This window comes from Lepidochelys olivacea (genome assembly GCF_965140295.1).
Source record: "Lepidochelys olivacea isolate rLepOli2 genome assembly, chromosome: 11".
In the NCBI taxonomy this organism is placed as follows: Eukaryota; Metazoa; Chordata; order Testudines; family Cheloniidae; genus Lepidochelys; species Lepidochelys olivacea.
This window is the reverse complement of record NC_140421.1, coordinates 22,883,556-23,013,976: the sequence shown is the minus strand read 5'-3', so window position 1 is coordinate 23,013,976 and position 130,421 is coordinate 22,883,556. Positions and strand designations below refer to the sequence as shown.

General features: G+C 40.5%; 1 protein-coding gene and 1 long non-coding RNA gene across 6 annotated transcripts; both read right to left on the bottom strand.

Annotated features, from left to right (window-relative positions):
* Positions 1 to 10,228: 10,228 nt before the first annotated feature.
* KYNU (kynureninase) lies at positions 10,229 to 100,009 on the bottom strand. Of its 5 annotated transcripts, XR_014713490.1 has the most exons (15): positions 99,945 to 100,005; positions 92,274 to 92,463; positions 86,601 to 86,721; positions 77,298 to 77,380; positions 66,860 to 66,921; positions 64,557 to 64,628; positions 63,259 to 63,333; positions 61,702 to 61,848; positions 49,984 to 50,082; positions 49,535 to 49,608; positions 19,746 to 19,798; positions 18,017 to 18,102; positions 14,061 to 14,291; positions 13,555 to 13,736; positions 10,480 to 10,568 (listed from the first exon to the last, which is right to left on the bottom strand). XR_014713490.1 is itself a non-coding variant. In XM_084642551.1 (14 exons), the coding sequence occupies exons 1-14, from the start codon at positions 99,960 to 99,962 to the stop codon at positions 10,425 to 10,427; spliced, it is 1,455 nt and encodes a 484-aa protein (XP_084498677.1). In that variant the 5' UTR covers positions 99,963 to 100,004; the 3' UTR covers positions 10,229 to 10,424. The 5 variants fall into 5 exon arrangements, 4 of the variants coding, with proteins under 4 accessions (XP_084498677.1, XP_084498678.1, XP_084498680.1 ...); XM_084642551.1 differs by lacking the exon at positions 13,555 to 13,736 and having other exon boundaries at positions 10,229 to 10,568; positions 99,945 to 100,004; XM_084642552.1 differs by lacking the exons at positions 13,555 to 13,736; positions 99,945 to 100,005 and adding an exon at positions 98,735 to 98,939 and having other exon boundaries at positions 10,229 to 10,568.
* On the bottom strand, positions 31,904 to 39,988 carry LOC311528004. Its single transcript, XR_014713491.1, has 3 exons — positions 39,594 to 39,988; positions 38,981 to 39,065; positions 31,904 to 33,850 (listed from the first exon to the last, which is right to left on the bottom strand). It is a non-coding gene; the product is annotated as an uncharacterized lncRNA (long non-coding RNA).
* Positions 100,010 to 130,421: the final 30,412 nt, after the last annotated feature.

Sequence of the window (130,421 nt, the reverse complement as noted above, 5' to 3'; positions counted from 1 at the left end):
TCCTTTATAACCCTTTTTAACGAGCCCCTAGTTAACCCCTTCCATGTCAAATTTAGACTGACGTATCACAAAGCACCGCTATGCTGCTGGCATATTCTTAACCTAAAGATGGTGTAAATGGTCATGGGAGGATCACCCCAGTGTAAGGGGTTCTTTTAATGTTAAAGAGCCAGGATAGCAGCTCTTACACCCTCTCTGCTGCCAGTATAGGGGACAGGATAGGGAACACGGCCAGGGCTATATACCATGCTGATTCCCTGGAGGCTGTTGCCATAAATTAAAGCATCCTTATTCCCCTGTGCTGTGTACCCCTTATCCAGAGCACTGGATCTGGGCCCATAATGCCTAACTTTTACCAAGCTTCCCAGACCAACTGCTGTGGGATCAGAGGTGGCAAGCTAGTTTTCAGGGAGAGAGGAGAGAGGATGAATGGTACAGCCCAGAACATGTTGTCTCATGGTTTGGCACTGCAGTCACCATGCCTCAGATCCCCTGTCAATGTCCACAGCCAGGAGTGTTAACATAATTGTCCCTCTCTAGGAATGAAATTTATTAAGCCCTCACAAAATAAACAGATAGCTCCTTTGGCCCTTCCAGGTTCAAACCCTCTCTCAGGGCTTCTACCCATATTTCAGGGCTAGAGGCACCATTTCTATTGGGTTTCCAGGTCCCTCAGAGCAAAGGAGCTCTCTGCCAGTCCTACTATGGATCCTGGGCCTCTTTGGAGAGAGCTATCCCAAGATATCTTCTTAGAACTTCAACTCAAAATTCTTCTTTCCTTGGGGCAGGGTGTCCATAACTTTTTCTTGGGGCTGTGCATGAATCCTGGCAGGCTTCCCCAGCCTACTGTCACTCTGATTCTTCCAAAAGAGAGCCTCCCTGCCAGTCACCCCCAACTCTAGACATTCCTTCCCTATTTCTTGACTGAGCTAAGAGCATCCCTTTATAATCTTAGCCAGTAGTCACATAACTCAGGCACCTGGGCCCCCTTTCCCAATTTGATCTGGTGATCTTCCTCAGAACTACATGTTCTTAAAGGGGCCATGACTTAGAAGAGGGTCTCCACTATCCTTAAAAGAGACAGGCCATCTCTTTTTACACAGCACTTTGAGTTTGGGGGAAAACTGGGCTTTTAGGTCTGAGCTCAACAAGGTACTTCAGCACGTGCATAACCTTATACATGTGAATATCCATGTTGTTCTGCACATACAGAAGAGCACCTTGCAATGTTGCTCCTGCATGTGCCAGAATGCAAAGGCCAAAATGCAAAGTAATCATAATCCTTAAAGCCACACAGTGGCTACCACTGCTCCATAATGTTATGGCTCACTCACTACAAAACAGTACCTCCCATCAGATCTAGCATATGTATTACATGCTTACTGACATTTTAAATATGGTATTAAGTTCTTTATATTACATGAATAGATTAAAAATAGTCAGCAGTGATTTTATGAGATCAGCTTGACAATAGATCCCTTTATCCTTCCATTCTAAAGATTTTTTCCCTCTCCTTAGTATTCAGGGCAGGGTGCACATAAATCCCCCCTGAATCACTGGAAAAATAAGCCCCTAAATTAATGACTGTTGAACCTCTTCCAATATAAGCATGTGAAAGAAAGATACTTAAGGGAAAAAGAAAATGACCTTTTTTTCCTGATCTTTTGAAGACTGAATGATTTCCCCCCATTCTACAGAAACAGATTCCAGACTAATTTTTCCTACTAGAGGCTTTAAAGTATAAAACTCATCAAACATCTTGTCCTCTGAGACAATGTCATCTAAGTTCAAAGGATGTATAGCCCTGCAAAACTGATGTCTTATTGCAGAGCTAATGCCTTAGCTTTCACTGAATGTTTGATTTGATGAAATTAAACCAGTTTTTACACATTCTCTAAATATGAAAAAGAAAAAAAAATAGAAGACACAGCCAAATCTCATAGGCTTCTGGAAAAGAGTATTTATATAATAAGAATAGGCAACCAGAGGTAAAACATTATTTTCAACCCATTTATGCCTACCTTTTTCCAGGATAGATTTATAAGATACTGTATTTTGCAATTACTTTTTAAAGATTCTTATGATTGAAAACAAAAGTCATACACATTATTCATTTTAATGAACGTCATTAAAATAAATGAGTCTGGTTTAGTGATGGGTGAACTTTAAGGAGTTTGGAGATTTTGTTTGGTCTGTGCTGCTAAACAAGAGTCATTTGGAAAACCTCAAGATAACAGACTCCATTGTCTGAACTTTGGTAATACTGACTCAAGTTAGGTTTCAGAGTAGCCGTGTTAGTGTGTATTCACAAAAAGAAAAGGAGTACTTGTGGCACCTTAGAGACTAAACAATTTATTTGAGCATAAGCTTTCATGAGCTACAGCTCACTTCATCGGATGCATCCAATGAACTGAGCTGTAGCTCATGAAAGCTCATGCTCAAATAAATTGGTTAGTCTCTAAGGTGCCACAAGTACTCCTTTTCTTCTTGACTCAAGTTAGGCTTTTCTCACAGTATTTCCAGACTTTTGAGGGTATTTTCTGTCTCAGCTGAAACAAGAAAGTGCAAAAATAATGAAACCTAGAGATATGTTATAGATCTACACTTCCTCAAAGGTCAAACTTTTATAATTCATTGCTCCTAGCCATGGGCTGGGTGAAATGAGGGACTAAGCTCACCTCCAACCCTGAGGTGGAATAACAATCTTTGATCAATTGGTTTAATTTGTAAATTTTAATAAAGAGGTATTTCTTTTTTTCCCAACCTCAACCATTCTCAGTGATTTTTTTTCAACCATTTTGTAGCATGTGATGCTTCAGCTGATAGGACACTATAGTAACAGAAGAAAATTAGATGCTGTAAGGAGATTTGAAAGACCGTCAGCTCTGAACCAACTACATAACAATGGCTTCAACCTATAATATTTGTGTTTAATGATAGCAGGTGATATTTTCAAAAGCATCTAAGTGCACAAATCCCAAAGATTTTCAGTGGAACTTGCACTCCTAAATCACTTAGGCCCAGATTTAAATGGAAGTTAGCTTTGAGGATCTGGGCTCACTCAATGATCATATTTATACAGTGACTTTCATCTAGAAGGATAGGATCACACATACAGGAGGAAACATCATAAATAGTTCTAACTAACTAAACACAGCCAGATTTTCAGCCCCTCTGTATTCTTCTGAGGGAAAGCTCCCTTTCCAAATTGAGATTCTAAGGCATCTTTATGGCATGTTTCTTTTTAAAAAATGTTTATTTTTAATCATTCCACTTTGGTCTTCATCCTTCTGACTCCAAACTGGGTCACCCACTGATCTGGTCTCTTGTCTGCTCACTGGACTCCAAACCATCACTTGCAGCAGTCCTGCAGTGGATGCTTCTTTCGTTAGTCTCACCAAGCCTGAATCCTAAACCCAGAGAGCGGGCTTGGGAGAAACCACTACTTCCTATTCACCTGATCAAGAAGGAACCAAGTGCAAGAAGCCATACACTGCCCACTAGGGCATTTGATTTCCCCATGGGCAAGGCAAGCTCAAAAAACCCATTGGGACCTATTTGCCTCCCTGAGGAGAAGATACGTGAGGAGCCCAGCGCACCTCATGGATTTTTTGTACTCCAATAAGGGGGAGATGAACCCAAATAATCCTAGAGAGCGTGCTTGGCCTTATTTTTAATACGTTACTGTGTATGGCATCTCCTTTGGGAAGAGCTTATTTTGTGGGTGGCGCTTAGGAGAGTACCACTACTCTTTTGCAGCAGCTCAGTCCAGGAAAGAGAGTAATAGCCCTCACAGACTCAATGACAATAATACTTAGCATGTGTGATGGGTGGCCCTTCTAACTAACTTCTCTCAAGAGACCTGTATCCTGCTTTCTGGGCAGGAAGTATCATTATCGGAAAGTCTAGCAGCATCTACAGAGAAGTGCTGACATTTCCAAGTCCCCTAGTTGTAAGGATCTGAACTGCTCCAGTAGGCTAAAAATAGACTAGCATTAGTGTTGGCATCTGTGACCCCATTTTAGGGCATCTGATTTAGTATGTGCAAGATAAAGTAAAATACTACACGTTGGGGGCATCCTAACAAGGTGCATTCTCAAATTTTTAGTTGAATGACATTTCCAGTCTTATCTTTCTACTTCCTATCTCAGAAACTGTTTATTTTCAGCAATACGTCGCATTCTACAGTGGATTCCATTAAAAATAACCAAACAAGCAAACATTTACAGACCCACAATATTTGACCGTACCACAGTATTCTCTTTACTTAGAAAGTAAATATATCACAGAAATTTTACCTGTCAAGGCTGGGGCTGGTCACATTATTTTTTGAAATAATGTCTGATTTTAGGACCTTTCATGCACATATCCCAGCATATTTTGCAATCATTAATTGCCAGTAAGCCTCATGATACACATGTATTGCTGTAATTTGAACCTGAGAGTCCCATCCCATCCTCCTGCTGGAACCACTAGACAACACTCTCTCCACTGTAATGGATGTTCTCAGTTCTGTGAGACAGTTTTGTCGGTGCTCCATGTAATTTTGAATCCCATACAAGATGTTGCAAATAGTACATGTCAGGGCTTCCTAGACTAGGCCAGGATGAAGGCCCACCAGAGAGTCATTACTGTCAAATTTTGGTGGAATCACCAGCTGGTTGTGTGTGTGAGAGAGAGATCTTTTTATTTAAGATGTGCTTTAACTAGGAAATTACTGGGACAGTTTCCACATATATCTTTGTATTTATACCTGGTGATGATAAGAATGCAGTTGCCTTTTATTTCTGAAAAAGGGTTGTCAGCATTCCTTGTCCCCAGACATACTTTGGAATCCTGTATAAAGCTTATCTGCATCTTCGAGTCACTTTGAGTAATGATTTGCTATGCCTCTTCTGCGTTGATGCTGCCTCATAGCAGAAGGAAGTTCGCTGGATATACGATTTGGTCATATTTTAACCTTATGACAAAGTACTTAAAATCTTTCTGTAAAATGCAAGTAACAAGTAAATAATACTCTGATTAACTTCCCTCAGTGAGCGGCCATATGCACTGTACCCTGCAATCAAGTTATAATGTAACAACTTTTTGGATACATATTTGAATGCAGGATTTGTTCCTTATTTTCTAAAGCAGTTTCATATTGTTTAATTAATTTCTGAACATGGAGATAAAGGGAACTTTGAAATTCATACCTTGGAGTATTAACATGTACTCAGGACTAGATGTAAATGTCAGAGAGAAAAAAAAAGATCTAATGAACTCTTTATTGGTGAAATACAGTATTGTAGCTGCATAGAATTCTAAATGGTTTGTAGCTAGCATGTGACTTCAAATCAAAATAACCACAGAGAAGCTTACTTAATACATGGACTTTCACTCAACATTTATAACGTCTTCTTCTGGGCACTGTAGAAGACATTTGGTGCGCTAGAAGTTGTAGCAGATGGTCACTTCACTGATTTAGTAGATTTTAGTAAGGTTAGCAAATTGTCCAGGAAAGAAGCTGTGTAGCCATACGAGTACTTTTCTTGCTGGAAAATTACAACACCATAAGTTTTCACTTTCCCTGATGTCTTCCCTGCCATAATAATGGCTTCAGGATTTAAATCCTTTGCGGTTATTGTGACTTCAAAGCCTTAAAACTGCAATTGAATGAAGCAGTTCATCTGTCATTATTCAAATATGAAGCAATTATGATGAAATAAAGATAGAATTCCACTGAGAAATACCCCCAATCAATTTTCACTTATATTTAACTAGAAACATAAAATGATACTTAGACAAGTAAGTTAGGTAATAAAAACTAGGAACATAAAAATATGAATTGCTGACCTATAACTTATTCATTTCTAAATGTTAGAAGCCCAGTAAATATATTTCACAAATATTGACAAAAGTCTAGGCTTAGCATAGAAAATAAGTCTTCGGCTGGTTGGAAAAAGTGACCAACAGCCTTCTGTGGGTACTAAGGCCAGATGACACAAAGGGATTTAGGCATTGCAGTGCTCAGTACTGACATTTAGGCACCTGGGAAATCACCTAGGCTCCCTGTACAATGTATGGGGAGAGTTAATCACCTTGGAATGTAATATGCAAAAGCCAGCACACTAGGCGGGGAGCCACCATAGGAGACACTGATGATAAGGGTGTGTCCTAAGCCTTTCCCCTCTTTGGGAGCTTGGCACTTACTTCTGCTTGTAACCCACAACTGGGTGCCACTCTCCCAGAATCAGGCAGGTCAGGGGCCTAAGTAATTTCTTGCAACTAATGCCACATAACCTGGTAAGGGAGGAGGGGAAGAGAAGTATCTTATAACCTTTAGCTCAGTTGTTAGGGTACTCACCTGGAATGTGGAAGATCCCTGGTCAAGTCCCCACCTTGCCTGATGAGAAAAAGGGATTTGAATGGGGAGCTGCTATCCCTCAGGTGAGTGCCATAGCTACTGGGGCAGTAGAATCGTTCTCACTCTTCATTTGGCCCAATTAATATTTAATTAAAATGGAACTCCAATAGGAGAGATTGAGCACACTTCACATCAGAATATCCCATGGACCAATGGTTGGTATTTGGTACGGGCACTGATTTGTACCTCCGATTTTCCCAGGTCAGCTGGGGACAGCTATGAAGCCAGGTTCCAGGGGGACCTGAAGCTGCTGTAGAAGAACAGGGCCTCCAGTGACTCCTTCAGTGTGCATGTACATCTTGAGAGATGAACAATTTCAGGGGACTGAATTCCCTGTTTGTTCAGGAAGGAAAACTCTGCCCTCTGCCACCCCCTATCCTTCCAATTATAGTATCTGGGCAAAATTCTGCAAGTAGAAGCTGTGCAGTTTCTACTTCCCGGGGATTTTTCAGCAGTTGTGCATGATCTGAGCCCAAGTAATTAAGGAAATCTACATAACACTAAATTGTCCTGTTCAGAGAAGGATGACACACAACTCACAGACTCCCCTTCTCTTTGGTATGAGATTCCCATTTATTGTCACAAATCTCTGTAAGTCCCCTGGCATTTTTTTCAACACGACTAGAGTATTTTTTCCCTCCTGCATCTTTAGATCCTTACATCTTGTAGTTTAATTTGAAAATGTAATTTCTTCCAACCATCCTAAAATTAAATCTCATCACAATTAAAATCCAGTGGTACTGAATACTGAATTTAAAATCAGAGACATAATTAGCTAGAAGCATTTTGGGGTGTATACAACTAATTACTTTAGCACATAATTATTTCTGATTTTACTTTGACAATCATAACTAAAAGCATTTGAAAATGTAGTTTATAATATTCATTTCTTATACAACAGTTTTTTCCACTAGATTTTTCACTGAATAATATGTAAAATACTGACACCTAATGTTAACTTTCAGTATTATTCATTTCATAAAACTTTTGTATTGAGTTTGTGGAAAATATTTAAAATTAATTGCTGAACTGTAATTTTACTTTGGTAAAATCTTGACAGCCTCTAACATTTTAAACATAAGATGTTTCGATACATTATGGATAAGCAGACACTAAATATATGTAAGAGAATGGGGGTTGTATTTATCTTCAGGGTTCACTAGTGGAAGGAAGAATATAAGTCAGAAAAGCTGAAACATCAAGTGAATTTTGCTGTACCAAACTTCACCCAAATAGAATATACATCTACGTACACAGAATTAGCTACTTAATGTTTACCCAGAGCATTTTAAGAGCCACAGAAGGGCAAAGTATATAACATTCATTAACAAATTGTTTTCAGGTCATCAGTTGAGCTCCACAGGGAACAGGAAGAAATTTTCCTTCCTCTCCCTGCATGTAGTTTATGAGCCAACAAAATATTTAGGCACATGCTTAATTTTAAGCATATGAGGAGTCATATTTAAGTCAATGTGTTGAAAGCTATGCAAATTCTGAAGTGCTTTACTAGACTGAGAACACAAACTTGTATCTCCCATTAGACCAAAGGGACCAGTACCTGTTAGTGACTGGTCTTCTAATAGTTATTTAGGACCAGATTCCAACACTCCTACTTACCCTGAGTTGTTTACTTGTTGAGTAGTCCTGCTAAAAATCAGTTGGACTACTTGCTGAGTAAGGTTTTGTTCAGCATGAGTGATGGTGTCAGAATCTGGCCTTTTATTAGTAAGCTTACTAAACATTGTGTGGAGGACAAACTGTGATTGCTCCATAGTATTATACAGCCCTGTGGTTGCTTCACGGATGCTAGCAGAATTTCTCTTCTGTTCTATGTCCTACATACTGTTCAGGAATTCTTTTCATTTGCTACACTATATGTGAAATGGTACTTTTCTAATTTCATGACATTATATGAACTCAGTCTTCTCCTACCTACAGAATGGCTTGGACTTTATAGTGAAAATACCTCTCCTTTAATCAAAAGTGAAAACAAAGCTGCAACCACTTATGCACAGATACCTGAGCTGCAATTCAGTAAAGCTTCTTTAATTAAAAAAAAACTGTTTTAATGTTATTATAACTTCTTTATCATCATGCTTCCTAGACCATTAAAAATCTTCTATTCCTTATATTGGTATTATATATACTGGTGCTCTTATTTTTGGCAGGCAGTGATGATATCAATAAATGATTTATTTTGTAATTATTTTTCTATGAACTGGCCAGAGCTACATTACATTCCCTGAAACTGGGGTAACATTAGTCACAGATACCAACACAACTGGTGATTTAACCATCATGTTGCCCTACACTTGGATGGTTTCAGATCATGATACCATTAAGGCAATTGCTATTCTATTCCCCCCAAATCCTTGGGGAAATTCAAGAGGCACAGGACCAGAGCTTCAGTGTTTGCTCCAGACCTAATAGATAAGGCTTTTGGGGATCCCCCTGCCATGCCCCCTTAACATAGGAACTTGTGACTCATTGGTCTTGCTCACTGATGTGTAGAGATGCGTCAGAATAGGAGAGTGTGTGGAGGGCATGACTAGTGCTTTGGGAATCTCATTTTATGGAATGGCTTTTACCACCCAATGCAGTTTAGTCCTAAGGCTTCCCCCACTCCCCTTTTGACTTAAAATTCCAATAAAGAGAAGCTCTGAAGTAGCACTAGATGCTATTTTCAAGAAGTATTGAACATCACGTGAGTTGTGATATCACCTGTTTGGCATACCCTTGAATTACAGATAATCACATACACAAAGTTCTTGTCACATGAGAAAATTTCCCCATTAAACTTAAATCAGGTTTTAAACTGATTTAATTGAACTGGGGCAAATCCCTGTGTGGAAGCTGATATTTGAGTTTAACTGTAGAGAGTGGATTATAGACAGCCATACCTAGTGGTTGGAGCACCAGTTAGCAGATAGATGCCAGGGCCAAAGTCAGAAATCAGAGCAGAGAGTAGGAGCCGGGTTACCTAGAATTAGACAAGGTGGGAATGGGGCTGGGTCCAAGACAGGAGCAAGGATCAGAACAAGCAAGCAGGACAGCTGTCACAGGTAAATACTTTGAACCACCACCAAATTGCTGTTGGTTTTAAGAATGGTCTGCTGACTTTTCCCACCAATCAGGCAGTGTAGCTAATCAGGCAGCCTACTATGCAGGCCAGCTGTGCTTGTTAGGTTGCCCAGAGACTGGTTCTGCTGCAGGTCCTGATTCCTGACTCTTTTAACTTAAGCCATTTCCTAACTGACTTAAGCTAAACCATATAATAAGCCTTGTTTAAACCAAAGTAAGTGTTTAAAATCAGTTATATAAACCAGTAACTTTCTCATGTAGACAAGCCCTGTCTACATGGGTGCAAATATATTACTCTCCTTGAAAGTCCCTTCCTTCATGCTGCTAACGTGGTGTAAAGTGGCTGTAATATAATGAGAATTCACCACTTTGGTCTTTTGAGTGAAACAAAAGCTCAAAATATTTGCTCCATTTAAGATTCCTCAAGCATCAACTAATGACTTTACCCAAAAAAAAAGCAGATTTTCTTTTTAAAATGTGCCTATGCATTTATATAAACAGCATTGATTCCAATTAAAACTGCAAAATAGGTAGAAAACTTTTGGTACATTACTGAAGTAATAAGCCAAATATTTCCATTCTTTGTTATGCATCATATTGTTATAGTACAATGAGATTTTATTTTTTTATTTATTGAAGTCTTCACCTGTTCCTCTTCTCAAGCCTAATGGAATGAAATTATAAAATGTTTTAGAAAGCCCCATTAAAATGTACAGATCATAAGAACTTGTGGAGTCAAAGTCAAAGCAAAGAGGAAATATTAGCTTTAATAAAAAGTACAATCTGTTGTAAATAACTATTCAACCCCCCCTCTTTTTTTTTTCTTGCAAATTGCAGTGAATATAGCCTAGTCTACTAGAAGGACAGAATTGCTCAGAAGAATAAATGCATCTTAGTCAGAAATATATTAAAAGATACAGCTGAGCCATCAATAAAATCAGGACAGTGCAGCATTGTTTGCTGCTTGTTTTGCAGATGTAATTGCAGATCCCAGGATTTCAATAAATCCGTGTACATCATGGAAAGAATTGTAGAGAGGAACTGGGGCAACACGAAGAGCATTTGGTTCTCGCATGTCACACTGCAAAACAGAAAAGGAACATTTAATAAATTAATGCCACTTCAAATGTATTTGTCACAACAAAAAGCTCACCTCTTCCTTGCCTTCATGCAATAACAGTAACTAAAAACCAGCCCACCCTCTCTCCCTAAAGTCTGGCTACTGCAAGTTTGAGGAAGAGAGATCCTTCTGTTTGCCAGAAGTTGGGAATGAGCAACAGGGAATGGATCACTTGATGATTACCTGTTCTGTTCATTCCCTCTGGGGCATCTGGCACTTGTCAGAAGACAGGATACTGGCCTAGATGGACCTTTGGTCTGACCCAGTAGGGCCATTCTTATATTCTTATGTAAACCTTTAAAGTTGACACAATAAAGATACGATGAATAATGGCATATTACAAGAACCTACCTGTGGGGGCAAGATTCTGGTCCATGCTGTTACCTCTTACATCACTTTGGTGAAGTAAAGCGCCTCCAGGGAATATCCCCAATACAGAAACAACATAGGCAGCCCTACACCCTCCTCCCTTCTGTGCAGCCCCTAGCATGGGGAATGTTATGGGGAGTGGCCAGAGCACTCTGAACTCTGGCTATTCTGTACTGCAGAACTGACTTATGCCATGATCTACATTGGCCCCTGGAGCAGCCCAGAATTAGGGAAGCACTCAGCTGGCAAAAAAGCCATTTTTGCCTCTCACCCATGGACTACACCTTCTGCACTAAGAAAAGGAGTACTTGTGGCACCTTAGAGACGAACAAATTTATTTGAGCATAAGCTTTCGTGAGCTACAGCTCACTTCATCGGATGCATGCCTGTCATTGAATGCATCTGATCAAGTGAGCTATAGCTCACGAAAGCTTATGCTCAGATAAATTTGTTCGTCTCTAAGGTGCCACAAGTACTCCTTTTCTTTTTGCGGACTAACATGGCTGCTACTCTGAAACCTTCTGCACTGTGAATCCTGAGAGGCACAGCACTGAATATGGCCCAGATTCTTGATAAAAAGTATGCACAAAATACAATAGTATGTTTTATAATAAAGGTACAAATAATGCCACAAGACTTACTGTGATTCTGAACTTAAATATTTTGCTGAATAGGATAATCTCCTAAAAATGAAACATTACTATGTCCCATTGACAAAGCAACAGTATTATGCCCTATGCCCTCTTAAAAGCAGTACTTCCTGGAATTCCTTGGCAGCACCAAAACACATAAGTGTAGTCTGCCTACAAGTATTGCCCTTTGGAAACGCAAGTCACCAACAGAAATAGATCTACTATATCATTTATATGGCATTAGACTATCATCCCGCCAACACTTCTAACCTCCTAATTCAATACCTTAAATTCAGGCTCTGATTCCTTCACTTTTTTTTACCTGTGTTCATTGGTTACCAGCATGACTGGCTTTCAGTTGCTTTGCTATCTGAACTCTAGAATCTTCCTCTAAGGAGATGAGTGTTTTTTCTCTCTCCTGTTGTATGTATTGCTAACAACAAGGTTCTGTCTTTTTGCAGATCATTAAAGGAATGAGTTTTATCTGAGAGCTCCTTACTAAGCATTATATATTCTGTAGTGTTTTTGTAGTCATGCTGGTCCCAGGGAGAGAGACAAGGCAGGTGAGGTAATATCTTTTATTGAATCAACTTCCGTTGGTAGAAGAGGAAAGTTTTTGAGCTTCACAGAGCTCTTCTTCAGATCTAGAGAAAATAACCTGTTAGTTAATAAGTGTCAGTTAGAGGAAGATGATCTTGTGGTTTAAGATATGGGGTTTGTTTCAAATTTCTGACTCAGCCACAGACTTCCTGAGTGAGCTTTGGGAAGTGACTTCATCTCTCTGTCTCAGGCTTCCCATCTGTAAAATGAAAAGGAGGACTTGTGGCACCTTAGAGACTGACACATTTATCTCTAAGGTGCCAGAAGTCCTCCTTTTCTTTTTATGGATACAGACTGACACAGCTGCTACTCTGAAACCTGTCATCTGTAAAATGTTTCTGTTTCTTTCTATTTAGATTATAAGCTCATTGGGGCAGGGATGGTCTTCTACTATGTGTATAGGCAGCATCTTCCACAGTGCAGCCTTGATCAGAGCTGTGTGAATTATTGATTTTTCAGATACAGTTCTGGGAAAAAAAAATCGAAAACAAAACAAAACCTGTTTCAGGGCCAACCCAAACACATTTTTAAAAAAAATTCAATGAATTGAAAAATCAGAAAAAAATGGTTTCCATTTTAGGAAACTTGAACTGTTTGATTATATATATATATATATATAACAAAGGAAATGAAGGGCTAGATTCACAGGGAGACGTGCTTATACTCACTACTTAGGGCATTCACCTGAGAAAGAGCCAGGTTTAAATCCTAGCTCTAGGGCAGGGACTTGAACTCAGGTGTCTTATAGGCCAGAGGAGGGCCCTAACCACCACACTATTGGCTACTTTAGGGAGGGCCTACCTCAATCTTTCCTGCTGAAGCTATTCCATTTTGTATAAATAATTATAGCTGTTCATGGGCACATGACTAGAACCCATGTGTCCCCCTCTCCTCAATGAGCACCAAAGCTAGAGAGTCATTTTCCCTTCCTGGCACGAACTCCCCCTCAGTTTTGAGAATGGTGCCTACTACACCTTGTGAATCTAGCTCCCCAAAAAATCAAAACATTTTGGAAATATCAAAATTAACCATTTGGACATTTCTGTTTTTTCCTTTGACTGAAACAATTTGCCAAAATTAGCACAAATTCATGAAGTGTTTCAGTTGAGCTGAATCTGCATTTTTCAGCCAAAAAGTTAATGATACTAAAGCAATGCTGTACAGAACACAGAGAAAAAGAATGATGGTCTGGACAGCCTACAGTCTAGTGAATGATCTATATAATGTGGGTAATAACATCCACTTATATAAATTTCTTTCAGAGCTAAAGATGAGTTATGAAAATATTTTATTATTCCATTTATTCAGTATATAAAAATCTGAAGGCTTTTCTGAATTAGCCACACCTCTTCAATCAACAGAATTAGTCTGGAAATCTCAAGATGTCCTTCTTGTTGGGATTCCTGGCACTCTCCAAATGGGTTGGAAATAGCCTTCCCTTGTAGTATGTTAAGCTGGAACATTTCATCTTGACTGGGAGAAAGCAGAGCAGTGCTGTATAAAACTGCAGACTATTTGTTTATGGTGTCTGTGGGGGGCAAGAAGGAGGGGAAATATGAAGTGAGGGGGAAGTTATCCAAACATTTCTAAACCTGAAAAAAGAGTTTGTTCAAGTTTAGGGCGAAACAATCATATTCTTGTAATCTGAATATTGATAAAGCTTCTCTTTTATTATAAATAAGAAATTTATCCTCTGTAGGCTTGCGCCAAAGCCTACTGAAATTAACTGGAGTCTTTCTCAGGTCTTATATGAAATTATACAGGAATAATAACAAAAATGATTAACTCAGTGCAGTAGAGTCATAAAACAAAGCATGGGAAAATCAGCAGCAGAGAAGACTGATTTACTCACAGCTATTCCTCTTTTTTCCAGTTCTTTAAATACAGATTTGATTGGAACAGAAAAAAGTAGTGTGAGCTGGCATCCTCTTTCCTCAATCTGAGATGGTGTGATTATTTTTACAAAGGGTTTCTCTGGATTTGCTTTATCCTCACTGTAGTAATGCTTTATCAGGTACTCCAAGTAACCCGTTAGCAGAATGGATTTCCTTCTCAGTGCTTTCATTGTAGTCTGCCCAAAGACCTACAAGGATGTAAATAATTAGAAAGATAATCCACTGCTGCAGCTGAAAACAGAAACAATAAAACAGAAACCTTCCAAAGTAGGATGAGGCCATTTTTGTTCTCTTCAATAATTTTAATCATTTCAAGAGCCACAATATTCTGAGGCCTGGATTCTTCCATCCTTAATCATGTTAAGTAGTAGCTTTCTCTGTAAGTAGTACCACTGGAACCAAGTAATAACATGCTACCCAGTGTAAATGAGGGTAGCAGAATTGAGCCTTAGAAAATACAAGACTATGTACTTTAAGGGTCAGATGTAAAGGGTCTCCTTATCTGCTGCTGCAATTGTTCTGAGCACATTTACCTATGCACACGGGAATCTGAACACACACATCAAGTGGCTCGGAGAGCAGTATCCCGTATAAATATTGTCCATAAATACTGCCACTACAATAAAAAAATATGGGTGCTGGACCAGGACTAAGAATGAAAATAGCAGTTTCAAAAATCATAGATCAGGCCTTGGAACATCTTGATATTGGCTTAAAAACCATGAGGGTTTTTTTTTTTTAAATAATACATTTTGAGTCCATTTTAACTTGCATTCTGGTCTTTGAAGCCTTTAGGATTCATGTTTTTAAGCTTTTCTCCACAACCACAATGTTTGAAAAGAACTGTTTCTTTCTTCTTTTCTTTCTTTTTAAAAAAAGGCATGATTCAAGGAAAAGGTGTTTTAAGACAAACTCCACATTTCTGAAGACTCACGCTAAAATTGTAATAGATGGTGACACTGCTTAACCCTGCTGCCACACTGAGGGGGACAAACCGTATCGCCAGAATCTGTGAGGGATAAAAAGGAGGCATGTAGCTCTCACTTCCCCCATTGGCATATGGGACGGCTCGGTTTAAGAGGACAATTGAAAAAATGATTTTAAGACCAAATTTAAAAACAAAACAAATACAACACAACACAACATTTTGTTTGTGCATGTTGCAGGGGCAAATGACAGAATAAACTTCCAAGTAGTGATTGTCCCTGAAAACCAGGTAGTTAAATCTAAGGCCATATTCCAGACCCTACATTTTACTTTATGTAGTTGCAGCTGATTGTGCCCTCTAATGATTGCAGACTCAAAAAATCAGACCCTGAGGGAGAAATTTCAGAATAATATTTAAAATCATACTACACTATAATATGAAAATAAAGCGTATAAAGTAATTACAGGAAGAGATAGCCAAGAGATCCCATTTAATTTACAGCATGCTGTCTGGAGAGTACTCTCCTCCCTGCTGAATATCCACAGGCCATTGACCCCAATACTATCATGGGCATGGAGTAACCTGGCCTAAACACAACTGAAATGTCACATCTCCTGTATGCAGCGGTGTGCAAGATGTGGCTTGTCAGGCAGAGGCCTTGCAGGGAGATATTGCTGCAGTGGAGGGGGCTACAGAATGTGAAAGGGGCAGGAGCGTTAAGTGAGCTACACTGACATGGATGGAAAACTAGAACTGCTCCTTTGCAGGAGTTATACAGAAGGCTTTGCTGGTACCACAGAGTTTCTGGGTTTACAGGATGAGCAGGATTCTTGGTCCCTCTCTTAGGTTGCTGCTAGAAAGCCTGGTTACTCAGGTTTTGTTCGAGGAATATGTGCCCTCTGAGTGGAATTTTTAAAAAGTTCTTTTTAATGTGGCGATGGAGATCTTCCCACCACACGCGCTTTAATCCATAAAAGGGAACAACTAGTGCCATAACAGTCACTTTAAGCATTATTGAGGCTTCAACACTTGCAGTTTTCATTGTTTCCATTGGAAACACTGCCTTCTGCTTAATGTGTCCCAGTGCAGGATGGCATACAATTTCACAAGCCATCTCTTGCCAGACATGGAAACTATTCTGTTTCCCATTGTCCTAGAGCAATTAGCACTTGGAAATCCTGTCTGTGCCAAAAGGGTAATGTAGGCATGAAAAGGGGAGTCAGTGGAATATGATCAGTTATTGCTCTTTGAGACTCCCTGAGGTGGGTTAAATTACATTCACCCACACAAACTGGAGCAGTGACAATCTGGGTCATAGCAGAGCTGCTTTTAGCTTATCTCTAAGGTCACTGAAAGTTTAAAAATATATTGAATGTTTAAGGACTAACAAAATAAATTGTCAAACAGAACAAGAAGTATTTCTGTGACCTTTTGCAGTCCTTCAATTTAGTATGTAATGCTGGAGAGAAAAGATAGCCTCAGCTGGCAATTTTCTGACTTTAATGGTTTGTTTTGTACATGTCTAAGATACTTTTGTTTTAGTGTGAGGGGGTTGGCTTTTTGTTCCAGAATTGGCTTCACCAGTACAACTAATGCTAATAAAATGGTTTGGGAAACTTTTTTAAAAACTTGTACCCCGTTCAGACTGGCCACAGACCACTGTTAACCAAGATTGTTTTAAGTCTGAGTTTTTAAAACAGTTTCTTAAGATTGTGAATATTGCAGCATAGAGAAAGCTATGCATTACTGCACCTGTCATCCACAAAGGATCCCTGAGTGATTGAGAATCATTTGTACAGGGATAAATTCACCCATCACAGAAATGCAGCCATGTCTGGAGATGAAATGTGGCAATATGTGACTGCACTACCACACAGGACATCCCAAATGGGCTGAATTCTGTTCTCAAAGTCTAATCATGGGACCTTCTGTGCATAGATTACTCCTGTCCTACCATCATGGCAAAATTTCCCTTCCCATGGCCATCAGAGGGGGCACTCTCCTGGTTCAGGAATTAATGCAGGAGGATATGGCATGGAGTGTGTGGGCCAAGGAGATGCATATCATCCTTCCACTGCTCTGATGTACTTCCCAAGTATACTAACAGCCCCAGGCTGTAATTCCTTTCCACCCCCAAGCCCTATAGTGGTAATCCCTCTTTGAGGAAGGCTCCAAAGACCAAATACCAGCTGCTGGAGTTCTGCTGCCAGGAAGTAGAGGAGATGGATTCCCAGAGCCAGTGCAACCACCCAAGATCCATGACACTGGGTGGCCAGATCCTGTTTCTTCCATATTGATCAAACCTCACTCTCCTGATAAAATAATTAAGAAGAAACTCTGTGTTGAGTTTCCTGGAGCTTTCACTGCAGGTAAACTGCAGTGAGGCACAATCTGCCCATCAGTTCCATAGGTGTGAATCTGGAGGAACTCCACTGAAAACAGCAAAGTAAGCTGAAGTCAGGAGGAGACAGTCTGGAGCTAGAGGTGAGTAACTGAGAGCAGAATTTGGCTCTGTACATTAAGGACATTGAAACATTTAAAGGGAAATGTCAAACCAGGCAAGTTTAATGAAGCCTGAAATCAAATAAAATCTTGCCTGATTCTGGGTTTTGAGTCTCACCAACAAATGCTGCCAAGATTAATTTTATTCTTTTGGCAGAGGCAGATAAAATGATTCTGTTATAAAGCTCACATGGAAAAGGTCAGTTTTACCACAATGATTTTTACCCATCTGGTGAGTATCCATCAATTTTGTTTTATTTTCATCTTGAGTTCTTGTATTCAGATCAACCCAAAATGTAAAACACGTGTGGGGTTGCCAATAGAAAGGTTTGTGAAAAGTCAACCATCTCTCTCATAACCACATGTAGTCCTGGTCTAAATTTTACATTTTTAAAAAAGACAATCTTGATGAAAAATCTAAGATTCCATTCTACAGTTTGTAGATTCTTAAAATTCATAGTCATAAGAAATATAACTACCTACCTCTAAACTAGCATGCAGTGCACAGACCAATAAAATTGGAGGATTTGATAACCGATATCCGTTGATTCCAGGACTTAGTTGCAATTCTGGAAAATGAATAACTTCTGTTAGTTATATTTTTCAATTTGTTTTATTCATTAGGACAAATCTTGACTTTTCACTCAATTAAAACTTTCACTAAAGTCAGTGGGACATTAGGATTTGGTTCATTATCAGGAAACATGTTTACTCCACTTGCAGCTACTATTTTTCACATTGGAGGTACACAAATTTTACCCAACTGAAGGTTACATCAGCAGCTTCCCAGGAGCCAGAGGACTGCAATTAATTTGCATACAATGGAACATATTAAAATTGCCTTTAGGCCCGATTCCCCTCTCACACTGGTGTAAACTACAAGCATATCTATTGAAGTCAATGTAGTATAAAAGGAGTACAAAACCACAGTAATTGAGAGGATACTCAGGCTTTTTATCTTTAATATGAATAATTGTGGAGACTGGCTTGTGGAGACTGCACATTGCAGTGCTCCATCTTGAGCTAAACAAAGTCCACTTAGATCAAATGGAATATCATATCCAAGGGACACGTAGTGTCCATAAACCCTTTTAGGCCACTACAGAACTTGTGGGGGCAACTGACTTCCAGGCCAGATTTTGGCTACCACTGCTTTAGGCTTTGAAATTTTCATGTGATCTGTCTTATACTGCATTCTTTGAAATATTGCATCATTGTTTATCTTTTCAGTGCAAGCACCAGAGCTCTTTCGATGGAAAGGAGCACCTCTCACTCACTGTGAGGACTTATTAAACTCATATAATTTTTGCCTATCTTCCTCCTGTGAACTGCCCCTACAAAATGACTTCAAGACTAGCCTTTTGTGAGTAGGAACCCAAAGGAGAGGGAGTAGAGAGCGTCTGAGGTGACAAATTTAATTTTTTATGTTTTAGAAGATGACATGTCTGATGATGGCTCTCCAGCAAGACTAGCCCAGTCCCTCTCTATACTTTTGGCCAGAATCCTTGCACTATCTCAAAGAGAGGACTGAGGCCAGCAGTTTTGACCTAAAGTCAGATTGGCAAGGACTCGCATGGTAAAGCCTCATAGCAAGCTTCTAACCCTCCTGCAGGCTGAGGTCTCCTTTAAGATGGGGTTGGAGGAGAGACTGATCTCCAGATTTAGAAAGTACTCCTGTGTGTCCATGCACAAGGCTGGAACACAAACATTTCACTTCTTTTGAAACAGGTCATTGTTTTATTTTATACCTCATTAAGTTCTAGCTTGGGCTAGTAAAGCCAAAATAGATGGCTGTTTTCAGTTAGTGCCAGATTCTGCCTTTATTCACATTTCCCATTCATTCCAATGGAACTACTCCCACCATAAAGTACTACTCAATATGAAGAAGGAAAGTAGTCTCTAGCTCTTATGGGATCTAGTAGGGTGAAAAAATTACCCATAGTCCAAGTCTGAATTTTTGAAAGGCCTTTTTGGCGTGTTTGTGTGAGCAAACCATCCTGAAACAACCAACTAGATTGACATGATCAAATTCATTCTGGTTGTTACTTCATTGCCTTCAGTGAAGCTGCACAACATCAGGGATGAATTTGGCTTTAATAGGTTTAACACCAGTGAGCAAATATAAAGTCTTATCATTTCTATTCAAAATAATGGTGAACAGCAATGTATGCAAGTTCTATATCATGTGACATATTTAAAGAAGTATACATACTGTTTTCCATGAGAAATCTAGTTTTGAATTCATGACCCCACCAGCCTATTAGCCTAAAATATAACATGAGGAAAAAAATGGGAAAAAAACAACAAAATCACACATTGATATATATTTAAATCTGACATGAGTATTACTAAATAGCTTCTGATACACTAATCAAATTGTATCAGTAAGTTATGTGGTTAACTGGTATTAATAACTTATTTATGTGACTTTGCAATTTCTCTTCAAAACTGAAATATGATATTTATTATAGTTTTCAAACAATCAATCTATTGGGGCTCTATTAATGTTCATTTTGTCTAAATTCATCTTACAAACTGAAAAATAAAGCAGAGATATTTCCAGTGTTGTGTTCCTAATGGCTAAAAGGACAAACACAAATCCGCTTTGGTAAATGCTGAAAACCAAAGGACATTATAAATCTGACTTAAATCCACAAAATCAAAGATATGAACAGCAAACAAAAGATAGACGAAGAGGCCTCTGAGTAAAGGTTGCAGTTGCTTCATCATTCCATTGCCATGTTGTGCTGATGTGAATCCCAACCTAGCAATAACATTTCAGATTATGAAACTGGGTTTATTACTCAATAATATGACCCTTTTTTGAATGAAATTTAGTCCCATTTAATTCACAACTAGATTTTTGAGACAATATTCTGAAGACATTTCAGGGTGGTTCTCCCCCACCCCCAAAATAGAAATATTGCAGAAATTTAAATAAAACATGAAAACATAAAATTTAAAGTTTTTCATCAAATATTTTGCACTGGCCTAGTATTTACTATGAGCCAGATCATAGCCCCGCTCATGTAGCCATACAAGGATATGAGGGGAGTAAGACAACCCCACCTCAACTTGTGTGTGGTCTTTGTAGACCTGGGGTCTCAGCACAAAGAGTTAAACTGGTGCTGGGTGCCCAATACACATCTCTAAGCAACTAGGTGGCTTTGTTTTCTGTAGCTCCATCTTCAGCATGCCAGCCAGCACAGTTGAGCTATCATTGTGTTTAAGGCTAGAGTGTGTATGTAATTTGCTGCTAGCAAGAGCTAGTAGCAAATTACTTTCCCCTGGAGCAAACAAGGAGGAAAGGAACTGTGCTTCTCCACTCTACTCCTGGAAAGGCCTAGCCACATGCTGCAAATTAAAAAGGCCAAACTGTAGAAGTCCAAGATACATGGGACTAGTTTGGTCAGTCACACTGTATGTAAAGAATTGTTATACAAACTATGCACAGTGCCAAGTAAAATGCTTACTTGTTATTTCTGGATAATATGGATTTATATTTCACCCCTATGAATAGATCCATCACTCTCATCTCATTGTATTATATAAAGCAGACATGTGAAATATTATATTGCTAAAGAATAGTCTTACTATTTAAAGTCACATGGAAATCAACAATGAAATTATCCATTCATTTCAATGAACTTTTTGTCAAAAATAATATATTACAAATAAAACTATTTATTTGTTATTGCCCAAATAACTCAGATGCAGTTGCTTTGAATAATAAAAAATGCATCAACTGTTTTATAGTATTTTACAGTATCCTTCCTCTATAATAGTTTACCATAAAACACGTTACACAATAATATTATAACAAAATTCCACTGAAGTTAATGGTGCAAGTATTCCATTCTTTCCAATTGGCTTAGCATAGCAAAAAACCAAACATGAAGTATACTACCTAGAATAACAGTGTGTAGTAAGGTTAAAAAAATACTAAAGAGCAATTTACTTGTAGGGTCATGTCATGTACTCATTCCTCAGGCAATAGATGTCAACAGGAGACCCACAGACATCAACAGGAGTTCTGTCCAAGTAAAGAATGATGAAGGACTAACAGTCCTGGACTACAGGTTTTAGTTCAGGTGAGACTCCAAAAGCTTGGTGTTGTAGCTAAACTTATTGACTCTGTGCAACTGGCCTAGAACAGGACCTATCCTGTGGTTTGTCATGTCTAGAACTTGGAAACTGAAATTTCAGAAATTGATTAAAGTTTGGTGATAGAAATGCATTAAATTTAAAGGTGGCATAATTTTTTTTAAATAATTTTGCCTGTCCCTACCATTACTAAAACACTGACAAGCTGACATTTCTTTTTGCCATTCTAGAACTCCATGGGCATCATACATGATGGGTGTTTAGATACAATTCTGGTTCTACACCATCATCAATCCAATTTTTTCTTTGGATGTCATTTGTTTGATGTACGATATGTCAACAGGATTCAAAGAGGTTTTATATCTATATACACACACATACACAATCTTTATAAATTAGCAATTAACAGTTAATAATTTCATGTGAAAAAATTGAAATCAGGGCTGCTACTGGTATGCCAAATTTCAGCCTGTTATGATGTGAAATAGCTGAGGTGTTATATAAGGGTATATAAATGCATAGTAAAAATAATAGGCAGTAAAATTGCACAGTAAGATGAGGTAGTAAAATTTCTTATTAAAGAGTAGCTATTCTGCATGCAAAGTGGATATTCTGAAAGGAATTAGTTATTTCAAACATTCTTGTTTTCAAAATACCGAGGCAGCAGCTTATAATTTTTATTTTAAATCTGAGTCATGATTTTGGCAAAATCTTGTAATACCAAAATGCATGAAATAACAAAAAACTTGTTTTTTTATGTTCCTGTATTTAAAGTAATTTGTCCCCAACCAAGTTGGGGCATTAAACGGTGTTAGGAGAACTAGCTGTTGTAAACCAAGCATGACTGTTTTACAAACCATGATAAAAAAATGCTTTTTAGATTAGAGAAGGGACTTGTTATGAAAACATGCTTTAATAATCTCTGTTGGGAACTGACTCTTACTGGACATTTGCACATATGGCTATTTACACACATAGGTACAACAAGACTGGAGATTTTTCACATTTTATTATAACACAATTTGAAATGGCCATTCCAGCTTTGTATGTGTATTTGTGTTTCTGATAAGTGTTGGATTATTAGCCTTCTGACATCCCACAAACAGCTAGAGAACATACAGCTTCTCAAGATTGCCAAGCCAATATGCGTCAGGAGTGAGAACCTCTCAGTGTGAGAAGGTATTTCAGTCCATGGACCAAATGGGCATAGAGACTCACAGCTGAGCTTGTCAAAAAGCAGTGCTAATTAGGATGGTGTTTTTTGTGAGAGGTACAAGTGATCACATAACCCTACTTAGAGCTAAATAATTTTAGCTTTTTGGTTTTTAAGTAAAAATTCCATTAAAAAGGGAAAGCATTTTGGTCCATTTTGTCTCTAAAATAAAGCAGGAATCCTAATGTTCTGACAAGAAAGAATATTTTTGCATATTTCTGAGCTATACACATCATTACTTTTTAAATGTTTAATACGCTGGGTTAATGCACACTGTTACTTGCCCAAGTTCATGACACAAATAAGGCATGTAATTAAAGATCATTAAACATATTTCATTGGTCTTGTTTTACCCGAAAACATTCTCCCATTTTACAAATCAAGAGGCGTAGACAGCAGATTTATGGAGGGGAAAAATTATGCCAGATAGGCGCATCATCCTTTCATTTTGTTCCTATTTCTTTTAAGCACATTTACACCAGGGAACAATCCCTTCAGTAAGTATTTTTATTTAGCTCATTTTTTTCTCACATCTGTGTGTGTTAGACAGAAGCGCTGGGCATTCATAACTTGAGTCGTTTCGTTTGTAGTTGCATTAATGATGCAAGAGTGTGGGATATAATGATCACTATGTATGTGCGGTGAAGACATCAAAGAAGATCCAGTTAAAGAACATAGAAGAAATACAAAAAAAATTCCTTTGACCTTTGCTTCTAAGTAACAGATGATTATGCAACTCATTTATAATTTACAATGTGAAGAAACGTGGTTCATTTGCCTTCTTGGGGGCGGGGTGAGAGAACCCCTCTGAAACTATTGAGCAGTGATACAGAAAACAAGCAAACACTGTTAACACAGCCTGACTTCCACAACCCAGGACAAAGCCTTCTATGAACCATTCTATCATCATATTTTGTGAGAAATCACTTTAAGGGTCTATGGGAAAGTATGCTAAAAGATATAACAGGAAAATAACAGTGTAGAATGAATGACACTAAATATTAAATTCTCATACTTCACTATGTATGGAGTATAATGATCTCCCTTTACTAGTCAGATCACATCCTTGCCTGGAAATGTCTTATGCCTTACTCGGATGATATAGAAATACTATATTATTGGATTTATATAGTTTACCTATGCTTGGCTTTTTAATCCCAATATCTGAATGGATTAAGAAGATGAAAAAACAAGAGGTAGGCAAAGCAGATAAGGACAAAAATACAAAAGACTTGTCCCTCCCCTTTTCTCCTGCCAAACGTTTGCCCATTCTTAGAAGTAAACTTAAGCCTTGAAGAATTGAAAACATTGGATCCTTTCTTTCAACATACCTTCTTCTGCTAACCAGATGGGAAGGCAATCAGTAATGCTGGAAATCTCATGAGAAAGTCTGGTCTATAGAGCTGATCAAGACAATTCAGAATTCAAAATTCTGATGAAAAAAATATGAATTTTTCACAAAAATATTAGTCAATTTTGACAAGTTCAATTGTTTTCATGAGATTTTCAGCCCACTTGTGCTGACCCAAGAGGTGTGCATAGTTTGGAAATACATCTGAATTTTTAGATTCTTATCTGAACAGAACAAGAACTCTGAACCTCTTGTGATGCTCCCATCATTAGAAACAATTCTTATTTTCTCACAGGATTAACAAATGCTAAGAGGAAGATTATTTTAACTGGAGGTTCTTCAAGATGTGTGGTCCCTATCTATATTCCACTGTGGGGGGTTATGCATGCACATCATGCACCTGGAGTCAGAGAATTTGAAAGTAGTGTCTGTTGGTTGATAAATGTGTCCTGGCTCACCTTGTGTGTCCAACCGAGATGATAAAGGGTGGTGTGGACCAATCACTTCATCAGTTCCTTTTCTACCATGAATCAGATAAGAACCAAAATAGAGGGGAAGGAGGGTGGGTAGTGGAATACAGATAGGGACCACATGCCTTGAAGAACCTCCAGTTACAGTAAGTAACTTCTCTTCTTCTTCTTCTTCTTCTAGTGATACTCCCTATTGTATTTAACTGTGGGTGATTGAGAAGTACCACCCAAGTAGGAACAGAGTGCGTGGATGAAGACAGTAGCATTGGTCAGAGAACAGCCATCCCACAGGTGGCATCAGCAACTAAATACTGTACCAGGGCATAATGCCTTACAAATGTGTGGGTGGAGCTCCACGTGGCAGCTTTACAGCTATCCTAGGAGGGTATTTCCTGGAGAAACGCTATGGTAACTGGTTGAGCTCTAGTGGAATGAGCTCATAACCTTGTAGGGGGAGGGACATTCGAGAGCTGATAAAGTAGAATGCAACCAGATATCCATTTGGAAATTCTCTGGGTGGAGATGGTACGCCCTCTGACTCTCTTCACTACAGCAACAGTCTCAAGGACTTCCTGGTTGGTTTTGTTCTCTGCAGGTAAAAGGCTAAGGCTTATTGGCCATTGCACAAACATGCGGTTTCAGGAAGAATACAGGTAAGTGAATGGATTGGTTAAGGTGAAATTCAAATCACTTTAGGGATAAATTCCAATCACTTTAGGGATAAATTTGGGATGTAGGTGTAAAGAAACTTTATCTTTGTGGAACACAGTGTATGGAGGGTCTGCCATCATTGTTCCAAGTTCACTGACCCTCTTCACCAATATGATGGCTACAAGAAAGGTGACCTTCATGGAGAGGAGTCTTTAGCAAGTAGCTAAACACTCAAAAAGGGGGGCATTGTCAGGATTCAATGTTCTTTCAGGATTCAAGTGCCATTGGACCACAATCTTTTCAGGAGGTGGGAAAGCTCTTATCAGGTCTTTCCAGAATTGATTGGTTAGTGGGTATGCAAAAATAGTGTAGCCTTCAGTAAATGGATGGAATGCACTGATTTCTGCTAAGTGGATTTGCAAGGAGCTGAGGGAGAGACCAAATGTCTTCAAAGATAGGATATAGTCTAAGAGAGTGGAATATACATCTCTTCTGGTGGAATGACTCTTTGTTTTATCCAGGGGAGGTCCTCGATGGTATTCTGGACCTCCCAGGGGAACCCTGAGGCATGAAGCCAGGACTCCCTTTGCATAACAATGGCAATAGCCATGGCTATAGAGGTAGTATCAGCCACATTGACTACAGATTGGAGGATAGTTCTGGCTATTAATTAACTTTCTTCTATCAGAGCTTGGAAACTAATATGATTCTGCTGTGGGAGGCCATTGGCGAATTCCTCAAACTAAGTATAGTTAAGGAAATAATATTTAGCCAATTGCGCTTGATAATTGGTTATTGTGAATTGAAGACTGGAACACGAGAAAACCTTCCTCCCCAGTAGATCTAATTGTTTACCCTACTTGTCTGTGGGAGTAGATCTGGGATGTTATTGCCTGGACCTTTCCAAAGTGGCCTGAACCACTAACAAGTTGGGAGCTGGGTGAGAGAATAAGAATTCTGAGCCCTTAGCCAGCACATAACATCTTTCCATCCTTTTGAGGGTAGGAGCACAGGTGGTGGGGGTATGCCACACTCTCCTAGACAGCTCCAGTATGGCATCATTGACAGGGAAGGCAATTCTTGTAGGCCCAGAAGTATGGAGGATATCGAAAAGCCTGTGTTGGGAGTCCTGGATCTTCTCTAGTGGAATCTGAAGTTCCCTGATGACTCTGCAGAGAAGGCCTTGGAACTGCCTGAAGTCAACCAGGGGGAAAGGGATGTCAAACTTACCTCTTCATCCAGCGATGGTGATGGTAGTCTGGCCAGTTCTTATGGAACCAGAGCATAGTACTCCTCCTCCCCTATCGGAGCCAGGGGAAAATTTGATGGTTCCCTCAGAGGGAAGAAAGGTGATGACTCCCTGGCAGATAGATTCTGAAGAGGGATACTCATCCCAGGGTCACCAATATGGCCAGTAGGATGGGTTGACAGATGGTCACAGAGGTCCCCATGACTGAGTCAGGGGAGGCAATGGTTGGTCCCAGGGCCATGTGGATCTCCTGGGGAATGGGTAAGGGCGGTATGGGAGAAGCGGTTCATCTGAGGGATCTGAATCTCCCAAGAAGAAAAAGCCTGACTTGGGTTAAAGTGTTGGTACTGCTTGTGCTGTTGGAGAGGTGTAAGTTGTCTATGGGGGGCGCCAATAGGCTCTGTTCTTCAGGCAGGTCTCTTGGACGAGATATAAGCTCCCTGGAAATGGAAGGTCCCGATGGAGCGGATATTCTGAATCAGAAAGCAAAAGTGTCCTGTGGTGTGGCTATGGATCTGGATCTCCCTGGTGTAAAGGGGACTCTTTCTGTCAGGGCAGTTGGTGCCAGCAATGATGATGTTATCTGGCAGCTGTTGGTCTTTGCCAGTGGTGGAGGGTTCCAGGTCTTGTGAAGAGCTGGGGATGGTGGTACCGATGGAGCACGGGGTGGAACCCAATGTTTCTGAGCTTTCTTGTGCCTGTGGGACTTAGGACATACTAAGTGCTCATGGGCCGAACTGGTGGATTTGCTTGCAAGCAGGTCGGATTTCTTTGACGTGGATTTAGAGGAAGGCTTAGTCCCATGCTTATGTGAGTACTTCCTATGTCGTGCAGTGGGGTCTGTGGGGATGGATTCTCTAGCACAGAGTTGAACTTTGCAGTGGGAGGCACACTCCGTGCTGATTCAGGCTGATGTACAGGAGGGTTCCCTGGCCTGGATCTGATTGGGGTCTCATGGTCATCTTCATGAGATACTTGCAGAGACAAAGTGTCTACCCTTCTTAGGTATGGCTGGGGAATGACTGGCAAATACTGCACTGAGTTTCGATGTGAGCTTCTCCCAGGCAGTAGAGGCAGTGTTGATGGTTGCCACTGAACGAAAAGGATCACAGGCAGGAAGCACAGAGTTTAAAGCCCAGATTCCTGGGCACAGTCCAATGGCCAAACAGGGTACAGGGCGAAAGGGGTGGCCTGTAGCCTAATTTAACTCTAAAGGACACTAAAAACTACTAGATCTAAAAAAGTTATTAAGAACTATTAAAATTTTGAACTATTTACAACTGAATTAGTATTGTTTTTCAGAATGGCATCAGAACTGAGGATACAAAAGGTTCTGAAAACCCAGTTTTCTCCTCAAAGTAATTGTCACTGTGAACCCATAGAAACAGCTTCACTTTTATGGGTTCATTCCAGCATTTCATAAAAATGCCAAGAATGTTAGTGAAACTGTTCATTTTATTTACCATTTTTTTTGTGTTTTATGGTCCAGAAGTTGGGGGCCCATGCATGGGACTTGGGAAAACTAGGTTCCATTCCCTTCTCTGTCACAGACTTCCTGTGTAGCCTTGGGCAAGTCATTTAGGCTTGGATGCACAAGATTTAGACACCAAGTCCATGTTTCAGGCACCTAGGTCCCTGTTTTAGCACTATTGTGATGCACAAAACTCTTGCAAAACCCTCTAGGCACCTAAACTCACTCAGTGACTATGTTTTTGAAGTAAAAGATCTCTAGACATCTAAGTTTCTGCTCTGGGCATGCACACTGCTGCCTGTCTCTGGGCATCCAGGCATTATCTACTGCTGAAGCCCCAGCACAATTCACAAAACAGGGGAAGATAGGTCTTTAGCCATCTAAGGTGCATGCAGGGCTCAATCAGGAAGGGACCTTCTAAGCATGCCTACCGGATCAGGCCCTGCATGTGAGATCACAAAAAACAGTTGGGCGGGGGGCGAGGAGCAGTTAATTTCCCTCATAACTTTTAGCTAAGTGGTTAAAGAACTCATCTGGGCTTTGGGAGATCCCCAGTTCAAGTCCTTCTTCCACCTGATGGGGAGAAGGGATTTGAAGTAGGCTTTATCATCATTTCTCAGGTGAGTGCTCTAATTACTGGGCTATGGGATACTCTGAGGTGGGCTTCTCAGTCTCTCCTGTTGAAGCTGTTTCACTATTGCTAAATAATTTACAAATTAAGTGCAAAATTCAGAGGTTTTATTCCTTCTGCAGGTGCAAATCTGATTGTAACCTTAAGTATGGAGTAACTACCTATGGCTCTGTAATATATATGGTTAGCCAGGATTTGCATAGGGTTTGGCTCTCATTGAATTCCAATAACATTCAGGCACCTAACTCATTTTGGCTCCTTGGAAAATCCCAGCCAAGACTCCCAGCAGCTATGTTTAAACCCCTATTTGTTTCTCTCTGTCCAGCGATTCACTTATTGGAACAGTACATATCCTTTACCCCACATTGTGACACACGGCCAGAAAGGGTTATACAACTAGCAGGCTAATTGACACAGAATCAACCTTTAGAGACATATTAGTAGACAATGGTTGTGTTTTTTGTGTGTTTACCTATATAAAGCTCATCATTTCTACTATGAAACTGACCTAAGAACTCTATTCATAGCTGTACGTATGATAATCTTTTAACCGAAACTCACTCTCTTTTCTTTTTAAACAAATTTTAGTTTAGTTAATAAGAATTGGTTGTAAGTGTATATTTGGGTAAGATTTTAAATATTCATTAACCTGGTGGGTAATGTGTCCAATCCTTTGGGATTGGTAGAACTTTTATATGATAAATGAGATTTTCAGTAATCCTCATCATATTTGACTTGGCTGTCTGGGTGAGAGCTCAAGGCTGGGTTGCTTTAAAGGAACTGTGTTTTGGCTTCTGTGTAACCAGTAAGGTGTTGTAGAAGCTGTTTTGTTGCTGGCTTGGTGAATCTAAGTATTAGAATAACCACCATTTGCGGGTTTTGTCTGCCCCATTCTTTGTAGTTTGCCCTGATTGAGCAATCTCACAGTGTCCCCCCATCACATGTGTCAAGTTTCAACCATTTCATAGTCCTCTTGTACACTGGATCAATACTTAATTATAAGTAGGATGTCTGTGGAGTTTGAAAAGCTTTGGAACCACAGGTAATTATTAGTCTCATATTACTGTAGTTTTGGTCTTTCACATATCCTGGTATACTTTCTTTGCCCTTTTCAACTTGCTACAAATATTTTGTAATTATTAAGTGTATATGACTCATTAATATTGCTGTACATTATTAATGGATTGCTCTCTTAGAACTCAATAAAAAAATCAAAACCGTTTATGAAAGGTGTTACTATAAAAATAGTGACTTTTCATATTTAATATCTCTGAAGCTTTACTTTGTCAAAAGACCAAAACAATAAGATTATACCATAGGCTAATAGTGTGATGTCTCTTCTGTTGAATTGTTTGCATTTTCAGCAACAGCTAAAATAAGTAATTTTATTTTATTTTCTTAATTTTCGTATGTCTCGTTTAAAAATGGCCAAACTGACTTTCTCCCCAGATGCAAATTTTAATGGCACAAATCTAAATCTCTAAAAACAGTTTTATAATCCAAGTACTGACACAAGCTTAACTCTGCTGTCTTGGTTGGTGATATTATAAAATGACCTAGATTTGAGTAATCATCCTCCTTTCCCCAAAAGTTGACCAATTCAGGTCTCACTTGTGTCACAGGTGGAAATTTTAATGTATCAGGTTACAAGGTTAGGGAATAGCATCATAGAATCATAGAATCATAGAATAACAGAGTTGGAAGGGATCTCTGGAGGCCATCTAGTCCAACCCCCTACCCAGAGCAGGACCAATCCCAACTAAATCATCCCAGCCAGGGCTTTGTCAAGCCTGACCTTAAAAACTTCTAAGGAAGGAGATTCCACCACCTCCCTAGGTAACACATTCCAGTGTTTCACCACCCTCCTAGTGAAAAAGTTTTTCCTAATATCCAACCTAAACCTCCCCCACTACAACTTGAGACCATTACTCCTTGTCCTGTCATCTGCTATCACTGAGAATAGTCTAGATCCATCCTCTTTGGATCCACCTTTCAGGTAGTTAAAAGCAGCTATCAAATCCCCCCTCATTCTTCTCTTCCACAGACTAAACAATCCCAGTTCCCTCAGCCTCTCCTCATAACTCATGTGTTCCAGTCCCCTAATCATTTTTGTTGCCCTTCGCTGGACCCTCTCCAATTTCTCCACATCTTTCTTGTAGTGTGGGGCCCAAAACTGGACACAGTACTCCAGATGAAGCCTCACCAATGTTGAATAGAGGGGAATGATCACGTCCCTCGATCTGCTGGCAACTTCACTCCACAGGTGAAAACCTAGACTGTTTGGTCAACCAAGTGTGAGTTGATTTACAGCTTATAAGTATTTGCAGATAAAGAGTGCATATGTCCTCCTCTCGGATTGATTTTTTTCCTTGTTAGACTTTTAGACTCAGTACAACTGAGAATATTCCAATCTCAGAACATGTCCATTCATATTATCCCTTCAGGTCAAAACAAACGGAGATTGAGTTCACTTTTATAACAGGAAACAAGTTTTTGTGATCAGAGCATGTGAAAGAGAAATGACCATTATGTTGGGAATCCAATCAGAGCTTGGTGAATTCACCCAGAACAGTTTAGGAAACCTCTAAGGCATTCACAATGAGGGATGATAATTTCATTCAGTTGCCAGACTGAAAAAAAGGTATGATCAAACTGCAAAAAGAGCTGGAGCTTAAATTAAATCCTAAGAAAAGATCTTACAAAAAACAACCCCTCCAAGGCTAATCAAGTTGAATTAAAAACTGTTAAATCAGCTCATGAGCAACTATTATCACAGAGTGCTCATATATCATCACTTCTACTAGCCAAATATAAGATATATGAAAAGGTGGAATACAGCCAACAGTATGTTAGCACATTTACTAAAAGGAAATCAAATCTCCTGCCTAACATCAGAAATTAAAAATCAAGCAGGGAGCCAAATTACTCATAATAGAGATATTAATAAAGTTCTCAGCATTTTCTATAAAGTCCTGGATAATGCTATATTTTGTAAAGAAATATGGTAAATCTTTTTAGGGTGTTTCAACAAGATTAAATTAAACATGAAGCGACAATCCCACCTAAAGATATTTCTGAACTGTGACTTCTGACTTAAAGAAGACTCAAATGGTTTTGATTATTATGATATATTTAGTGAACTATTCACACACTCCTTAATCTCTTGAATAGATCTTTGAGGGAACAGTATCTAGATGAAATTCTAAATAAATGCATACATCTGACTGAACTATAAAATACAAATTTAAAGATCCAGGGAGTTATGCTTCCTGTAGCTCTTGATTGTTTTTGAATACAGACATCGTAATATTAATGCAAGCCCTCAATGAGATTGCAACCCTTATTAGACAGAATTTATGAATTATGACCAGATTGGATTTGTCTGCAACAGAAATCAGTCCACATTAAGGGGGGGTGGTGTTGTTTTTAAATGTGGCCCATAATTGCTCTCATTTTTATTAGGGATGAGTAGTCCATGGAGACTACAAGTCCCAGTACCCAGTGCCCAATTTTGATTCAAGTGACCTAACACAAGTACTTAGAACAAGATAAACTTGATCTAAATGTGGGTTCCTCCGGTTAGGGCCTAGCATTTGCAGTACGTGTATGAGGTGTATGAGAATGAGTGCATGTGTGTACGTACACACAGTACTGTATTCCTCTGTGTGATGGTCTTTGCTCAGGAGTTGGTCGGTAGGGGAGTGTCACTTAGTGGTCAGGGCTCAGGCCTATGACATGTAGGGGATTGTTGGTAGGGGCGCCAGGCCCTCCCACTCCACCGGGATCTGACCCAAGGACGTGGAGGGATGCTTAAGGCTGTGATTGTCCCCAGGTCACCATTTGGGTTTAGAAGGCATGAAGTATCTCCGCTCACCACAAAGCACCTTCTGGTGGCTGCATATAGCGTGGTAGCTCTTTTCCTCAATCGGGTGGCAACTGCCTCCTTCTGTGGTATGGCCCACCCTCCTGGGCAAGCTTAGTCCTAGGGCTTTCTCCTGCTGGGGCAGTCCAAACAAAATAAAGGGGAATTAACAAAACTCAGAGTCCACATAAGAGGGAGAGGACAATGCTTCCTTCTCAGGCTGTCTCTGTAGCAGGCTCTCCCTTCCCTCAGGGAGGGACCTTTGGGCAGTTGTCACGGGGAGAGATTCTGCCTTTCCTTCAGCTCTCCTCTGCTGGAGCTGCAGGTTGGCTCTTTTCCCTGCTCCCCTGCCTCTTAACTCCTCTTCCAGTTGGAGCATTTCCTACAGGTGTGGTGGGGCAGGGCTGGCTGATCTTAGAGCAATTCTTTAACCCCTTGTTGTCCAGAGTGCAGTTTGTATATCCCATCATACTCTAGTTTTAGAAGTTCTGTTACATCCTCTTTGTCCTACAGGATTTGAATAATGTCTCATTTGTGTGTGATGTGGAGGAATTGCTTTTTTATTTTCAAGGTAGATTAATGCAATATATACTGAATATTATTTGTAATGTGGTACTGGCACCAAAAGCCTCAGTCAGCATTAAGACTCCATTGCACTGTGCACAGCAAAAACACTTAAGAAGTCATCACCTCTATTTTTAATTATATGAAGCAGCAAACAATCTTAAAGGTCCTAACGAAAGCAACTTTGAAGACTGGACTGAGAGTTAAGGAGAAACTGAACCTAAGTGGATGGTTTATGCTGGTAAATGTTGCTTTGGGTGTTTGTGATGGGTATGGCCTTGACCACCCAATATAAATTGTGTGTGCTATATAAAAAGTGATGACTATGAATTAATACTGAAGGATGAGTTGTACCCTATGATAAATTCCCTTTGTTCTATTCCAGCAGCACAGAGGATATACAGCTTCCTGGAACAGACTTTGTGTTACTGCCTTCCTGTCCTTTTTGAATTTCCATTCCATAGCACATTCTAAAATGTTAGGGGTGCTAATGAGAGTTGTGTGATTATAAATAAATAGATAAGGCACCAGACAGTAAATGGCACTCAAGAATATACAACATAGTTCCTGGAGTTTGCAGGACTGATTAAAGCTTCTGCTTGTACATGGCAGCTGGCTTTCTTCCTGCATCTCTTTACATCAGCCCTTCACACAAAGAAAAAGAGGTCCTGGGGTCCAGAAAATCCTCAGCCACTGGAAGAACTCATCTGGAACTCTTCCTGCTGGTGTAAATCAAACAGTCCCAAGGCTACTGTAATATAGACAAGGAGCCAAATCACCCCTAGGGTTGGGGGGAGAAACAGAAAGATAACATAACAGCACCTGCATCCCTCCCCTCTTCCATAGGTCAGGTAAACTGAAATAAAGTGTGTGTTTATCATCTGGCAATTCATAGAATCATAGACTTTAAGGTCAGAAGGGACGATTATGATCGTCTAGTCTGACCTCCTGCACAACGCAGGGCACAGAATCTCACCCACCTACTCCTGTAACAAACCTCTAACCTATGTCTGAGCTATTGAAGTCCTCAAATCATGGTTTAAATACTTCAAGGTGCAGAAAATCCTCCAGCAATGACCCATGCCCCACGCTGCAGAGGAAGGCGAAAAACCCTCAGGGCCTCTTCCAATCTGCCCTGGAGGAAAATTCCTTCCCAACCCCAAATATGGCGATCAGCTAAACCCTGAGCATGTGGGCAAGACTCACCGGCCAGAAACGCAGGAAAGAATTCTCTGTAGTAACTCAGATCCCACCCCATCTAACATCCCATCACAGGCCATTGGACATATCAACCGCTAATCGTTGAAGATCAATTAATTGCCAAAATTAGGCTATCCCATCATATCATCCCTTCCATAAACTTATCAAGCTTAGTCTTGAAGCCAGATATGTCTTTTGCCCCCACTGCTTCCCTCGGAAGGCTGTTCCAGAACTTCACTCCTCTGATGATTAGAAACCTTCATCTAATTTCAAGTCTAAACTTCCTGATGACCACTTTATATCCATTTGTTCTTGTGTCCACATTGGTGCTAAGCCTAAATAATTCTTCTCCCTCTGTGATATTTATCCCTCTGATATATTTATAGAGAGCAATCATATCTCCCCTCAGCCTTCTTTTGGTTAGGCTAAACAAGCCAAGCTCTTTGAGTCTCCTTTCATAAGACAGGTTTTCCATTCCTCGGATCATCCTAGTATTCCTTCACTGTACTTGTTCCAGTTTGAATTCATCTCTCTTAAAAATGGGAGACCAGAACTGCACACGATATTCCAGATGAGGTCTCACCAGTGCCTTGTATAACAGTATGAACACCTCCTTATCTCTACTGGAAATATCTCGCCTGATGCATCTCAAGACCACATTAGCTTTTTTCACAGCCATATCACATTGGCGGCTCCTAGTCATTCTGTGATCAACTAATACTCCAAGGTCCTTCTCCTCCTCTGTTACTTCTAAGTGATGCGTCCCCAGTTTATAACAAAAATTCTTGTTATTAATCCCGAAATGCATGACCTTACACTTTTCACTATTAAATTTCATCCTATTACTGTTACTCCAGTTTACAAGGTCATCCAGATCTTCCTGTATGATATCCCGGTCCTTCTCTGTTTTGGCAATACCTCCCAGCTTTGTGTCATCTGCATACTTTATTAGCACATTCCCACTTTTTGTGCCAAGGTCAGTAATAAAAAGATTAAATAAGATTAGTCCCCAAACTGATCCCTGAGGAACTCCACTAGTAACCTTCTTCCAGCCTGACAGTTCACCTTTCAGTATGACCCATTGTAGTCTCCGCTTTAACGAGTTCCTTATCCAGCTTTCAATTTTCATATTGAAACCCAACTTTTCCAATTTAGCTAATAATTCCCCATGTGGAACCATATCAAATACCTGACTGAAATCGAGGTAAATTAGATCCACTGTGTTTCCTTTGTCTAAAAAAATCTGTTACCTTCTCAAAGAAGGAGATCAGGTTGGTTTGGTATGATCTACCTTTTGTAAAACAATGTTGTATTTTGTCCCAATTACCATTGACCTCAATGTCCTTAACTACTTTCTCCTTCACATTTTTTTCCAAGACCTTGCATACTGAAGAGGTCAAACTCACAGGCCTGTAGTTGCCCAGATCACTTTTTTTCCCTTTCTTAGAAATAGGAACTATGTTAGCAATTCTCCAGTCATACGGTACAACCCCTGAGTTTACAGATTCATTAAAAGCTTGCAATTTCATGTGTCAGTTCCTTTAATATTCTTAGATGAAGATTATCTGGGCCCCCCGATTTAGTCCCATTAAGCTGTTTGAGTTTGGCTTCTACCTCGGATGTGGTAATATCTACCTCCATATCCTCCTTCCCATTTGCCGTCCTACAATTATCCCTAAGCTCCTCATTAACCTCATTAAAGACTGAGGCAAAGTATTTGTTTAGCTATTGGGCCATGCCTAGATTATCCTTAACCTCCACTCCATCCTCAGTGTTTAGCGGTCCCACTTCTTTCTTTGTTTTCTTCTTATTTATATGGCTATAGAACCTTTTATTATTGGTTTTAATTCCCTTTGCAAGGTCCAGCTCTACAGGGCTTCTGGCCTTTCTCACTTTATCCCTACATGTTCTGACCTCAAATAAGGTCAATAAGGTAGCTTTCCTTGCTAATCCTTCCCATTTTACACTCCTTGTAGGCTTTCTGCTTTTTCTTAATCACCTCTCTGAGATGGTTGCTCATCGAGCTTGGTCTACAACACCTGCCTATGAATTTTTCCCCTTCCTTGGGATGCAGGCTTCTGATAGTTTCTGCAACTTTGACTTGAAGTAATTCCAGGCCTCCTCTGCCTTTAGGTCCACAAGTTCTTCAGTCCAATCCACTTCCCTAACTAAATTTCCTTAATTTTTTAAAGTTAGCTCTTTTGAAATAAAAAACCCTAGTCACAGATCTATTTTTGTTTATCCCTCCATTTAGTTTGAATTGAATTAGCTCATGATCGCTCGAACCAAGGTTGTCCCCTACAACCATTTCTTCTATGAGGTCCTCACTACTCACCAAAACCAAATCTAAAATGTCATCCCCTCTTGTTGGTTCAGCGAAGTTATCCATCAGCTATATCCAACTTGGCGAAGGTATCCATCAGCTATTGCATCCAGGAAAATCTGAGCCCTATTATTATTACTAGCATTTGTCCTCCAGTCTATATCTGGGAAGTTAAAGTCTCCCATGATCACACAATTCCAATTAGTATTTACCTCATTAAAAACATTAAAGAGGTCTCTACCCATATCGGATCCTGGCGGTTTATAGCACACCCCAAGCACTATCCCAGGGGAGGCTCTAATAGCTTTCTTTCCCAATGTGATTTTTGCCCAGACAGACTCTGTCTTATCCATTCCATCACTTCTTATTTCCTTACAGTCTACCTCATCATTGATATACAATGCTACTCCACCGCCTTTGCCTTTATTTCGGTCTTTCCTAAACAGCACATATCCTTCAATACCTGTAGTCCAGTCATGACTACTATTCCACCATGTTTCTGTTATCCTTATAATATCTGGTTTCACTTCCTTCACCAGTAGCTCTAGTTCCTCCATTTTGTTACTTAGGCTCCTTGCACAAACATCTTAATTTTTGCTGTTTGGCCTCGCTCACATTCTTTACCCAATTGGGCACAGACATTTTATTTCCAGTATCACCTATTAGACTGGTATGTACACTACCCTTCCTCCTTATGTCCATTCTCCTACCCACAGCGATATCCTTTCTTACTTCGTTTTCTTCCCTCTCAATGTTAAAATCCGGAGTAGACATTACCTGGACATCTCCCAACCATCTCCCCCAGATTCCTAGTTTAAAGCTTTCTTGATCAGTTTTGCTATCCTCCATCCTAGAAATCTATTTCCCTCCCTCCTCAGGTGAAGTCCATCCCGAGAGAACAGTCTTCTGTCCATGAATGCTTCCCAGTGGCCATACATCCCAAAGCTCTCCTTATAGCACCACTACCTGAGCCATCTGTTGAGCATCATAATCTTGTCACACTTTTGTTGCCCTTCTCTAGGAATAGGCAGAATCCCACTGAAGATCACTTGAGCCTTGATTTCCTTGAGCGTCTTCCCCAGCCTGGCATAGTCTCCCCTGATACATTCCAGCAAGAATCTAGCTGTATCATTTGTTCCCACATGAAGGAAAATCAGTGGATACTTTCCCACTCCCGTTAGGATCCTCTTCAGCCTCAGGTCCACATCCCGTATCTTAGCACCCAGCAGACAGCACACCCTTCTGTTCTCTGGATCAGCTCTTGTTACAGGCCTGTCTATTCTTCTCAGTAATGAGTCCTCAGTCACATAGACCTGGCTTTTCCTGGCGATCGTGCGATTCTCCAGTATATCCCCTGTTCCCTCTGGCTGCAAGTCCTCTCGATTCCTATTGTCCTTTGCAATCCTCTGAAACCCATCCCATATCCTCCTTGGTGTTGTTATATCCATTGACTCTTGCCCTCTTCCTATAGGGCTAGCTGCTCTTCTCTTCTTCCTTGCCCTCTCACCTTCAGTGACCACCTGCTGTGCCCCTTCTTCATTTTCCAACTCTGCAAACCTATTCCTGAGCTCCGTTTCTCCTTCACTAGCTCGTCTTTTCCTCTGTCTGGGTCTCTTTGTCACATGCTTCCACTGTCCACTTTCCTCACCCAGCAGTATCCCCTCAGAGTTCTTTGGTCCTGCTTCCACCTGCAAGTCTGAGCTTTTCCCTTGAGCCTCCTCATGTCTTTGCTCCATCGTCCATTCCAACCCCCTTCTAAACTCGACCAGAGTTTCCACCTGCATCTCCAATCCTCAGATCTTTTCTTCCATCAGCTCTATCAGGCAGCACTTCATGCAGACGAAACTCTCTTCAGGTACCCCCTCCTGGATCATGTACATGCTGCAGCTTCTACATCCAGTCATCTTCATTGTGTCTTCCACTGCTTGGGTCACTCCCACTGCTGCCTCTGTATCTGTCATCGCCTTCTCACCTAAGTCCTGTTAGTCCGGAAAACACAAACCAAACCAAAACACCACCACCCACAGCAAAACAAACCCCCAATGAGCACCAAAACACTGCCAGACCACCACACACTCCCTTCACTAGCCTGTCTGTTCCTCTGCCTGGCTCTCTTAGTCTTCCCCCCAAACTCCCCTTACAAACTCCCACCCAAACTCCCCTGTTTACAGCTCTATTTGCTGGCTCCTGTGCCGCTGTAGCTGTTGTGCCACTGTAGCTGTCTGTGCTGCTGCCTGCCTGACTGGCTGGCTACCTTTATAGGACCCCTAGTCAGAGAAGCCCCGCCCCCTAATCAGGGTTCAGCATCTCTCCCAGCACACTGCCCCTACCAGCCTCTATAAATACCAATATACATACCTACAGATACCTTCTCCTCCAACAGAACTCCCATTCAAACTCCCCTGTTTACAGCTCTGTTTGCTGGTTTCCATCAGGATTCAAGCTGAACAGAGAAAAGTAATTCATTTTTCTGTCAGATTTTGATATTTCTAAATTTGGTGTAGTTCCCATTTGGAACAACCCCCACAAAATTTCAGAATGTGCTGTGAAATGGAAATTCAAAAAAGAACGCAACTCTCGATCCTGGGAGCCCTGTGTTCCCCAGCTCAGAGGCAGGTCATCTGGTGGTCTGCTCTGGAAGCAACAGACTCTGGAAGTCCTAGGAGATGAGGCTGTCAAGGAGCCAGAAGCCTGTGATCCAGCACACCCAGAGCTCCCAGAGTCCCAGCTACCTGTTATTGTGCCTGATGGGGAATTGGGAGGCTGCAAGCCCAATGGAGCCAGTATCCTATGGGCTTGGGAGCCAGGGCTTGCAGGCTCCTGGATCCACATCAAATTGTTTGACAAGCTGAGGAGAAGCTGGAGTCTGGGAGCTCAGAAGTCAGGGCCTCCAAACTCTTGGCTTCCTGTCAGTCTGCAGGTGGTCTACTGAGCAGCTAAGCAGGTAACCATGCGGCCTACCACAACTTACTCAAAATCCAACAGGCTCCTGGAAACATCTTGATTTTGATGAATCAGCATTGGATATGAGAGAACTTGTAGAGGATATGGCTCTAAATAGGATGCTCTTTCACTTACAGGATAAGGTTTCACCTTTTGAAAGGAATAAAGTTGGGAGAGGGCAACATTTTAAAAACATCATTCATAAAATCCAAAAAATTATATGGTACATGAGATGTCTCCAGCCACACATGGGTAAGCAATACATGTACAGATAGGAAATCTAAGGCTCAGAGAAGTTTGGTGATTTCTTTAAGAGGCTCACTGGATAAGTTGATTTCAGCATGGGACATAAGGCAAAAGTCCTGGGCTCTAATTCTGATACTGATTTACTTTGTGATCCTCAGCAAGTCATCTTTCCTATTTTTTCCTTTGTAAAATGTAGGTAATAATATCTATGGACTAGATAATAATTGTAAAGTTCTGTATGAAGGTGCAAAGAAATGTCAAGGCTAGCTAGTGGAAGAGGTGGGAATAGAACTCATGACCATGCTTTTCAAAATTGACACATACACTGACAGATTTACATGAAATAGGATTCTCAAGTTTTCACAGGTGTGATGGTGCGCCTGCCCCACACTGGGCTCTAAGCAGTTAATAGAGCCCTATGGAGGCTGCACAGGAGTCAGCCAATCAGAGAAGGACTGAAGGGAGCAGCCAAGCAGGCCCATACAAAAAGGGAGGGCAGAAAAGGAAAGTTCTCTGCCCAGAGTGGAAGGACTGTGTCCCTAGAGGGCTGAGAGAACTGCCAGCACCCTGGACAGAGCAGTGCTGCTAGAAGGGACCGGGGGAGCGAGAGACAGCTCCTGGATGGCTGCTGGGGTTTGCAGGATGAGGCCCTGAAGCAAGGGCAAAGAGGATGTTGGGGCCATGAGGAAGTGGCCAGACAATTCTCTGCAGTAGCCACTAAGGGAAGTGGCTGAACAGTGGACTGCAGGTTCCCTGGAAGGAGGGGAGCACAGTGTGTGGCATGGCCGGAGGTCTGTGTTGCTGAAGAGGACGCCGCGGTCCTTGATGTGGATCCTAGAGCAGGAGTGATGGCAGTGAGCCACCACCAGAGGAGGGCACCCTGGCGAACTGAGCTAATCCCCAGGACAGCCAGCAGGAGATGCCAGAATGGTGAGTGAACCCCATTACCACAGGTTCTACTAAAAACTTTCAGCTCCCCAAAAGTTTGTGGAAAACCATAATTTTCGGAAATGTGATTGGATGCATTGAAATGGTGAACAATTGTCTAGGAATGAACTGATGGGTGACATGGAAAGAATAAAGAGAATGTGAGTGGCATATTCCACGCACACACAAAAAATCAATTTTACCTAACTCTGATAACATTATTGCAACATATTTATGGCTATATAGGACTACAAATATACACAGCACTTTATAAACAGAAAGATACATTCCTTGTCCCAAGGATATTAAAATCTAAATAAGTCATAGAAATATAGAGCTGGATGGGATCTTGAGATGTCATTTCATCTAGCCATCTGTGATGAAGCAGGACCAAGTATACCTAGACTGTCCCTGATAGGTGTTTGTGTATGCTGTTCCTAAAAACCTCCAATGATGGTAATTTCACAATATCACTTGGAAATCTATTCCAGTGCTTAACTATCCTCATAGTTAGAAAGTTTTTCCTAATATCTAACTTAAATCTCCCTTGCTACAGATAAAGCCATTGCTTGTCCTACATTCCCTGGACCTGGAAAACAACTGATCACTGTCCCCTTTATAACATTCCTTAATGTATTTGAAGACTGATCAGGACCTCCCTCAGATTGCTTTTCTCAAGACTATACATGCCAAGGTTTTTTTAACCTTTCCTCATAGGTCAGCTTTTCTAAACCTTTTTTCAATTTACTTGCTCTTCTCTGTACTCTTTCCAATTAGTCCACATCTTTCCTATGAAAGGGGACGTCCCAAACCAGACACCGTACTCCAGCTGAGGCCTCACCACTGCCAAGTAGAGCAGGACAATTACCTCTTGGGTCTTATACATTGATACCCCTGTTGATACACCCCAGACACTTAGGCTTTTTTGCAATTACATCCAGTTGGTGAGTCATATTCAATATGTGATCCACCAAAAACTCCTAGACCCTTTTCAGAAGCACTACTGCCAAGCCAGTTACTCCCCATTTTGTAGTTATGCATTTGATTTTTCATTCATAAATGTAGTACTTTGCACTTGTCTATTTTGAATTTCATCTTGTTGATTTCAGACCAGTTCTGCAGTTTGTCAAGGTCCTTTTGAATTTTAATCCTGTCCTCTGAAGTGCTTGCAACCCCTCAAACCTTGGTGTCATCTGCAAATTTTGTAAGCACACTTTCTACAACATTATCTAAGTCATTAATGAAAATATTGAATACTACCAGACTCAGGACAGATCTGTGTGGGATGCCACTACATATGTCTCACCAATGAGACATCAAACCACTGATAACTACTCTTGAGTATGGTCTTTCAACCAGTTTTGAACCCACCTTATAGTACTTTCATCTAGACAACATTTCTCTAGTTTGCTTATGAGAATGTCATGTGTAATTGTGTCAAAAGCCTCAATAAAATCAAGATATGTCATGTCTACACCTTCCCTGCATCAACTAGACCAGTAATTCTGATGAAGACAGACATAATGGGAGGCCCAAAGCTGAAAAAATGAGAATGGGAATAGATGGAAAGCATATTAACCAGCCTCTCCTTCATAACCTAAAACTCCTTCCAAAGCTAAATAATGCTCTTGGATATTTGCCATTCAGATGGCGAATCCAAGAACATACCCCTGCAGCCCCATCAAGGGTCTAGATTGGCCTAATAAATCACTTGTCCCAAGACAATGCAATTAAACCTAATTAGCCAGTGCCTTTATTCCTAAACTGTCTCTTCCATGGGGGATTTTAGGTTTTGGTTTTTAAATTAGCTTAAGGAGCTAAATTGCTCTCATTGACTTGGCAGGGAAACAGTTTACTTCTGTCATAGTCTAGGATAGTTTATGCACTCAGGACACACATGTTGCATTTCCCGAACAGCTTACAGCTACATTACCCAACTATTTGATTTCACTGGTACTAACAACAAATCTTTCTACAAACTGCACCCAGTACATTTTTTTATCAGTTACCACTAACTTTTGACCTTGCTCCATTGAGCACAGCTTCTCAGAAGTCTCCTACAGTGCTCCTTCACATCCTTCCTTTGGCCAGGTTACTGTTTATTTTGGCTTGATTTTCAGAAGGGCTGAGATCTGCAGCTCCAGCTGGCCTCAAGAGGAATGAAGGTCAATGAAAATCAAGCCATGTGTCTATTGTCCATATAAACACCTTCACAAAAGCAGCCATAGTTTTTTCCAGCATAGACTAAGCAACATTACTGCCCTATTTGAGAACCATTTTTTCTTCCTTAGAATAATTCTACTCCCAAAGATGGGCAGATGCATTATCTTTACAGCAGCTTCAGCCATTTTTGTCACAGCACTGAGGGCTCAAATCCCAAAATATGGTTATGTAGCATTTCCTCATTTATTTCCTCAAAGGAATAAAATAACAGTAATAAGAAACCCAATAAACTGAAGTAAAAAATATCATAGGAGCCAGGAACACTTACCAGCTGGAAGGGACGGAGATGGAACAATCAGATGCAAAGCAGACAGCTTATAGGCTTGATTTTCAGAGATGCTGAGCATATGCATGCTGTCAATAGAGTTGTGAGTGCTCAGGACCTCTAAATCATCAGGCAGCTTAGATGGTATTTGCTGGTCTTTAATCATCTTAAAACCAGGAAGGCATACTGGGATAAGGTTTTTGTAAGAGGATGAACCCAGGCCCTTGAGTTTTTGTTAGGGACCATACAGTCAAAAAGAAAGGCAACCCTCCAGAAAAGGTTGAATTCTCGCCTTTCTAACAATCAAGAAACCAACAACCAAGATCTTGTTTGAAGATCCCAAGCTTTTCGAAGTGGGAGCCTGGTGTGTATGAAATAGCTATGGCCTTCTTGTTTTTCCTTTGATATTTTGTTTCTATAATAAAAATGAGATGCTTTTGGGGTATCAGCTGTTTCCTGTGTGTACGGCACTCCTCCACCACATCAAACAAACTGTTTATTTTTAAACTCAACTTTAGCGCAGACAAGCAGCAGGTAAAAGCTTGATAAATCCTTTCATTTTAAACATTAGACGGTGTAGAATATTTATTTACTCTTCTGCCAAGGCTTATCTATTATTCTCATGGCTGCTTTATATACATTTATTTTCTTTTCATCTTATTAAAAGGTGCTGTACTTTTTATTATAAGGATTCAGCTAGGATTTTTTTTTCTTTTCCTCTAACCCAGGATTCAGTCAGGTTGTTTTGCACAGCAAAAAAGAAGGGTTAAAAAAAACGGTTAAAGAAACTGCTCAATTATAACTACAAATACTACAATATAAATACTTTTTTTCCCATAGTGCCTTCCATTCCAGACACTTGACAAATATTAGTTTTTCCTTATAACAATCCTTTTGGTAAGTTTTTATAAATTGGGAAACTGAGGCACAGAAGTTAAGAGGGAGAAGTTCACAAAGGAGCTAGGCACCTGTCATTTGTATCTTTGAACATCTCTCCCTGAGTGATCCACCTGAGGCTACACAGCAACTGTGTAGTATAGTCAGGAATAAAACAAAATTTCCTCCTTTGTAGCCTTAAATTTACAGAATTAGACCCTCTTTCTTCTCCAGAAAAAAAGAAACAGAGTATTTGGGTTTGTTGCAGCCCCAAACTTAGGGAATCAAATGTTAAATCATACAGCTTCAGTCCTGACACTCAATCCTTGCTCTACAGACCACACCTCTTTACATTATAAAATGTCAATGTATACCTATGCGGGGAAACCATCTTAGTCCAAGCTGACTGAATCAGTTTGCATTCTAAAAGGTGGAACAGATATTGAAAGGCTAAATTCAGCCCTGGTGTCAGAAGTGGTCTCAACTATTGTCAAAGTCAACAGACTAGCGACCATTGACATCAAAAGTCAATTGGCACAAAGTTTCCACTAAAGGAAGAAAGGAAAGATAAGCTAGAAAAATGCTATCTGACATTTTAGGTAAAGATGCTTAATAATGCTGAGCAGGACTACCCTGACTACTGGGATCTAGAGTCAGTCTGTGTCTTATGCTCTCCTGTTGGAGCTGTTCTGCTTTGGCCCAGCAAATATTTAATTATTTATACAGAGAGGGAGAGATACTGACTCTAGAGCCCAGGGGTTAGGGTACTCATGTGGGAAACTTAATGACTGTTTACTTATATATGGAAAGTGGAACAGCTCCAAAAGGAGAGATTGAAAGAAACCCATCCCAGAATAGCCAGCAACCTGATGGTCAGGGCACTCATCTGGGATGTGGAAGATCTTCAGTCAAGTTCCTGGTCTACAGTAGGCCGAGAAGGACTTGGATGTGGGTGTCCCATCTCCCAGATTAGTGGCCTGACCATCAGGCTATTAGCTGTTAGGGTTGGTCTCTCTTGCTCTCTCTTGTTTTCCACCTGATGTGGAAGAGGAAAAAATGTTGAAATTTCAAAAAGTTTTGCGGGACGACAAAACCATTTCTCACCCTGTGCCCTGGTTTTACCTTGGGCTCTAATTTATACTTGCTAATTACAGGCAAGAGGTCCTTTGGCATACACCTCGGAGCTTCATCTTTGAAAGATGGCCAGAATGTACATTTTACATTACAAGGCAATAAAACATTTTGATAAATATAATTGCCTAGTCAATAGCTTGATTATGAAGGATGAGATAAGTTAAAGAAATCAATATGGTTGGTTAAAGTGGTTTACATAATATTGGCCATGGGTTAAAAACAATCTGTCAAATCATTTAAATTACACAGAGATCAACTGGATTGGAATTTAATTACCTACTTCAGGGTGGCTGAAAGACAAAAATGAAAAGATATTTGGGGCTTCTGTGTTTGAATGAACTTTTCTGGCCACTGGGTGTCATCCTTGATTCAAATGACGATTAAAGACTTTTTAGATACAGCATAAAATCTGCAACTTCACTAACAGTTAAATTCCACTCTATTTGATTGTACACCACACAGCAAATTGTTCTGCATTTGAATCAGTTATCAAATTGAGCACTTTGACACAGACAAATTCTCTTTTGTATCACTGCTTTATTTGGAAATCTGAAATGGCTGGGTGATGTGGGAGGGGGAAAAAGGAATGCAACTGGGGCATATTAACAACAAACAATTTGATCTCCATGTTTCATTATATACAAAAGAACTATGGCTATTAAGGTCCCAACAAAAAATTACTCTTACAATTTTTCACTGTCCTGCTTTTCTGACTTTGTGTCGTCCTGCTTTAAAGTAACTTGACTGAGAGATGGGCTCATGTTGCAAAGTTTGCACCCAAAGTTCTACATCTCTAACATTTGCAGCTGTCTGGACTCAGGGATCTGATCCTGAATTCTGATTCGAGCCTGTTATAGAGATAAAGATAGGGCCTCCCCTCAAATTTCAGATGCAGATCTTGATCTGAACTTCAAAGTTCTGTGGTGCTTAGACCCACAGTTTGGCTTCAGCGCCATCTGCAATGTATACAGTGGGTCACAGGTTGGAAAAGTATGTAACATGTAGCTATATTTATACTTTAAAATGTTCATTTATCTCAGCATAGTACAGGACTTAATGACTATGTATGGGGAAATTGGTTCAGTAACAAACTCTAATCTTAGCCCATTCCACAAATTCAAGCTGGTGCATTTACTAAGGTTTCAAAAGCTCAGGAAAGGGATCCAATCCCCTATGTGTCTCTTTTTCACGCATACCCCCAAATGTAAATCACTCTTCCCACTCTGTGTCTCCAGACGGCTCACTACAAAGTCCCTTTCCTCTCTCCTGTCCCCAACATCTTCCCCCTGTGAGACCCTGACCCCTTTCTTCTCCCACCCACCCCAAATAGGCTTGAAGATCCTTGTAGGATCCAGCAGGCATGGCCACATTAGTGCCAGACTGCATTGTGTGTATTTGACTGGGGAAAGCCTAAGAGTACTCTTGAACACAGCAGCAATAAGAGATGGCTATTCTGTGTGTTCTGTTGGGAAAACACCAAGGACCATAAAAAGGTGACCAGGCCTAGAGTGATGGAAAAGTGCAGAGATGGGCTAGGTAGTTTGTTTGTTTTTCAGACCTGAAAGCCTAGTGGGAGGTTAAGGAGTAGGGAACGGAAGGTGCATCTTTTGGAGCAGATGAGTTAATCTTTTGAGTGAAGGAGAGGGGACATATACAGAGAGGACAAAGAGCATGTAGTTCAAGGAAAATAGTAATGAGGGAGAAAGAAAGATGGGACACCGAAAGTGTGGGAGAGAAGTACTGGGTGGAATAGTTCAGAAGAGCATCCAGTTTTGCTGGTGTTTGCCTCAAGCAAATAAAAACTTGTGATGATCAGTTTATAAATGGCTGCACGCCCTACAATGGGTTCTCTGTTGTGAGCAATTGAGATGATTCCAAGAACCAATCAGCAATATTGTGTTATCTATTAAGAGTCTAGACAGCCTAGGAGCTGCACATAATGTAATGCAACTGGTTATAATAATATTATTTCTCTTTGAAACTAGATTTAGTTTTCCTTGTCCCAGCTAAAATAAAAATAAGTACCAGCAATTTCTCCAGGTGTTACATCAGAAAAGTACTGTTTACATTTATTGATGTATTAAAAAAAAATCACAATCCAACTATTTTTAAATATGACAGCATCTATATAACATTTTTAACAAGTATTTCTTTGTATGCAGCCAACCTCTGTTCAGAGAATATAGCTTTACATGAATTAAAAAGTCTTTGAGAAAACAGATCTAATGCTTCCTAGCTTTAAAAGTAGATATTATAATGAAAGCATGCCACAGTTAGAGAACTATTAATCAGAGCTAAAACAGTCTTTGATTTTGTTCACCAACCACAGACTCAGATTTTTATTTTTAAAGTCTAACTTTAAAAGGGAACTTAAAAGGGTGAGATATCTTTTATTGGACCAAGTTCTGTTGGTGGAAAGAACAAGCTTTTGAGCTTAGACAAAGCTCTTCTTCAGGTCCAAGAAAGGTACTCAGTGTTTACATTTTAAAAGAAAATTTGTTGTATTTTGTTTACACTAAACAGTCTTTTAGACATGATTAGGGTTACTTACTTTTAATGTTATAACTGTTTCCTCTTATTAGATTGCATGTAAACCTGAAAGCAGAGTCCAAGAAGATGACCTATTTAGGGGGTGCACATGTATGTGTTAATGGAGTTTAAAACTATTATAATTTACTAAAATTCTCAGTCACCAGTTTAGAATAAAATGAGGTTAATTAACTGTTGCCTGAACTTGTATTAGCCAGTATTTAGAGTATAGCTGAAAAGTGAAATTGCCAATTAAAAAACCCCTTCCGTTAACAAAAACTGGAAATCACAATCCATTTTAGGGCATGCATGAGCACTTACTTTCTGTAATGTAATCTGAAATATCTCTCCCTGCATATACACTTTTAATTTCAATACCGTCATATACTACTATTTATAATGTAGGGCCAAACAGAAGATTTAAGCAATTCCATATTAGAGATGCAAGAAAACAACAATCCACACAATTTTTTATTGGTTTCATGTTATGGGTTGGATGTTTTTGTTTTTAAACAAATTAGGCCTCTGATCCTGCAATGAACTCTGAGCAGATGGAACCCCACACCTCACTAATTTCACAGTGCTCATTGTAGCACTGTGGTCTTAGCCCATAACCCTGGTAAACTACTTGAGGATACAGATAATCCTTCTTCACATGAGTAATCCCATTCAAGTTTGCAGTGTTATTATACCCATGCTGGTCCCAGGATATTAGAGAGAGATGGTGGGTTAGGTAATATTGGTTATTGGACTAACTTCTGTTGGGGAAAGAGACAAGCTTCTGAGCTTACACAGAGCTGAAGAAGAACTCTGTGTAAGCTTGAAAGCTTGTCTCTTTCACCAACAGAAGTTGGTCCAATAACAGATACTACCTCAGCCACCTTGTCTCTCTCATCCCACTCATGTCAGTGAATTACTTCTGAAAGTACATATTGGCTTGACTAGGCATTTAAACTCAGCCTATGTTCGTTTAAAAACTCCCTGAGGTTTGAAATTTGAATGCCACTTGGTTGGTTTGACTGCATAAAACTGATTCATTCTAACCACAAACTGAAAGCAAAAGTCACAAGATGAAAATCAAATGGACTGAAATGGAAAAAAGATATCATGAACCTTTGTGAAACAAAACTGAAAGGATGTACAGAGCTCTATTCCTATCTCCTCCGAGGGGAAAAAAATCAACTTTTAGTTAAATTTTTCAAATGTGGTCACATTCATCCATTTTCTTTGGGCGGGGAGGAGGGAAGGCAAAAATATTAGATGTTGCATACTGATCTAGCTTCTTCAACCATAAGCACCATTACTTACTTATCTAAGACCTGGTCCAACAGGAACTATACAATTGAATTTCCTCAAATTTGGGAATGAGGATTGTTGATATGTATCCCTAATTCTGAACCCTCCCTAAGTGCTCTCTGTTTCAAATGAATCTTAAGACATCAGTCCAAAACTGTGGGAATTCTCACAAGAATAAATTATACTTGTGATTTCCTACCCTCAAGATATTGAGCTCAGAAGACTTCCAGTATTTGGGGCCAATATCTCAAAAGAAGAATCTTATGAAATTCTAATATTGTTGAACCAGAACTCCAGCCCTGGCTGGACCTGGAACCTGAACCTCTAAAACCTTATCCTCAGTCAGAAAAACAGAATCAATCAGCAATGTCACAAAGGCAACAGTGTATTTTGACAGAGAAAGAGAGAACTGTTTTCACATTTAAACTTTACAACAGCCCTGTGGGCTTTCTTCGATATATAGAAATACTTACACTGGTTTTATAGTCTGGGAATGTTTCTCATGAATGTAGGCACCAGCCAGGCCCCCAGCTCCAGAATTTAAATACTGTAAAGAATATATTAACATGAATACATTTTGCTCTCATCATTTCTCACATGCAGCATTCCCTCATCCTCCCTCAATAAAGACAGGATGGTTATACAATTTCAATAAGGCTTTTAGTTGAAGCTCTTTGGCCTCATCTATTGTCTTAATGTGATGAGCTTGTTGAAAATAGATATTGTAAAATATTTTATTTCTTCAGATTTGTCTTAAAAACCACCATACCCAAGGTAGCTGCATTTATACCTTAGACAAAGCTTCTGTTTGAGTTTTGGTCCAAGGAGCCGGTACGATTCCTATTTAATCTGATCCTCTTTGCCCACCCTTCTCTGAAACATAATTATTAAAAACATTCTCAAATACTATAGCAGCTCTCACCTTGTAGGAACACCAGCAGGCAAAATCTACCCCCCAGTCATGTAAATGCAGTTCTACATTACCAACAGCATGAGCCAGGTCAAAGCCAACATAGCAACCCTAGAGGAAAGAGAAGACTTTAATAGACTCCCTAAAAGGATAAATACCATAAAAGTGACTCTGCAAAAAAAGTAAATTTTTCCCCATATCCCAGCACCAAAGTCTGTTTGATTTGGTGATAGAAACAAGTTGTGTATAGTGTGTGTGTGTGTGTGTACACATGCACACACAAATCTATATCCATCCTCAAATAAATAATTTTATGGGCTTCTATTAGGCCCCCAATTTTGATCTATTGTAACGCTGTGATGGTATGTGAAAAAATATTAATAACAAATAAAAGACGATAGTTAATTAAAATACATGTTTTGACATGCTGCAAGGACAAGGATAAATAATTTATTTATATCAGTTACACAGTAAGGGTCTGATTTTCAGAGCTGCTAAATATTTGAAGCTCTCATTGCCTTTGCAATTTTGGGACCTTAGCACTTATGGAAATCTGTCCCTTAGAATTTTGCAACAGGTGAGGTAGCATCACATACTGTACCATGCATTTTTAAATTTATTGTACTTATCCCTACACTATACTAACACCCCCACTCCACCCTCTACTCCCTGTAAATGTTACAGGATGGCCATATCTAGGGAACTGAAAATTTGGAATAACTAAGGAGCATGAAACAAAACATTTTATACACACAATAACCACTAGATGGCAGCATTTTTAAATTAAAAGAGTGATCTAAAACTTGTACTATAATGCTACACCACTAAAGTGAAGAAAAATAATAGCATATTTTGTGCATGGACTACAAGTTAATACTATTTTACATTTCTCTCTAAAGACACAAATGGCCTTTTTACAAGTGGCATGGTAGGAATGAAAGTGAGAGCATGGATTTTAATACATCTAAGCCCTGTAATAAAACAAAGTTTTTTTTTTTTAAATCTCTTTTGCTGTTTGTTGTACAAAAGGCATCTCAGCTAAATTATTAAAAGAATACTTTAGTATACTTAATCCCCTCTAAAAACTATCTAGCTAACCGAATGAAACAGCATGTATAAAAGTGTGACAACCTAATTCTAATGAAGCTGCTAATGGAGTTGTGGGGCTGTAAAATTCTCTCAAAATGATGGGATGAACTGCCAGCACCTAATCACTTGCACAATATAAATATTAATAATGGGTGAACTGAAATAGAAACAGAGTTCAGGTTTGGTTTGATAAGTATTCTAGCCCTCACACAGCAAGAACTTGTCTACACAGGAACATTCAGGATATTTAAGATGAATCAACTAAAGAAGTGAGGTTAATGTGCATTAAACACCTCTATGGATGCTCTCATTCTGGCCTGAGTTTGCAGTAGCTTAATCCTAAATAAACTACAGCAAGTTAAGTCACTTAACTTCTAGATGAAGGTGTCCACAGAGGGGTTTATTGCACATGAACTTTGCACTTTTTGTTGAGTCATTTTAAATTTTCGGAGTGTAGACATGCCCTGAATTGCAGCTCATCTGAAGATCTGTCACTAGATTCTCATTGGTTCCAGTCAAAATCCAGATTATTCTGGGAATAGCCTTTAAGGTATTTTGATATTTCTAGTCTCAACAGAAACTAATAAGTGGCCAAAAACATATCAGTAAAAATGTAAATAAGTTACTTATTTAAGTTGTGTGAGGACCAGTTCTTACTTCTATTAAACTGGTTCACCCATTCCCAAAGAATATGCCAGCTTTCTACAAAAGCAACTTTGAAAGCAAAAAGAAGAGAACAAAGAAAGCCTGTTGTTTAAAATGTCTGTCATATTGTTGTTGTTGTACTTGTGTTGGTCCCAGGATATTAAAGAGACAAGGTGATTGAGGTAATATCTTTTATTGGACTAATTTCTTTTGATGAAAGAGACAAGCTTTTGAATTACACAGTGCTCTTCTTCAGGTACTTCATACTGTAAAGAATAAGAAGTTCAGTGAGCTAGCACAAGACTCCTTACAAGAATGGATGGCCTTGTGTTTAAGGCACCAGAGTGGGACCCTGAAGATCTGAATTCAGTGCCAATGGACTTCCTTTATGACCTTGGGCAAGTCTCATTTCTCTTTACCTCAAGTTGCCATCTCTGAATTGGGGATAATCATGCTTCCCTACCTGATGTGTGGCACAGCTATGTAAACAGTAAGACTCCATATATAGAGAGATTTTAAATGGCAATTAAAGCAAACTGAAAGAGCTCTCATTGCACCAAACGAGCAGGGAGGGGAGCTGTGTGGGAATGTTGCTTACAGAGACCATGGGGAGCTCTCCATCTCCTTTTGGTAGAGGAGAGGTATATGTGGTCCCCACTGAATCCTCATCTTTATTTCAACTTCTGAAAGGCATTGTTGGAAAGTGCCTGGGTAATTGCTGGTAACTGGCAGGTAGCAGCTCAGCATGGTCAATGACATTTGGAGAGAAGGAATTGACAGCTTCACGCAAGCACAGCTGGGACATTTTAGAAAGGAAGTCAGGAAGAGAAATGAAGATGAAGGATTTTAAAGCATTTCCTACTGGGACTTGAGAGATTAAAAATAGTCTACATGTTGTACACAAAGGGCTGAAGGCACAGTATTTTTATTACATAATGTATTATACAAAAGTGAACTTAGAAGTTAAAGTTTCCTAGAAGTTGGCTGTTTCTTAAGTGGTTCAGGAGACTAGAGGGTTAGCCCCTAAAAGCAAAGATGAAAAAAAAAAAAGAAAGTAATGCTATACCCTCCACTGCCTACACCCTGCTGAGGAGAGCTTGGCACAATATGTAGTAATTTTCATTTATCTGAGAGACTGAAGATGGAAAAATAGCTTGAGGTGATTTTTCAAGCTTAATTTAGTTCATTTAATATTTAATGGCTTAATGAAGCTGTCTGTGTTCAGAGTTTTCACTCTGGGAGGAATCTTAGTTTAAGCAGAGAACTTAGGAAATTGATTTCAAAAAATTCAAAAGGAAATCAGTAATTTAATTCATAAATAATTGACCTCAGTCTTCTTAAAACACTTTTTCAGACCTTTCTGAACTTGCCTCTTAAATCTCTGTTTAAGCAGTTTTAGGGCAATCATTGTGTTGTACCATTTAAACTCCATTTTTAAAAGATTTTAAAAACTTCATGTGAAGAATATTTCCCTCTGCTATATTGTTTGACTATAATATTTAGTGGGTTGTTCTACAAATTATATTTGTTTCCTTCCTCTCATCACACTTTCAATTTTCATTTTACATTTCCTTCTTTCTTTTCTCTTCTGTTCTCCCAACTTTACTTTCTGTTAATGAGATGTGCAGGTTTATTAATCATCAGTGTAGTGGGTCTTGCATTTTGATTTGAACATGAGATGATTATGGCTCATTCCAACCTTTTTTGGCATCCCAAAGATTACAGCTTCCTTTTGATAAAGTTTTTTCCACTGGCACTTAAGAGTTTCATTCTAGCCACTAACAGTTTCACCCCCCACCCAAAGAGGCAGAAAGATGTGGTCTTTAAGGTAACTGAGCCTTAGTCCACCAGAAACCAGAAAGGTTAGGGTAAGGAGTTGAATGGATAGTCATGGAGAGTACAGAGCAGTAGTGTGATGTGATACTGCAAGTCTTCCCTGCCTAAATATCAGACCACTAAGTGCTGACATGGAGGACTGATGCCTTCAGGGGATGTGAATGAGATCAGCTCAACATAGTTCTTCTAGTTATCATTTCTGTCTTATCTGGGTACATCTTAAACCAATTTTCATCCATCTGCTTATTTCCATGAAGCATTATGACATCTGTGTGATGGCTTGAGTCCTGTCCACTGAGGAGAGAAAGGTAAGTGTCACTCAAATATTGGTTGAACAATCTTTCCAAGTTAGTTCATATCTAAACTGAACAGCTGAGAGGAGGGGAGATAGTTCCATGCAGAAGAGTACATGTGAAAGCTCCTGTGAAAGAGGAACACTTGCTCATCATAACTATCTGGGATCTGTCCAAGATGAATGAGTTAAGTCAGCTCAGTGCTTTCCTGGACTACTCTTACGAGGCTGTGTAACTGAGATAGCAGCATTTTGTGCTCAATGGTGTTGCAGGCAGTAGTGTAAATATAGATATTTCATTAATGGTTGCTGGTAGATTGCCTAATCTGAAGAAGGAATTGATGAACTTGGTAATTAAAGGGTTCAAATGTTCCCTGCTAGTTTTCCATCAGCCACAAGGGGCACTAGGACTTTTATTTGGGTGATTAGGAGCATAAAGAATTTATCCCTAAATCTATTCATAACCCAAAGATTAAGAAGTGTCTGGGTTTGGATATAGCCTGAGTTATTCCTATTGCTGCACAGAAAACATGAGTTCTCCACCTAGCACGCCTGAGATGAAATACAATAGAAAGGGACACCGTCATTCGGTCTGAAGTAAGCCATAGGTGCCTGAACTTTTCTTTTTTTTTACAGTGTGAACAACATTTCAGCAGAGAGCTCATCAGCCTCATCGGTTTCCACTGACAACTGAGCAACTCAACCTTTTATCAATAGAGATTTCGTAACAGTCCTGTCAGTTACATCAAGAGCTTATATGATAAAGCAATACTGACAAACTATTCATGTATTTTAACCATCTTGTATATGAAAACTGGGTGGTCTTTCTTTTTTAAAAAAGAATTAAGATACCTAATTTAGTCTTCAATTAATCTCTCTCTCCTATGGGTACAGTTCTTCCTGCCCCTGCTGATCAACTCGGCATGCTTCTCTGCCATCTTCTCTTCTCCCTGCCACTTAGGCCTTGTCTAAGTTTAAAAGCAGCTTATTTCAGTTTAACTTATACTACTTTCTAACTGAATTCAGCTAAACCAAAATAGGGCTGATTTAAATCCAAATAAGAGTGTTCACACAGGGATTTGCACTAGTTAAACTAAATTGGTTTAAATCACACCCTTAGGTAAAATGGTGCAACTTTCCTGAGTAGACAAAGCCTTGGTTCCCTTTTCTTCTGAACATTTCTCTCTCCTTTGTGGCTCTGGTCTAGGGGAATGGCTCATGTTCCACTACCCCTTCTCTCATATAACAGTGGCCCCTAATATATGCAGCTAGTCTCGATCCCCTCTGTTTCCCCTCTGTTTAAAGGCTTCTCAGATCTCCCCTGTAAGGAGAAGTCTGGAAACTTGTGGAAGCAGCTGCAAACCAGATCTGTCAACACCCATGTCACCTATGAACTTGTAGGGGAAGGATTTTAGAATGGCACTATAAGAATTAATGTATAATTTGATTTCATCCTGCTAGCCACCCCATTTGAATAGTAGAAAGGAATGACCCTCTGGGACTTATGAGATTCTGTTTTTCCATATGCATTACAAATTGTGCCCTCTTTAGTTCTTTGTTTTAAGGTTTAGTTAGTAAGAGACAGGATTCTGTATTGTGTCTATGTTAAGTTGAGTAGAGGAACATTAAAGGCCTGGGTCTCAATGTAAATTGTCTTAGTTATTGATTGTGAAACTTAGCAAGGTTTAATTTGCAATGCCTTTTTGCTGATATAAAATACTACTGTTTGTATTCTCAGAGTCTCTGTAAAAGACTGTTTGGTCTCTGTAAGAGACTGTTTGTGTGAATGAGGAATGCATACATCGGGAAAAGAAACAGTGTGAAGGCCATTGTTAACCAGATGGTCAAGAAAGGAGGAGCGAAGACACTTATCGAGATTTGTTGATGCCAAAGAACCATCAATGCGTATCCATGAGTGAGGAAGGGCAAATTGACAACCCTGATGTGAAGGCTGGAACCCCTAAAGATAACTGATTAAATCGAAACCAGGACAGGATGACCCTCTCACAGGTATTTTGGAATGTTAACACCAATCAAGGAGTAACCAGTCAGAAACTGACACAGCAAAATCTATAGACTTCAACAGAGAAAAAGGACTGTAAGAACAGGGTGCTTTGCCATGGGACTTTGGGTTCATCTTGCCACACTCCAGGAGCATCGGATCGCATCTGACAGAGCCCTGCTTCCCTCTGCATCCAATCTGGCTGGCCACTAGATTGATCCAGACTCTGGACTGGGAACTATAAACATCAACTGGCAGGACTGTGTGTGTGTGTGTGTGTGTGTGTGTGAGAGAGAGAGAGAGAGAGAGAGCTGCCTTCTTCCCTATAAAGATCCTGTGTGCTTCTTATAAGTATAACAAACTGTCCACAGTCTGGAAATTGCTGAAGTAAATGTCCTCAATATTTAGGGTGTCTGAGTATGGTAGAAGAGTCTGTTAACTTTTCTTTTTGTGGGTACAGTCTAACACGGCGGCTACTCTGAAACCTGTTAACTTTGTATAAATGTATAGTATTTAGATATTGCAGAGGGTAGTACCTATAAGGGTCTTTGAATGTCTAAAATTTCTTAAAAAGAAAAATTTCAGAGTAGCAGCCGTATTAGTCTGTATTCGCAAAAAGAAAAGAAGGACTTGTGGCATCTTAGAAACTAACAAATTTATTTGAGCATAAGCTTTCACAGGCTACAGCTCACTTCATCGAATGCATTCAGTGGAAAATACAGTGGGGAGATTTATATACACAGAGAACATGAAACAATGGATGTTACCATACACACTGAAACGAGAGTGATCAGGTAAGGTGAGCTAGTCACAAAGTCTTGTTGTTGGGCCTGTCCTGTAGTAGGTAACTTCTGGGTACTCTTCTGGATCTGTTAATCTATTTTCGACGTCTCTGACTCAAGGAATATTTCCAACACACCTCTGAACAACATACTAACCCACAGAGACCTTCCTACCAACACTACAAAAAGAAGGATTCTAGGTGGACTCCTTCTGAAGGTTGAAACAACAGACTGGACTTCTACATGTGTTTTCACTGATGTGCACGGGCTGAAATTGTGGAAAAGCAGCATCACTTGCCCCATAACCTCAGCTGTGCAGAACACAACTCTGACATCATAATCAAAAAGGCTGACAAAGGAGGTGCTGTCGTCATCATGAATAGGTTGGAATATGAACAAGAGGCTGCTAGGCAGCTCTCCAACACCACTTTTTACAAGCCAATACCCTCTGATCCCACTGAGGGTTAACAAAAGAAACTACACCATCTGCTCAAGAAACTCCCTGAAAAAGCAAAAGAACAAATCCGCACAGACACACCCCTGGAACCGTGACCAGGGGTATTCTATCTGCTATCCAAGATCTATAAATCCGGAAATCCTGGATGCCCCATCGTCTCAGTCACTGGCACCCTGACAGCAGGATTGTCCAACTATGTAGACTCCTCCCTACGCTACCAGCACTCCCAGCTACCTTCGAGATACCACTGACTTCCTGAGGAAACTACAATCCATCAGTGATCTTCCTGAAAACACCATCGTAGTCACAATGGATGTAGAAGACCGCTACACCAACATTCCACACAAAGATGGACTACAAGCCGTCAAGAACACTATCCCCGATAATGTCACGGCAAACCTGGTGGCTGAACTTTGTGACTTTGTCCTCACCCATAACTATTTCACATTTGGGGACAATGTATACCTTCAAATCAGCGGCACTGCTATGGGTACTCGCATGGCCCCACAGTATGCCAACACTTTTATGGCTGACTTAGAACAACGCTTCCTCGGCTCTTGTCCCCTAATGCCCCTACTCTACTTGCACTACATAGATGACATCTTCATCATCTGGACCCATGGAATAGAAGCCCTTGAGGAATTCCACCAGGATTTCAACAATTTCCATCCCACCATCAGCCTGGACCAGTCCACACAAGAGATCCACTTCCTGGACATTACGGTGCTAATAAGCGATGGTCACATAAACACCACCCTGTACTGGAAACCTACTAACCACTACATGACTCCAGCTTTCATCCAGACCACACCAGACGATCCATTGTCTACAGCCAAGCTCTACGATACAACCGCATTTGCTCCAACCCCTCAGACAGAGACAAACACCTACAAGATCTCTATCAAGCATTCTTACAACTACAATACCCACTTGCTGAAGTGAAGAAACAGATTGACAGAGCCAGAAGAGTACCCAGAAGTTACCTACTACAGGACAGGCCCAACAAAAAAATAACAGAACGCCACTAGCCATTACCTTCAGCCCACAACTAAAACCTCTCCAACACATCATCAAGGATCTACAACCTATCCTGAAGGACAACCTATCACTCTGACAGACCTTGGGAGACAGGCCAGTCCGTGCTTACAGACAGCCCCCCCAACCTGAAGCAAATACTCACCAGCAACCACACACCACACAACAGAACCACCAACCCAGGAACCTATCCTTGCAACAAAGCCCGTTGCCAACTGTGTCCACATATCTATTCAGGGGACACCATCATAGGGCCTAATCACATCAGCCACACTATCAGAGGCTCAAAAAGAAAAGGAGTACTTGTGGCACTTTAGAGACTAACAAATTTATTTGAGCTTAAGCTTTCGTGAGCTACAGCTCACTTCATCACTATCAGAGGCTCGTTCACCTGCATCTCTACCAATGTGATATATGCCATCATGTGCCAGCAATGCCCATCTGCCATGTACATTGGTCAAACTGGACAGTCTCTATGTAAAAAAATAAATGGACACAAGTCAGACATCAAGAATTATAACATTCAAAAGCCAGTCAGAGAACACTTCAATCTCTTTGGTCATTCGATTACAGACCTAGAAGTGGCAATTCTTGAATAAAAAAACTTCAAAAACAGACTCCAAAAAGAGACTGCTGAATTGGAATTAATTTGCAAACTGGATACAATTAACTTAGGCTTGAATAAAGACTGGGAGTGGATGGGCCATTACACAAAGTAAAACTATTTCCCCATGTGTATGTACATGTTCCTCAGACGTTCTTGTCAACTGCTGGAAATGGCCCACCTTCATTATCATTGCAAAAGGTCCCCCCCCCATTCACCCCTCTCTCCTGCTGGTAATAGCTCACCTTACCTGATCACTCTCATTACAGTGTGTATGGTAACACCCATTGTTTCATGTTCTCTGTGTATATAAATCTCCCCACTGTATTTTCCACTGAATGCATCCGATGAAGTGAGCTGGAGCTCACGAAAGCTTATGCTCAAATAAATTTGTTAGTCTCTAAGGTACCACAAGTCCTCGTTTTCTTTTTGTGGATACAGACTAACATGGCTGCTACTCTGAAACCTAAAATTTCTTGTCATGCTTTTAAGGTCTCCCAGACCAGCAACACATAAATAGTGTTTAGAACTGCATCTTTGTGTTGCATGAATTTTCAGTAAATTTAGGATCCTGAATCCACCCTTCCCAAGTCCTGATCATTATTGCATCAAAGGGGTTAAAGCACTTGACTGTCAATGGAAGTTGAGCATCGGTACTTTTGAAAATCCCTGGAGGAGCCAACTGATACATGTCTCACGCCACCTTTATTTAGAATCATAAAAGCTTTGTAGATTTTCAGACAGAAGAGACGGCATTTGGCTTCCAATTCTGGATGCTAATGGGATGGATGATTGCTGGAAATTCATTGTCCTCTAAAGTATTTCTATCACATAGAAGTAATAAAATATGTGACTTAGATATCTATGCACAAATGCACCAATAAGCTCTAATGGGGACATTGTGGTTTGTACGCCTTCCTATACACACCTCTAGCTCCTAATAATAATAATATACTAACATATAATATACTACTTGGATTGCCTTTCACAGGATATCAGAGGATTTTCCGAAAACCAAGGGTGAAATTCTGACCTTATGAAAGGACAGGATTTCATCCTAACGCTTGTAAATACCCCTACGAGCTAGGTAAATTGCTGTTCCATTAAGAGATAGGCAACTGGGACAGAGGTTACATGACTTGCCAAGGTCATAGAGCACCCACAATCCGCTCAAGAACTTTTCTCATTCTGATTTGAAGACTACAGTTTGTCCTGTGTCTAAGACCCATTACAGGCAGTCACCTTCACCTTGCTTTGCCTACTCTACAGAGTTTACTTTTTCTCTAGTCACCAACCAGCAGTTGCCTCAGATAACACTGAGATACCAATCCCTGAAAAGCTTAAACATAGTACAGTATGTATTACTCATTTTCCTAATATTGAAAACATATAACAGTTAAACAGATGCCAACCTAAACACATAGGGCCTGATTCTCCACTGGTATAAAAAGAATATCTCTCTATTCTTAATGGAGCTATACTGATTTGCAGTAGGTGTGGATGTGGTCCAAACTATGGAGAACATCTTTAGACTGGCACTAAAGTTAGAAGCTTGCAAGTTTACCTGAATTTACAGTTTGGTATAAATTTTTCTGGGCTGTCTGACATGTCAGACATCAGCAATATGGCAGATTTATGAGAGGGAGCATGCTCTGTGTCTGTGCACACATATACACATGTATGCACTTAGCTCCAGCTTTCCAGAGAGTGAATGCTTTCATCACCCCCAGTATCACCTTCTTTTATGAACTGACACAGTAACCTAGCATTTGACTACATCATCTTTCTATCAGACTATCCTTTCCTTTAATCAAAAGGCAGTGTTGTGAAGCTTGATTCATTAGAGTTAGCAAGAGGCTAGGTGATCCTCAAGGAAGATAGATCTAGTAATTATGTTTTTATACTATGCGGCTCTAAAATGTGTGGACCTAAATTCACCCAAGCCGGTGCAAGGAGGTGCAATGCCAGCTTCAAGCCTGGCAGGGGGCAGATGCAGTTACCATTGCCTATCCTCCCTTGAAGTTTCTGGCACAAGGGAAAGCAGCTTTATGTTGCATTTAGAAAAATTAGATTGTTCAGTGGGTGCACTCAATGTTTGCATCCCGTGGTCACTGTAGCTAACTCATGGACCTGCATTTGTGCCCCAGGGGTTCAGCAGAGGAGAGACAGAAGGTATAACAACAAAAGGTAGTGGAAGCCCTGGTATGATCAGGGCTGAAGCCTCAAAAGGGTTAACTGTTTAGATACAGCTATACTGCAGGTTTGTAGGAATCTAGTAACATCCAGTATGTTAATTCCTTGAGTATCTCAGGTCAGATAAGATATATCCAATAAAAAATGTGCCTCCTGATGAGTGTGCTGATCTCTTGTTGATAAGAAAACTTAATTAAGACTCTACCTTCCCCTGCATTCCGGAGGCAATCAAGATGGTTAAAAAAATTCACAGTAAGTCTCTAGTACACTGGCTGCAAGTTTCCAAGTCTGAGTTATTGTATTGAAAACCAGTCATCTCATGAAGGTGATATACTCAGTATCCTGCCTGTCTCCTGTTAACTGATCAGCTGAGTCAGAAGCTGTCAACTCCGCAAGGAACTCACTTTGCCCTGCTGACTGGAGGCAACATGCTGTGATAGCAGCTGCCAGTGAGTGGATGAGAAGACAGAACATAGCTAAATTCTGTTTAAATATAGAAGTCTAACACATAGTGCTCTATTTTAAAGAGTTTGGGATGATCATTTCCTTCCCCATTCAGAACTCTTAAGCAAGAGGCCTGCAGAATTTAATAAAGAATAATAGCCTTTCTGTAGATTTTTTTAAGCCACCCTATAAGAACTCTACGGGAAATGCAAGAATACGATTATGATTTCCTATAAATCTTTAGAGTGATTTAGATAGACCCCCTATATGTTACATATCTGTCCAGTTTATAGAGGGGGGAAAGGATTATTTTAAACCGATTTTACAGAAGTAGTCTTGGAACAATTCTACCTTTTCTTGGCCAGCCTTTGTTATTCTGGGGATGTCAAACAGCTGTCCCGTGTAGTACTGCACTCCACTCAGCAAAATTACAGCAACAGAGTCCCCTTCCTTCTCAATTATGTCAAGGATATCTTCAATTCTCAAGGTCTCCTCCCCCTAAAATAAAGTTAAAGCACATGTTTTACATCTACCCTGGCAGTAATGAAACTGTCATTTCTTATTTCATAATCTATATTTTACTATGTGCTGTGCTGCCTGCATAGGGAGATCAAAAGCGTATCCTAGCACAACAATGATCTACAAAGGTAATTGACAGGAAATAGCCTTTGAGTCAGTTACTTCAAAAAATGAAAAATCATTAGCAACTTATTTTCAAGGTGGTAGATTCCTAAAAACATTTGTTTTCCTTTCACCCCTCTTAATATTTCAGACAGTTTTAATGTACAATATAAAAAGATCTTGGTGCAAACAGAATACATAATGATTTTTATGCGGCATTTGAAAATCGTGATACCCACAAGTATTAAAAGCTGTCTATCAGGTCTCACCCTCATGTTTTAGTACACTTCATTTCCCACAGGAAGCTATTCTAAATCTGCCATATTTATACTTCAAAAAACGGCAAGTCTGTCATAATCAGAAATACAAAAAAAATCCCAAACCTTAAGTCATTAAATATAAAGAAATTTCAGCAGAAAAATCTAATTTTTATTCTTTGTAGCAAGATTTTCTGCCTCCTTCTCCCCACATTTCTTCCCACAAAGTAGCCACCACCCACCACTATCTCGGGACACCTAGGCAGTTAAAACTCAGAATGAAATTAAATTTGCTACTGCAATGAGTTTGGGTAAAATTTGCTAAATTGGAAGTAACTGCTATTATCTTAACAATCTTTGAACATCTATCAAGGATTCAGGAGTAGCCTCACTCTCCTCATAAAATTACTCAGATTTTAGAATCCAACGGTCATTATCCATATTATAGTTAAGTGGCAAAGTTCTTATGTTGAGAAGGGATCGTAATGCAATCTCTCAACATGATCTAAATTAAATATTTTTTGAAGCAGGCCCTTTCCTTAGGTTGTGATAATAAAGATACAGTATGTTGTCTTTATGGCAATCTTTTAAGATAGAAAACTATAAGGAAGATACATGCTGATGCTTCTGAATTTTGCATTCTTTTAGGAGCCTATTGTGTTATGGCAATCAGAAAATACATTATAAGTAACTGTTTTGAAAGATTATTTTCTTCCTAAGAGATAAGTCCAGCAATTTAAGCCAGACAGCAAAGATAATATTGGTCCTTAAAGTCAGAAATGTATGGAAAGCAACAGAATAGACAATTAGTGGCAATCGATAAGTTCTTCTGAAAATTCTAGGCACATGAGTAGAAATATAAGAAGAGATGCATATACATAACCAACGACAACAGATGCTAAAGAATTTGGGGGACAACACCTCCATTCTTGTACTAACTACACATTTATAGCCAATGCTAACTAACTACATGTATATAGCCAATGTTAACAAGGAGAGCAGAGTTCTAACATTTATATCCCTCACAAACCTTGCGTGGCTGTACCATGAGCATGCATTTCTCCACATCAAGTCCATGAAGCCGAAGCTGAGACTCAACAGCATACTGAAAAAAGAATTTCACGCACTACAGTTTAGCAAAGCAAACGGATTTTAAAAGAAATGGCTTAGATTTTTAGATCAAACCTACACACACATCTTTCATTAAAATTAGTGGGTGAAATCCCGGCCCCATTAAATTCAATGGGCCAAAACTCCTATTGACTTCAGTGAGCCAAGGCTCTTTGGAGTAGGGACTGTTCTTTGTTCTATGACTGAACAGCGCCTAACACACACAATGGGGTTCTAGTCCATGACTAGGGCTCATAGGCCCTACAGATAGTACTACTACTACTAAGTCCACCCAGTGTCTATATCTCCAAGCTTTGCGTACCTCAGCCAATGATTTTATCACTAAAGATACTGTATTGATAATGTTTGGGGGACAATGTCACATATAGTCAATCAGAAATATTGTGCTATAGACAGTTAATAATTATAGTACAGTGGTCTGAGATGAAGGCAGTTGTACAGCTTATTATTGGGGTGTCAAAGGAACATAGAAAGCACAGAGTGTGCACAAATGAAGCTATAGTGAGCAAAGGCAAAAGTAACTGTTGAGCTCTGTAGCCTAGAATAAAGGCAATCTGAAGTTCATGCATCCGAGTTACAAATAATCCTATGAGTGATATTTGGAGTCATTTTATTGTGCCTTAAAGATTAATAAAAATTATCAATTTCCATGAGTTTACTGAGTAGATGATTAAGTAGCACTGGGCCACAAACTCAAAGATTTATTTGCTGTAAGCTGTGATGCATGGACTATTGTCTCCTATTTCATAGTACACATTCATAGCACACAAATTATGTTTAAACTAGTAATTTAAAGTGCTAAAAAACAAGCATTTCCACCTCTGTCTGGGGATATACAAGTGTTAATGTTGTGAGTTTTCTATTGATTTGGTTTCCATAAAGTAAAACAGCAACATGAATTAATAAAACAGCTACAACTTCAGTTGATTTAGGCCAGCAATTTGTTCAATGTCTTTAAAAAGACTAATAAATCAATGTACCCATTCAATCTTTTCATCTTGTAACATTTTTTATTTGAACGAAAGGAATAAAACTACAATCTGTAAAACTTGCTAAGCTCAAAAGCATCTGACAGTTTTTATTTTTATTGTAATGGTACTTGGACAAGTTTATCTAATAAATATTCAAATCAGGCTACTGATACTCTTTCCAGTATATGATTAATAATACAAATACCGTGAAATATGAATTTCTTACATGGTCGGAGGGAAAGGCTTTGGCTTCTAGAAGAATCTTATAGCGACTTGGAGTAGGGCTAAAAAAAGATAACTGTTAAAAAAAAAAAGATGTTGAAACATTTATCTAAACCAATACTAAAGAATTGATCCCCATGTATAATTTAAGAAAAATACAAACAATTTGCATTTATGTAGAGCATGTCAAAATAATCCCAGAGCACTTGAAAAATATTTAGTCTTTACAATACTCTCTGATGTAGAAAACTTTTATAACATTGTACCCATTTTACAGATTTGTAAGTATGGCCATGGAGAATTTAAGGATGAAATCCACATCTTTAAGATAATGGCAACATTACCACCGACTTCAGTGAGGCCAGTATTACATCCTACATGATTTGGTCGAGGTCATACAAGCAAATTACTGGCAGACAGAAATAAAACACAGTCATCCTGATTTTCCATCCCCCTGCTCCAATCACCAAGATCCAGATTATTTCCTTCTGTAGCAAAGCCTGCAGAGGGAGCGCAGAGCTTTCTGCAAAGTTGCCACATCATCCTCTGATGATGGGGGTGGTGTTGCTGCTGCCATCCTCCTGTGATGAAGGTTGGAGGGCCTACCTCCAAACATAAACGATCAGGAGAAACCTGGGCCATTCATGCAGAGACTGTGTCTGTATACCAGCTCTGGATCACTGCATCACCTGCATCTCCCTGACAGAGAGACTTGCAAGGTGATGCTCCACAAAATATATAATACAGTCCCAAGCTGAATGTCATTTCCTACCTATACTCTGTCTGAAGCCACACCCACTAACCATGGCCCATCCACTTTCTACCCCTTCATGTAGTGTGGGATCCACACTGACAGAATGCCTTTCACAAGCTCCAGAAAAAGCGGGAGCTCTGGGACTGAGCACAGAACTTGGGGGGCTGTGAAGTGATCTGAGCCTAATGAAGGCAGCTTTATAATTCCATACTGAACAGTGAAAAGATTATTTACCAGGTGTTATATTTAGGGCCCTACCAAATTCACAGCCATGAAAAATGAGTCACGGATCATGAAATCTGGTCTCCCGCCAGTGAAATCTGGTCTTTTGTCTGCTTTTACCCCATACTATACAAATTTCAGGGGGGAGACCAGCGTTTCTCAAATTGGGGGTCCTAACCCAAAAGGGAGTTGCTGGAGGGTTGCCTTTACTTCTATGCTGCCTTCAGAGCTCGGCAGCCGGAGAGTGGTGGTTGCTGGCCAAGCGCCCAGCTACGAAGGCAGCATGACCAGCAGCTGTGCAGAAGTAAAGGTAACAATACCATACCATGCCACATTACTCCTGCAATGCTGCATTCAAAGCTGGGTGGTCGGAGAGTGGCGGCTGCTTAATGAGGGCCCAGTACTGTTGAAGTAAAGGTGGCAATACCTTACCAGGCCATCCTTACTTCTGCACCGCTGCTGGCGGCGGCTCTGCCTTCAGAGCTGGGCTTCCGGCCAGCAGCCGCTGCTCTCCACCTGCCCAGCTCTGATGGCAGCACTGCCTCCAGCAGCAGTGCAGAAGTAAGGATACCAGTACCGCAACCCCCCTACAATATCACTGCAACCCCCTCCCCCACAACTCCTTTTCGAGTGAGGACTCTGACAATTACAACACCGTGAAATTTCAGATTTAAATAGCTGAAATCATGAAATTTACTATTTTTAAAACCCTATGACCATTAATTTGACCAAAATGCACTGTGAATTTGGTAGGGCTTATATACTATAGTCCTTCACATGATGAGCCCATATACCATGCATTTTTGACTTAAATTGTAGGGAAATTATTAATACCTCAGATGAGAATCTTTTTGAGCTTTGATGTTTTGAGAGGACTCTCAGAGCAGCTATCAAAATGTCTCTCTGGAGATGTGTGTGGAAACTCCAAAAAAACCAAATAGGTATTTGCACACATATCTCCTGAACAAGAGTCTCGAATGCTACCCTTTAGTCATTGTTTTATAGTGTACATGAGAAAAGATCATATTTGTCCTTAAAATGTTTGTGGAAAAAAGCTTTGCTGCCCAGCTTTTGTGCTTTGTGTTTCCTATGGGCTGAGCAAGGTGCTGTATATACCACTACATAGGTCAGAGCACTCAGCAAGATCCTCAAGTCTTTTGAAAAAGGCATCGAGATCACTGTCCCATGCTTCCTTGTAGGAACCTCCACAAAATATTTTAATTAACATAAATGAAGAGTAAAATCTTTTCAAATTCAAGGTATAAGGACTAAAGTTAATTTGACAATATCAAATGTACTAAATATTGGAGAAAAAAAAAGAATGAATTTACCATCTGGAGATGCAGATTAACAGTTAGCCCGTTCATTAGGGCTACTTCTTCCTTTTGAGCACCTGAAAAGTAATAACACAGAAGTTTCTCTCTCTTTTCACCCTGTGTAAAGTCTGGTAAAATGATGTAAAAAGCAAAGGCATGGTTTTCAGTCAATGTCTCTCAAAAGACTAGACGGCAAACATGTTTGATGTGTCATCCCACTGAAATAAAAAGTTCTCCTGCCTGACTCACTGGGTCAGTTGACAAAAAATATGTATTTTCCAGGTTTGATATAGCCATTAAGAGATAACAAAGTAGCTTCATTTCCCAGCAAACCACCAGTTGATTTACTGTTATCATTAATACCTTAGCCAAATTCAACAACAGTGTTTGTTTGCCATAAGTACATCTCTAAACAAATATCTCTAGACAAAAATATATATTAAGGAAAATCATCTATTTTTAAATGGTTAGTATACAATGCCAAGGTAAAATGCATCCTTAATAAAAATAAAAAAGATTTTTGCAAAATATAATTAATTATTATCCACAGCCAAGCTTTTGGATTCAGCTTTGAGTACATAGCTCTGAGATAACTATATAGATATATGGAAGCTAATAGGAACCTCAGGCACAACTAATGGATTTTTCCAATATTGTTCTAACTGCTTATTTATGAACCAATTCTCAAACACCTATCAGCTGCTGGGGAGGTTTTAGGCAGGATAAGGGGCTATCTGTTATACAGGGCAGAGCTTAACATGAAAAATTACCAGTTCCTGGCTTTGGTTTCATGTCTTTTTGTTGCGAAGAATTACAACCATCTGTACACCCTAGAGATGAATTAGCACTTTGCTGAGTCTCTTTTGCTGGAAGATGGGCTTGTCTGAGTTGCCTGATAATCTCTACAGATGTGGGGTAGGCTTGAGGAGAACAGAAGACCAAGAGAGGACCAAAGCTTGAAGGGGAGAGTGAACACATACACAGAAAAGGAGAAGCAGAGGAGAGGGACCCTGCACCATGATTCTGCCATCGGCTGGGCTCCAGAGAACTGTTCTGTCAGGATTGTAAGTGCACCGGTATAGGAAAAAATACTACTTGTGAATGGGCCTGAAGTAGAAAGACCAGACTGCATGGCCAGTGGGTTTGGAAACGACATGAATTTACTGCCCCAAAACCTCTGTATAAGGGATCACATACCTGCAGTAGGCCTTATTTGCTACTACTGGATGAATGGCCAAGCACTATGCTGTCTAGGATGATTTATTGTTGTTGTTGTTATTAATTGACCATATTTATTACAGTAGTGCCTAAGGACCAATGAAGAGTGGGAGCCCATTGTGCTAGCTAGGGTACAAACACAGTATTAGATGATCCTTGCCCTGAAGAGTTTATAATATAAATAGGTCTTCATTGCTCCTTCTGTGTGTCATTCAACCTGCCACTGTATGAGAGGGAGGGAACTGTGGCAAGATTCTAAAGAGTCAGGAGATCTCCTGAAGAATTTCTCACATGGACTTTCCAGACTCAGTGGGCAGAGGTTTGAAGCACCGTGAAGTTTGTTGGGGGCAAGCACATCAAGCCTGGTCATCTATAGGTATGAAACTACTTCACCCTCAGCCAACCTACACTTCTCTACTACCCTTTCTTTCTCTTGGCAGCATGCTCCTGCAGATGCCATGCTGTTACATGGCTGCTCAATAGCAGCTGCAGGAGGGAGCCAGAGGGAGTTAGTGCAGCTCAGAGCTATATAAACTGCATCCTTTGTTTCCATATAGAAACATGGGTCTGAAAAAGTGGTGGCACCATGAAGTGATGGGTCCCCTGCCCCTGTCTCCCCATCTCCATAAGCACACAGAGCCCCTTCTAACTAGGGCCACAGTGGAGCTAAAACTACCTTTTCTCTGCCTGTGTCTTGTTGAACTGTTCAACACATGAATAAAAATGGTTGACTGCATGCCAATATCCCAAATTAAATATGGCACTGTATTTATCACATAAGTCTTGCTGTCTTGTAATTTATATATTTAAAATTTAAAGCTTTCTTGTATTGAATTTCATGGCCACAAAAACCAAGCCTCATCCAAGCCATTGTGTCCAGTTTTGGGCCCTACAAGAAGGATGTGGAAAAACTGGACAGAGTCCAGTGAAGGGCAACAAAAATTATTAGGGGGCTGGAGCACATGATTTATGAGGAGAGGCTGAGGGAACTGGGATTATTTAATCTGCAGAAGAGAAGAATGAGGGGATTTGGTAGCTGCTTTAACTACCTGAAAGGGGGTTGCAAAGAGGATGGATCTAGATTGTTTTCAGTGGGAGCTGATGACAGAACAAGGAGTAATGGTCTCAAGTTGCAGTGGGGGAGGTTTAGGTTGGATGTTAAGAAAAAAAAATTCACTAGGAGGATGGTGAAGCACTGGAATGGGTTACCTAGGGAGGTGGTGGAATCTTCTTCCTTGGAAGTTTTCAAGGTCAGGCTTGACAAAGCCCTGGCTAGGCTGATTTAGATGGGGATTGGTTCTGCTTTGAGCAGGGGGTTGGACTAGATGACCTCCTGAGGTCCCTTCCAACCCTGATATTCTATGATTCATTGGAATCCTTTATAATCTGCATTGTATTTAAGAAAACAACCCTGGTATGATCCAATTAACCTATTACTATACTCAAAGACCATTCAAGAGACAAAACTATATTTGCCATCACTATCTCCTATCTTTATACTATATCACCGAGACAGAATAACCCTCTATATATTCTGCTTGATAAATCCTCTCTCTAATGAAAGGTAGCAGTGTTTGTAAAACACCATCCTTGCTACAACATCGGAAATAATTCTGATTGTGCTAGGCAACCACTGCCAGCTTTTTCCCACCCCTGCAGTCTTGTGACTGCAACAGGCATAGGTGATGGAACCAAGGGTGTGGGGGGTGCTGCTGCACCCCCTGGCTTGAAGTGGTTTCCATTATATACAGTGTTTACAGTTTGGTTCAATGGCTTTCAGCACCCCAACTATAAAAATCATTCCAGCACCCCTGGCAACAGGAGTCTGGGTCTCACCAGAATAAGTAAAATGCATTTTGTGCAATGACTGGAAAAGGCTAAAAGCCCCAATCCTGAAACCAGGTTATTGCTCAAAGTCACTACCAATCTGCTCAGTACTCAGTCTTTTCTCAACAGAGACCTGCCTGAGCACATTGTACAACAGCAGCAATGCAGTTAGTCTGATTTCATTAGAAGGTGATCCTGCCAAGGTTGTAATGTTTTAATAAAGTATAGTAGGAAAAGCCAAAATTACATTTTCCCTGTTACGCTATTTGGCTTAAGAAAAGAAAAGAGCTTTGGCATCTAGTGACCTTGACTCTGCATTTCACAATATATTCACCATTGTAACTTTCATTTTAAAAGGAAGTGTGAACATTTAATAAGCAAGGTGTTATAGAGCTATAAACCTTTAAATGGACAAAAGAAAATCTTTATAGCCTTTAGTCCATTCCTGAATAAATCCCACTAGACAACATATACTTACTGCTTCTCAGAATAAGCTATGACAATTCTTCCTCCTCTATAATATGGTAAATATTCACTACCAAACAGTGTTAAAATTCTGTTTATGTCTTCACATTAAACCTACTAAAGGAAAAATTCAGAATTCAGCCTTCCTCTCTCCTTGACACACACTGATATACTTAGCATTGCATGTTGCTGGGGAGAACGCTTAATTGTAAATACCACACTGGAGGAGACAGTTTAACAGTGTTGTTGTTCATATTTATTCACTTCACTTTTTCACTGTTACATAAAAGAAAAAAAAAGAGCCTGAAATAATCAGTTCATATTATGGAGACATTACCAGTCTAGATAGCTGACAATTCATCCATTATTTGGGGGAGATCTTATTACCTTAATTTGCTCCTTTTCAAAGAAATAATCATTTAGATTCTGCAAACTAGTTCTAAGGAAATTTCCCACAAATAAAATCCTGCTGGGCTGATTATTTTAATGCCAAATTCCAACTCAGACCACATTTTACAGCTCTGTACATAATGAACCTTAACTGCTGTAGAGTGCAACAGGGCTACAGAATCCTGCCCACTGAAGAACTGAAAACAAAACAAATGCAGGTTAATAGTGTGTTGACCTTTATTCATTGTTCATGCTGCTTAAAATGGATAAAGGTGTAACAACTTAAAAACATTTTGACTCTGGTGAAAGACTGGAAGAAATATTTGTAAGATACACTATAACAGTTTTATGAGTGCTCTAAAAGAGAAGGGGTGAGCAAGGAGATTGGCAACAGTAGAAATGAGATGGCTGCTACACAAAGATTTAAATTTCTACGTAACACTTCTCTCCGAGCTGTGCATATTTTCTTTAGTTAAAGTAGTACTTTAAAATACACTGTTTTGATGGTGAAATACAGAATGCAGAAGTCTGACAGATCTGCAACACAGAACACATCACTCCAATTCCCTACTTTCTGTCAGGCAATTAACAGTTGCAGCTAGATTCATCCCTGCATCAGGGCTAGCACACAGTCTGAGCAGAGGCTGCATGTACCTCTCCTTTTGTCTGCTGTTGTGGTTCAAGGTACAGGCTGGTGGGCCGAGACCGCAACCCAACATGCTGGCTAATACTGGCTCGTTGTTTCTTTATACTACTGTTGGACCGTCACAATCCACTTGTTGTCTCTTGTCTTATACTTAGATTGTAAGCTCCTTGGGGCAGGGACTTTTGTTCTGTGTTTGTACAGTATCTAATATAGTGGGGAACTATGACTGGGGCTCTTAGATGCTACTGTAAAACAAACAGCAAACAATAAAGGCTAGGGCAGCACCAGAGCTACTGTAACTTGCACCTCCTGTAGCCATAACTCATACAGGGCTTGTGGCAGTGGAAAAATCAGGGTGCAGGTCTGCCTTGATTATGTCTGCTCCCACTTCAGTCTACCTCCTGGAGTGCCTCCTATGCCAGGGCCTATGCGGAGGCAGTGCAGAAATTGCAAAGCATCTCTGCACTGGGTAGCTGAGGGTTGTTCTATGCAGGGGGATGTATTGTCCCCTTGTAGGTGGCACAAAGTGGCCACAGCACCCAGATGTGCAGTTCAAGGTCTCTGTCCTGACTTTCAAAGCCCTGAATGGAATTGGTGCTAGCTACCTGAAAGATTAAATGTCTCTCCTTGAGCACAACCTCCCATAACAGCTACCCAGCACCAGAACAGTAAATGTTGACCAGTGGAAAGAAACTTGTGACTGTGGGAGACAGATCGTTCATAGGACCTAGATCAGAACTATGGAACTCACTGCCAGATGAAATAAGAATGACCACTAACTTCTCTGTATTCAGTGCTAATTTCAAAACCCACCTCCACAAACAGAAATATTGTTGTTTCTCTTAGCCAGTACTATGTGGCATTCTTGATGGGTGCCAATGTTAGATCCTAGACAGAAAAACAATTAAAGCTGTTTGCACTATTCATGCTGAACAACTGATCAGACTTGGTTTTTATTTATATTTTTGTGACTTTCCCATGAATATATTATGATTTTTATAAATGTAATCTTTTTTGTAATCTTTTGCTGGGAAAGTGAATATATTTGTTTGTAAAGAAACAGATACCTGTAGTCTCACAAATAAAAACTCTTCTCCAAACATTCACATGAATGAAAGCCAGTTGCACAAGTGTGTGAGGGAAATTAAACAAAAAACCCAAACAAATATGGCAGCCTGTGATTTTCCTTTTAAGACTGAGCCCATGATTAAATTTCCTCCCATTATCTCAAGTCTAGTAACCATTGCCAGAACCCTAGCTGGCTGGGAGCTTTGTTTAACAACCTGATATTTACAAATATTTTTTCCCTCATTATGGCTAGAAGTAAATATGTTCATAAAATAAAATAATGAAAACTTTCTTTCACAAGGTTTAAATATCGTAAAATGAACTGATATGAGGAATAGTCAAATAGGATGGTCAGCATTCTCTAATGCTTTCCAGGCATTCTCTCCAGTCACCCCAGAGTCCTACTATTCTTCCCTTGGCCACAGGTATGGATCCCGGATTTCCCACACCATGTGATTCTCTACAGTAAGAAAAGGTCTTGGCTACCCTGGGTTTAGCTAACTTGCATTAATCTGATCTAACCTTGACTTTTCCCTAGCGTAGACACAGGTTTACACCTTTCACCCCAATTTAGTGGGTTTAGCAAATTGAGGCCAATCCTTAACCTCAGTTTGCTAAACTGAGGTAAAAGGTACTAGCTAACTCCAGCCTAATCTCAATTTATTTTCTTACTCTATGCAAACTCTGTGATCTTTGTAGAGAGAAAGGGACAAGAGGAGACACTGCCTACACCATTTCTTTTCCCCTCAGAGCAGTTTGGAAGGCAGCCAGGGTGGAAAATCTATGTCAGCATTTATTTGTGGCTCTGGAGAGGAGCTACTAAGGAAAATTCGTACTCAAACCCAATCCATTGCATGTAGGCCTGCTGAGCTTCCAGGAGCACTCTCTATGGCTGCCTTTTATACCTCTAGGATATTAGAGACACAAGGTAGGTGATGTAATATCTTTTATTGAACCAACTTCTGTTGGAGAAAGAGATAAGCTTTTGATCTACACAGCTTCTTCAGGTCTGGGAAAGTTACTCAGTGTCAGATAAATACAAGGCGAAACAGATTGTTTACCATAAGTAACCATTCTAAGAGAATTCAAGGTGAAGTGGCCTCTTAACACCTTTGCAGTCCTAGGACAAAAAAGGGAGGGTTAGTGGGTTACAGAGTGTTGTAATAAGCCATAAATCCAGTGTCTTTATTAAGACCATTATTTTTAGTGTCTAGCAAAATTTAAAAAATAAGCTCTAAGGCTAATCTTTTGAAGGTGTTACATAGGTTTCCTTTGAGAATGAAGACCAAAAGGGCAGATATTGAGTGATCATTTTGTGAAAGGTTTCAGAGTAACAGCCGTGTTAGTCTGTATTCGCAAAAAGAAAAGGTGCCACAAGTACTCCTTTTCATTTTGTGAAAAGTATTCATCCATGTTTGATATGGTGTTTTTGTCTTATTTTTCTGAGCCAGTTCTTTCCAGAGCCTAGTGCTTGATTGACACTAAACGATGCCCCATATAATCAATTTATCAAGACTACCCTTAACTGTAGTTGAATTATCTTTGATCTCCAAGGGACTGAACTTCTGCTCTGGAACCTGATACCAAACTAACATGGAGAATTAGAATTCTTTTGCTGACTCCACCTCAAAGAATTCTTTCACAACAATGACCACATTACCACAACTACTGTGTCCCCACTGACAGTCATCAGAAAAAAGAATCATCTAATTGGACACCCCACAGTGGATAAAACCACACACTTGATTATATTGATTGCTTCAGGGGAAAAAATTGACTATGAAATTCTTAACAAATATCACATCCACCACAATCTCTCCACTGCCAAGAGGGCGGTTGTGCAGTCCTTGAAATCCAACCATTATATCAGCAAACAAAGGGGGTGCCATCATAGTTCTCAACTGTGATGAGTACACTGAGGACTCCAACCAAAAACTCTCTGACACCATCCACTATAGAGAACTCAAAGAAGACCCCCCCCCCACATCAGAATTTACCCAGGAATTTTCACAATATCACCAAATCCTTCCCCAAACAACTCCAAGAGAAACTTTACAACCTTATCCCCGACAAACCCACCCCAGGGACCTTCAACATGTTTCCCAAGATATACAGACAAGGGAACCCAGGCAGAGCCATCATATCTGGCCAGGTCACTCTCACTTAAGAAATATCAGGACTCATAGAAACCATCCTCAACACACTCACCACACAGAGGGCCAGCCTCTTCCAGGACTCAACTGACATTCTCCAGAAACTCTACGATATTAACAACCTCCCTCAGAACACAATCCTTGACATCATGGATGGCACCTCCCTATACACCAACATTCCTCACAATGATAGCATTTCTGCCTGCTTCAAATATCTACAAGACAACACTCAGATATTCACCCCAAACACTTTTCATCATCACCCATAATAATTTTACACTCAAAAACACACACTTTGTCCAAACCATGGGAACAGCCGGGGTGCTAGGATGGTTCCCCAATATGCCAACCTCTTCATGGGACACATTGAGGAAGAGTTTCTGGACAAATGGATCATGAAACCAGTCATATACCTGAGATACATTGATGGTATTTTCATCCTCTGGACAGATGACCTAAATTCCCACATGAATTTATGGTGGAAATCTAACTACCATCAACCATCCATCAAATTCTCTCCAGAACATTCCCTCACTGTCACCTTCCTGAACACTACAATCAGCTACGACAATGGAACCCCACAGACAAGTATATACAAGAAACCCATGGATTACCACATTTACTTTCAAAGATCCATTAACCATCCCAAACACACCTAGAAACCAGTTATCTAAAGCCAGGCACACAGATTCACAGAATGTGTTCTGAGGAGAAAGTCCAACAAACCTTAAACACACTTAACTTCACCAAACAAGGTCATTTCACCAGAGAAGCAGATCACTCTACGGAAAGTGCCTCCCAAATACCCTGAGAAAACTTGCTTCATACAGAAGCAAAAAACAAACAAACAAACCACCCCTCCAAACATACACACACCCCTTGTCATCTATCACCCCACACTGGAACCCATACAAAGTACAATTAAACAGTTACAACCCATACTCGATGGGGACCACATGCTGAAATAAATCTTTCCTAAAGCCCCTCGACTGGCCTTCAAACAATGCTCCAACCTCTTCAAGCTCATCAGCAGAAGTAAGCTCCTCACAAACCACACCGACCAACTCATGACAGATGCAAAACCTGCCGCTATGATGATGATCAATATGATGATGATCAATATCCCTCACAACGCACCTTTCAAGATCCATGAGCCCTACATATGCCTATCACAACATGTGGTGTACCTCATCAGGTGAAATAAATGCCTCCAAACAACAACTATCACTACACTCTTGAATGAATTCACATACAAAAATTATAAGGCAAAAACACCATATCAGCCGTGGCTGAATACTTTTCACAAAATGATCCATCCATATCTGACTTCTCAGTCCTTGATCTCAAAAAAAAAACAAACAAAAAAAAAAACCCTGCACAACACCTTCAAAAAATAAGCCTGGGAGCTTAGATTCCTAACTTTGTTAGACATGAAAAATCATGGGGTTAACACAGGCACCGGATTTATGGTTTATTGCAACAACCGGTAACTCGCTAACCCCATTTTTTTTGGTCCTATGACTGCAAAGGTGTTAACAGGGCAACTCACCATGAGTGGTCTCTTAGAATGTCTGTTAAGTACTAATGCTAAAAAAATCTGTTCCACTTCATATTTAGCTCTGACACTGAGTAACTTCACCAGATCTGAAGAAGAGCTCTGTGTAGCTTGAAAGCTTGTCTTTCACCAGCAGCAAGTTGGTACAATAAAATATATTACCTCACCCATCTTGTATTTTTAGTATCCAGGCACCAACATGGCTACCACCACTCTAACTCTAGAATAATCAGGTGTATTCATTGTTCAGCCTGGCAGATTCTTTAGAGGGGTGCAATGAGGGGATTGGTGCTCACAAGAGGTGCAAGTCAAATATTCTTTTTTGGCAGCTGGTTCTGCCCCCATGCTGATGAGGTAAACAACTCTTAACATGGGGCAGGGTTTCATGCTAGATCACAGAGTCATAGACTGTAAGGCCAGAAGGGACCATCATGATCATCTAGTCTGAACTCCTACACATCGCTGCCAACTGAACCTCACCCACCCACTCCTGAAATAGACCCATAAGATGAGTACTGAAGTCTTCAAACCATGATTTAAAGAATTAAAGTTACAGAGAATCCACCATTTACTCTAATTTAAACCAACATGTGACCCATGACCCATGCTGCAGAAGAAGGTGAAAAAAATCACCATAGTCTCTGCCAATCTACCCTGGGGGTGGAAATTCCTCACCAACCTCAAATATGGCAATCAGTCAGACCCTGAGCATGTAGGCAAGACAAGGAGGAAAAGCAGGAAACATCTAGACAATCATTTGCTTTGGAACCAAAGGAATTATCATTGTTTCACTCCAACTCTCCCTTTAAAAGAGAAATGAAATGATGTTCACTGCCCTTTAAGAAGGGCTTTGGCTTCATATATAATAGCAAGTGGTTTATGATGATCCCAGAAGCCCTCACTGCAATTACTTTCAGGATATACTCATGGTCATATATTATCGTCCACATTCATCTCCTCAATCACATATAGATCTTAAAATAAGTTGTACTCTGTATTGAGCAGTCAGAAAGACTACTGTGAAACAAAGTGCTGAGAATTAAGTTTTGGATGTAAAGTTTCTGGGTTCTCCACCACCGGACAAAAAATTACACTTTTTCAAAAACAGTTTTCTCTCTGGCTCACACATACCCACAATATCAGCCATAAGCTCCACGATGCACTCATCTCCTAAAGCCCATGGGCGCTTACCACTGAAATGACCATGAACACCTCTGAAAAGAAAGAGAAACAAATGATGAAAATGTATTCTGTTCTCTTTGGTACATTGCTAACAACACTAACTCAATATGGGGCTTGTTTCATCTGAACACAGTACATTTATTATACCACATGAGCTCATAACAAATAGAGTCACCAACAAACAATGAATTTATTGGCATCTAAGAGGGATTTTAAAGACTGGAAAACATCTAATTCAAAATTTTGACCAACAAAACAAGCAAACAAATAAACCCCAAAATGGATGTTTTGTTTAGAAAACCACAAAGGGCTAGATAACACCTTTATCACAAGTCCTGTATAAAGGGGCAGTACATAGCTGCACTGTCTCTGGAGCAGACTGGGTACAAGATTGGAACTTGGTGGTGCTTGCTGTGTGTGTGGAGAAGGGAAGTAATCTGTACCAGCCATATACCTGGCATAGCTGTGCTGGCTGGTGCATTAGAGTAGGCACTTCCTAACCCTGCCCACCGACTCCACACACACGTGCAGGAGGGAGACTAGTGACCCTGCAACGCTGCTTTCCCACCTGCATTGCTAACAACAATTCTGGTAGCCAGCACAGGGGAGTAAGGGATGCTTTTTACACCCCCTTACTCTTGTGCATGACTGCATAGCATAAGCCACAATCTAGTCCAAAAGCAGCATTGACACTGAAGGGGGGCTACGTAGGGTGGAGGGGGAAGGACAGGAGGATTTCCTTGCTGTTAGGTAACAGCAATCCTTGCCTAAGATCATTTAGAGCCTCTTTGAATAGAAAAAGCTTTGCCCACTTGAATTCACCATATTGTACAAAATTACATGTATGTGTATGCTGTATATTCAGGGGTGAACCTGCTCCACCAGACATTTCCTTTCTTTCCCCTAAAAAATTATTCAGAGCCATAGAACCCCAGATGCAAATGTCCTTTGAATTTGAGGGTGTGTGTGTATGAAACCCTAGCTGGTATTTCTAAATCGTATTTTGAAAATTATTCCTCTCTTTATAGGGACCAAACCAAACCCCTGGAGCATTTGGAATCTACACCTGAATCTGAACTACATGGCTGGAAGTCATCTCTGCTACAAACTCTTCAAAAAGATAAGTTTGTGAGGTAACCAATGTACTTATAAATCTACACATGCAAAATTGCAAATGTTTAATCACAAAATAAATCAGTATATGAAAAAATAACATTGGTGTTCATTTAAGGGTATTTTATTCCTGGACTCATCTCTCATACACTGTATAATTTTCCTGCTTGCTGAACACCAAAAGGCACGTGTGGAATCTGAAATACCAGACTGCAGGTGTCTGAACTGAAAAAGATTAAAGCTGCTTCAGAAGAGGAACTGGGCCAGTGGAGAAATGGGTAGAGAACAAAAAGAACCAGAAGCTGTAACAAAAGTAAAAAAGAACCGTGGTCTAAATAAACTTTCAGAATTACAGCAGGCTTATGATGTTTCCCCCAAACTCAGCGGGAGCCTTCTGGCATATTAATGCATCAGCAAACACGTTGTATGAACTAGCCACCAACATCAGAAGGGCTCATACCCTTTCCCACCTTCTTTAAAATGTTTTCCCCAAGCAGCTCCAAACCTTCCCTTGATCAATTTTTGTCCTGCAGCACCCCTCTTCCACACATATATGGATTTTTTATAATCCTATGGTTTCTGACTGACATGAGCCACTTTTACACTTCAGCAATTCACTGGTTCAGAGTAAAGAACAATTTCTGAACAAAGCAAAGACTTGTGTTACCCATCTCATCCTCACTTTGCTTAGGAAGAGCAAACCCCTGCACTGGCCCCTATGTAGATGCACAATGGAGCAAAGATGAGCAAAGACACTGCCATCTCCCTCATCTTGTTTACAAGAAGCACAATCTGGCCTTAAGATATTAAATGAGAAGAAATCTAACACTGAGACCAGAGGATATCACTACCCACAGTGCAGATACAATCATTATGGGCTGGGCTAAAACATCTTTTCCCAGCCTTAAAATTAATCCCTAAAGAAATAATTGTAATAGGCACAGTTCTTGTAGGTAAGTAATATTTCCAATTTGATAGATGAGGAAACTGAGGCAGAGATGCTAAGTGACCAGTGGTTTTGGGGCAGAAGAAGTCAGTCTCAGAGCCAGGAGGATTAATCTGAAGGAGTTCCTAGGCTGGGCTCAGTCCATTAAACAATTTCTCTCTGTCTCTGTGCAGAGGATAACAGGTAGACAGCCATCACTAACTTCCCTTCAAAACTCATCTTTATGGTAGGATAGCAACCAAGCAAGCTTTAACAATACAGATTGTTGATGGGAAAACAGAAGGATTTTCCATGGGCTGAATAACCTCCCTGTCCTCACTGGATTTGCAGTTCTGAAAAGGGCACACTTTACATGGTTGAGTGGAAAGTGACAACAACCTATGGGATGTTCTTCTTTCTTTAGCTTTCTCCCTTCGATAGACATTAATGTCCTCCTAAGGTGAATTTACTGGTGAAAGATCTCTTCCCCAACATTCAACTCTGTATCAGAATTCCAGAACTAACTTCCAGTTTACCCAGAAAACTGATATGAACCTTGAACACTTTTTTATTTTATTTTGGGAGAAAAAAAAAACCCTGGAAATAAAAGCATAATGGAGAATGGGAGAAGCAGTATTCATTATTATTATTCATATTATTATGGAACAGCTTTCAGCCTGTCTCTTTCCTGATGGCCAACATAAATGCTAAGAGACAAAAATTATTACAGCTAAAATGGTACTTAAAGGCATATTCTTGGCTCCTTTTTTATTTTAATCACATGGAACTCCGTAGCCTTTGCTGATGGCACAATACGTTCTATTACACTTAGGTTGTAAAATTCTATGCTTTGCCTCAGAGAATTTATCTTTCTGCATATTATGCCACCCCATTCCCAAGTCTGGTAGACACTGGGGATAATAATCTTTAAGGATATAGTAACAACTGAAGTTCTCATGGCATTCCGCTCATTGGACATAGATAGCCTACTGTCTCAATTTGTTTCTACTCTACCCTTAGGTAGTGACAGAGGTTTAAGTGGAGGTACCCGAATAAATGAATGCATGCCTGGTTTATCAAAGCTCAGGAGAAAAGCTGATAGAGAACCATTGTGTAGACTACAGTGAGTTTCTCACTGAGCAAATTAGTATTTATGCAGTTGCTTGTCTGTTTGCAATTTGGCATGACATCTTAATGCCATTTTCCCTTTAAGACTTTTGGGGGGCTGTCCCCCAGCTGATTGATTATTTCCCTATGGAACTTTAAACTTCCAACTTCAAGGGTCTTCTGGTCTCATCCAACCTTTTACAAGAGGGAGAGAGAGAGAGAGAGAGAGAGAGAATCTTGTCCTGTCCCAATCATCTACAAACAAAAGGAAGGATCTTCCTTTGCCAGTGTTTTATGCCAGTTATTTTATGAGCCAACACATATATTTAAATTTTGATTATAGTTTCAGCCCCAGGTGTGTGTGTGTGGGGGGGGGGGGGGGGCTGTAACCTGAGGCTGAAACCCTCAGGCTTCAGCTTTGTCCCTGGGGGTATGGGGCTTAGGCTTCAACCCAGGGCCCCAGCAAGTCTAATGCCGGCCCTGGTGACCCCATTAAACTGGGATTGTGACCAGTGTTACCTCTAATTTTTCCCACCCATCTGCAGAATAAATTTTGTTATGTGCCCCAATATGGAGGTGGTGTGTGACACATGGTTGGTTCAGAATCTCCTCCTAGCAATGGATAAACATCAATGGCCAGACCTCCTCAGTAAGTGTAAATCTTCATCATTTTGTTGAGTTCAGTTCTTGCCACCAAGTGTCTATGCTGATGGGCAGCAGATCTTTAAGTTGCTACTGATAATTGCTGGTGGCAGGGTGTTCTCCAACAATGATCAAGAGTTTAGAAACTTGCTTCCACTCACTTCATCAGAAATAGTCTGAATTTGTTGATCTTCAGAGAGCACTACAAGGTTCATTTTCCCATTTTTAGAAAGTGGATGCTGCAAGAAGAGTAATATTTAGGGAGGATGGAGTATTTTTCATCACTGTGCTGTGCTGTGTGGTGTAATTAAGTTACCACGATATTTGGGAGGATTGCTGTTAGTTCCCTGTTTTCATATTTGCTTAATTATTTTTCAGTGTCCGATTAGGATGCCTAGAGGGTGAGATGGGCACCTTTTAGTTGTTTGTATAAATGAAAATAAATAATAAGGGATTCAGGAAAGGGACAGTAAAGTTAAGGGGGTGCAAGTGAATGGGGGCAAAGGACCTAGGAGAAGAAAAGGAGACGGGGCCAGTGAAAAGGAGAAAGAAACAGAAGAAGACATGGAGCAAGTTGGAAAGGGCCAACATAAAAGGGTAAAGAGAACCAAGGCAAGAGAGGAGAAGTTTCTAGTCTCTCCCCAGACCCTAATCTGTTTAGATGCTTTAATCACGTACAGCTTAAGATATTTGCTATTCTGCCGCTATTCTTGCTGCTACTGGGCAGTGTTCCTTTGCCGCTCTTGCTTACCTGAGAAACAACCAAGGCACTACAATGAGTGAGCACAGTTTGAATGGACTAGCTTTGAAGTTTATTGAAAGAAGACCAAAGACACTAACAACCTGATAGAAAAGGTGAAGTACTGCTTTACAAGACAGCCAGGATCCCTGAGAGTACTGCTTGTGTAAAATATAGATTTACTTGCTTTCATAAGGATACATCTAATTTGCATGATGCTACTTATTTGATTCCTTTTATTTAGTTGTATTACCACACTCATCCCCCACTGCAAAATCTTACATTGCCAACATATAGGCCATTAAACAGCCAACAGTTGTAACAACCCTCTGACACTACTTACTTGGCCTGGAGTTTACCTAGTTGTGCTTGGTAACCTAAAGGTAAAAGGTACCATAAACCATTTTGAATGGCTTCAACTATCTACGCTCTATTTTTATTGCTTTTTTTTTCTTTTGCATGCTGGCTTCTCCAAGTATAAGCTTCTCTACTCTGTTCTATTTTGTATTGACCTTATTTTGACATTCTCAGTTGCCTTAGGTGTCTCTATAGCTAACACGGTGATATAGTTTTTTTAACTTTCTGCTATTTACTGAGTAAGGTGTTTTGGGCCAAATTGTATTTTTTCACAAGAAGCCTGTAGATTTGTTCCCTCTATTCAGAGGTTTGAAATCATATTTACCCAGATTTTTTTTCTAAGATTCTAGGTTTTGTTGTGAAGGCATTTTTGATATTATGGAACCTCATACTGCATCACCTTTCCTTTTGGATTTTTCTATTCATTAGGCGGGGAAAAATCCTTCATTGTCACAAAGACAAACAGAACAATGGAAAGCAAACCAACAAAAAGGGACAGTGAGGGAGCTGAAATATGCTCTGTCTGCATCATTTTACAGAGAAGAGTGCTATCTGACTTTAACCTTTTGAAAGAAGTCAGCCGTTTCCGTGATAAAGTACAATAATCATACAGAAATGGACAGGGTTGCAATTTTTTTAAATGAATACAGAAACTGCAGAGCTGTGCTGAATGAATAGCCAAGAGGAAAGAGTGCTTCACAAAGTTCAAATTCATTCAGAACAACTCCCTCCTCCCCATAAGAATGCAACTAGCTATTATAAGTTCTAAGCCAGGTTTATTAACCTTCATCTTCTAAGGAGTAAAACAAGGAAGTGCAACGTTTCCACATTTACAGTGTAATATATATTATTATGCTTCTGTAGCAGCCAATTGCCTATTGTAGAAAATTTATCCAATTAGTAGAACCTACTTTCCCCAGTCAACCTCCCCACCTTTCCTATGACCACTCACCAGGAACTCATATCTGTTCCAGTCATATCCTTGTGAGGTGCCCCAGGGGTACCCAGAGTTCTGAGGCACCTTACCACTACCTGCCTTCAGTATGAAGCATTCTTTTCTATGCCTGCAGTAGCTCAGCTCCCTGAAATCAAAAGCCTCTGGTCACACGAGCACTGCCATCCAGGTCTCTGCAGACTTCACTTTTTCTGTGCAGGCTAGTGATAGGTACACACCAATCCCTGCGTGCTCGGAGTGCTCCTTGCAGTGTCCAGCCTTTAAGCACTGAACACTCACAGAAATTACCAGGTAAGAGGTCCCCGAAGAAACTAACACACCAGCTTGTTAGAGTCAATGGAAGTTCAGCTCCAATAGAACATTACTGCACTGATACATTTATAGTGAAAACACCCAGAAGTTAATTAGCACAGGATAAGATACAAGAGATAGCCAATGAGGACAATAGAAACAAAGGATTACGTAAAAAGGAACAACATAAAAAGCAAACTTGGGTCTACGCTTCTCTATGGTTACCTTTCCTATTTAATAAAGGAGATTTTCCCCTAGGATTCAGTCTTTTGCAGAGCTAGCTGGGTTTCAGTCAAACTAGGATCCAAGCATTCATGCCTCAGTGAATGGGAAAAAATGGTGTCTTTTTCCCTTTGTCTTATACCCCCAAAGTTTTTTATTTTGTCCCCAGAGTCAGGATGTGCCCCTCCTCCCCTGGGGTTTATTTTGTAGTATCTTGTAGTCTCCTGTTGGGGTGGCTGCAGAGAGAGATGCCTGTCTCTCCCAGCTCCGGGGTGGTTGCGGGGAGAGACACCTGTTTACGCCAGCCAGGGCTGCTGCTGGAGACAGGGCTGGGGGAGTCCTCTCTCCCTGCCACAGCCCCAGGGCTGAGCGTGCCTCTTCAAATCCCCAAACCTATCTCTCCCTAACTCCTTACTGCAGGGTTTGTGAGGTCCCCATAGAGATTGGTGCAGGTGACAGAATCATCCCTCTGTGTGACCACAGCTCCCACTAGTGTCATTATTCCACCACAGCGGTCTGTGGGCTGCCTCAGCTTTTCTCTCTTGGGCTGCCTCAGCTTTGTCATGGTTATATATATAGATTTTTTAAAGTTATATCATCTAGGGTTTTTTGTTTGTATATCATCTAGGGTTTTTTGTTTGCACATAACAAAATTCATTCTGCACATGGATGGAAAAAATAGAGAGAACTTTGCCTATAATGCTTAATCTACATGGCTGACAGAGAGACAGGTGAATCAAAGTCCTTTGTTTGCTCCAAAACATGTTTGTCATCTCTGCCTTGGATGCAGATTTTAAAACATAATTTCAGTACGTATACACAACTGCTTAAATATCATCTGTACATACACCTCACAATGGTTATGAGAATCAGTATGACAAATATGTATTAGATACCTCCCCCTTGACCCTCTTTGGATAAATATCATGAAAGCAATGTGTCCAGCATAGTGAGTCTGCCAGGCCTGTTAGGAGTTTCTGTTATGGAACAATGAACCTTTTAGCCATTGGCACTGAGGGGTTCTTAAGGTCAATATACTCTACCCAGTAAAACTGTCCTTTTTTCTTCTTTTCCCAAATAACTCAGTCATCTGATTATTCTCTTCCCTTCTAATCTCCACTCCCTCATTATTATGTATCCCTTCCCTCTCTCCCCTGTGGCAGTTGCCCAGGTATCTGTTGGACACTTCAGAAAGCAGGCTAAGATTCTATGCTCCATAGAGCATACTATCTAAATTTACCTGACAATCCCTTAGGGAAGAGGAGAGGGAGGAAAAGAGTGGCAATAAGGTAACATGAGAATTCAATAGTTCAATTCCTTCTCTCTCTCTCTAGTTTCATATATTTTCTCCCCACATGTCTCACAAGTAAGTTTTTAGGCAGGATTGAATGTGCCATAAAAGAAGATACAGAAATTAGAGCAGGTTGAAAAATAGGGCCCCCACTTCCCCATGGAAAATTTTGATTTTTCACAGGGAAAAAAATGCTGAATTTTCTAGTGGAAATAAAATTAAAATTTTCACAGAAATGATAGACTTTCCTTGAAAATACTTGTTTAGCTGCAAGTCCTGGTAAAAGAAAAAAGGATAGAAAAATTTTGACTAGCCTTAATACAAAAGTTTGTATGAAGAAACACTAGAAGATTGCAGTAGTTGAAGCAGCAGATAATAAAGGTGTGGAGAAGGGATTTGGCTGCTAAGACAGAAAGGAAGGGACAGACTTCAGCGATGTCTTTGGGAATCTTCTCCTCTGTCTTTTGTCTCTCTCCTATTCCCTCCCTCTAACTCCTCTAACTTCTTCCCCATTCTGTCTCTTCTCTTCCTCTTCAATTTTAAAGTGAACCTGGTCCCCTTAGTGAGGCCACTGATGGTGGGAACTCTCCAGGTGTTCCAACATCAAAAGCACATTGGAAGCACTTGCACTACTTTGTACGGCTCTTTACACTTTTACTGTAGCATATGCAGTGTGGTTAGCAGAGCTGTAATGTGCAGAGAGACTCTCTACTCATAGCAGTGGGACTACTAGCTGCATCAGAAGGAGGTCCCCTTTTAGTCACCTGATATAGCTGTTGTCTCTGAACATCATTGTTCTCAATACAGCTGCACAAATCATGAGCCCAGCTGCCGCTGCCTTACTATTATTTATTATTCAATTGCAAGTTTAATTAGTTTCTAATAAATTCCCCTTTTAAGCAGCACATGGAGATGTTTGTGAAGTCCCCAGTGCTGTAATTTATCCATCTTTTCTTATGCCAGGTCCACACTGTGGGGCTAGTTCTAATCCATGTTCGGCTGCTTGCTCAGACTCTGCCATGGACAGAAAGTTTGTTCTTCCCGTACAGAATGAATTTTCAGGCATGGTATAGGAACAGCTGGGGGAACAGCCAACACTGGCAGCCATACTACCTGCGTTGAGGGCCATCTCAATGGGAGTTTGCCTATTTTAAGGATTGTTGGGATGAATTATGAGCAATGAGGAACACTAATAAGAACATCATGGGAACTGACATTGTACCATGTATATTGGCAAGTACCCATAATTATATGAGCATGTGTGCTCTCTGTGTAAGCACAGCTAGAGCTTGAATGGAGCAAGTTGAAGTCTGTAATCTGAAGATCTTCCAGGTGAGCCAAATGGGAGCCTCCCTCTGGCTTAACCAATGAAAACCAGGCTAAAATGGTCTCCTGGAAGTTTCTCTTTGCCTATTTTCCAGCTCACACCTTCTAAAGAAGATTTAAATTTTGCTAGGAAGAGACTGAATGTGCTTTATCTTTGTCTTGGGAATGGTTTGAACATAATATTCTCCTGATAAAATGTTTTCAGGCTAGTTCTCCAGATAAGATAAAAGGTTGCCCCCTGAAGCAATGATGGTTAATGTTTTACATACCCTTTAATTACTTACCTTCTAGCCCACGTATCCAACTCTTCATCCAGGTAAGCTTTAACTTTTTTTGGCTGAAGTCCAAGAGAATTCCCAGCAAAGTATATGCAGCTTTCATTTTCATTCACTAAAGTTGAGTCGGCTGAGAGGGGAAAAAATAAAACAGCTCAATTATAACTGTACCATTATTCAGACAGTAGTATCATCCCCATCCACTCCAAAGAGAACCAATTTCCTAATCAATGAAAAGATCAAATAAATGTATTAAAATACATGCTAGAAACACACATTAAGGTTACATTCCTTTGTGCAGTGATTTGATTTTAGGGCTATAGAAAAATAGATTAAATGACTAGAAAATATCTCTTGCTTGGTTTTGCAATACTTCATTGAACTGAACCATTAGCACATTTGTCAGAGGTAAAGACAACTTGGGTAACTTCTTAATTAAACCTTAAAAGTCTTTTAAAAAGCATAAATCAGACAGCAATTTTAATCTAATCTGTTTTACAGATGCTCTGTGCCTGTTTTTCATGCACATTCTTTTTAACATGAACGATAGAGTGGTGTAAATATTATTCAGACTTCTAAATTGGTTCTATTAACTGTTCCTTTGTTATCCAGGAAGACAATAATAGTCTCACTGAGACTAGAGAAAAGAATCTTATTCAGAATTTAGAGCTGTAAATCTCACTAGTACGCCTTAAATTCCAATCAAACATTAAAGAAGGTAGTGAATTAAAAGCTAAACTGCTCCTCTGTACTACAGTCCTCTCTTCAGACAAATGCCCATTGGCTACTGATGCAGAAAGCTGGGCCTATTTCCTTCCCACATTGTTCTACCTTTACATCTGTTATCCTGTGGATTCTCTTTTTTTGGTTATCAACTGCATATAGGGCTTGGGCCTGGGCTTTTTTCCTCTCAAAAAATGCTGATAATTTCCCTTTTCCTGCCATCTTTAATGCCACATTGCACTGTAGGGGCTGTCCAACTATGCTTGCTTTTCAGCCCCATATTAATTATTCCACAACTTCTCTGACTAGCATATTGTAAAGCCATGACATTGCACCAGTCACTACTATTCCCCTTTCATTCACAGAGCTCTTCATTTGATTAGCTTACGCTACTACTTAGCTCTCTATGTAGCTGTTCTGCACCTCCTTTTCTTCACACCATTGGCCCTCAAATTATTTCTGGTGGGGCTCAGAGGGATAGGCGTGGGTCTGTAATGCAGTGTTCCAAAATACTGAAGGACTGTAGCTAAGCACTGGAGCATAGTAGTAACAAAGAGACAACTGCAATTAAAACATGTGCCCTTACATAAGGCTGAATATAAAACAATATATACAATATAAAAAAGAAATAGATAAAATTTATATTCAAATTCATTAGATAAGATATAGTAAGTGGTTTCCACATCTACTTGAATGATTCCAACAGGTCAGATTTAATAACATATATCCTTTTGCACACGGAAGTATAACATTGCTCTACATATAATTTAAAGATGTGTTTCTAATGATTTAAGGTCACCTTTAATCCAAGACCAAGAGCAAGTGGTCTTTCAGTGATGTTCAGTCTAAATGAAGGGGAAGTATATAATTTTTTCATTAGCCAAGGAGGAGCTACTGGCTATGCTGGTATATGATATAGTTATATGCCTTGTTGTAGAATGATGGGTAGATGGTCAAAGAAGAGATTAGGAGGTTTACTGTAACCTTTCGATATTTTCTTTAAGAAAGTATAGTCCAGCAGTTTCAAGCTGAGGGCATCCCAACAAAGCAAGTATAATGGAGACTATGGAAAGAAGTGCTTAGAAGTCTGAATATTTATCTAACTTTTCTGCTGTCATCTCACTCCACTTGTTCCACTCATCCATATGCTTGCCAGACTCCCAGAGCAACGTGCCAAGGAATTAGTCTGTTGGCAGGTTTTCACTTGATTTATATAGTGTAAACAGTTATTACAATTTACATTATGATAAAGTTAAACTATCATTATGATATTTGACACTTTTTAGAGTACATAATATTACACCTGTCTCCCATGGATGTTCTCATCTCCCTCTTTCAAGACTATGTTAAAGCCTCATTGTAATGTTTTATGTAAATATATAAAGAATACTTGATGGCTAATATCTGTAATGACATTTATCTTCAGGAGCGAGTTATCTAGGATCCGCTCATGCGTGAAGCTAAATGTCAAGAAAGATCAGTCATTATAGTATATCTATACAATGTAAATATTTTTTACCCTGCTGTTCTTCAGGACAGGAGCTGTATTTCATGACAGTTTAAAAAAAAAAAAAGATAGAGGACTCAGGATGTGTGAGAACAATGGGTTCTGAACACTGTTAAAACTTTTACTGCCTTGTATGTTGTTGTGCCATCAACGAAATATGTAACAGTGCAGTCTTGGGGCCTAGATACCATGGTGAATGGAGTTGGGGGTTGGGGTGGGGAGGGAGAAACAATTACATTACAAGTGTGTTAAAACAGAGAAAACAGAATATAGAAATCTCCTTATAGTTGTGTGTATAGAAAGAGATACTTTCTTGGACTCCAAGTTGCTGAGATATTAAGCTGATAGGTGCCCTAGAGATATTTGGGACAGAGACAAAGAGAGAGAGGGCTCCATAACCATTCGCCTGTCTGCTATGCATCGTGGGGGAAATAAAGAACAAAAGTAGGGTAATCAGCCCAAAATGGGAGCAGAGAAGAAAGCAGGTGTTCAGAAGTATCCCCCAAATGTGCATCTGCCAGAAATCCTCTGTGCAAACTCCATTTCAGAGCAGATGGACCACAAACAAATATGTAGCCTGCTGTTAGACTAAAATATCCATGATTTGGGCTCAATCCTACTTCCATTGAAGTCAGTGACAAAGCTCCTATTGACTTCAAAGAGAGGAAGGATCAGTCCCCACCTGCACATATAGAGAACTAGATTGGATATCCCTCCATGCTCTGTAACTCATCAGAGGGGTCACAGAGTGCAGCTTTGCTAGGGAATCTAATGACAGTATGGAAACAGAAGCAAATCATGTTGCCAGTATTTAGGATGAGCAGGAAGGAGTAGGAAAGCAGCAATACTTTCATAAATTTGTCCAGAGATTCATGGAATCCCCTCTGTCTTCTACCATGATCTCTACCTAACACACAGTTCAGGGACTCACCTTTACTCCATATTCCCCTGTGTTTTCTGATGTGCCGCCTCTACCCACACTTGCAGAGGAACATGCATGCAGTGGATTATTTGGTAGCAGTTTTGTGGGCAAATATTTATTTCTATGTGTTGTTACACTGAAGGTAAACAGAGTGCTTTATTTATTTCATAATGGACACATTTTGCAGAAAGAAGCTAGTTATAGATCTACTAGGTATCAGCTTTGAATTTTTCTTGAATTATTAAATGTCTCCTGGTAGCTTGCAACAGCAGGAAGGAACAAGTTTGCTACACAGATTTACCATGTAAGGAAACAGCATGATGTCCTTGAAGCTTCCAGAATTATATTGATTTGAACTGGTGTGCACTTTGTGCTTAGACTTGCTCTTGGGAGATCTGAAACAGATTTGGTTTTCTAAACCAAAACTTAGATGATAGTAGGTGTGCTGCAAAGGTGATTATTTTGATTTCTCTTTATAGAATTTCAGTACCAACATATCCTTTCAGACAGTACCCTGCTACCAAGCATGGCATTGGTATTGGCTGCATGAGGGTGAAGGGTCTGTGTGGACAGTCACTACTAACTGAAGGATCCTTTGTGGACAAGAGTGGTTGGAGTTGGGAAAAGAGGTAAATTAACTGAATTATTAATGAAGCTATTATCATCAGGCATCCTCAGCAAAACAAGAAACCTGTTCACCAGCCTTTGCAAATGATATTTTATACTAATCCTCTCATAAGAAACCATATTGTAAAATTTACCATTTAAAACATTCACAATTTAAATTAAAAAAAAATTCCAACATGTCCCCTATGGATAGCAGCATTTACAATATTCCTCATTTGAAAGGCTTTGTTACAAAACTACCATTACTGCATCCACAAATAATATTCACTTACTCTTGTGCCTGTATTCAGCTACCAGATCCATGGTGCACATATGAACAGAGTAAATAACAATAAATAATCACAAAACTCATATATCCTTCCCATGCCTTTCTCTGAGCTTCGCAGTACTTTCTGTCCACTCTTGTTTAGATTGCAAACTTTCAAGGCAGGCACTGTCTATGTTTTGTCTTGTGCACCACTCAGCCTATTACTGGCACTTAACAAAAAACAAGTACCGGTAATAGCCTCCAATTACTCACCTGTCAATATGAAGCAGTTGGATATGTCCAGATTATCATTCCTAACCTTTGTAATTTGAATAGGAAGTCTCCTGTAAGAGGGATTCATTTCTGTAACGATGGTTCTACTGTAACCACTTTGGGGAAGTTAGTTTGTTTTCCATGTTTTTGAACCATGTTTTAAAATAAGAGTCATATTTCAATAACATTATTCATCCTGAATAGTAATTTACTATTACAGCAGTTCAATGACTTACATGGGATTTTTTGTTGTTATTACTATCATGAGAAAAGGTATTAACATTGCCCTACATACATTGGTCAAGATGATGCATGCATTATTAAAATTGTACCAATTTTTTTGCTCGATCTTTAGCTATAAGTTTGTCACTCATTTCTGCTTTAGCTGGTCCCAAGCTTGACATTCAAATGCTACACATCTCTGTCTATAATTCAGAGTCCTTTCATAGAAGTGAGAAAATAATACAAAAAAATTAAATAGTTATTTTATTCTTCAATTACTCACTTGAATTTAAGTATTAGCATTCTTTCTTTTTTAGCATCACACCTTTGCTTCCTATGTGTATCTATCAATGTGTATGCTGGCAGGATTGTTTGACAAAACAGGGAATATTAATTGAATATTGTAAAAATGTTGATAAAAAGAGACTTTTCAGTGTATAATTATGAGTTTTCACATAAGAAACCTGATTCTAATACTTACGTTGACACAATCAGTGGAACAGAAACACATTGTGACTATCCAATCAAAACAGTTTAAATTTCTAGTGCTCACAACGAGTTGTTTACAAGCAAACTTCAGACCAAAAAATTATTCAGATATTTAGTGATTAATTTCGAATTACTATATTTGGGAAAGTCTTGCTCTATTTGCAGACAATTCATGAACAGAAAAAGAGGAGCAATTGTTCAAATAAATGGTTCGTACTGATTTACTTGCCCACATCAATCTTTTTTCTTAAGAGATAGCCCTGTATATTTCCCTTAAGATCCTGTATTAATTTCCTCTTAAGTCCTAACAATAAAGTATTATATACTCTAACATAACATATATACGGTCTCTTCCATTACCACTAGATAAAAATTCTTTTGCCTATAATTTTCAATCAGTCACTATATTGTTCAAAGAAGCTGACTGACAGCATAAGCATTATGTAAGTACTATATTTTCACATTTAATTCAGGATGGGAATGAGAGCATAAAGTATTCTGTGTCAGAATAAGCTAATGGATTGATTTAGCAACACTGAGGATGTACTGTGCTCAGATATGTCTGCAATTGCTCCATTTTCTTATAGGTGACAATTTCCAAAGATTATGGAAAAGTTATGAAAAAACATATGCAGAAGATGTAAAACTCCCCAATAGAAGTATGATTCTCACTTGGAGGTAGATCCTTGACTTTTGGAATATGGAAACATTCACGGAGGTGTTTCAGTTCATCTTCTTCATCTAAGTGCAAAGCAAGTTTCTGATCCGCTGGATTGCATCCTAGCTGCGAGGCAGTTTGTTCTAAAACAGTCACTGGGAACCCATGAGAAGATGAATCCATTTTCCAGTCATTCAATTTCACCTTAAAATGAAAAACATCATAGTTTAAATTCTACAGGATACATATTCACTAAGGGCTGATAAGACACCACTAATGCTGCTTTAGTTGACATTGAAGATTTATTTTATTCCAAGCTTTTATAAAGTGAAATATTTCAATGGGATGGCAAACTACAATTGATCAATTCAAGCATTTACAAGACAACATATTGCTGTAGCCCCAAATACAGATACAGTGCTGTTTCCTCTTTAAATTATATCAGCAGCTTCTAAATTCTACCACTGAACTGACAGCGGTAACAAGTTCTAGAGTGTCATTCACATTTGCAGAACTCAAAGCCAGGGACAGCATTATTATTTTATTGTTTCTTCAATCTGTGTTCTGAAAGAGAGCAGGTGTGTAGCTACATTTGAAGTTGTTTTCCAGTCTATGCAATCTTCAAACACTTTCAGCTTTTTCACTTACTGAAATAAATAAATAAAATATAATGAAAGTGAGAGAAAGAAAAAGGAAACACTGATGGCAGACAAAGGCATGATTGGAAGTGTTGTTTTCTAGAACTGGATTTGAAATGATATTTCACTCTTACTAGACCACATAACAGTTTGTGTTTAACATTATACTTGCTCTGCCCTGAGAAAGAGGGGGGAAAACACAGGCCAAGCAGTCAATGTGATAGGCCATATTTTCCAGAGTATGCAAACCACAAATGCAACATCTGCAAACCCACTAGTCTTCACATGAAAAACAGAGAGACCTAGAGGTGAAGTGTTTGGAGCATAAAAAACTACCCTTAATACATTTTTGATACATTTTCACAGGCTTATTTGAAAATTTGGCCTAACAGATTTTTTGTCAAAGAATATTTGCCTTTGAAGTACTTTTTTGTGAATTAACTATTATGTACTTTATGGGCCAGTTCTTACTGAACCCCTGCTATGTTCTGCAGCACAAGGAGCACTTGGAAAAACTGACTTAATCAGCTAGTTGGGCATTGGCCCAGTTTAAAGAAATCTCCAGGCAGCTAGAATGCACTCTACGTCACCCCCTTTAACAGCCCAAAGGAAAGGCTTCTATCAATTACACACTAGACCAGATCAGCTCTGAGAATTAGGGAAAGAAAACTGGTTTAAAGCCACCTTTCCCCAACCCCTCCAGCTATACCAAGCAGAACTCTGGTGCAATTGAGAACTGGGCCTATATTCTTCCACTCTTCTTACCTACATATACCTCCAGTAAAAATTATTCTACCATATAGCCAAATAACCTCCTGCAAATTCCTTGCTTTATTGATCTGGCTTTATTGTTCCATAAACCTACGGCTACTATAGTGAAAGGGGTCATATTAGATAGATAGATAGATAGATAGATAGATAGATAGATAGATAGATAGATAGATAGATAGATAGATACTCAGCCAGACACAAAATCAATACAAATGAAATCTTATAGTCACAGTGCACCATGTGGATGCTAGAGGGGATCCACAAAGGCACTCAAGTGCCTAAGTCTGGGGTTTAGGAGCTTAAGGCCCAGTTTTGGCTTCACTGTGATCCATAAAACTGCTGCCAAATGCTGTAGGCACCTAAACTCACTTGGTCCTAAGGTTTTAGGGTAAAAATTCCCCAGGCACTTGTGTTTCTACTCTGGGCATACACCCTGTTGCCTTACTTTAGGTGTCACAGTGCCTAAGAACCAGAACATTTCACAAGCTGGGGAAGACAGACATTCGGCCACCTAGGCTGTCTGCAGGGCCCAATCAGGTAGCTGTGCTAAGGCTGCCTATAGCTCGGGTCCCATTCAAAATCTGGCCAGAGGATGAGGTGGTAATATAACTGTTAGTCTAGTAGTTAGAACACTTGCCTAGGATGTGGGAGACAGAAGCTCAATTCCCGATTCTCTGCCCGAGGTGGAGGGGAGGGGACAGGATTTGAACAGGGGTCCCCCTCTGTCATAAATATAAAGGGAAGGGTAACTACCTTTCTGTATACAGTGCTATAAAATTCCTCCTGGCCAGAGGCAAACCCCTTTCACCTGTAAAGGGTAAAGAAGCTAAGGTAACCTAGCTGGCACCTGACCCAAATGATCAACGAGAGGACAAGATACTTTCAAATCTGGAGGGGGTGGGGGGGAGAACAAAGGGTTTGTCTGTCTGTGTGATGCTTTTGCGGGGAACAGATAAGGAAGGCAGCCTCAGAACTTCTGTTAAGTTAGTAAGTAATCTAGCTAGAAATGCATTAGATTTCCTTTTGTTTAATGGCTGATAAAATAAGCTGTGCTGGATGGAATGTATATTCCTGTTTTTGTGTCTCTTTGTAACTTAAGGTTTTGCCGAGAGGGATTCTCTATGTTTTGAATCTGATTACCCTGTAAGATATTTACCATCCTGATTTTACAGAGGTGATTCTTTTACCTTTTCTTTCATTAAAATTCTTCTTTTAAGAACCTGATTGATTTTTCAGTGTTCTTAAGATCCAAGGGTTTGAGTCTGTGTTCACCTGTACAAACTGGTGAAGATTCTTATCAAGCCTTCCCCAGGAAAGGGGGTGTAGGGCTTGGGGGGGATTTTGGGGGAAGATGTCTCCAAGTGGGCTCTTTCCCTGGTCTTTGTTTAAAACGCTTGGTGGTGGCAGCATACTGTTCAAGGACAAGGCAAAGGACCTTGGGAAAGTTTTAACCTAAACTGGTAAGAATAAGCTTAAGGGTTCTTGCATGCAGGTCCCCACATCTGTACCCTAGAGTTCGGAGTGGGGAAGAAACCTTGACACCCTCCTCTCAGAAGAAGTGGTTCCTCAATTTCTCCTGTTGATGCTGTTCCACTGTGGATAAATAATGAAAATGTTTGGAGCAGGGGGACTGGACCCAGGATCTCCCACCTCCCAAGTGGATGCCCTAAGTACTGGGCAACAGAATCATTCTCACACTCTCTGGTCCAATGATTGTCCTTTTGTGGATACATACTTAAATGGGTTAGAAAGAACAAGAATTATTTGGTGGCACAGTGGTTAGGGCACCCACCTGGGAGATAGGAGATCCCAAGTCCAGTCCCACTTTCATTATTTACCCACACTGGAACAACTTCAACAGGAGACGCTGAGGGAACCACAGGTCAGAATATCTTATAGCTCAGTGATTAGAGCACTTGACTGAAAAAATAGGAAACCCCAGTTTAAGCCCTTTTGTCAGAGGAGGGAATTGACCCAGGATCTCCTACCTCTTTGGCAAGTGTTCTAGCCACTGGGCTGTAAGCAGGCACTGCCTGCTGTGGTTGACTTGTGTAAACTGAGGCAGGCATGTAACTCATTCTGCAAGAAACAGCTTAGGCTCCTAAGCCCTCTGACTCCAGGAGCAGGGTTCCCATTCATGGATCGCTAAGCGGAGATAGGTGCTTTCATCCAGGCTGCAGGAAGGCACCTATCTGAGACAGCAGTGGGGCTTAGCAAACACACCTCTCGTCAGCATCTGCCATTGACTGGTTTAGGCTGCTCCCCACCTAGAATTCTGCCTTGTGTGGATCACATTCTAAGGTGTCTCAGTCTTTGTGGATCACAGTGGCACTGAGACCACTTAGAGAGAGAGATACAATGAGTCTGGTCTACAGCCTTAGCTAAAAGGCAGTTGGGAGTGGATGTGTCATTACACAAAGTAAAACTATTTCCCCATGTTTATTCCCCCCCTACTGTTCCTCACACGTTCTTGTCAACTGCTGGAAATGGCCCACCTTGATTATCACTACAAAAGGTTTTTTTTTTCTCTCCTGCTGGTAATAGCTCACCTTACCTGATCACTCTTGTTACAGAGTGTATGGTAACACCCATTGCTTCATGTTCTCTGTGTATACAAAATCTCCCCACTGTATTTTCCACTGCATGCATCCAATGAAGTGAGCTGTAGCTCACAAAAGCTTATGCTCAAATAAATTTGTTAGTCTCTAAGGTGCCACCAGTATTTCTTTTCTTCAGACACCACTGAGTCCCATAGGGAAGCCCTAGGAGGCAGCTGTAATTTAGGTGTCTGGGGCAGGTCTAAATTACACCAGGGGCCTCCTCTCCAGGCCTAATGTGATTTAAAACCACCTTACACCCCCACCTACCTCTTTTCTCCTAGGCTGCGAGGTCTGTTCTTCCCCTCTCAGAGGCACAGTATAAAATCTCACCCTTAGCCTTACTATTTGCTATTTTTAAATAAGGCCTATATATGCCCAATAGTTATCACCCTGAATTAATGACCACTGTACTTCAGATGACTGATATTTGCTTGTCAGGCAAATGATATTACTCCCACCCCCTACTTGAGGCATGATCCAAAGCCCATAGAAATAAAAGTGAGTCTTTCTATTAAGTCCAGTAGAGTTTGGATAAGGTCCTTTGTCCCCTGTCAATGCTGCATTTTGCTATATCTGATCAATGACTTCCATTTATTAAGATTCTTATTTATATCAAGTTTTGACAGCAAATAAAAAAACCCACAAATATCTAGATGCTATAAATGAATAATAACTGTTTGCAAGTATGTGATGTGTCATAAACATTATAAAATAGGATAAAACTACCAAAATAAAATCAATCAAAATCCCATTGAGGAATGAAATCCCAGAAACCCAGAGTTCCTGAGACCAGAATGAGTAAACGTTTGTGTCTTTGGAATAGGAGTTAGGCTTGCTGGATGCTAAACCATGAAAGCCTGTGCAGCCTTTATGGCATAATTGAGCATCCTAATTGCTGCTGAACAGAGCCATGCAATTATTCCATACAATTCTCAACATTGGATTTGTTATATCCTATCTGATATTTATTGAGAATTTTGTAAACACTGTTTTACCCAATTATTGACAGCTAACTGAAAAAAATATGTGCTGTATTCCTCTCCAGTTGAAATTGAGAGACCCATTAATGCAAAAGCCTCATCCTTCCTTGATGAATTCACTTCAGAATTCTGTCAAAATGGGGCAAGTTTTCACTAACTGAAACAAAAATGATCAGAACAAGGCTAATTTTTTTAAATTTAGTTGCGGTGATGTGATTTCCTCCTCTACTTTTGCTCCTTCAGCTTTCTGATGCCTATTTGGCTTTCTAGAGACAGCATTTATTTTTTATAACAGAAAAGAAGTGATGTTTCTCGTGGAACTGGGGTTACTGCCTGGCTGGTATTTGACTGGCCTGGTCAGCTTTTTTATGGATTTGCCAGTAGACAAAAAAAATAATTTAATCTGCCCCGGGGGGGGTGGGGGGGTGGTTCAAGTTTGTCTAAAGATTTGCAATATTATCACAATACACAAGGATATCTAATATTAAAAGTTTCTGAGTCCAGCTAAAATGCTGCAGTGTTCAGACTTCCACAGTTTAAGCACTAATAGATCAAAACTGTTGAAAATACAGCAGCTGTCTGCCCACCAACACACAAGTGCACCACGCATGTGTGATAGAGGATTTGAGTCACGCCAGAGTGAGGAGACATCGAAGGCATATTAAATCATGGAAGAATAGAGCGACAGTGCGAGTGATCCTACTACACCCCTGGGAAAAAAAAAAACTCACATCAGAAACTGCCCATTCAATGACAACAGGCTAAAACGAAACAGTCTGCAAAGACCGGCTGGCAAAATTTGCTGATGAAACAAAAGCCCGTTTGTTATCATTGATGTTATCAGTCTTATCTATACATGTTCTCTCTCTGGATACTGTAACTGGACTGTTGCATAGCTGCTTTGTGGTTGGGGGTTAGGGTTGGAGTGCAAGCTAGTTTCAAAACGGTGAAAGACTTGATTGTACATAGACCAGTACTTGCACTATTCAGTCCTGCATTGCTCACACTTGTGACTACTGATGCTTCTGATTATGGACTTGGGGCTGTCTTCACACAACTTCATGAGGAGAACACAGAGAGGACTGTGGCATTTGCTTCAAGGACACTAAGTAACGCTGAGAAAAAAATATTCTACAGTCATTATATAGTCTTTCAGCACAAATATCAGTTTTATCCTTGCATTTTCCATTTTAAAGCTACAAAACAAACATAAATGCCACTAATAGCAGTGTGGATATTTCTCTTTTGCCATTTATACATAGTTTACTAACTGAAAAAAAAATCTCAATGAGGAAATATTAACAAACTATCCTATCAAACTTACAGGGAAAGGAACTTTAGGTTAAGAATTATAATTAGATTATTTTTAGATCAATTTTATACTATTTTATAGTTCTATTCTCTGCCTATATAATTGTATCATCATATCTTCATTATTCAACTGTCCCCCAATATTTTCCTAAAATGTTCAGAGCTGATTACTCACGGTACTTTCCGCCTAACACGCTGCTGCCACAAGGCATGAGTCTTTACTTAAAGTTGAATCAGTAACGTCTTAAAAGAGGTTATCACATGAAGAAAATTTGTTCTGCTTTCTGCCCTCTAATAGCAGTTCACCAGGCTGCCAAAGGTAGTTTAACCCATAGAACTTTGATCTTTTCCAGGCTGCTGACCAAATAAATGTTTAAGAGGGTCATATGCACGCAATATAAATCCGTAGTCTCAAGGGTTAAAGACACTAGCTGAAAGCACCAATAGCATTACTACACGTGGTAAAGGACTAAAGAACTACAGACCTGCAGCGTTTAAAAAAACAAAGTTAAGTACAAGAGTCTGACCTAGCAACTCTTGGTCATGTTAGTAATTCTTATTCATATGAGTACAGTTTTCAAGATCCGTCCCTAAAAATGCAAGCCAAAGCAATTTGCTTTCTAAATTTACATCATCCTAACAGGGTTTTCAAAATACTGCATTAAATTCAAGTAAGTTACAGAACTATTAGCAATGGAAAAAATTCTAAATATAATATTCACAGCATGACTGCAACAATATAAAGACTGGAATTAATTAATTGGAATTAATTTGCAAACTGGATATAATTAACTTAGGCTTGAATAAAGACTGGGAGTGGATGGGTCGTTACACAAAGTAGAACTATTTCCCCATGTTTATTTCCCCCCCACTGTTCCTCAGACCTTCTTGTCAACTGCTGGAAATGGCCCACCTTGATTATCACTACAAAAGGTTCCCTCCTTCCCCCTCTCTCCTGCTGGTAATAACTCACTTTACCTGATCACTCTTGTTACAATGTGTATGGTAACACCCATTTTTTCATGTTCTCTGTGCCTATAAATCTCCCCACTGTATTTTCCACTGCAGGCATCCGATGAAGTGAGCTGTAGCTCACAAAAGCTTATGCTCAAATAAATTTGTTAGTCTCTAAGGTGCCACAAGTCCTCCTTTTCTTTTTGCTAATATAAAGACAAACAGTCAGTAAACATATAATTATATAATTAAATAAGTTACACAGTACAGTGTCACATCTGCAGCAAGAGAATGTGACAGACTGGAATTACAACAAACTCAGTTACTTAAAGTAACTTAGGCACATATTGACCTTAACATCAAACACTGACACAGTGTTAAAAGTAATTTCACAAAGCTCATCTTTCTACTCCATAGTAAAACTACATTACCCTGCAGTTAGCAGCCATTTCAGACAAAGAATGAGGAAGTTCTTAAACATGCAAACAACACTGTGGTAAGAACAGCTTTTTCCACAGACCTGCGTTTTCTATGTAAAGACTAAACAACACTGTCTCTGAACACGTGACCATCTGCAGTTAACTAGAAGTCAGATACATGAAACTTATTCCTCTGACCACAGCAAAATTGAATGCAACACTAAAAAGAAAACCAAAAAAACAAACAAAAAAACTATAAGCAATTTAACTTTCTCTCAAGTAGAGATACATTAATGGATCTTTGCTATCAGATTAGGGTGTGTTTACATTTGGTGCTGGGAATAGAATGTAGCCACAGCCATAGCTAAAAATAGAATGTATCTTCAGTGGTGCAAGTAGCTAGTCACACTGTTCCCTCTAAGCTGTGCGCGTGTGCACGCACACAGATCCTAAACCCTGCGCACACTGCAAAACACCGCGCGCACAAAAATTTGCACAGAAGCAAACAATTTGCACAGAAGAAATTTTTTGCGCACACGGCCTGTCAAAAATTAGAGGGAACATTGCCTAGCGACCCTGAGGTACATGCCTATTAGCTGGGCCCCTGCTGTCACTCTAGCCACACTCTGTTTTTAGCATACTAGCTGGGTCATAGCTAGTGTGGGTATGTCTCCTTCAGCTAGGATTTACATCCCCAGCTCCGAATGTAGACATACCTTTAGTGAACATCATAAACCAAATTCTCTTGCCAGACCTGAGGAGAAGGAGATAGACATTTGACTAGACATAACACTCAATTATGCAACCCTTGCTCACACTGAGCAGCACTTATTCACTTGAGTGGTACAACTGAAATAAATATTTTAACTGGCTGTTAGAAAGGGGATAGAAGTTAGAAAGTGCAGCAGGACTAGTCAAATTAAAAAACAAACAACCTGGGAGATGGGTGAGTAAAACAGATGAATAAATATAGGTAGCCTACAACCAAGAGTCAGCAGCCTTAGTACGGATGGTGGCAGACGGATGAGCAGTATGAAGTGCAATTTACATAATATGGATATCTAGTAGCGCATATATTTTAATTTTTATGTTTGTCAAAATTCAGTCACTTTGTGGTAGATGAAAATGAAAAGCATTAGCAATTGTTTGTCTATTAAGCCTCTGATGTGTCAGCTAAAAGGGGCCCTGGATTGGCCCTATGTGAATTAAGACATATGTACCTCCATCCATCTCACTCACCATCTGTGTCTTCGCAAAAAGAAAAGGAGTATTTGTGGCACCTTAGAGACTAACCAATTTATTTGAGCATGAGCTTTCGTGAGCTACAGCTCACTTCATCGGATGCATACCGTGGAAACTGCAGTAGACTTGGGTCTTTGTGTGGTGTTTAGCAGTCACTCAGAGACAAGCTGCTGTACAGAGATATGCTTCATTCAGTATCTCAGCTTCAATTGCCTCTGTGTTAAATATCTTTAAAAGTACAGTCCCCACAACTTCCTTTCCCAGCCAAATTTAACAACCATGAACAATCAACATTTATATAAATACAGACCTTCAAATATTTATAACCACCCTACTAATTACATTTACTAACGATATTCTATTAGTCTCTGAGGTACCTTGTACTCTCTCTTGATATCTCCCTTGAGATATCAATACAACTGTTGTCAGGAGGAAGTAAGTCAATTTGTTCTGATGGTTTCATGTCCTAGGACTTATCTGTCTTAACCTGTTTTGGTTGGTCCCTTTCTCAGAACTATTCAGGCAAAAGTGAAGGCTCAGTGCTTCTTATTCTCCCACTAAAATAAAAAATAACATTACCTTCTGTCTGTCTTCCTTTTTACTGGCATTCATTGCTGGCAGATAGAGAATGAATCACTGTTTGAACTTCCACTGGTTGCCTTTCACATTTCCAGAGAGCGTCAGCTCCAGTGGAGATTTTAAGTTCTCTGTTCTTCCACTCAGGCTATTTTCTTAATTTCTTTTTCATCATGGTACCTTGGGGCATTCAGTAATCACAGACAAAGTGCTTGACAAATCTGCTTCATTCAGTGTCTCAGTTCCAACAGCCTCTGAGTAACATAACTTTAGCTTCTTAAAGTTACAGTACCACACTCCACATATCCAGGAAAACCCTTGTTTAGAGCTTGTCTAGTTCTTGTTAACGTGAAAGCAGGCTCATGCTCCAAACGGTGGGAGAGAGGTCTTGTTATATGGGAAGAGAGGAGAGCGCCTCTGCTGGTGTTGAAGAGTCCATCCATCCATTAATATGAACAGGATGAGGTTGGGCTCAGGCCATTGAAAGCCCAGTGTTAGGAAGCAAATGCAAGCAACACTGGAGGCAACTGGGCTGGATATGTTATGAAGATCAACCCCAGTAAGAGCAACCAGAGGAGGAAACTAGGTCAACTAAAGCTCACTGTTAAGAAATGAGATGTTGGAGTGGAGGTGTTTGGGGAGAAACATGGTTATGTTTAGGTACATATTTAGATGATTAAGTGGTTAGGTGCAGGGCTATGTATGACCATATAGGTAGGCTAGGACTAAGGATGCTGCAGAACGAGAACATCTCTGAATAGCAGATTTCCAGGCTCATTTTTAGGACCATAGGGTGCTCAGCACTGCTATACCAGGCACTGTGACCCAAGGCCAGTGGTGTGCCATGACTGCTGCTTGTTAATACCATTCAGAATTGTCTCATTGTTGCCTTCCTCTACCCTTCTGTTTGTTTTACCCATCTGTCATCTCCTCTTATATTAAGACTCTAAGCTGTTTAGGGCAGATGAAGTCTTTTCATTATGTGTGCACTGCACCTAGATCAATGGGAACCTTGTTTCCTTATTGGGGCCTCCAGGTCATACTGCAATACAGCCAATCAACCACAGTGCCCCCACCATAATACTGATATAAAAAATGTATACAACATTTTTCTCCCAATCCTACCTAGAGAATAAATATTTTTTAAAACCCCTGTTCAAATACATAAGAAAAAGAAATGAGATTATCCAATAACGTGGCTATTTTGATACTGTGTTCCAGGGCATGTAGTTCATGGAAGTAGCATATTTTGCCCTGTTACAACTACCACCAATCACGCTTATTGCTGGAAGACTCTACAGTGCATGTGTCATAAATATAAAGGGAAGGGTAACCACCTTTCTGTATACAATGCTATAAAATCCCTCCTGGTCACAGGCAAAATCCTTTCACCTATAAAGGGTTAAGAAGCTAACGTACCTGACCCAAAATGACCAATGAGGGAACAAGATACTTTCAAATCTGGAGCAGGGAAAAAAGTTTTTGTCTGTCTGTGTGATACCTTTGCTGGGAACAGGTCAAGGATGCAAGCCTTCCAACTCCTGTAAAGTTAGAAAGTAATCTAGCTAGAAAATGCATTAGGTTTTCTTTGTGTTTTGGCTTGTAAAATTTGCTGTGCTGGAGGAAATGTGTATTCCTGTTTTTGTGTCTTTTTGTAACTTAAGGTTTTGCCGAGAGGGATTCTCTATGTTTTGAATCTGATTACCCTGTAAAGTATTTACCATCCTGATTTTACAGAGGTGATTCTTTTACCTTTTCTTTCATTAAAATTCTTCTTTTAAGAACCTGATTGATTTTTCAGTGTTCTTAAGATCCAAGGGTTTGGGTCTGTGTTCACCTGTACCAATTGGTGAGGATAATATTATTAAGCCTTCCCCAGGGAAGAGGCTGTAGGGGGGATATTGAGGGGGGGGGAAGAAGACTCCAAGTGGTCTCTTTCCCTGTTCTTTGTTTAAATCGCTTGGTGATGGCAGCATACTGTTCAAGGACAAGGCAAAGTTTGTACCTTGGGGAAGTTTTTAACCTAAGCTGGTAAGAATAAGCTTAGGGGGTCTTTCATGCAGGTCCCCACATCTGTACCCTAGAGTTCAGAGTGGGGAAGGAACCTTGACAGCATGTGTGTGCAAATGATGGTTAAATTAAGCAAACACATTTAGCTGTAATAAAGACCAAGTCTTGTATCTCTCTAGAAGGCTGATGAAGGCCTTTCAGCAGCAGAACTGGTCTGGTTCATCCGCTCAAAGGGGAATGGGGAAGCTGTGCAGACAGTGCTCTACCTTTATACAACTTGATTCTGTTGTCTCTGCTTGGGAAGACTAAACATTTTCAGAACATTCAGCTCAGAGTCTCACATCAAGATTAATTGACCAAATCATCCACAGATGTCATCCCAAGGCACAGCGAACTTCAACACCTCAAGCTAAATGGCAGCAACTGCCTAGTAAATTCTAGTGTAAAATCTTTGCTCTTTCTCCACTGAGTTTGTTATTCCTGTTTTGTTCCTTCCAAAAGTCCTTTGAGACCCTCCCTTCCTCCAGAGTTCCAGGCACATTAAAATCCCTAGTAACTCCTGGCTACTGGAGGGGTTTCACCTGCTCCCGCTTAATCCAGAAGTCTGGCCCTTGAGTATCCTCAAGTACAGGGTTATGTTTTAACCTCTTGCAGGAATAGGCTGGACCAAGTCTACACATTCATGTCAATTTACAGGCAATAGCTCATCCTGCTTCTGTCAGGTTCTAATTTTGGCACTGAGTAAATCTGTGAAATTGTCAGATCTTCATTCCATTTTACTTGACCATGTGTTGTAGAAATCAGGCAAGGTACTAACAAACTTCAACAGGACTTTGTTTTTAAAGTGGAAACCTCTTTATCAAGCTGCTGCTGCACCCTCGATAGCTTTCACTCAGCCTCCTCAACTCCTCCCCACTCCTTCCTGTTTCCTGTCCTTTCAGACTCCCAACAGCCAGTGCTCCCAGTTCTAATAATTACAAGCAGCATCTAAACACCACATTCCCTCCTCTCTTAAGAAACTCTCCCAATTCAAATAAACATTGTTGTTCTCACCACAGGAACAAATATGAAACAAGACACTATACTGTTGGCAGAAATATTACACTGAAAACACTGTAGATGTTACATAACATAGTCCCTCATCCAGATAGGTGGTTGTCTGGGTCTGACAGGCTGTCTCTCAAACCCCGGTTCCAGTGCAATGTCTTGTTGTGTTGATACTACGGTGAAGTCTTCCAATGCAGAGTGGGTGTTGGCATAATCTCCTCTTGGTGCATAGGCAGGTGCAAGATAAGAAACATTCTATACCCACCCATCAGAAAGTCGATAGGTGTAAGATCCCTTCTTCTCTATGATTTTAAGAGGAGCTGTGAATTTATGGTCCCCTTTGCGTAAAATTCCAGGTTTTCATATTCTAACGAAGGAACCACAGTCAGACTTTGGTTCCTTAGCACCCCACCGCTTGTCTGTGAAAGTCTTATATTTTGCTTGGTTCTGTTCAACTGATTTCTCACATCGTCCTCGGTTGGGGGCTCAGGTCATGCCTTTAACAATCCAGCAATGTTTAGTTTAGTATTCATTTGTTTCCCATGCAGTAACTCTGCGGGTGATCTTTGCGTTGTGGCATGTCATGTAGCCCAGTATACTTGCAAGAAATCAGTATTCAGAGTAGCAGCCGTGTTAGTCTGTATTCGCAAAAAGAAAAGGAGTACTATGCCACTAGTACTCCTTTTCTTTTTAAGAAATCAGTAGTGAATGTTATCCATAATCACCCTTCCAGTTTAGCTGTTTGCAAACTTTCTTTCAAACTTCTGTTAAACCGTTCTATTTCCTCATTGGCTTGAAGATAATATAGGGATGCCCTTCTGTGTAAAATGCTCCTCTCTGCTAGAAAAGTTTCAAACTCCAGGGAAGTAAATTGACTACCATTATCTGAAACCAGTTCTTTGGGGTTACCTTCCCTGCTAAAAATTGAAGAAAGGAACTTAATTACTGTAGCAGAAGAGATTTGCAATGTAAACGCTACCTCAGGCCATTTACTGAAATACTCTGTTAAAGTGATGGCATAACGGCAGTCAATTGGAGCAGTATCAAAGGGTCCTACAATGTCAATTGCTACTTTTTCCCATGCAGATTCAGGAAGAGGAACAGGCTGTGATGGAGGGGTACATGTCACTGCTGTCATATCATGCATTTGGCAAGTGACACAGGATTTTATGAGTGCTTCTGATTGAGAGTCCATCCCTGGCCACCAATACGGATCCCGTAGTCGGTGTTTGGTTTTGACAATTCCTTGATGAGTATCGTGTGCCAGGTGTAGGAGTTTTGACTGTAATTCTTCTGGCACAAGTAGCCGGTGTGTACCTCGTAGCACACAGCCATCAAGCAAAGAAAGTTCATCCCGAACTCTAAAATCAGAGAGCAAAACTGGGTCAAGGTTTAGGGTGACTGGGCCATCTCTTTGTCAGAAATTCCCATAGTTTTTTTTTAATTGGACAAGCTAAACAAGCAGCTTGAAATTGTTCTCTTGTAACTGCAGTAAGAGTGCTTGTAATAAGTGCAACTACTACATCCTCATCCTCCGGTGGACCATCTGGTGAAGGCAAAGGCAGGCGAGAAAGGCAATCAGCTACCACATTTTGGTTTTCAGGCTTATATTCCAGTTCAAAATTGAAAGAGAGTAGTCTTGCAGACCATCTAGCAATACGATATCCTGCTCTTCCCAGTCCTTTTGTGGTGAGCAACATTGTCAAAGGGCTGTGGTCTGTGCACAACTTGAATGTGCGGCCCCATAGGTAAGTTCTCAATTTTTCAGTAGCCCAGACAAAAGCAAGTGCTTCTTTTTCAACTGTAGAATATTTTCTCTCAGCATTACTTAGTGTCCTTGAAGCAAATGACACAGTCCTCTCTGTGTTCTCCTCATGAAGTTGTGTGAGGACAGCCCCAAGTCCATAATCAGAAGCATCAGTAGTCACAAGTGTGGGCAATGCAGGACTGAATAGTGGAAGTACTGGACTATGTACAATCAAGTCTTTCACCATTTTGAAACTAGCTTGTGCATCCATTGTCCACACTAAGGCTGAACTTCTCCGTACTAATTCTCATAACAGTTCAATGACAGAAGCATAATTGGGAATGAATTTTGCATACCAGGAGGTAAGACCCAAGAAGGAACGTAAGGTTTGCAAATCTGTTGGAGGAGGAACATTTGTAATTGCCAGGATACGATCTGGATCAGGTTTTAGTCCAGCCTGTGAAATTGTATGCCCCAGAAAGGAGAGTTCAGTTTGTCTAAATTTGCATTTGGACCGATTGAGCTTGAGGCCTGCTTTGCTGATGCAGTTTAGTACAGACTGCAGGTTATTGTCATGCTCCTCAGAAGTATTTCCAAATACGATAATATCATCCAGATAGCACTGAACTCCATGTTGATTCTTCAGAATCAATTATACCATTTTTTGGAAGGCACTTGGGGCAGATGTGAGATGTATGGAACACGTTTAAAACGAAATGGTCTCTCATGTGTAATAAAGCTGTGAGGTCTCTGCTATCTTCATACAACATAACCTGGTGGTATGCACTCTGCAAATCAAGAGTAGAAAACATCTTTGCTCCACGGAGTTCTGCAAATACTTCTTCTATGTGAGGAAGAGGATGGCTGTCAATCACAATAGCTCTATTTGGCTCCCTTAAGTCCACACAAAGATTAATGCCTCCACCCTTCTTCTGCGTCAGTACTATAGGTGAAACCCATTCCGAGGAGTCAATCCCTTCAATAATGTCCTTTTGAACAAGTTTTCTAAGTTCCTCTGAAACAGCTTCCCTGACTGAAAATGGTAAGCACCGTAACTTCTGTCATACAGGCATCACATGATTCCGCATTTTAACTTTATGCAGAAACCCATAAGCACAGCTGAGTTTCTCCTCAACCTGGTGTTGGGTCCCAGCTGAAACCGGTGTGTGTACTGCAAGAGTACTTTGCTGAGGAGGATCAATTCATCCATTAACTACCCTGAGATTTAAAGCAGCCAATAAATCTCTGCCAAGGTCAGGAGTGCCTTTGTGGACAATGTAGAACTCTGCAGTTACACAGCAATCACCAAAAGTAAGTATTGCTGGCAGGCAGACATGTACTGAAATATGGTTTTTCAAATAGCACACCAAGTGAAGTTTGGGTTCAGTAAGAGGCACATCTTTAAAGTAATTCAAAGAGATGGAATCAGGTAGTATAGATACTGCTGAGACAGTGGCCAACATTAGCTGAATAGAGTGTGATTTGCCTGAGGGTATGGTGGAAACATTTACAGTGCACTTTATTTGTTCTGGAATATGTGCAGTAGTGATTTTGTCCATGCACAGCACAGTAACATCTGGTATTGTAACTCCATGCATCTGTTGATTGAATTGGCTTCTGTGACATCAGCAAAATGCCCAATCTTTTTGCAATGATTGCACTGAGCTACTTTTGCTGGACATCCTGTGTAGCTTGCAAGGTGTTGTGGGGATCCACAGCGAAAGCATGATTTTTTCTGTATTTTGAATTTGCTGATTCAGTGGTTTTCCATTAGTTTTCCTCTTGTAATTGTTTATCTGCAGTGATAGTGAACTTTTCTGCAAAGGAGTCACAGCCTGGACTGAGCCTTCTGTATCCATGCTCATTATTTTGGCTTCAGCTATAGCTGACTCAATCTGAGTAGCAATGGTTATTGCTTTTTCTAGTGTAAGTTGTGGTTCTAGACGTAAGCATTCTCTTACATGAAGCATGATTGTTTTCTCAATGAGCTGGTCTCTAATCATCTCATCTGCCATATTCCCAAAGTCACAAGTTACAATCAGACTCCTCAGGGAAGCAATTTCAATTCCCAGTTTCAATGAAGTCACACAAATGAGGGTCATTCTTGTCAGTTGCCAGCATTACAGTCTCCCCTGGTTTCTGCTCACACTGGCGAAATCTGTAGCGATTAGCTACTACATTCACTTTTGGCACAAAAAAGTTCTTTAATGCAGTGAGTGCAGTCTCATATTTATTGTCTGCAAGGGGAAAAGTGTAAAACATATGCTGCCCTTCTGCTCCAAGGCAGTGGATTAGCAGAACACACTTTCTTACTTCAGAAATCTCTGTAGTACTGATTGCAAGCAGATAATTCTCAAACATATGGATCCAGGCAGTAAAAGCAATTGGAGGCTCACCTGGGCTTTGTAAAAAGGGTGCAGGTGGGTTCAGAGGCAGAAGATCCATCCTCGTCGCAAAAATGTTGTAGCAACTAGGCAAGGTACTAACAAACTTCAATAGGATTTTATTTTTAAAGTGGAAACCTCTTTACCAAGCTGCTGCTGCACTCACGGGAGCTGTCACTCAGCTTCCTCAACTCCTCCTCCCTCCTTCCTCTTTCCTGTCCTTTCAGACCCCCAACAGCCAGTGCTCCCAGTTCTAATAATTACAAGCAGCATCTAAACACCACACCATGTTCCCCTCTCCCTCATGCTTTCTCCTGACTTCTCTCCATAGTTATGATCCTTCCTTCTAAATTTATACAACAGCATTGAAGTAGCTCCTGTGAAACTCACTACCCTTTTGATGGCCAAACTGAGCTTCCAGAATCTTCTTGCTTGTTTGACACACTTTTCCCTTCTTTTCTCTTCATTTGAGTTTTCAAATGTGGGTTCCTCCACCCATCATGTAACCTACAGCTGTCCTCTTCTCTCTTCATGCTTCTGTACAGTTGTCATTTTCATTCCCTTATCAGCCTTTAAGCTAGTATTAGTGGTTCAAGGTCCATTTTTCAAGTACAGTATGTTAGAAAAATAAGTAGAAATAAGAAACTCAGAACCTATAGGTTTGTATACAGTAGTAGCTGGGAGAATCTCTGACCATGCATTAGCATTGGTGGTACCGACAGTGGGATGATAATAAAAAAAAAAAAAGTGTTCAGGTGTTTTACCTCTGTCTCACCTAGAACTACTCCAGACAAGGGTATTTAAACAAGAATGGTTACAATGCCTGAGCCCTGTCTATACTAGTGCTCCCAGTCTGGATAATCTCAATGGAGCTGCAACAGTGGTAGAGCAACGCTAGGATAGATGCAGCCTATGGGTATCCCAATGAACTAGCAAAGGGCTGCCTTCTGATACCCTTTTGATCTGCTTAAAGCAACAATATTCAACAGAATTATACAAATATTCCATCTGGAGCAATGAGGAGTTGGCCACTGGAAAGTTCCCTGCTGCAAAGGACAACTTATTGCTGCTCATTATCTTGATTTATTGCAGAGGAATAGGGGACTTTTCACATATTTTTACAGTTTAGTGGATATTTGTAGTACTGTATAGCAAGGGGACAACCCAGGCATTTGGAAATCCAGTGAGCTTTCTTTTACTCACCCATTTTCGCTAGTAAGCCTGACCCACCAAATACATAGCAGCAGTTGAGGTGCTAATGAAGGGTAAACTTTATTTCTAGGCCACTAGAGACACTGTGAACAAAGAAACCCTTGATGATATCCTTTTACAGTCACAGAGATTTTAACTGCCGCTTAGCATACTTAGGCTACGTCTATGCTTGCAGCTGGGTTGTGATTCCCAGCCCGTGCCGACATACTCACGTTTGCGCTCATCAAGCTGGTGCGCTGAAAATAGTGGCATAGCCATGGTAGCATGGGCAGTTGCAAGCAGAGGCGTGGGCTACCTGCCCCAACTACATCCCTGGTGCAGGTTTGTACTCACAAGCTAGCTCATGCCGCTGCTCCTTGTGCTATCCCAGCTACAGTACTAATTTTAGCACGCTGGTGGGCTGAGAGCTGGCGTAAGTATGTCTAAGCAAGCCAGGAATCACAGCCCTAGTGCCAAGTGTAAATGTAGCCACAGTTTGACTTCCACATCCTAGCATGGAAATATCATTTTGGACTGGACAAAGTAAGGAAAAGGGATTGGGACAGCAGAGTCTTGGATCCACCCATTCACTCCCCCTTATTTGCCCATTCCCCATAGGTGCTGGTACTAGAGGTGTGGAAGCACCCCTAACTTGAAGTGGCTTCCATCATATACAGGGTTTAACAGTTTGGTCCGATGGTCTCAGCACCTCCACTATACAAATTGTTCCAGCACCCCTGCATTTGTAACGCCGACAGACGCTAGTCGTCAGCGGGCAGGATTGAACCTGGAACCTCTGGATCTTATGTATGAGCCTCTACTGCACGAGCTAAAAGCCAGCTGGCTGTTAGTGAAGGCTGTAGAGCAGACTCATTTTCTCTCTCTCTCTTTAAGTGGTCTCAATGCCACTAGATGGGACAGAACACCACACCCAGCAGTGTGTGGGTTACACATTCACCTGTATGAGGCTGTGTTTTAATGGCTTCAAAAGTTGTTTTTACAGTGAGATAATAAACATAATTATTATCTCACTGTAAGATCTTAAGTGGAGCCAAGACACTTGCAGTGTTTACCAGGAGGTAGGTAGGCAAGGTCATCACTGTACAATTTGCTAGGGTTGACCCTGCCCAGGGCCGTCCCTAGCCATTTTGGTGCCCTATGCAGCCCCCCCCCCCAGTGGGGAGGGGGGGCCCAGGAATCCGTAGGGTGGGCAGGAGAAGGCTTGGGGGGGGCATGAGGGAAACCGTCCCCCCAGCATAAGCCAGCAGCATGGAGCGGGCTGGGGCCAGGTCACTGCACATACCACCACACAGTGAGTGCAGGCCTGACCCCTGCTGCAGTTGTCAGGGGAAGGGGTGGAGTGGGGGTGGAGCAGGGGCGGGGGCTTTGGGGAAGGGGTGAAGTGGGAATGGGGCTGGGGCGGAGCACGAGTGGGAAGAGGCGGGGCTGGGGCTGGAGCAGCACGCAGCTGCATACTTTGTGTATGGGTAAGGACAGCCCTGACCCTGCCTTGTCTTGCTGTGTTTTTCCACAGGACAGTTTAAACTGCTTTAGTTATCCTTCCCCCTCCTCCCTACCCGCGCACCCTTCTTTGGTCAGTGAAAAGGAGCCCTGAGACAGTGAGTAGAGGCCACTTTGTGTGTTCTCTCCCCATGCAATGTCCTGAGACACTGGTAGACCATGAATGTAAGTTAGGGTACATCTTTACTGCCTACTTCCTTGCCTGGTCATGCAGGTGATAAGACAATTTTGCTTATTATTTGTCACCTGCACAAGTACGATCAGGAATGACCAAAGGAATAGGGAGCCCCTTTAGAATCAAAGCCACACTTCAATTTGTCATAGTATTTATTTGTAAACACATATACTGACCTCTATACTTTCCCCTCTGAATTCTGGGAAATATGTCCCTTATCTAGATTTAGCCTTTGAGTTTCCAATAAACTCATTATGCAGTGAACTAGAAAACAAACTGGTCCGAGACTAAATGAACTCTTGCCAGTATCTGACTTCCTACAGATGTTTATAATCCTCAGATATTCCCCTTACTTGAACCAAAGATTTCAGGCAGTGACTCATCTTTCTGAGGAGCCTTATTAATATTTCCTAAGGCATTATTACACCATTATAAACCAGCTACCTCACTTGTACTTTGGGCAACCTATCAGTTTCTGGTGAGTTGCTCTAAGGAAGGTTACAGGTCTCCATAGGGATTGCATATGATCTTTGAAAAGTCCATTTTCCTTGAGCAAGTCATAAAAACTCAGAAGAGTTGCTAAAGATCACTCAAGATATATTACTGAAAGCACAATATCAAAGTGTTCATCTTATTTTATGTTACCATATATATTAAGTATATTAAAAATTTCCCTAAGTACAAGGTATATTAAGTATATTGGAATAAAATGATATTTTCTAGAGAAAAGAGAAACTATCTGTGTATCATTTAAGGCTCTCCTCAATTCCACAGAATAAATTACCACCATTTGACACAATTCCCCCTCTCCCCCCACGGTTCAATTAACGTTATCTACTTCTGTTAATTTCTCTGGGTTATTTTATTATCTCTCCTCAGCCAAATGAAAAACAAACAAAACAAAGCTAAACTAACCTTCTGCCTCCTTCCAGTAATTTAGCCTGTTTTCCTCCTTTCAGAATATATTTATTCAGAATAAATATATCCAGGCAGCCAGGCTTCTGAAAAAAGTAGAAACAAACAATTAAACCAAAGATGGGCAAAATGCCACAGGGGAGGGGAAAAAAAAAAGTCATCCACTTTAGTGAAATGGGACAGAAAAATCCAGGAAGAAAGAAACTAAATGCAAATCCAAATATATATTTAGATGTGTTAGTTAAATATATATTATATATCTGTATTTTGTCCAGTTTCTATATAGCTAAACTCTTAAAGAATGCATGAAAGTTTGATGGGACAGTTAAAAAACATGTTTGAGCTTCAGAGTCCAATAAAATACTGACAGAAGTCAAAATGCTAAAGCAAGCTAATTTATTTAATACTTTGTAACTAAAACAGTTTGCTAAATTGTCTTCAAATTTTGCAGAAAATTTCCCTTTAGCCTGACAAATATCAGGATTAAAATGACTTTTCTAGCCAAAGTAGTAGGCATCCTTCAGTTTCAAGAGACCATGGATATGGGCCCCTGAGAAGTGAAGAATTTACTCAGTTGGTTTTATGGCAGCCACGGCTGAAGAGATCCACTCAAGAGAGACAATCTCTGCCGTATCTGTCACATTTAAAGGCGGTGTTTTCACCCTTTGGTCTCTGCCTTCCACAAGCTCTTTTCTCCTCCGCTAAACTGGACTTCTTCCTTTTGTAACACTGGAGACTTTTGTTAAGCTCTTGTTTCCAAAGGCTACAATCCTCAGTGTGATCCTCCCAGTTGTCCACTTCCATGTCCATTTCTTTCAAGGATGTGTGAAAGTGAGACCTCAAACAATTTTGGGCATCCTTTGGATCTTTTTCCAGATGCCAATTCACCGGAGAGGATGTCCTTTGGGATGCACTCATCATTCATTTGGCATACATGCCCAAGCCAGCGGCGGTGTCTCTGTTTGAGGAGCATTTGCATGCTGGATATACTGGCCTGCTTGAGCACTTGGTGACTCCGTGCCTTGAGGACAGTGTTTCTCAAATGGGGGTCCATGGGCCCCACCGATCAACTCCTCCTCCTCCCTCCCAGTGCCTCCTGCACACCGAGAAGCAGATGTTCAGTGGCATACAGGAGGTGCTGGGAGGGAAGGGGAGGAGCAGGAATGGGGCATGCTTGTGGGAGGAGGTGGAAAGAGGTGGGCCGGGTGGGGCATGGGGTGAGTGGGGGCAGGGCCTGGGGCTGAGTGAGGGCCTTGCGTGTCCACGAAAAAAATTAAATCAAAAGGGGGGTCTTTGGGTTGCTAAAGTTTCAGAACCACTGCTCTAGTAGATTCCAAAAATTCAACAAAGGCAACGTATATGAAAGCTGTTGAGCCTCTTTTGATGATGAGAGTACAAGGTCCATGAAAAGTGAGCTGATAACACATGACCAATACACAAAGATCTTTGTGTGTTCTGTCAGTTTGTTGTTTTGCCATATCTGTGACATTTTATATCTCGGGGGGAGCATCCTGTAACCTCCATATTCCTCATTATATATAAATTGTGATATTGCATATAAAAGCATGCCAAGTGAAGTATCAGGCAAAAAGTTAAGATCTGCTGAAATACGTTGTTCTGTCTAAATATATATGTCATTAGAGCATATGAAGTTATGAGATTGTGTTGTATGGTTGTCGCTAAAACATGCTGTAAGTTGGGGAATCGGCCAGATAGTAGCTCCCCAGTAACAACAGCAAGGAAAGTAACCAACGCCCACGTGGGTGTCCAACAACCATCAATAGCCATTGTCCAGCAACACACACAACTGCATCTGGGAGCTATATTGCAATGACTCACTTGCACAATGCCATACCAGGTGAATTGCTCAGCCTTGCCTGGTGACTCAGCAATGCCCAACCGATATATCTGGACTTTTATTCTCCAAGTACATGGACTAAGTGTATAAAATAGAACACAGTGGCCCAATGCTTCACCTTTTTTCCTTCCCCCCTCCCCCATCTATGCTGCAAGCTACAAGGATACTCAGAAGACTGAAGACTCCAACAGAGGAGACCGGCCCACATTTCAAGGGTGAAATCTGTGTACTATGAATGGCAATGTCCAGTGGGATGAGAAAAACTGCTTAATGTAGATGTTGCACAGTCTAATAGGGTTGAGAGTTTAGATTGCATGTTTATATTTTATTTTAGTAACCATTTTGACTTTTTGCCTATCTTTTGTAGTCAATAAACTTCTATTATTGTTTATCTTTACAAAATCTGCTCAGGTTTACAAAGACTAGTATATGTCCACTTTCACATTGATGAAGTGGTGAACCAAATTAATAAATTTGCAGTGCTTATCTTGAGCAGTGCAAGACGGTATATTCCTGAGGTACAAAGCTGGGAGGATTTAGCTGGTGCCTTTCTCTGTGAGATTCATGAGTGGCTAAGGGAGCATTCATGCAATCTCGCTGGGTATGGGGCTCCACATGCAGTTGTGCTGAGTGATAACAGCACCTGGAGGGGTTTGCTGCTTGTCACTAGCAAAGCATTGTGAAGGACAGCCCAGGCTGGAGTGATGAGGGGGCACAGCAGTCCCACAGTCCCAGACTGCACTCCAGGGATCCCCTCACAGTGCTCCTGCTCAGTCTAGATATTGTTGTGGCAGCTTTTTCGATGCTGATGTTGAGCTCTGTTTCAAGTGAAAGGTTGATTGCAATAGTGGACCCCAGTGTAAGGGGGGGGAATAGTCCTGCTATTGTGGGGAACTTTCCTGGCTTCTGCACTACCCCAGTGTAGTGGGCTAACGAAAGGATCTGAGTCCTCGCTCCCACTTCCTTTTCCCACTGGCCTTCCTGCCCTTGAGGACTCCCCTTCCACTCTCCTGTCTGGCAGAGTCCTCATGACCCCAAAAAGGCTGGGTCCAGGATTCCTGGGGGGCTAGACCCCCAACCCCGCTGGGGTCACCTAGGACAGGGACTACGGTGTCCCCACTCTGGGGTACTCTCTCTGCACTGGGCACCTCTCTGACCCACTGATTATTACATACAATTTGAAGCAAATGCAAGTTATTTAATCAACAATTAATTTTAAAAAGAATAAGGGAAAATGGGAAAGGTTAAAGGAATCAACCCGCTCTGTGGCAGGGAACATCACAAACAGTGTCTCTGGAATGTCAGGGCAGTTCACAGTCTGTTCCTTGTAAGTCCCCGGCCTTCTTCTCAGGCCCTGGCTGTGCTGCAGGGATGCTGCGGGTTGGACACTCGCTCTGGTTGTGGCCACACGCTCTCAGTCTCTAGGTAGCAGGACCCTTCTTCCCAGCGTTGCCATTGCCCCTGCCCCGTCGGGGTTATCAATCCCCCTTTGAGTCTGGCCAGCAGAGCCTCCTGGCTGAGGCGTCTCCCTGTGCTGGGCCCGCTGCCCAGGGTCCTTCCTCGCTCTCCCCAGCTGCTCACGACACCCGGCTCCCGACTGCTCCAGCTCCACTCTGTCTTAGCTCTAGCTCCACTCTGCCTGAGCACGGCTGTTGCTCTGCCTCCAGCTCCCTTGGCTGCTTCTCTGGCCCTGGTTGCTACAGCTCTCCTCCCAGGACAGGTCTGCTCTGCAGGCTGCTTCTGTGACTCTGCTCCCAGCACTGACCTGCTTCCTGGGATGCTTTTGTGGACCCTCTCGCTCTGGTTGCTGCAGCTCTGCTCTCAGGGCAAGTCTGCTCTCTCTGGGCTGTGCCTCTGGCTTTGGGGCTGCAGCTCTGCTCCCAGGACAGGGTCTGCTCTCTCTGGGCTGCTCTTCCGGTCCCTCTGGATCTGGCCCAGCCTTAGTATTGGGAACTAGCAACGAAAACACCCATTACTAACATTCAGTGGAGGGCAACAGTCTCCTTACACCATGTATGTGTTGATCTTGGAGGGTGCTTCCTCATCTCCTTGGCACATTAGGTTTGTCTTTTTTTAGGCTTATGGTAAGCTCAAAGTCTTAGCAGGCTTTGGCAAAACTGTCCATGAGGTTTTGGAGGTGGGATCTGTGTAGGTTGTCACTGCTGTGCCATCAGTGAAGAGGAGGTGTTGGATGAGGGCCTGCCGAGTCTTTGTTTTAAGCTCTATTTTAACCCCACTGTACATTGGGGTTAAAATAGAGCTTATGATGGAACCTAGTGGCAACTTATGAGGCTATTGTCAGTCAACAATGAAGTCTTTTATTTATAAAATGCATATAATTTAAAAAAAGTACTATTTAACTTTATTTTGAGAAAAAAAAAAGAAAAAAAAAAACGTATGCCTGATGACGACAAAATATTCCAGACAAAAACAAACCAAGCCCACAATTAATATAGTGAGTGACTGGGGAAAGCATAATAAATGAATAATTCCATTGACTAATGTGTGTTTAGCTACTCCCATCCACAAAAATAACCAATAGCCATCCTTTAATGTATTTAGGGGCCTACTGAGGTAATTAGGAGTCTTTACATTAGCTTCAATAGACTTATCAAGTCCTAAATTCCATATAGGTCATCCAGTTTCTACTTAAATACATTTATGCCACTATAATTGCAGGTTCAGTCCACCTGTTCGCAACCTCTAACAGAAAAAAATTACATATTTTGAACATATATGCCTACTTAATTAACTTGTCCCCTACTTTTAATCTGCCTGAAACTCAGATAAAACAATTCTACTGTAGCCAGTAGGTAATATACACACAGAGAGAGAGAGAGTTATGTCACATCTTATCATATCTCAAAAAGAAATCAAACACTTGTATTTTATTAAAACTAAAAATGATCTTTGTTTCTATCTGCAAAGTTCAGACCATTTTCAAGGGAAATTAATGAATGTTGCTAATAGCTGGATCCAAGGAGGCATTAGGAAGAGACAATCATGAGGAAAGGCAATATAACCTTTAGATGGAACAATTAGAGATCAATTATTAGTCATAGAACAGCATTCTGAAACTGCTTCTTCATTAATCAAAAATGGTCCCAAATTAAAATGTTTAATTATTTGCAGAGACAGTGGTTTTGTATATTCTGTCTCAAAAAAAAAAGTGAATAGGTTCATGAAAAAATGTCTAACTCCCATTGATCATTTCAGTTGAAATATAATTTTAAAGCTGTAGTTAGAGATTGTTTAGTTGCAGTCTAAAACCAAAAGACAAATCCCAGTCCAGAAACATGTAAAGCCAGCTGGATTTCAAGGCAAAAACACTAGTGAACTATTTGAGCAGTCCCAAAGCTAAAAAGGCTTTTTCAATCAGTTTCATCTGATGTCCTAGCACAGGTGGGACAGGGGGCCATGGCCTCATCACTTTTTACCAGCCGTAAGGGCAAGTGATGTGGTGGGGGGAGAGAGAAGCAATCTGGGGGTGGGGTCTTGGGGGGAGGGGAAGAGGTGGCATGAGGGCAGGGAGCTTTGGGAAAGGGGAAGTGCGAGGGAGGGAGAAGGGGCAGTGTGAGGATGCTAAGTTCAGAGAGGTGGGCTGCATGCGGGGGCAGGGGCAGAGTTGGGGTGGCAGGGCTATGGTTTGGGTGCTGGTGGCCCCCTGACTTTGAGAGCTTCCGTTGCCCTGTCCTAGTGACCTAAACACCTACTATCCCAATCGTTCATTGCAGTCCAAAAATATATTTTTAAGTAACTACACAACAAGCCTAATCCAAAACCCATTCAAATCCATGGAAAGTATCTCATTGACCTCAACAGTCTTTGAATGAGGCTCGGTATTTGTCCATTAGGCATTGCTATGGTGAGCAGAATTTGCTTTCTGTTTACCAGGGACAGTTGAGAGAAACAGAGATGAACAATGTGTTGAGTAAAAAGAAAAATCAGATGATTTTAGCCAGTATCAAAGCTACACTCCTAATTTACAGGGGGGCAGGAGGGAGGGAAGAGGAGCAAAGAGAGAATCCTCCAGTACCAGAAACTAATGCATGTCACTGTTAAGTCAAAAGCTGGCAATAGTGACACCAGTGCATATTTTATAAAGCATACTTTCTCTTTTGTTTAAGTATTTCACACCCTTAAAAATGTTCCCACAAGGGTAATTGCCTTTGCTTTTGAAAAATAGTCACCTTATCCAAACTAAAATTGAAAAAAGTTCACTAGTGCAAAGATTGGCAATGAAAAGAAAGAGGCTTTCTTGCAGCTAGATCCCCCGGCTAAACACAGATAAGGTTTATGCCTAAAGCTTCCTTAAGCCAAGAGTCCATACAGTGACAGACATTGTCTAAAGTAGAAAGAAAAGGGAGTACTTGTGGCACCTTAGAGACTAACAAAAAGTGAGCTGTAGCTCAGGAAAACTTATGCTCAAATAAATTTCTTAGTCTCTAAGGTGCCACAAGTCCTCCTTTTCTTTTTGCAGATACAGACTAACACAGCTGCTACTCTGAAACCTGTCTAAAGTAGCTTTCCTGTTACTGATTATATTATGTCTCAGAATCAGGCGATTGCTCTTTATTAGCCTGGTTAATTCCCCATCAGCCATTTAGTACTGGCCAGTCGATTTGTAACTGTTAGAAGTATAGTATTGTTTTGTTTCAAATACAGAAAATATGATTACTCAAAATCACAAACAACAAACCCTTCAAAAACACTTGTGCATGTGCTTAACTTTACTACTCTTATTAGTGTCATTCAATGAGAGGGGGAGGAGGAGGAGGAGAGAGAGAGGAAGGACATGGATAATAGTAAGTTCCCACAGTCACTCAGTAGTTTGACAGTTCTATTAAAACTCTGCTTTTCGTTTTGTTCTCTTTGGGCAGCTTTCTCTCGCCTTCAGTTGTCCAAGACTTCATGGCAGAAGAGTTTTTACTGAGGGGAGGAATAGGGTGCAGCAAACAGGCGGAGTACAGTGGTGTACCAAACTTCTTCAGGTCCTCAGTAGCCCACCTGAGGGACTCAAGGTGCTTTAGCTACTAGGCTTCATAGGCACAAGACCAGCTGAGCCCAATAGTCACCCAGATACATGGCTATAGTGAAGGGATATTTTACTAGTGGTCTCAGGGTAGGTTTCCTCAGGCCTACTTTTGGGGGTGCCTTCACCAGTCCATTCCTTGATTAAAGGCAAGTAAGTAACTTGCAGGTTTCCTGGCAAGGATTAGTCTGTGGTGTGTGTGTTTGTGTATGTGTCCTCTGTGTTGTCTAGATACCATGCCCCACCCAGTCAGTGACTCTGTATAGCAGTCCTCTACAAGACCAGTAGCCCTCTCTCTCAAGTCCAATAATCTCTGGTCAGAGCACATGTTAGTCCCAGGTTAGTCCCCAGTACATAGGACACTTTGTCTGCAATAGCCTTCTACTGGTTCCTATCCCTTTAAAAGCCTGTGCTAGCCCCTGGCTCTTGATCCCTGAAAGTTTCCTCTCAGACTCAGGCCCTGTTCTGCTTCTTGCCATAAGTTCTGCAGACTTGTACCCAGCTGTAATGTCCTCCAGTTACAGCCTGCTCTTCTTGCAGCTCTTCAGCTTCTGTTCTCTTCATTGGCTTCCTGCTGTGCACATAGCTCCTCAGCTTCTGAAGCCTGCTTTCCCGTTCTGCTCCCTCCCAGCTTACCGTATGGCCAATGCCCATGATGCTCCCAGCTCAGCATCCAGCTTTCATGCTCTGCTATCAGCTCACCATGTCGTCACCTTTCTAGTCCATGCTGCTCCAGCCACTGTGTTCACAGGGAGAGAAATCATTTTTGGGTGAGACAAAGTTTCTGCAGATTCACTACACAGGTTTGGGGGGTTGTTTTCCCAAGTATATGGTGGAGCATGGAAGCATAGGGAACAATTTGTTGTTGTCCAGCATTCCCTTTGTACTTGTTATACTTATAGGGCAGATATAAAGAGCTCTTGCTGGTGGAAAGCACTGACAGAGATCCTTTCCTCCAAGCAGAGGGGTGCATCAGGAAATTCTACAGTGGGCAGGGGGTATATGAGGAAATGAAGCCATGGAATCCCTAGTTCCCGATGATTCCTTGAGGCTATAATCTCCATAGGGGTTACGGCAGCAGGACACATGAATTAAGGCAATCCTCATGGGAGGCACAAGCCATTTCCCATTGGTCCCTGTGTAAGCCCTGGTGCCAATGCAGGGATGAATTTCCCCAGAGACATTTGTGAAAGAAGGATATTTAAAGGGTACCAGAATTGATGTCATTGGCAGAGCAAGGAAGGTGGGGTGAATACAAAAAGGAGATCAAGCCTAAAATGTAGGAAGGAGCTGTTTGATAGTCTTGAAAGTTTGGAGCTGTTTGATAGTCAAGAAGTTAAAACATAAGAAGGGCCATACTGCGTCAGCCCCCAGTGGTCCATCTAGCCCAGTATCCTCTCTTCTGAAAGTGGCCAATGGCAGGTGCTTCAGAGGGAATGAACAGAACAGGTAATCAAGCGATCCATCCCCTGTTGTCCATTCCTAGCTTCTGGCAAACAGAGGCTAGGGACACCATCCCTGCCCATCCTGGCTAATAGCCATTGATGGATCTATCCTCCATGAATTTATCTAGTTTTTTTTAACCTTTTGAGCATTTTGTAGTAGGTCAGCCTTTCTTGGCTAGATCAGCAGCACACAGAAGGGTTTTTAACCTCCAGCATGCCAAGATGCAGGTTGGGCTCATGAATCCCATCAGTGTTGTAACTGTTTCTTCATTCTTTTAGTATGGCATTTCTGAACATTTCAGCTTTCACATGTGGCACTCTGCCAACCATGAAGCAAAATGATGGATAGCTTGTCACGCTGTGAGGAGATTATTGTAGTTAAGGTCAACTCTTGAATCATCTCAGTCCATTTTTCTTATGCTTGAGGGAAAAAGCCCTTTTCATATATTCCATAGTTTGGTTAAACCTTTCAATTCTCTCCCCATGGGGAAGTAAAGTGCTGCTTAGAATTATTTAAATGCTTCAGCTGATATTATACAGAAACGTTGCCATGAGAACTGGCCCCTTAATCTGGTTATGTTTTGGAGAGGTGGTAACTAGTATTATGAACAATGGCTTATGAACAATGATGTGGTTTCCATTGACTTCAGTCTGAGTTGGATCAGACCCTTAGAGATTCAATTGGAAGACTTTTACCATAATATCTAAGTGCCATGTTTTGAGTTGTATGCCTGTTAAACAGGCATACAATTTAGCTGTGAATTTCAAGAAAAATCTATCACCAATTCTATCATTGATTGGCATGGAAATTGCTTACTGACTCTCAAAAAATGCTCGTAGTATTTTACATAAGAACGCTGTGCTAAAACCAGATTTTCCTCTAGCACTGAGGGCTTTTCTGAGGCATCATTAAATGGAGGAAATGAATTTTTACAACCCAGAAAAAGTAAAATTTATTTTTAAAAGTTTTGGAAAGAATTAAATATGAAAACTCTTTTATGTTACATTTTGTATTTAATTATAAAGATAAAAACATCAAATATACAGATCAATTCATTTTCTTTCTAGTTCATTTTTAATTTGTAGCAAATCAATGTAATCTGTATTACACTCCATTGTCTTGATGCAGACGAGGAATTATTTTCAGCAATGTAACTTATCATGTCAAGCTGTTAGAATGTAGAATGCAAAAACAATCCTGGAAATATTAATGAATCATTAACAATGTGCTGCTGCAGTTTGGACCAAACTGTGTTAACTCTGTCACCCCCATCCTTTGCTTCCCACAGAACCACACAATAGAGATGTGTTCAGCAAACACCTGTTACTCATGTACCATAACTACCTTTGTCTTATAGGATCTTCTTGGTCTGGCACCACTCAAGTACTCAATTCTGCAACACATTGAGCATTATGGTCCTGACCCAACAAAGCATTTAAGCATGTCAATGGGACTACTCATATGCTTAAAGTTAAGCACGAGCTTAACTGCTTTGCTGGATCTGGGCTTGTATTAACAAGCATGCACAGTTGCATCATCGCCACCTTTGGTATATCCCAAGATACTGTACTGTCATTTCTCTCCAGTTATTCATTAGGAAGTGAAGCATGGAAAAGAAAGAAACCTGCTGCTAGACCTCAGAGAGCTGCAGAAGGCCAGAACCCTGTGTGTGGAGGCCTCATGACTCAATACCAGGTAAGGTCCCTGACAGCCCTTCCACTCCCTGGCAGCATGGATCCAAAGGATCTGGATTACCAGGGATTCCCCCTGGCACTGGAGATCCCCTTAAAAGAGGATCCATGGAGTACACTCTCTGGAAGAAATAATGTTTGTTAACTTTTTCAGTTACTCCCTGCTGCTCTGATGCACAAACTGGCAAAAGGCTTTCTGAGAGATCCAGAGGAGGGGGTGGGAGGTGGAGAGCTGTGTATGGAGGACCCTCTTTTGTCTCGCCTCACCCCCCCCATGACTCATTTTTATCTAATGCAGGAGTATTGCATAATCTCAATATGATTAATGTGGACACATTTCCTATAAACTACTGGTTGAATTAGCTTTTTAAAACTTCAGTTTCTGTAAACTAAGTAACTTAGCCAGTAAAAATTATATTGTCTTAGTGGTAGCAGAGTTAATTTCTGACAAAGAATAAGCTCAACATGACTTTGAGTGGGTGACAGCACTTAGCAGCTTTAAACCTATATAATCATCTGTGTATTACTCCTGGGGAAATTCTGTGACAAAAAATTAAAAATTCTATGTACAATATTTTAAAATTCTGCATATTTTATTTGTCAAAACAACAATATCATCATCATGCCAGTTTCAATTATTCTGGTAATTTTTTTAAAAAAAAATACAGATTCCTTGCTATGCATATTAATACAGAACTTTGAGTAATTCATTTAAATTACAATACAGAACTGTCTTTCCTGCACCTGTGAGAAGCAGTGTAAAGGCTTGGGAGTGTCTAGGGCAACACAGGAGCTGAGGGAGAGGGAAGGAGCCTGGAAGGTTGTTGGTTGTGGGTGGGTGGGTGGAAGTACAGAACAGTTTTTTGGGGGGAGGGAGCAGGCTTGTTAGGGAGCCTCCCCATGCAGGCCCTGGCTGATTCCAAGCTTCTCCCATTCCATCAGGCACATCTGCCCCATCCCTGCACGCCCCATGCTGATGGGTCCCTGCAGCCTTCTCTCCCATCCTCCTATGTGTCCCTACAGCCCTCCTTCCCTGTCCCCATGCACCCCCCTGGCTCAGTGCTGTCACCCCACTAGCTCCTGATCCCATGCCCCAGTTTGTCCCACCCACTAGTCATTCTGAATCCCAGTCTGTAACCCTCATGTGTGCCCCACTCTGTCCTAACCTGGCTCCATGGGTCAGGTGCTGTGATGAACTTCTACTCCTGGGGGAATTCTCTGTCACGGCACACACAGAATCTCCCTCCCGCCCCAGAAAATACATTCTGCCCCAGAAGTGCTGCCGTTCCACCTTTTGTCCACCAGAGGCGGATGTGGCAACAGAACACCATATCGGAGATAACAGGATCATGTTCTAGAGTACTTTCATAGATCTCTGGCAGGCTACTATTGCCTCCTGACAGCATTAGAGCACAACAAGCATTGTGGCTTTGAAGTAAAACCATCTATTTCCCATGTATACACACACACACACACACACATAATTAGTTGCATTCATCAGCTTAAGGTAATTATCCATTTAGCAGTTCATAGACAGTTTGCTACGAACTTCCAAGAGAAATACAGATAATAGTTTTATTACGCTTAAAGTTTCATCTAAATGTTAATACTCCCTTGTGATCTCTGAATCAATAGAATATAGTAACAGACAGGAACTATCTGGTTACATTGTTAGCATCTAACAAGAGATAGGTAAACAAATACAATCAGTATTGTTAGAGAATTAAAAGAAGATACAAGTCTACATTTCAAAACTCTAGTCTATCTAACATGGTTTGGTAGCTATTTATAAGGAATGACCCTAATTACCATGCTTTTCTAATATTTCTTTAAAGCAGTGGTTTTCAATCTGTGGTCCAGCTGTGTACTAAAAATTCAAAATTTGCTGCTCTGAAAAAGGTGCGGGGCTGGCTGAAGGGGAGACAGCATTTTGAAGCCTGCTGAAGCACTCCTGCTAGCAGGGGGCTGGTGAGTGTGGCGGGGGGCAGGGTGCGGGAGCATGGGTCACTGGGCAGTTTTGTTTGCGTGCACTCTGGGCAGTGAGGGGGTGTGGGGTGCTGGGAACTAAGGGTTTGTGAGGGTGCTACAATACCCCCAGGTTTTGAGCTGCCTGGCCCCATACGATGGGACAGGGGTCCTGGTTGCAAGCTTCCTCGCCCCATATGAGGGCTCCCCTCCTGGCCCCATTCTGTGGCGGGGGTCTCTGCACGGGGCACTGAGGTTCTCAACCTGCGGCCTACGTAACACACACACACACACAGATCAGTAGGTGGAGAACCACTTCTTTAAAGGTTGGACTTGGGTCATTTAGCCTGCAAGTTGCTTAATCCTTTCTGGCTCACAAACATTTTCCAAGTTTTAAAGCAAAAGAAAATTATATAACACACACACACTTTGTTATAGCATGGAATACAGACTTTACAAATAAGATTAATGCATGCAGCAACTTATAAACATTCTATAGAGTCTAAACACTAAATACATTCTTATAAGACTAATACCTATTTTGAGCAATACTAACCCTAAGTGAATTGGTCTGGTCTCCAGCTATGAGTTTGATCTCAGCTAATGCCTGCAGCCTTGGCAAAATCTGGCATCTGGCCTGCCAGTGTCACAGCCACAAAATGTTCGACAACTTTATTCCACTTTTTGAAATCAAACCTCGTTATATTAGTTCATGAAGCATTTTACATAACTTCATTCCTATTTTTAAAACAATTGCTATCATTTAGGAGTACCCCACTGTCTCCACTTAAAAATTGGTTTCAAACTTTGACATAGTGGGGCTCTTACCAAGTATTGCCAAGCTTAAGCCAAAGAATAATATTTCTGGCTATCTAGACTCTGTTCTAAACTCCCAAAAATAAGGTTTATGGAATTTCTTGACCCTAGTCTTAATAAAAGAGAAGATTATAATTTGTCTCTGGACAGGGTAGAAATCACCTGTATCAGGAGCTATCACAGAATTGTTTTTTAATATCTAATTATTTCTATATCATATGACAAACAAGCATTTTAAATTCTCTTTGAGCAGTGTTAAGATGTAACACCTACCGAGTTGGGATCAATCTTGCAAACAGGCTGCGGGCTAGAGACTCTACTCCATTAGTCCCTTTGTGTTGTTCCCAGAGTGCAAAGGATCCATAAGCCTACCTTAACCAACCTGCTAAGGATTTCTCTTTTGTTCAGGAAATGGTTTGGTGCTGTAGGGCTATGACAATGGCTCTACCCCTTTCTGGCCCTCTGTACCCAGCCTCCAATATAAAGGTATGTTTGCAGAAGGGGAGGGAGGGGGGAGAAAAAAAAATGGACTAGAACTCAACATCACATGAATCCCTTAGGGGGATAAACAATCAAATGCTACCTTAGAGCAACTCTGAGGCCACTTTTAGTTGCACATGGGCCTAAACTGTTCTCTGGACATTCCTAAGATCAGGGGAACACAAAGTGACTTAAAGCCACTTTTATCTCTCCTCCTCCAGCCATGCATTGAACACAGAGGACTGGCCATGCATTTTGCATGCCCATTACAGTCATTGGTTGTTCTATGCATGGAGCTCTTACAACACTGAACCCCTAAGCAAATGACTCCTAGGTAAATTTTAAATAATCATTTAAAAAATAGCTCTAGGTCCTTCCCCAGAGTGTCCAGCACAGGAGGATAAAAACCCACATACATGCACAAAGCATGGAAATTGTGGTTCTCAAGACAAGTAGTTTAATACTAAAAAAATACAAAATTTAATAAAATTATGCATATTCACATGTTAAATTAGTAAAAAGGCATTTAAAAAAAAAAAACTTGCAGCCCATTAGCTCATTTTATCATTCAATTGTTTTGTCTATTGTTATGGTTAATTGCATGTGTAATCAGTATGTGAAGAACAGAGTTAAGTTGCAGGTATAGATATAGCTATAAGTAGAATAGAATCATAGGAGTATAAGATTGACAAGTATTTAGAAGTACGAGTGTATATTAGGTTTCAGAGTAACAGCCGTGTTAGTCTGTATTCGCAAAAAGAAAGGGAGTACTTGTGGCACCTTAGAGACTAACCAATTTATTTGAGCATAAGCTTTCGTGAGCTACAGCTCACTTCATCGGATGCATACTGTGGAAAGTGTAATTTATTTGAGCATAAGCTTTCGTGAGCTACAGCTATTTATTTGAGCATAAGCTTTCGTGAGCTAGGTTGTAATAGAAGGTCTACAGGCTAATAGGCCGGTCAGATTGTAGCTTAGTCACAATAGGCCTCAGGATTAAGGATGCTTGACATAAGTAGGTGACCCAAGAATAACCCTGTACCAGTACAGTTACAAGATTACTTTGAAGAATGTGGCAATAGGTGATATTCCAGGAAAAAATACATTGCAATACACAGGTCTAGACCACAAGACACCTCATTGTATCATGTAAATTTCTGCCCTTACTGCAGGTTGCATGGAAATGGGTTTATGTACATATGAATAGGATGCTAATGAAAATAAGCAGAACTAAGAGGACAATCTATGAAAAGCAGGGCAACTCAAAATGTATGGGGTCAGAAAGTACATATAAAGAAAAGGAGTTGGGGCCCTCATGCATATGCATAACAGGATAAAAAGTGTTCCCTGTTATGGATAACATGGAAAGAATCCAAGAGGGAAGACTCCTATCAATGACCACCTGTTGAGAGAGAGATTCATCAGACTCTCGATCATCTTGGGGTGTTTGAGTATGAATATGGCACTGGCTATTGCTTGGGCTCTCTCAGGTTGTATATCCATGTATGTGAGTGTAACTTATAAATACTTATCTTGTAAGTTATTAGTTCCTACTGTTTTTGTGGTCAGTGTATTCATTCTTCGTAGTTTGGGAGACTTTTAGGAGGCTAAGAAAATTGTGAAGTGTAATTTTCACCCTGTTTACCTGAAAACTGTAGCCGCACAGGAGCTGAGCTCACTTCCTAGGGCCAGGATACTTTAAACACAGGACTATCCTTTCAATTTTAAATAGAGGCTACACACTCTTCCCTCCCACTGCCAGAGGATGCATGTGCTTAACAGTGATCTCTTTAGACTGCACAGTGAGAGCATCCAAACACCCTGCATGAGATCCAATATGACTTCTCCTGCCAACCACTACCTCACTGAGGACTGAAGATAAGGCTTATTTGAAACTTGCTCACTACGGGAACAAGAGGGGCCACTGGTACAGTGAAGTATTAAAATACCTTCACCTGTCCCCCTGCATCTCTTTTGCAACTCTTCTGGACCTTGCGGTCAAAGTGGTGAGATTGAATCACTATCCTGCACACACCGTTTTGTGGAAGTACATATGGTCCATATTACATAAAGGTCCTTGCATTCTTTTCTCTTCTCTTTAGATTCCATTACTACATACACCACCATAAGATTCTATATAACTTGTAATCAGATAAACTGATTCTTTGGAAGAGTGCACAACAAACTTTTCAGCTAAGATCATACATTCAGCATTTCTCCCAAATAAGTTTTTACAACTTATTGGTACTTCTAAATTCCTAAAAATCTTGGTTTTCAATGGAAATATGATACAGCTTTAAATATGACATCTCTGGGTAGCATACATAGTACTAGGAAATTCAATGTCTCCCTATGTCAAACATGATGGGAAGATGAAATGCTAGTTTTCAGTTACAGCTGAGCTGTTGGACCTGAGATCAATACACCTCTGACAGAGTTAATTCAGTCAGACAGTATTTATTGCAACTCAGAAACATAGTTATAACCTACAAATATTGCCATTAAATTGTTATATTGTTCTTAGGTAATGCTACTACATATTTAATGGTTGTTTCACAAAATTTTCTTTGTATAAGCAGACCATTCTGTCATTGGGAATGCTAACCTTTGCTTCCATCATTTCTTTTATTAGTGAAATAGCAGCCCTAATGTATCATTCACTTTCACACCAATAGCTATCCTTTTCCATGACAACTACTTAATTGTGAAGTCACTAGAAAAAACTTCTAAAACAGACTCCAGTGAGAGACTGCTGAATTAGAATTAATTTGCAAACTGGACACCATGCATTAGGCTTGAATAAGGACTGGGAGTGGATGTGTCATTACACAAAGTAAAATTATTTCACCGTGTTTATTCCCCCCCCCCCACACACACACACACTGTTCCTCACACTTTCTTGTCAACTGCTGGAAATGGCCCACATTCATTATCACTACAAAAGGGTTTTTCTCTCCTGCTGGTAATAGCTCACACCCTACCTGATCACTCTTGTTACAGTGTGTATGGTAACACCCATTTTTCATGTTCTCTGTGTATATAAATCTCCCCACTGTATTTTCCACTGCATGCATCTGATGAAGTGAGCTGTAGCTCATGAAAGCTTATGCTTACACAAATTTGTTAGTCTCTAAGATGCCAAAAGTACTCCTTTTCTTTTTGTGACTACAGACTAACACGGCTGCTACTCTGAAACTAGAAAAAGAAATACCCACATTCACACCATTATAAAAGCAATATTTAAAAAAAACAAAAGCAATGTAATAGTATTTTTGTGGGGACAAACAAAATAAGATAAGTTTTATGCATATAACTAAAATTAGTTGTCAAAATAATCTTTAACTGAAAATTAGCAACACGATAGCAAGAAAATTGTCTGCATAACTTTTTCTTCAACTTTTAAATTCCCTGAGAGGATTTTACTGGAAGTGGTACTTAACCTTTATGTGTCAAGATTTTGGAATGTCTAGGTCTACATTTGTACAGCCAGGCCAATTATCTTCAATTAAGCAGTAAAAGTATGAAGCTCTGTCAGTGCCAGTACTAATTCTCTAGCGGCATACTCTATGTACAGAAGCACTCTAAGGGTTAAGTCTGATTCATCTTCCAGTAACATTTTAATGAAACACACCTTTATGTAAGTTCACCGTTAGATATATTTCATTTGGAGAAGGTTTAACAGCAGCCTGAAAGAATAAAACAGCGTGGCTACCCTAATTTGACATAGAAGGCATGTTGCCCTATTGCCTTTGAGGGGTGTCTTAACTATACACTGTGGATATTTCTTCTGGACAGTGACCAGAGACAATATTAAATGTGGTTCATAGATTTGCTGAGTTACGACAAACATATTGGAGCAGTTCATTTTTCTAAAAAAGAGTATGGTTAAAAAAAAAGTACTGTACTGTAAGAACAATGGTAATAGATATCTATCATACTGATCACAGTTACACAGCCATTTTCTTATTTGGTGTTGAAAGGAGGGCAAAATAAATAGAAGTATATATTATATGTAGTCATGTTTTAGAGAGAAAAATGCAGCAAGAAACTTTCAATACCTTTTCCTCATAAGTAACAGGTAATTAAGTGAATTGTTATTAGCTAAAAGGTATTGATTATAAAAAGGTATAATATACACATCTGTACAAATTATTCTGACATTACCACCACTGAGCAAAGCAGTGCTGTGCCAAATGGGTAGGAGAGTGGGGGGGGGGGGGGAAGGAGGGGAATGTCTAAGGACTAGTGGGTAAGATGAGTTTTCCTTGCATCCTCCATGTACCTTTGAACTCCCATCTGCATCCCACTCCCCCCCCCCCTTAAAGCGATACCGATACATTTAACAGACATATCTTTGATGAAGTTATTTCTCTAAAGGCACTGTGACAGGCAG

What these genes read in the sequence shown, in the direction of transcription:
- KYNU (XM_084642551.1), bottom strand. An exon ending in AGTCAAGGATCTACCTCCAA is followed by an intron (nt 86,722 to 92,273) that starts GTGAGAATCATA and finishes TTCCCCTCTCAG; the next exon opens with CCGACTCAACTTTAGTGAAT. An exon ending in TAGATTTCTCATGGAAAACA is followed by an intron (nt 18,103 to 19,745) that starts GTATGTATACTT and finishes TTCATTTTCCAG; the next exon opens with AATTGCAACTAAGTCCTGGA.